The 121,896-nt window shown below is 38.3% G+C and overlaps 5 protein-coding genes across 12 annotated transcripts in view; 3 read left to right on the forward strand and 2 right to left on the reverse strand.

Moving 5' to 3' along the window:
- The window catches only part of LOC130409621 (NACHT, LRR and PYD domains-containing protein 3-like), an 18,377-nt gene extending 4,961 nt beyond the window's left edge, over positions 1-13,416 (forward strand). For 4 of the 6 annotated variants that reach the window (XM_056733674.1, XM_056733679.1, XM_056733677.1 and 1 more), the window contains 9 exons: positions 36-134; positions 405-540; positions 624-743; positions 1,353-3,230; positions 3,668-3,820; positions 4,526-4,699; positions 5,964-6,137; positions 9,194-9,240; positions 11,129-13,416. In XM_056733674.1, the coding sequence (XP_056589652.1) occupies positions 425-540; positions 624-743; positions 1,353-3,230; positions 3,668-3,820; positions 4,526-4,699; positions 5,964-6,137; positions 9,194-9,240; positions 11,129-11,673 (3,207 nt within the window). In that variant the 5' untranslated portion in view covers positions 36-134; positions 405-424 and the 3' untranslated portion in view covers positions 11,674-13,416. The remainder of the gene's footprint in view (positions 1-35; positions 135-404; positions 541-623; positions 744-1,352; positions 3,231-3,667; positions 3,821-4,525; positions 4,700-5,963; positions 6,138-9,193; positions 9,241-11,128) is intronic. The other 2 variants (XM_056733675.1, XM_056733680.1) reach the window with 1 other exon arrangement.
- Positions 13,417-22,648: 9,232 nt separating this feature from the next.
- Positions 22,649-45,256, forward strand: LOC130409257 (NACHT, LRR and PYD domains-containing protein 3-like). 3 transcript variants are annotated; one of them, XM_056733121.1, is made up of 9 exons: positions 22,649-22,782; positions 24,640-24,820; positions 24,942-25,055; positions 32,471-34,375; positions 34,758-34,931; positions 37,809-37,982; positions 38,086-38,259; positions 42,298-42,344; positions 43,533-45,256. In XM_056733121.1, the coding sequence occupies exons 2-9, from the start codon at positions 24,660-24,662 to the stop codon at positions 44,096-44,098; spliced, it is 3,315 nt and encodes a 1,104-aa protein (XP_056589099.1). In that variant the 5' UTR covers positions 22,649-22,782; positions 24,640-24,659; the 3' UTR covers positions 44,099-45,256. The 3 variants fall into 3 exon arrangements, with proteins under 3 accessions (XP_056589099.1, XP_056589101.1, XP_056589100.1); XM_056733123.1 differs by lacking the exon at positions 42,298-42,344 and having other exon boundaries at positions 43,533-43,665; XM_056733122.1 differs by lacking the exons at positions 37,809-37,982; positions 38,086-38,259.
- Positions 45,257-57,144: 11,888 nt separating this feature from the next.
- Positions 57,145-59,797, forward strand: LOC130409556 (inactive serine protease 35). Its single transcript, XM_056733597.1, is given in 7 exon segments — positions 57,145-57,157; positions 58,155-58,219; positions 58,313-58,388; positions 58,391-58,495; positions 58,498-59,254; positions 59,256-59,337; positions 59,340-59,797. Coding segments are annotated over 7 exon segments (1,170 nt in total). The 3' UTR covers positions 59,412-59,797.
- A 134-nt stretch (positions 59,798-59,931) lies between these two features.
- tcp1 (t-complex 1) lies at positions 59,932-71,426 on the reverse strand. The gene is made up of 12 exons (XM_056733576.1): positions 70,774-71,426; positions 70,364-70,449; positions 70,128-70,256; positions 69,468-69,565; positions 69,276-69,386; positions 64,543-64,724; positions 64,334-64,460; positions 63,373-63,548; positions 63,010-63,133; positions 62,684-62,876; positions 60,534-60,697; positions 59,932-60,310 (listed from the first exon to the last, which is right to left on the reverse strand). The coding sequence occupies exons 1-12, from the start codon at positions 70,844-70,846 to the stop codon at positions 60,097-60,099; spliced, it is 1,677 nt and encodes a 558-aa protein (XP_056589554.1). The 5' UTR covers positions 70,847-71,426; the 3' UTR covers positions 59,932-60,096.
- A 1,215-nt stretch (positions 71,427-72,641) lies between these two features.
- Positions 72,642-110,914, reverse strand: LOC130409112 (pleckstrin homology domain-containing family G member 1). Its single transcript, XM_056732775.1, is given in 19 exon segments — positions 72,642-75,345; positions 75,559-77,392; positions 77,912-78,031; positions 78,239-78,409; positions 78,515-78,537; positions 78,637-78,675; positions 78,759-78,848; positions 78,946-78,979; positions 79,337-79,423; positions 81,171-81,266; positions 81,610-81,792; positions 82,014-82,145; positions 82,468-82,618; positions 84,847-84,893; positions 88,967-89,036; positions 89,507-89,607; positions 93,923-94,256; positions 94,258-94,381; positions 110,634-110,914. Coding segments are annotated over 19 exon segments (4,647 nt in total). The 5' UTR covers positions 110,644-110,914; the 3' UTR covers positions 72,642-74,344.
- Positions 110,915-121,896: the final 10,982 nt, after the last annotated feature.

Here is a 121,896-nt window from a genome sequence, read left to right on the forward strand (position 1 = left end):
TGATCTTTCATTAATTTTTATACTGAATTTTACAGATAATCTTCCCGTTAGTGTTCATTCCCTTCACCTGCCCAGTGTAATCTTCCCGTCAGTGTTTGATAGTGCCTAATTCTATCCACCATGTGCCAAACCCTGTGAGTTCCCTCGTCCAAGTTCGAGTGCTCTTGCCTGCCTTTTTGTCTATTTTGTTATCTTTTGGACTTCCTTTGTTTTAGTCCCTCCCCTGCAGGAGCTGTTTGTTTTAAGTCTTGTTTTTGAGTATTTTCTCCATCGTGGGTTTCTGTTTGTTTTTGTGGTTTAATAAAGCTTTCTGATGACTCCACTCTGTCTGCGCCTGGGTTCTGCCTGTATTTCATGACATTTTTCTTTTTTGTTTTTTAATTCGTTGTTTTTCTCACATTTAGTCTTGAATTCAGTCTGTAAAATGAGCCTCTACGAGGATGAGAGAGAGGCGGAGGCCAGCTCTGTGTATGTGAAGAGTAAGCACTCAATGCCTGATCCCCCTTCATTCAGTAATGGAACGGAGACATTTGACACAAGGTTTGATATCTAGCCCTGCTTTTTAGTTGCTTTTACTTCACAATTTTTTATTGTTAAGAAAGTCTGAATTATTTATTTTTTAGGAAAAGGAACGGTAAAGGCAGAGCAGGATCTTCCGTATTTAGCTGTGTTTCCATGAAGAGTAATGATTCCATTTATCAGCCTCCTAATCTTCGTAATGGAGCGGTGACCGTAGACCACATGTGAGTAAAAACGTAACGATTGTTAACATAATAAACTGCATAAATACAGTGTAATTTATTCTGAAAGGTCTTTTGCTGGATACAGTCATTTAGAAATAATAGGGCAGGGCCGTATGCAGAATTTTAAATTACCTAAGTCCAAAAACTAAAAATGACTTTCTTGATCCACATATTTGTGTTAGGATGTTTGAAGCCAAATTTTAAAAGTCGTAATCCTAGTATTCCATTATGCTAATGTGTGAGGTTACATTTTGCTGTGACTAGACACTGCAGAATCTTTTACATCGATCTGGAAGTTACTCCCATAATTTGTGCTAAGTGTAATGGGGCATATAGGATAAAAGTGGATGGCTTGATCACTTGCTCATTTGGCCAGACTGTTAATTTGTCTCTGATCCTAAAGGTGGTGCCAATTAAATTCCTGGCATCCATAATCAAATTACATAACTTGAAGGATTAGTTTACCCAAAAATTAAGTTTAACTCATAATTTATTTACCCTCATGCCATTTTAGGTGCACCTCACATTAAAATGTCTTTGAACTTTGAAGAACTAAATAAATTTCAGTTAAAGTTCATTGCTTAATTCTGTATGTTGCTGTCTATGCAGTGATGAAACGGATCATTCAAAACCTGTTAAAGCACATCTGACATGTACAGTCTCACTCGAGACCAACATCATACAACAGAGAATCAAAGAGAAACACAAAACCAACACAAAAAGCAAGTGTGAGAATGTATTTGAGGGAATCGAAGTACAAGAGAACAAAACTCTTTTAAACAAGATTTACACACAGCTGTACATCATGGAGGGAGAGAGTGCAGGAATGAATGAAGAACATGAAGTGTTAAATATGGAGAAAACACCTAAAACAAGTCAGTTGCAAGATACTCCAATGAACTGTAATGATATCTTTAATCCCTTACCCAAACCAAGATGTAACCAGGCGAAAAAAGATAATAAAGCAAAAATCAAGAGTGTTCTTACTCAAGGAATCGCTGGAATTGGAAAAACAGTCTCTGTGCAGAAGTTCATTCTTGACTGGGCTGAAGGAAAATACAATCAGGATGTAGATTTCATGTTTGTGCTTCCATTCCGTCAGATTAACTTGATTCGAGATTGTCAGTACAGTCTTCACAAACTTCTGCTTGACTTTCATCCTGAACTTCAAGATCTGGACCCAAAGATGTATGAAGAGTGTAAAGTTGTGTTCATATTTGATGGTCTGGATGAAAGCAGAATTACACTTAATTTTTCAGACAGAGAAAAGGTTTCTGACATGAAAAAGTCTTCATCAGTAGGGGTGATAATATCAAACCTGATTAAAGGAGATCTGCTTCCCTCTGCTCACATCTGGATCACCTCCAGAACAGCAGCAGCCAATCAGATTCCATCTAAATACATCACACGTGTGACAGAAATACAGGGATTCAATGACGCTCAGAAGGAGGAATATTTCAGGAAGAGACTCCGCAATGAGCATCAAGCCGACTGCATCATCTCACACATTAAAAGAGTGAAAAGCCTTCACATCATGTGTCACATACCGGTCTTCTGTTGGATATCATCTACTGTGCTTCAGAACATCCTGAATCAAGACCACACTGCAGAGATCCCTAAAACATTGACTGAAATGTACATCCACTTCCTGCTGATTCATATCAATATGAAGAATCGCAAGTATGATGAGAGCAATCCAGAGAAACTCCTGCAATCCAACAGAGAAGTGATTGTGAAACTGGCTGAATTGGCTTTCAAACAGCTGATGAAGGGTAATGTAATGTTCTATGAGGAGGACTTAAGAGAGTGTAGCTTAGATATCACAGATGCTTCGCTGTATTCTGGCATTTGCACTGAGATCTTCAAGGTAGAATCTGCGATTCATCATAGGAAAATCTACTGCTTCATACATCTCAGCTTTCAGGAGTTTCTAGCTGCTTTCTATGTGTTTTATTCCCATGTCTCTGAAAACACAGAATCACTGCAGCTGTTTCTGGGTTATAGATACGAGCGGTATAGGTCTGATGAAAGATCTCTCTATGAGTTACTAAAAGTACCACTTTTGCAATCCATGGGTAGTGCAAATGGACATCTGGACCTTTTGATTCGATTCTTGATGGGCATCTCACTAGAGTCAAATCAGAGACTCTTACAGGATCTTCTGACGCACACGGAGAACACCTCAGAGAACATCAAGAAAACCATGCAGTACATTAAAGACAAAATCAAGGATGGACGTGATCTCTATCCCGGCAGATCCATCCATCTGCTTCTTTGTCTGCTTGAATTAAAGGATCAGTGTCGTTACAGAGAGATTCAAGAGGTTCTTCCATCAGAACAACTTTCTGCTTCCCACTGTTCAGCAATAGCCAACATGGTTCAGATGTCAGAGGAGGTGCTGGATGAGCTAGACCTCAACAAATACAACTCGACACATGAAGGAAAATGGAGACTGATACCAGCGGTGATAAACTGCAGAAAAGCATTGTGAGTATTCTGGATGTTTAAGACCTCTTTGCTTTTGCTTAAGCTAAAAAAAATTCATCTAGAACCCAGTTAACAAACAAAATATTTTGAAAGAGTCCAATGTAATCAATGAGCATGATAACATAAATAAAATACTTAACATCCAATAACATCCTAATTCGGAGTTCAGTGGGATTTAGTTTTGGCTTTTTGTAGGCCAATTAAGTTCTATTAAACAATTATATAAGTTAGAAACATCCTTAAAGGAACATTTCAAGACCGTTTGTCTTATTGAATGGCTGTAGATGATTTAAGTTTTTGACAGTCAGAAAGCAGCAAAGACCTAAAGACTGCGTTGGTTCCATATGATTCTTGTTATGGTATGTTATAGTACGGAGCATTGTTTGATCTGATTCAGTCTCCTGATTATCTTAATCATGTCATCTGTTACACTGTAGACTTGTAGGTTGTAATCTGCCTGAGGAGTGCTATGAAATTTTGGCTTCAGCTCTACAATCATCAAACTCCCCGCTGAGAGAGCTGGACCTGAGTAACAATGATTTGCAGGATTTCGAAGTGAACAGTGGACACCATATGCTCGAGAAATTGAGGTTTTTAGATTTCTCATGACAAATATGTAACACTGAAATGATACACTGCAAAATAGAGGTCTGAAAGGGTTTGGTAGGCGGCCTTACATTACCACAACAATCATATACAGTACTACATGGTCTAATTTGATTTTATGCATTGAAATTTTATTTGCATCGAAAATGTATTTGCATCTCGCACTGGGCAGATTTGATCATCACATTCATCAGTTACAGTTTTTCTCGATTGCTTAAACATTTTTTTTTAATTATGCCTCGTATTCTCAACAAAACCTCTCAAAGAAGAAAAGAAAATGTCTGTCATATAAAGTGTTTTGTGTGATTATACTGTATGTTTACATTAAATGGTTTAAATCCTAAATGATTCTAGGATGCACAATTACCTGTGCTCCTATTTACATGATCCTGAGATTCTGATTGGTGTGTCATCAGTTTTGCTACTGAACGTTAACTGATGGATAAACGTGTGCTATTTGAGTTAACATCTTGATGCTTCAGTTCATTATTGTGTGTTTGTGTTTTCTGAATGAGAACATGGTTAAACCTTTGCAAAATGAGGCTCTTTGTGTGTGGGGTTTGTACAAGTTGGTGTATTGTTCTGAGAATGTGTTTATAGTTGTGAGAATTGTTTCATGAATTGTGTGTTAGCAAACGAAAAAAACTGTATCACTGTGTGACCTTTTTTCTTTTTATTGTTCTGTTTAGATTGGCCATTTGTAATCTCAGTAATAAATTCTGTGAAGACTTGGCATCAGTTCTAGATTCACCAGACTCCTCCTTGAGAGAGCTGGACCTGAGTAACAATGATCTCAAGGATTCAGGAGTGAAGATGCTCTCTACTGGACTGAAGAGTCCAAACTGTCAACTGGTGAAATTGAGGTATTTTTAAAAGGACTCATGAAATGTTTTATATATATATGCATGCATGCAGTCAGGGGTGCCGTATAGGGGGAAAGTTAGGACAATTCGAAGGGCCCATAACTGACAGGGATCCCAAAAATAAGTAAAAACTAATATCATATTATTAACCCATCATCATTCAGTATATATATTTATATAATAATACAATTAAAGATCTCTTTGTATTTGGCAGTAAAAGTTAAAATTCCCCATTGACCAGAAAGCAAACATCCATATTGACCTACCACCCCCCTGCATCTGCATGAAATGGTTTGGTCCTGCCTTAGCCCTCTCAGTGACTGTGTTTAGTTGCAGTCAGTAGATGCGCCAGAACTACAGTGACCACGATGTTGCCTGGTAACGTAAAATCAAAATTTGGTTTTCAAAAAAGGAAAGAGAGAAAAGAGAGAGAGAGGAAAGACAAAGGAAAGGGTGTCAAACTATAACCCAGTTTTACACCAAGAAAGGTGGGTAGCCTATAGTCTGTTAGTGGTATTAACCTGTTGGCTTAACGTCCACAGTGAAATAAGTTAGCTAGCAACAGACTAGTGTTATCCTACATTTAATCACAATTTAGACTTATGTAAAGCTTTTGACGGAACAGTTAGGTCCTGGAGATGTGGTGACAACAGCTGCTCCGAGGGGGCACAATTAGATTTTTTGTCATGGGGCCCAAAATTCCTGCCGGCGCCCCTGTATAAAGTTACCACAAGCTGCTTTAAACCATATGACATCAAAGCACTGCGAGGATGACTCCATTTTATGGAGCTGTCTTTTCTTGATTCAATCTCACACTACTTTGATGTCGGAAGCGGTTAACTCGACTCACTGTCGCGTAACATTGATTGCCGAACGGATCTTGTTATCCTGTTATTATGTCGATGGTGGCCAGGTTGAATACTACTGTATATTTGTTTGTCATGTCTGCATTTTTATTGGTATTCGTTTAGCAGACATGAATTAATGTCCTAGTGGGGGACATTCTTTCTCCACAGCTTTGCATTAACAACTTTATATGCAGTACAGTTATTCATTGCTATGGTTTTTGCTGTATGTTGTAAGGTTTTAATACAAAAGTAGGCCTACCTCTAGAGAAAAAAACGTGCTTGTGTGTTTTAACCCCCACCAGCAGAAACATAAATGGGCACCTATGCTCCCACACGTTTGCCATCAGTCTTCCATGAGTCATATTCTGTATTTTAATGTAGTAAAATACATTTTATTCAGTGTGGTGTCTCTTCAGGTTATCTGGTTGTATGGTGACCGTGGAAGGTTGTGTTGCTCTGGCTTCAGCTCTGAGACTAAACCCTTTACATCTGAGAGAACTGGATCTAAGATATAATCACCCAGGAGATTCAGGAATGAAGCTGCTCTATGATCTACTGGAGGATCCACACTCTAAACTTCAGATACTGAAGTACGTTGACCATTATAAAATGCCTATTCCTCTTGTCCGGTGTGTCAAAGATGACTTTTAAGGGATGCACACAGTACATCTTCTACAGGGGGAATTATCTGCAATAAACCGCTAAATCAATTTTGTGGTAATAACATCTCAAAATTATACACTGAACAAAATTAGATGCGCAGCACTTTTGTTTTTGCCCCTATTTTTCATGAGCTGAACTCAAAGATCAAATACTTTTTCTCTGTACACAAAAGGCCTATTTCTCTCATCACGATATCTCTGTTCATTCAAAATCAATAAAATGCACCCATGTTTGTTGTCCATAACATACGCCTACCCAGCTGTCCGGGTGGCCGGTCTCAGATGATCTTGGAGTTGAAGATGCTGGATGTGGAGGTGCTGAGTTGGTGTTGTTACACATGGTCTGCGGTTGTTAGGCTCTTGGATGTACTTCCAAATTCTCTGAAACACTTATGGCAGAGAAATGAACATTCAATTCACAGGCAACACCTTTGGTGGACATTCCTGCAGTCAGAATACCAATTGCACGGTTCCTCAAAACTTGCGACATCTTTGGCATTGTGCTGTGTGATAAAACTGCACATTTTAGACTGGCCTTTTATTGTTGCCAGCCTAAGGCATACCTATGCATAATTTTGATTTCAGCTCAAAATTTTGGACCTCACAGACCCCCCAACACGGTTCACGAGTTCGCCTATGCAGATAATAGAGTAGTTTTGAGGGTATGCGTATTTGGCGTTTTGTCGGGGAGAGGGCGCCGAATCCGGCATTAGCCTGAACCCAGAACCCCCCCTTTTGTGTCCTGCTGGAGACGAGGGGCTCCAGGTGAGGAGCCGGGGTGGTGGTGGGATGCTTGAGACTAAAGAGAGAGTGAAGGTAAGACGTCTTGACTATTTATAGACTCTCTCTCTCTCTCTCTCTCTCAAAAAAATAAAAGAAACAGAACTGATCAATAATAAACAAACTGCTACATGTGTGTCCATGAAACACAATGGTGAAGAAGTCTTGGATCTTTGAGTTATGCTCATGAAAAATGGGGGAAACCCTAAAGTGTTGCGTTTATAATTTTGTTAGGTGTACATACTTTAACCAAATTTTTTACTCAAGTTTAACATGTTGAAAAAGACTCAAAAGCAGCTAAACAAAAGTTAATGTGTCAAGAAAGCATACATGCAACATATCAGCATATAGTCATGTTTTGTGCTCCCAATGGACACTGACAGTTCCCTTTCTTTAAGTCTCTCAACATTGTGTCGACAGAATGGGGTTTGAACTAGAGAACCTATCATCTCTGACTTGAACTTGAAAAGGCCAATGAAGTTGGTGAATGGCTACAGCATGCCAGCCTCTGCCCCGTACATACGGGTATAAAGGAAGATGGCATTCTTTCACTTTATGTTCTTCGTAACCCGCGAGGCTCTTTAATGCCAAGAGGATATTCATCTGCTGGACTTTTGACTTGGCCAGCGGATTTGTCCCCTTAAGATGGAAGTATGGTCCATCCGTCTATCCGCATGACACAATTTTCGTCATTAGAAGGGTCTGCGGTTGTACGCACACCCCGTCCGCGTGCAGCCTATTTTTTGAGACCGACAACAGGGCATGGTCAAAAATGTCCACTAGTCCACTAGGGGTCAATACACACACAGAAAGTGTGCAGAAGAAGAAGATTGATACAAAACCAACACACTGAAACCAAGAACAGTAAGCTTGGAAGCATATCCTTCTCCAAACTGTTTGGTTGTTGTTCTAATTATTTCGCAATGGCAAAAAACTTCCTCAATCATTGATTTGTCAATATGTCTGTAAATTGCGCAACTCTGCGTTGCCCTCTAACGGTCTGGTAGAGCACACAAAACCATTTGTATTGCTCATGTGTTGAACTCTCACGTGCGTGAGACGAACACGGAAAGTCATGCATGACACGGCCTTTACTCAGTGACTTTTCCCATGGGTGTTTCGGCAGAAGCTGAGGTGTTTAAAAGAGCAATCTCTTTCTCTCTAAAGCGTGCTGTCTTTCTACATGTCTTGTCACTGCTCGAGGATGCGGCGGGCTCATCCTGGATGGGGACAGGAACGACGTCTGTTTCACATGTCTGGGCATGCTGAGTTGGCGTTCGTGGATACCTCCTGCCCACACAGTGAGCAGATGGCTATAAAGGTGTTTCCGTCACGGATGGCTGTATTCTGCCTGGATATAGCCACTACCACATCAGCATACTCTTAGGCGGTGCCACTCGCCTTACCCGTCCTCACAAGGCGGCTTCTTCCATGCACTGGGTGCGCGACGAGGATGAGCTCTCTGTTGCAGCATCGGAGAGTGATTTGGTGGCATTGGAGCCAGAAGATCTCCTGAAGCTCCCGCCCTTGGATGGTGGATCCCAGGATGAAGCGGACGAGCAGATGTCAGCCACGCTTGTCTGGACCGGCGCATGCCTTCCCCTACATGCTCACGGCTGGATGCGTGGTATCTGAGTGCTAAGCGCATCGCCATGCCGTGTTCAGCTCCGGTGTCATTCTTCCCGGGGGTGAATGTGGAGCTCACAAAGACGTGGTACACCCCCTTCACGCAAGTTCCCATCAGATGGGCTCTGTCTCCCTAATTGTTCTCAATGGCGGAGCAGCTGGGGGTTATCTCTATCTCGCCGTCGCGATTCGCCAGTCCACACATGGTTGCCCACCTTATCACCACGGTCTTGACCGTCTCGACTAGGACTTTTCTTGGACTCGTCAAAGGTGGACTCGACTACAGCCCTGAAAACATATTATAGTAAACTAATCATGTTTAAAAGACAGAATCGTTGTAAGAAATCTGTGAGTCTATATCCATTATATTCTCTCAACTCCAACTAGACCACAAATGTGTCCCACAATAAGTAAGGTAGACACAAACACTCACAATCTCATTGTTTGAAGAAAGAGTAAGCTAGCAGCTGTATTTTTTTTCTGTGCATTGTGCAGGCTTATTTTCTTTTCTCTTTTTTTTAACAATTGGCATTGTGATATTAGCTATATATCATTGTGATTTTTTTTTTCTTCTCTAGTGTGGATCATTCTGGAGAAGCCATGATTAAAGCAGGACTACACAAGTGTAAGCGCACCTACACAAACGCACACTAAAACAAGTTTTTTTGGGTAGCTTTGTGGGGACTTGCCATTTTCTTTGATTTTTTTCATTATTTTTTACTGACCTAATGGTTATTTTCTATAACCTGCCTCTATAACTAAACCTCTGATCTTAACATTTACATTGAAGTTTTCATTTTATCATTTTCAAATAAGCATCATTCCATTTGTTTTAATTGGTGGTAGCCATAGATTTTTTTTTTTAATCTATATTAATCTTGGAATTAATCTAGATTAATCTAGATTAAAATGGCTCATTTGAATTTTACCCAACTACCCAAATAATGACTAAAAGTAAGTCTTTGAGAACGCGTGTGTCTCATGCCAGGTGGCGCATTAGACCAGGGGCTCATCTCTTGTTTCCAAAATGCATCACAAACTACTTGAGAAAGCTGTTCTACTATGATAATTGGTGATGAAAATTAAATTATGTTCAATAAGATGTACTTGTGTTTACTTCCGCATTAGATAAGGGATGCTTTGCGTTTAGGTGGTACTTGAGACTGGAAGAGCTCCTACAGTACATTTACATTTAGTCATTTAGCAGACGCTTTTATCCAAAGCAATTTACAAAGAGTTAGGGAGCAACTAGCGATATGTCATACAGGAGGCATAATACATTAGGTGCCAATACAAATTTACTGGTCTCAACTAAAGCTAGACCACTACCTGTTGAGAGAAAGTTTTTTATTTTTAACCAATTCCGCATTGCACAAGGTGCAAACAACCTTAGTCGATGTTTCCATTGGGAAGCTTCTTAAAAATAAATGTTCCCTGAAGCAACCCGGCGGCTTCAAAGGTGCATCCATGTTAGCACGTCACGTTTGATGTGGTAATTTCACAGTAACGTTATGTTGTGTTCAGACCAAACGAGTGATTTGCAAGTTAAGTCAATGCAAAGACGCCATAGACCTACTTGCGGCGCGAATCGCACGAATGAAGCCCTGGTCAAGAGATGATGAGGCGACGCGAGTGAGTGACGCGAGTGAGTGACGCGGTATACATCCGCGCTAAAATATCAAGGTGAAAGTCATCATAGCTTGCGTAGTATAGACCCAGCTCCCAACCCAACTTTGAGAATAGATTAACGGCGACATTTTTTTTATCGCGCGATAGTCTCACGTTAACGCAGCACGTTAACGGCCAACCACTAGTTTTAATCAATATCCCTTGGGGGGCAGCTGACTGGTCTCCACATTGTAGGTTAAAAGGGCGTGAGCACGTGTTTTTTTGTGTCTTTGGTTGTGTTATAAATTGTCCATGCATGTATTAGACCCTTAAAATTGCAAAAATGAAAGGTTCGTAACAAAATATGCAATATATATCTTAAAGCGCATGCTCACCCATACATGCCTGAAATGCCTTGTGTAACCACATCACCACAAATCCACGTCAGTTCGTGGTATGAGTTTACTAAGACCGCCCAAATGTATACACAAGAAAGTACTGTCAGTAACATTGCTTTGGAACCTGATGTTCCAAATATGGTAAAAGGCGTAACATTTCTGTCACAAGCTTTTAGTATTTGACCAATCACTATGCACTGGTTAACTGGCCAATCATAGCACACCTCGCTTTTCAGAGCGATGAGCTTTGTTAAAAATCACTAGTTTCACAGAGGCTGGGCAAAGAGGATATACAAACAAGCACGATATGTAGAAAATACAGCCTTAAATCATGTATACACATTGCATTACATATAACGCAAGCGATTAATATTCGTTTTAACCGCGTCATTTGCCTCCGTTCACATTTAATCCCCAAAAGAATAGACACAAGACACTTACACAGTCATTTATCCAGTTTTGTGTTATAAATGTTGTCTCTTAAAAACTCTTTATTTTTGTCTGCAGATGCCTGTGATCTCACACTGGATCCAAACACAGTAAACACTCATCTATGTCTGTCTGAGGAGAACAGAATGGTCACACGTTTGAAAAAGGAGCAGGAGTCATATTCTGATCATCCAGAGAGATTTGATTACTGGCCTCAGGTTGTGTGTAGAGAGAGTCTGTCTGCTCGCTGTTACTGGGAGGCTGAATGGAGCGGGTGGAAAGGAGCTGTTATATCTGTGACACATAAAGGAATCAACAGGAAAGGTGGAGGTGATGACTGTAGGTTTGGATTTAATGAAAACTCCTGGAGCATCGAATGCACTGATGACACTTTCACTGTTTGGCACAATAAAAACAGGACTATTGTTAATGCTCCTTCAACCCCATCTAACAGAATTGGAGTTTATCTGGACTGCCCGGCTGGCACTCTCTCCTTCTACAGCATCTCTGACAAACTCACACATTTACACACATTTCACTCCACATTCACAGAACAACTATGTGCTGGATTCAGGATTTATACTGATTCTTCTGTTTTTTTGTGTCAGAATGAGATTTTGTGATACGCTTCAGCAGTTAGCAGGATGTTCTCTTAAATATTTCATAAACAACAACCATATTTTTATTTATTACAAACTAAAGTACTTTTAATGTGTGTTGTAAGAAGTTTACAATCTTTTCAGAGTCAGATATTTGATTGGGTTTTGGTTTGCCCAGGGGTAATTCACATTTAATAGTGTCTAGCGGAAGTAACTTTAGAATGCTAGACAATATTAATCAACACTGAACAATTTCTGAAAATTTTATTGCGGCTAGCGAAAATTCTCCGTGTAAAGAAGTTTGGAAAACCACTTGCCACAGCGACTGGTGACCAAAAATGTCAGTTTGTGTATTCACTGCTGAGGGTAAAAAAATCTACAGGCTATCGACAAAAACACAAAAGCCTTTGCGACTAATATCTACTGTATTCTTGCTTTAACCAACAGACAATGTGCTCCTTAATCTTGTCCATTTTTGCAATACTGTATCGTATTAAAGGGATGGTTCACTCAAAAATTAAGATTCTGTTATCAATTAAAGAGTTAATTTGCCATAACAGATAAAGTATTTAAAAAATTCTAAAATCATGTTTTCTTTCTGTGTTTTAGTGTGTTAGTTAGCGGTGTTTACTTGTTTCGTTACTATTACTTAACAAAAACAACCCCTCTGTCGTTTGAATTATATTACTTTAAATTCACAATGCACATTCTTTTATAGTTATCTGCTTTTGTAAATGAGCTCTTCATTTATTCACCTCCCTGTCATTTCAAACCTGTATGACTTACTTCCCTCTGCAGAACTCAGATACTTTGAACAATCTTGGTAACCAAAAATCATTGATACCCATTGTATGGACACTAAACCACTACTGATTGTTTGTTTTTTTTAAACATTCTTCACAATATTTTCTTTTTTTGTTCTGCCAAAGATCATACAGGTTTAAAAATAACCAAAGGTTGAGAAACGATGACAGAATTTTTGGGTGAACTCTCATTTTAAATGTTAAGAGCCATTTAAAACAATATTTTTATTACATTTAAATGGCTATAGCATTACACTCCACATGAGTATTGAACTACAAGAAGCAAGACAGTTGCAAGCCTTAAATTAGAGTTATAGAGTATATAAGAGTTTTTATGGAACATTTGGGACAGGCAGCCCAATTACAATTTTTGTCATGGGGCCCAAAATTCCTGGTAGCGCCACTGCACATTGTCAGAAACAAATGTAAAATACAATGCAATGCAGGTCACTTTGGTTCAAAAGCGTCTACCAAATGCGTAAATTTAATTTAAATAACTAATATACATTAGTAAGACATCTTCGGAGGTGTATAAAGAGCGTAATGAAGTGTTATGTTTTTCTTAGAATTACCTAATCTAAATACACCGGGTGTCCCCTTACATGAAATTCGCCATGCTGTTTCTACTTTAGCCTAAACAGATAAACTGCTCAACAGAGCGTGTTTTGTAAATTTGTTATCTCCTTCGGCAAAGAGGAAAAATCCGGAAGACATCTTATTTCTTTGTCGGCCTTCATAGTGCTTCGGAAGGGAGGTGGGACGGGTGGAGTGAGCCATTTATAGCCTCGGGAACGTATTTTGAGCTGGTGATGATGTTATTTATTTATTTGCCAGAGCTGAAGTGATTGTGCCATAGGCGAGCCTTTTAAGTGAATGTTAATAATTAATGGAAGCAAAAATTCGATGCTGTTAAGAATAAAAAATGGGGGCCCCAGGGCTTGATGTTTTCGGGGCCCTGTTCTTTTTAAAATCATGTGTTTGTTATAGCTTTAAAAGTTTTTTTCACCAAGGAATGACACTTGTTCATTGGTTTACACGTTTATTATGCTTGTTTTGACAAGTGGTGTGTTTATTGCGTGTAGGAAGTTTAAACATACTTAAATGTAAAATCCAATCAACATTAATAATCAACATTACAATATCAAGGGGACTAATATAGTTTTTGACATTATTATACAGGCCTACTTTTATGTATTTTAAAATTACAATTAAACTTATTATTTCATCATAAGAAAACTACTAAAAAGGAACAAATGTGTGCGTTTTCCCTGTATTTCTGGAGGATTTTGAGAGATTATAATTCTCCGATCTAAAAAATTTGGGAACCCCTACATTAACATGAAACCAGCAATGAGCAATACAGTTGTCACCATTTATTAATCTTGTTTTATTGTTAGTTAATGCCAAATAATGCTAAAGAAATTCAAGACGTAAGTCAGATGTATGTGTATTATCAGGGTAGTTTTGTAAATTCTAGTTAACTGAGGTTGTGGTCGGCAAATAGGGCATGTACCCCTCTATTATAAGTTGTTTTAAATCTTTTAATTACTTATATCTAACATTTGATCATTTTCATTTCAAATTCTTAAATCTAAGAGACTGCTTAATGCAGTTTACAGGGCCAGTAATCCATGAATGGTATATCTGCAACGTATCATCTTAATGTAGAACTTAATGAAATAACTTGCATTTAAATGAGGTTTGAAAAAGCACAAGCAGTTTGTCCCTTCTCACGTCCCGTAGTTCGGTGGTTTTATTTTTTATTCATGATGGATTGATGGATTTAACGGTGTTTGCATATTATTTACAAGAATCGCTTATGGTGACAGAACGGGTAATATTAGAAATAAACTCTATATTACCAGTATTTATTCAGAGTTTTCTGCAGAACAACACTTTTCATAAAACGTTTTTTGTAAAAGCAAAGTAAGTGTAACAACAACACTCCACTGCATCTTGCCTAGCCCAAGCGAACAGTTTTTAGTTCCCAGAACGTCCAGATTATATATTCTAACGTTCCCTGTTGGTTTTCCAGGAACGTTTTCTTGACGTTAATAGAACGTTCCCTTTAGGTTAGGAACGTTACCTTTGTACTAACGTTAGGGGAATGTAACAATAACGTTCTCCTAACCTCTTTGTTATTTTGAATGGAAATAAGTCTAAAACCAAGTGTTATTGCTGAAAGGACAAGAACTGGGGTTAAATAAATCAACATTTATTAAATTAAACTGCATAAACAACCTTTAACAACGTACAGAGTACCTTAATAACAACAATTTTTTTTTTAAATAAAACATATAATCTATTAATATAATTTATATATATATATAAACTCAGCAAAAAATGAAACTGCCTCTGACTTTCAACTGTTTTTACTTTCAGTAAACTTAATATGTGGAAATATTTGTATAAACACTAAAAGAGTCAACACCATAAGACATAAACTAAAAATGTTTCACAGACATGTGACTAACAGAAATAGAATAATGTGTCCCTAAATAAAGGTAGGCTCAAAATCAAAAGTACCAGTCAGTATCTGGTGTGGCCACCAGCTGCTTGAAGTACTGCAGTGCATCTCCTCCTCATGGACTGGACCAGATTTGTCAGTTCTTGCTGTGAGATGTTACCCCACTCTTCCACCAAGGCACTTGCAAGTTCCTGGACATTTCTGGGGGGAATGGCCCTACCCCTCACCCTGCGATCCAACAGGTCCCAGACGTGCTCATTGAGATCCGGGCTCTTTGCTGGCCATGGCAGAACACTGACATTGCTGTCATGCAGAAACTCACGCACTGAACGAGCAGTATGGCTGGTGGCATTGTCCTGCTGGAGGATCATGTCCGGATGAGCATGCATAAAGGGTACCACATGAGGGAAGAGGATGTCTTCCCTGTACCGCAAGGCATTGAGATTGCCTGCAATGACAACAAGCTCAGTCTATGTGATATACCGCCCCAGACCATGACGGACCCCCCACCTCCAAATCGATCCCGCTCCAGGGTACAGGCCTCGGTGTAACGCTCATTCCTTCGACGATAAACACGAATCCGTCCATCACCCCTGGTGAGACCAAACCATGACTCATCAGTGAAGAGCACTTTTTGCCACTCCTGTCTGGTCCAGCGAAGATGGGTTTGTGCCCATAGGCGGCGTTGTTGCTGGTGATGTCTGGTAAGGACCTGCCTTACAACAGGCCTACAAGCCCTCAGTCCAGCCTCTCTCAGCCTCTTGCGGACAGTCTGAGCACTGATGGAGGGATTGTGTGTTCCTGGTGTGACTCGGGCAGTTGTTGTGGCCATCCTGTACCTGTCACGAAGGTGTGATATTCGGATGTACCGATCCTGTGCAGGTGTTGTTACACGTGGTCTTCCAATGCGAGGATGATCAGCTGTCCATCCTGTCTCCCTGTAGCGCTGTCTTAGGGGCTCACAGTGAGGACATGGCAATTTATTGCCCTAGCCACATCAGCAGTCCTCATGGCTCCCTGCAGCATGCCTAATGCACGTTCACGCAGATGAGCAGGGACCCTGGGCATCTTTCTTTGGGTGTTTTTCACAGTCGGTAGACAAGTTTCTTTAGTGTCCTGCGTTTTTAGAACTGTGACCTTAAATGCCTACTCTCTGTAAGCTGTTAAGGTCTCAACGACCATTCCATAGGTGCATGTAAATTAATTATGGTTAATTGAACATGCATGGAAAACATTGTTTAAACCCCTTACATTGAAGATCTGTAAAGTTATTTGGATTTTTACAACATTATTGTTGAAATACACAGTCCTGAAAAAGGGACGTTTCTTTTTTTGCCGAGTTTATATATATATATATATATATATATATATATATACAGTTGAAAGAAAAAGTACACTATCTATTTTTTATACAACTTTTTCTGTAAATTATATTTAATTCTGCTGTATATAGCACATACCTTGTACTACAATAGTCTATTCGTATTTTTTACTTGAAAATATTTGCATAAACACATAGCTTTACTCTCTATAACTTTATCTTGTCCTTATTGTATTTCTTAATTTTTAACCCATAGTCCCTTATTTAAATCATCTTTGTACTGTATTCTATTGTGTTATGGTCTCTGTGTACTGTTCAACTCAACTCAACTTTATTTATATAGCGCTTTTTACAATTTTCATTGTTGCAAAGCAGCTGTACATGAGACACATTGAATACAAGTATGAATTCGAAAGCAGCCCCCCCGGCCAGGCAGATAGTGCAAAACAGTATGCAAACGGTGGTGAGGAACCCAAACCTCCCATAGAAAAAAAAAACTCAGGGGAACCCGGGCCCAACCAGGGGATTCCAGTTCCCCTCTGGCAAAAGCTGCTGCCTCTGCACAAGCTCAACAGTGCTTGCACAACAAGGCTTAATAAAATATAAAAATTAAGGATTTAAGATTATCATTAACAATCTAATAGCATTTTAAATGTTGTAGGAAAGACAAAGTTGTCGCGTCCTTTATCCAGTTCTATCATCTCACCTCTTTTCAGGTCACCGCTTCCCATTCTCAGCTCTGCAATCAGGTCTGGGCATGAACTGCATCCTGCGGTAACCTTGGAACAAAGAGACAAGACTGGCTGAGAGTAGAGTACTGTTCTGCACTCTTTGATGCAACAAATACATCATTTGTTGTTGGATGTGTTCCTGGTTCCGGTTGATCTAAATAATGCAGCCTAAATCCTCTGAGGATTAATATTATGGATGTGTAGTGTATGCAAGATTAAAAAGATGAGTCTTTAGTCTAGATTTAAATTGACAGAGTGTGTCTGCCTCCCGGACCGTGCAGGGAAGAATATTCCAAAGTTTAGGCGCTAGATAAGAAAGGATCTACCACCTGCACTCGATTTTGAAATTCTAGGTATTACCAACTGACAGGACGCCTGAGAGCATAATGTACGTGGAGGTCTGTAATACAATAGAAGTTCATTCAAATACTGCGGCGCTAGACCATGTAGGGCTTTATAGGTAATAAGCATGATCTTAAAGTTAATGCGATGCTTTATAGGTAACCAGAGCAAGGTTGACAGAACCGGGGTTATATGCTCATACTTTTTTGTACGTGTAAGAACTTGTGCTGCTGAGTTTTGAACCAGTTGCAGTTTTTAATAGGCCCGCAGGGCAACCACCTAGAAGTGCATTACAGTAATCTAGTCTTGATGTCATGAATGCATGAATTAATTTCTCTGCATCTGACAGTGACAGCATATGACGTAATTTAGATATATTCTTAAAATGGAAAAATGCAATTTTCCAGGTGTTGGTGACATGGCTTTCAAATGACAGAGTAGTATCGAATACAACACCAAGATTCTTAGCTGATGACGAGGATTTTATGGAGCATCCGTCAATCGTTGAGCAGTATTCTTGGTTGTTACGCATTGCAGTTTTCTGTCCAGTAAGTAGCACTTCTGTTTTAAAAAATTGTTACTCATCCACATTTTTAAGTCAGCTATGCAATCCTTTATTCGATAAAACTGCTGAGTTTCATGAGGCTTCGAGGAAATATAAAGTTGAGTATCATCAGCATAACAGTGAAAGCTAATTCCGTGTCGCTTTATTATATCTCCTAGAGGTAGCATGTATAAAGCGAAGAGCAGAGGCCCCAAGACTGAGCCCTGTGGTACACCGTAATGGACTTGTGATTTGTGGGACACCTCATTGTTTATTGCTACAAATTGAAAACGGCCGGATAAATAAGACTTAAACCATTTCAATGCTATTCCGTTAATGCCGACGTAATTTTCGAGTCTATGTAGAAGTATGCTATGGTCAATTGTGTCAAATGCAGCACTGAGGTCTAGCAGCACCAATAACGAAATACAGCCACGGTCAGACGCTAAAAGCAGATCATTTGTAACTCTGATCAAAGCAGTCTCTGTACTGTGACATGCTCGAAATCCAGACTGGAATTCATCATTAATGTCATTCCTTTGGAGGAAGGAGCATGATTGAGTTGAAACTACTTTTTCCAGAACTTTAGATATAAAAGGTAAATTCGATATAGGCCTGTAATTCCCTAGTTCTTTAGGGTCAAGTTTTTTTTTTTTTAAAAGAGGCCTTATAACAGCCACCTTAAATGCTTTAGGCACATGTCCTAATGTCAGAGATGAGTTAATAATACTGAGAAGAGGATCTATAATTCTGGGAGCATTTCTTTCATTAGTTTTGTAGGTATAGGGTCTAGCATGCATGTTGTTGTTTAGATGATCTTATGATTTTAGACAGTTCATCGTGATCTACTGTAGAAAATAATTGCAATTTCTCCTTAGGGGTGCTGTAGTTTTTTTCGTTCAGCGGATTTCACTACAGGTTGCATTGTTATAATTTTTTCTCTTATATCTTGGATTTTACTCGTGAAGTAGTTCATAAATTCATCACTGTTATGCTGATAATCAGAATCTGAAGTCGATGACGACTTATTTTTTGTTAATTTAGCCACGGTGTTAAATAAAAACCTAGGGTTGTGATGGTTTTCCTCTATTAGTGTTGAAAAGTAGGCGGATCTAGACGTTTTTATTGCATTCCAGTAATTTCGAGTACTATCCTTCCATGCTATACGAAATACCTCTAAATTAGTTTTCTTAAAGTTGCGCTCCATTTTCCGGGACGCTTTTTTTAGAGTCCGAGTGTGTTCATTATACCACGGTGTTGGGCTGCTATTTTTAGATTTCTTTAAACGCAGAGGAGCAACTGTGTCTAATATTTCCGATAAAGTAGTGTTAAAATTTTCAATAGTAGTGTCAAAATCGTCAACGTTTTTACTCATGCTAGATATTTTATACAATTCAGGCAGATTATCGAGAAACGCATCTTTGGTAGTTGAAGTAATCGTTCTACCATATTTGTAACAAGGAGTTTGATTTGCAGCCGTAGGCCATTGAAGCAAACATAATATCAGATAATGATCCAAAATGTCTTCACTTTGGTGAACGATTTTAACATCGTCCACATTTATACCATAAGAAAGTATTAAATTTAAAGTATGATTACGAAGGTGAGTGGGTCCTGACACATGTTGACTAATGCCCATGGAGTTAAGAGTGTCTTTGAAAGCCAGCCCCAAGGCATCTGTATCATTGTCTACATGGATATTAAAGTCAGCGACGACAAGGACTCTATCTGCGGCCAGTACTAGTCCTGATAAGAACCCACCAAAATCTTTAAAAAAATCTGTGTGGTGCCCTTGAGGCCTATATACAATAGCTAAAATAAATTTTTAAAATGTTTTGTCCTTAGTATTAGGTGTCGATACGTGAAGTACCATGACTTCAAAAGAATTGTATTTAAAATTAGACTTCTGAGAGGTGATAAAATAATTATTGTAAAGTGCAGCGACACCTCCCCCTCTACCTTTTAGACGAGGCTCGTGTTTATAGTAATAATCTTGGGGAAGGGATTAATTTAGAGTAATATAATCATCTGGCTTTAGCCATGTTTCTGTCAAACAGAGCATGTCTATTTTATGATCGGTTATTATATCGTTAACAAAAAGTGCTTTATTTGAGAGAGATCTAATATTAAGCAATCCGAGTCGTAACAGTTGATTATCTGTATTTTGTTCATGTTTGATTTGTTTAACGTTTATTAAATTACTTTCAAGAGGTTTACGCAATATCTTATGCTTGCTACTCCGGGGGACAGACACAGTCTCTATTTTATGTTGTTTGTAAGAAGGGATTATTACAATTTGTATATTTTGTATATTCTGTAACGCGAGACGGCAAGCAGACAGTTGGTTAAGCCATTCTGTCTCCTTCCTGACCTGGGCCCCAGGTAGTCAGACTTTAGCATTATTAAGACTGTGTGCCAAATTTCTAGAGAGGAGGGAAACCCAGACCATCTCATTTCAACAGGTCAGGTCTGCCCTCAAAACTCTTCCAGTTATTTATAAAATCTATATTATTCTGCAGGCACCACTCAGACAACCAGCCATTTAGTGATGATAATCTGCTATAAATCTCATCACCACGGTAAACAGTAAGGGGGCCAGAGAATATTACAGTGTTTGACATCGTTTTTGCGAGCTCACACACCTCTTTAATATTATCTTTAGTGATCTCCGATTGACGGAGTCTAACATCATTTGTGCCGACATGAATAACAATCTTACTGTATTTACGATTAGTCTTAGCCAGCACATTTAAATTTGACTTGATGTCAGGCGCTATGGCTCCCGGTAAACATTTGACTATGGTGGCTGGTGTCTCTATATTAACGTTCCGGACAATAGAATCACCGATCACTAGGGCACTTTCAGCAGGTTTCTCAGTCGGTGCGTCACTGAGTGGGGCAAACCTGTTCGAGACTTTAATCGGAACGGTTGAGTGATGTTTTGTCCTGCGACTATGCCGTCTCACCATCACAAAGTTTCCCAGCTGCAGGGGATTTTCAACCGGAACCGAGCTGTGTGCGCTAACATTGCTCGCATCCGAAGTGTTTTCTACAGTCCTAACACTCTTACTATCCTCAAATATAGATTGGATGGGAGACTCTAATTCTAAGATCTTCTCCGTTAAGACCATGACCTCTCAGTGGAACTCTAATCGGCGCCAGCAAGTCTGATCCAACTGTCCTCGTGTAACACATCCATCAATTGACCAGGATAAATCCCAACAGGGAGGATGGGGTCGTTGACACTAACATGGACTCCAGATGTGTTAACAGGAATGAGGGCAAATGGTAAGTCAAGTCTTGAAAGTCTCCCTCTTGTTAACCACAAAAGAATAGTTTAAAATAATTCAAATCTACATCTCCACATTGTATCTTTGAATCCCGTTGCTTTTTCTTGTTTTCTTGTTCACTTGTTCAACTTTTTGAAATAGAAGTTGTACTGACTTAAAACAACTAATTGGAGATACAAAAATAATTGATGTAATTTAGTAGGATTAGGTTTATTGAGAGGTTCAAAAAATTATGTTTAAGCACCTTTAAGAGTGTTGAGATGCCTGATACATGGAGCTCTAGAGTGGTGTTTCATCAGGTCTTTTGCCAGGGAAATCGGCAAAGTACATGTCTCTGAGAGAACACAGAAGGGGGTGTTTCTCAATTATTGGGCGTTTCCAAACTGAAATCTCTTAACCATCAAATAAAGATTTGGCAGAAACCCATTTCCTCCACTTGATTTCTAATCCAAGATTTTTAAAAATCAGAGTCAAGAGTTGAAAACCCCTGTCCTGATTTGAAAATGCTCAGTAATTGAAAAAATCCTCATCTTGCAGTGACCCAGGTCTCGAATTGGCCATAGGGAAGTTTTGAACAAGTATGATTGCATGATTGGGCCAGTACAGTGCAATGATCAGGACTAGATACTCCTCAAGTCTAAGGAGACAATGAGCTCCAGCCTAAGTTATCAGTGCCCAGTGAAACCTAAAGTAGGGAGAGGAAACGGGTTCATCTACGCCTTGCTCCCTTTTCTCCGTTTTGCAAGTTGCTTTCCAAATGTCTGTGTGATGCTTAAGTGTTAAACGTAATACTATCACACAAAACCTGTCAGAACCTGCTTCATGAAAACACTGGTGACTGTACAGTTTGAGAAACTCTTTTAAGAAAAGGGTGTGGATACCTGCTGTCAAAACAATGAAAACATACTAGATATCTTCCCATGCTAAACTGTGTGTGGGTGACTTATAAGTGATGTTTATTGTACATACTTTATGTGATGCAATCTGGGAATACCTGTCTGGGTGTGTCGTGCTTGAACACTTTCAGGTATGTCCACAAATAGCTTAATAGACTATATGCACGCAGGGTCTTCTGTAGAAATCTCAACCAGGACTTGGTTAAATTAGGATATTTAAATTGTGTTAGAAAACATACTTTCCAAAAAAAATACTGATGTGCATCTTGAGACAATTAATCTCACTGATATATTTTAAGAAGTGTCAGTCTTGTTTTCATTTAAGACGCCTCTAACATTTCAGATAGTATGGGACTAGGTTCAAGCCCTGTCTGGGAAACCACCCCTTATTGTGTGGTTTGCAATTGGGGTTTTCATTTTCAACATTCAGTTATAGAAAATCATAGCGATCAGGTTACTTCAGGTTACTTCAGGTAACCAAAACTTTTGTCACTTGCAAAAGAAATTTGGATAGGGCTTAAAACAAGCTTTTATATAATTTCAAAACCTGTTATAAAACTTCACCATGAAGGCTTTTCCCAGATCCCCTCACATATTTGCAATACATTTTCTGTGGTAGATTTGTGGGTGGAGTAAATTACTCATTGCACAACTGTACAAAAGCAAATTGTTGAATTCAACTCATGGAAGCCATCCTAGAGTGTTAAAAGCTTTTCCTGAAATGACATCAAATCTTAGGGTAAGTTTTTTATTTTTAAATATTTATACTAATGTGTTTGTTACCTTTGACAGATTTTCTTTAGTCCTTTACGAAACCTGACTGTAAACTAAATCTTATAAGCTACTGACACTGATTGTTCATTATCAACAATTCCTGATCAGGTTTTTAAGGTCAAATTAAGATGTTTTAATTATTATTTTTTTAATGGCATTACAGACGTGTGAAGTTTTTTATGTATACTAAGGAAAATGTTTTTAAAAACGTATATATTAGTTTTCTATGGAAGCCCTTTTCCGCCAGGGTTGGGAATTTTTTTAGAATTGGTAAGTCATAAAAATGACTTAGTATCTCATAATGATGACTTAGTATCTCATAATAATGACTTAATTATCTCAAAATAATGAGTTACTGAGTCGAAATTTCGGGGGGGGTGGGGATTGATTGCATGTTACGTGTGTATTGCGTCACTTTAGGGGTCTTTAACTACTTCTCTTTGAGAGCCAGATTCCAAAAGTATAAAATTGGATGCTTACTATATCTTCATTTATTCTGTTATTTTGCATTTCTGTTATTTATTGCATTTTGTTCCTTTTATAGTGTTTTTGTTGCTGTTACTTATAGGCCATATATTAACATGTACACAAATATTGCTTCCAGTACATCACTTGTGCCTTTTCATGATTTTAAATTAAAAGGGATATTATAGTTTTAATTGTGTTTAATATTCCTTAATGCGTTTCTTTACCCAATATGTGGATGCCATTATTTTTTCAAGAAGATATGTATGAAGCTATTTGGTTTAATTAATTACAATTACCCTCGTGACGTTAAATTAGAGTTTAATAAAGCGAGTCAATTGATCTGTAACTGAACGCTATTATCACATCTTCGGGTGAAATCCAATCGCATTCATGTGCCCCATGCACTTACAGGCCAAATTCTTTGTATAGTGCGAGTTCTGGGGGATATGAACTGCTGTTTTTCTTAAATATAGCCGTTATACATAATGAATGCAAACAAAACATCTTTTTCCCCTTATCTTAGACAACCGTTCACGTGATGTACCCTTCTTACAATTAACCTACTTTCAAGGGCACAAAAAGCGTTTTAGAACCCAACCTATCGAGTGTGCAAACCGATTGCATGTGGCTGTGCAATGCACTGCTGATTATAACGTTGTAAATAACATTAGGTTTCTTGGACTGACCGATCAAATCGCTTTAAAAGATGTAAATCATTATGAACCGCGGGAATTACTTTTGTATGTAGCAGCATTTGGTACTTGTGGGGTCTCAGGAAGACGTGCATTTAAAGCAAACCGTTCTTAAGGTCACTCCACTTATTTGAAATTTTAAATCAGGTAAAGATGATTGACGGACCACTAATGCCTTCGCGTTGCGTGCAGTCCCCAAGTTCGTCAATGGTCGCGGCCGCAGGTAGTCGGTGGCACGGCCTTTCTGGACTTTGACAGAATGCCCTACTGGTCAGTCCGCCCCCCTACTAAGTCATTATCATGAGAAAGTTTCTCATTATTATGAGATACTAAGTCATTATTATGAGATACTAAGTCATTATTATGACTTACTAAGTCATTATTATGAGATAATAAGTCATTATTATGAGATAATAAGTCATTATTATGAAATAAGTCATTATTATGAGATACTAAGTCATTATTATGACTTACTAAGTCGAAATTCCCAACCCTGGCGGAAACGGGCTTCCATAGTTTTCGCATTGGACAGCAGCAGTGAAAACTTAAAAAAGATCTGTACAAAAAACAGAAAACTTTTTGTGCTGTTTTTGAAAGCGTATTTTGTGAGAATTTTTTCTTGCACATTAATGTTTCTTAAGATATGTTTATCTTATTTACAGTCTTGGAATATGTCTGTAAAATGAGCCTATATGAGGATGAGGTGGAGGAGGATGAGAGAGAGGTGAAGGATGTTCACTACAGTCCACTATGTCTAGAGACCAGCTGTGTGCCAATGAAGAGTAAGCACACAATGCCTGATCCCCCTTTATTCAGTGATGGAACAGAGGCACTTCACACCAGGTTAGATTAGCCTTACTGGAAAAAAGGAAATATTTTTTAATAACTATTAAGTATTTAAGCACATTATGTGCTAAATAGAACCTGAACGTTTTTTAAATGTCTTTGCTGATGATCTGACCAGGGACAGAGAGAGAAGAGCAGCATTTCCAGGATTTAGCTGTGTATCCATGAAGAGTAATGATTCCCTTTGGCAGCCTCCTAATCTTAATAATGAAGTGGTGACTTCAGACCACATGTAAGTAAACCTTGTGTAACTAATCAGAAACGCAACCGTTATTGCAGATGTATTCATAAAAGAGGGAATTATTCCAAACATTCACATCAATAAAAATGTATGTACAGTACTTAGAAAACAGACAATACTGTGTCTGAAACATAACATATTTAACTCTTGTGTAAAAAAACATCACTTGTGCACAAAAATGCTCTAATGTAAATGCATATCTAAATTAATATGAGACACAAGCTTTTTTGTATCAGGGCAAATAAAAATTTGCCCTCAAACTTTCAGTAATAAAATTTTTGAATGAATGCCGCTAAAAACGCCTCGATGGATATTTACTGACACACAAACTACCGTGCATTAAATCAACTGTGCAGAAAGCAAAGCTTATTAAATAATTAAAAAACATCCAGTATAATATGCATGTCATTGTGGAATAACTCCCTGAAATATTACTGATGACATTATAAGCTAGCTGCTGCTGCAACAGCTAAGGATCCCACTGCAGGTGTTTCAAACGCAGCACCAATGTTAGCTGATGCGAGATGCCAATCCTGCTGCATCTATTAACTTTTACTAGCAGCTGACTAGACAGATATGTGTCATGATTCCACCATCATGTCTATTCTTGGTCTTGGGGCGGAGTCATGGCATAACCTTAGGTTGTGTGTGAAGGGAGAGATAGTGATCCTATCGGCTTGCTATGATCTGTCTCCGGTCTGCGTCTTTGTTCCCGCCAACACGTTTCCTCGTTAGCTTTCGCTCAGTGTTTAATCCCTGTCACCTGGTCCCTGTTAATTATCCTTTGTCTCTCTCCCCTATAAAACATCCTTGTGTCTATTGTCCTGTGCTCGTTCGTTGTATGTATCTGAATGTACTTCTGTGCCTACTTGTGCTTGTTTACCTCATTGCTTGTCTGCGTGGTTGCCTTGCCTTGTCTACTTATTGCTACCGTGAAGATCACCACCCTTGGATTACTTTACCCTGTGTATTGATGTTTCTCTTTTACCTAGTCGTGTTATTTGTAAGTCGAGTTATCTTGTTTCCTTTGTTTTTGCCCCCTCGTGGGAAGTCTTTTGTTTCTGTTTATTATTATTAGTTTGGTCCTTGTTTTCCCTTCGTGGTTTTTTGTTTATTTTTAAAAGTTTTTGTGTCAACCCTTATTGCTGCCTGCGTTTGGGTTCTTCCTCCCCTGCAAACCCTGACAGATATGACCCAAAGGTCACATCTATCCAATAACCGGCTTATTTTTTGCTATTCTTATGGGCAAGTGAGGGTATTTTTGTTCGTGCTAAAAAAAGTTTCTAATTAAATGTTAAAATCTCTCCAATCAGGGGCCCTTGCACACGTAGGGCTCCTAGGCTTCAGCCTATGCAAGCCTGTGCGTTAGTACGCACCTTGTTATACTGATAGTGCAAGTCAAACAAGTTGCCCCAAAAATGCTGCGACCCATTGCATGTTGCTCTCCTTAATCTGATATGATGCTCTGCAGAAGAAAAACTTGTTTAACCCCCACGACTACAGGTTTAAGAGAAAGACATCGGAGCTCAGGATTATAAAAAATCGGTCTGCAACACACAGGTAAAAACGTCCTGCTTTTATAACAGTATGCATAACATCTTCACTGATTTCTTTCGCATCCAAATAAACTCCACTAGAATAGTCTTTGTGCCAGTAACCGGGGTTGCTGTGTGGCTCCAAGTTTCCAGTGATTTATAATTTAAGACCTGCTTCTTGCTAAATTCCTTCGATGACGGTCTGACCAGGTGCATGACTCGGCAACACCGTGCGTGGCCCTGGGAGTTCTCGGAGAGATCGAGGGCCCAGAGGGAAGCCCTGGGCCCCCACACTCCTGCCCACACCCACACTCCTGCCTCAGAGGGTGAGCTGCTACTGAACACTGCCATTGTTGACTGGGCTATTGAAGAGGAATTATGGAATTAGGACCTACCGGCACCTGAAAACCCCATAGCTCACTCTCAGCTCGCCAGCGCCATAAGGTCGGACGTTGTCTCGCGTAGTCAGGCCTTTATACTGAAGGTCTGGAACGTATCGCTGCTTTCTTTGGCCAAGTCCCGCCCAAGAGGCCATTTGACTGACAGGTAAAGCAACCAATCACGTTTCGTTTTGTGCCGTGTTATGTTTAGAGGTGCACTAACAGACCGGTGCACATTTACGAACGTGTCAAAAGTTAACAGCAACAAAATGATTATAAGTTTATGCTGTGAACCTCACATCCTTTAAAGAATTAAGTGTTTAGTCGATCGTTATGAATTCTAATAGCAACCATTGTAAACATGACACTTTTACTTCTTTGATCATACGGCTTCGTTTCGTTTCCAGGCGGACCGTTAAAGAACTCGCAGGTCTCCCGGAAATCCTTTGGAATTCAGATGACGACTTTGAATCTGCTGAAGTGTTTCCACAAAAGTGTGCCTTGTGCATAAAAAGTTTAGCCAACGATCCATGGCGTCTCAGGCTGACACTAGTTCGGATGAGCTCCGCGATCTCCAGCCATCAGCTACCTTGGGGTTGGATGACCCCATGTCTTCTCCTCCAGCCTCCGAAAACTGGACTCCACCTTGGCCCTCCGACCCATTGGCTCCACCTTGGCTCGTAGCTCCCTCATCTCTTCGATGGCCCGTTATCCCACCAGCTCCACCAAGCTACCTCGTCCCTCCAGAGCTGCATCGAAACTTCAATCCTCAGGCTGCACCTCATCCCTCCGTCCCTATGGCTCTGTCAGGCTCCTCCTTCCCTCCGTGCTCCACCTTCGTCCTCGGTCACTTTGGCTACACCATGGTCTTCCAGATGCCTGCCTCCGCCTCAGTTGCCTGACACACCAGTCACCCTGATTCTCTGTCTGCTCATCTCCACCCCTGGCTCCTCCACTGCCGCCTTTGTCTCCATCAGTCGGCCCCCTTGTGTCGCTGCTCCCATCTCCACTGGTCTTTGCACATCCACCAGGCTCCTCCTGCTCCGGGCTCCTCCATGGCTCCTTCCACCATTATAACCACCCTTGCTCCATCCTATTCTCGTTGCCGGCGCCCTGCCTGCCCCTCGTCCACCTCCTGAGCCCCCACCCTCCCTCCTCTGTTGTATTTTGTCTGGAGGGGTGAACTGTCACGGTTCTGTTTTGGTTAAGTTCTATGTTCTAGTTCGGCTGTGTTCATTCATTAGTTTCCTTGGTTGTTATTTAAGCCCTGTATTTGCTTCAGTTCTCTGTCTGGTATTAAGTTTTATGTGGCTTCAAGGGGAGCAGGACAACCTTTTTTTTGTTTGTGTACTGCCACATATGACAATGCATAAAAGTGATTATGTATTGTCTTAACATAATATTGCTGTGACATTATTGGTTGTTTTTATTTAAATAGCTCTGATTTACACATTTGGTAGATGGCTGTAACAATTCTCCATAAAAGGGAAGGAAGGAGTTGGGAACCGGCAAACATTTAAATATTTAATAAAGTACTATAACAGCCGGCGGCCCCTCACGGACGACCGCCGGCGAACAAAACATAATATTAATACAAATACAAACATACAAGTTCGGGCCCGGTCCTCTCTCTTCGATGGTCCGGTCGCTCGTTCCTTTTATATGCTCCCATCTCCTACGTGATTCGAGGCCGGTGTGCGCACAGCTGGCGCTAATTCACAATTACTCACCAGACTCGAACCACGGTCTCGCCCCGCCTACTCTACTACATAGGTAAAGTAAAATATGTGCGCAGGCCAGCGGGGCAGTGGAGAGGGGGATAATCGTGCAACCGTCCTGGCCTAAAATATGTTGAAAACTCCTGTTTTAAAACTTTGTTAAAGTTGCAAGAATTAAAAATATATATATTCATGTGACCCTGTGTGGCAGGGTAATCCATTGATAGCCAATCATGTGAGCTTAATTTACTTAAGTAATTTAGCTTAAGTAATTACACTCTGTAAGTTTAAATACTACTGCATTTTGGATGCAAGGCAGGACAGCCTGTGGAACTCCTTGAGTCAAAACTAAAAACAAATTTTCTTCAGTAAATGATCTTACATTGGTTGTATTCCTGACTCTTTGTCAATCATTCATCACAACTGGTCTACGGGTCTTTTACTGTAAATCCCCTACAAGTGAATGCCAAAAAGTTGTCTGGACCAGATGGGATCCCAGACTGGGTCCGCCGGGATTGTACACATCAGCTTGCTGAGGTTTTTACTGATATCTTTAATCTCTCTTTGGCCCATGCTGTTTTTCCAGCCTGCTTGAAAACAGCAACCATTTTTCAAGTCCCTTAGCAGTCCAGGATAATTTCCTTGAATTACTATAGACCAATAGCACTAACGCCCACTATATCCAGGTGCTTTGAAAGACTCATCCTGGGATATGTTCAATCCATCCCCCCTCCAACATTTGACAAACATCAGTACACATACAGGTCAAACAGATCCGCAGAGGAGCAGAACGATACATATGTAAAGATGCTCTGTGTAGACTACAGCTCTCCGTTAATACGATCATTCCCAGCAGGCTGGTCACGATGATGCTGGGTATTCTCGGGGTGCTTCGACTCCAACCAGAGCTCTCTTAACAATCCGCTCGATTCCCCAGGTGATCGCCACCTGATCAGATGGTAGAATGGTGTCGACAGGAGGAAATTCGAAGCACCAAAAGAAAAATGCCCAATGAGCCTATCTGGCATTCAGTCGTTTGGTTCTTATGGTCGGTCCACACAATAAAGAGCTAGATGGCGGCGCGGGAACATCGCGAGGCTCAGCGTCTCTCCAGTTTTAGCATTTATATAGTGTTTTTCTTGCTCATCTCGGGCCTGTTCGTTCAGAACAGTTGTGCATTAACATCGTACACCCGGCATGAGCTTTTGGATATCGGTTTGCGCATTTCCGGAAGTTTTATCAGCAACATTCAACTTGTCCCTGAGATCGCCAGAACACCCGATGTTACGCACCCCACACGGCCGGGCGGAAGTGCTAACCGGCGGCGTCGAGATCGTAAACAAAGGCGGGGGAAGTGTGCGATCGGCTGCAAGTACACCCAGGGAGAACGGAAAAACTCTGTGAGTAAGTGGGCGCTAGGCCCTGAAATGGGCCCGGCTTTGGCGACGAGGCAGGAGTCGCCCCGTACCAACCGATCAGAGCTGTGGCTGTGAAGGTCGGGCCCAATGTTGTTCTCCCTGGGGTATTCCCGTCAGTGTCCCTTCACGTGAGAAGGGTGACAGGGTGGAGGTTTCCCCCTCGACCTCTGCTTCCGGGGTGCCGCCTGTGGAGGCACAGGAACCGGAGCCGATGTTGAAGGGGTCCTGGGTTGCCGGGAAGCAGACGTCACGCAGGATCTCGGAGGCCTCTAGGCAGCCGAGTCGCGGTCTGAAAAAATGTGGCTAGTTGCCACTGTCTGCTTCACCGTCAAGAAACTGCTGAGCGCAGTCCTCGACGGTGTTACAAACAAACCACCCTGCGAGACGAATGCACCAAGAAAGCGGACTTTCTCGGTGTCATTCATCTGCGCAATGTTCAGCCGGGGGTGCCTCTCCTGGACCACTACCGTGGACCGTCCGACCCAGGGCCCATGCCACCTCCCTGGTCGCCCGTAGAGTGCAGTCAGTGGTAGCACTGAGATCCTGCATTATACCCGGGTCGGCCTTACCCTCGTGCAACTCTCTCAACGCCTTGGCCTGGCGGACCTGCAGGATGGCCATGTCGTAGAGAGGAGGCAGCCTGGCCCGTGGTATCACAAGCTTTCGACACCAATGATGCCGAAGTCTTACGCGCTTTGGACGGTAGGCGTGGCGATTCTCCCCAGGTGGTAGCTGTCTGCGGCACAGGTTCACCGCAGGCGGACTTTCCACCCGGGGGATCTCGGCGTAGCCCTTGGCTGCCCCACCAGCGAGGAAAGTAAGGGACCCGGAGCTGGTTTCACTGGAACGGTCCGTGAGTGGAGTGTTCCAAGTTCTACACAGCTCCTCATGCACCTCCGGGAAAAACATGTCCCGCGCTCTGACCTCAGGAACCACGAATCCCCGGGTTAGCACGGATGACATCACTTCTGCTTCCTCCTGAACTCGACCACTGGGGGTGGAGCTCGGATTCATCAGAGTCGGATGCAAGTCTCCCTTCGATGCTGCAAGCGACATCTAATCTACATCACACATCATTTCCGAAAGTGTGCCTGAGGATCCGGACGGTATGTCACCGCCCGTTGGGGAACGTTCAGAAGAGCGAATCGGGGTGCGGTCGGCCGTGAGCACTTGGCTGGCGGGTTTACGTTCGCAGAGTTCCCCATATCACTAACGCTGCTAACGTGGGTGGTCATCGGGGCCGTATCCACAGATGTCACAGCCCGGGTAGCAGACGAAATGGTGGCTGGTTCCCGTAGGAAGACAGTCACCCGTGACCGCAACTTCTGAATGACAATCTGCCCGCAGTGCGGGAAAGATGTGTCAACGAACGCTGCTTCAGCGTGCTGGATGCCCAGACACCTAATGCAGCGATCGTGTCCATCCCCCTCCTCGATGAGGGTGAACAGCGAGACCCAAGAGAAGAGCTGGACATGCCGCGCTGGAGAATGCTCAGTCCTGAAAATGACCTGTTTAGAAAAACACCTCCTTAACCGGCGAGACGCCCAGGGGAAGGTCACTGCAGGTAGCGACGATTCGCTGCTCTGCGTCGTAGATCCGGCAATGTAAAAGAAGAAGAAGAATTCATTGAATTCATTCTGTTCGTAATCATGAGCGAAGGCTCTGAAGTACAAAAGGTAAATGAACGCTGGACATCCGGGGGCGGAGACTGGCATGCAAATTTTACTCGCCAAATTTCATTGGCCTTTTCTATAGTAGTCAGAGTTGATGGGTTCTCAAGGGAGAAACCCCATCTGTCGTTCTCGACACAACGACAGAAAGGGAACTGTGATTTATAAATTGAAAATTGCATGCAGGCATGCGTGCGCAAGGTTTTATAAATCTAAATTTTTGTTTGTGTACGCCCTTTTTAGCATTCTGGCTTATGATCCCTTTTAGGAAGGGTTCCAAACACAGTTTTGTAAACGAGGCCCCAGGTCTGAAGGACATTCTGCATGGTCTTACCATGTTACTATTCCCCCTTTGTGGCTGAATCACCCTCTCTGCCTGGCATCTCGGCTACATGAGAATAAGACATGAGTCTTATTTCATGAGAACTTAACTGACTAATAAATGAGTGGAAATAAGTTAATTGAAAACACAAGGTACGCATGATAACAACAATTAAACTAAACCTAACATTGACAGGGACGGCATGAGATCATTCTATTATTAAGTAATTTTAACAAGTATTTTAAATTTGTTTTAGTTTTAAATGTCTTTAAAAATAAATGTTAGATGTCAAGGAATCAAATCTCTTTTGAATCTCTTTATCTTTGTGTGGTTATGTCTTGTTTTATGTTACTGTCTCTGCAGAGATGAGAAAGATTCATATTTAACCAACTCCAGATGTCAAAACCACACGGGGCAGCATGAAACAGATTCCAACTGGCAGACACCCACACTGCTGGAGAAGACTGAATACCTCCAGCATGATTCTGTCCAAACAGTTGATGATGTGCTACAGAGAGTAAAAGAAATTCATAAATTCAACATGAAGAAGAAGTATGAGACTTTTTTTGAGGGAATCAAACTGCAAGAAAGCAAAACCTTGGTGAATAAGATTTACACACAACTCTACATCATAGATGGAGTTGGAGAAGCTGTGAATGAAGAGCATGAGGTTTTAAAGATAGCGAGAACTTCCCAAACATTTAAACAACACATACAAGACACCCTAATAAGCTACAATGACATATTTAAACATTTACCTGAACTGGCATGTAAAGAGAATGCAAAAATTAAGACTGTTCTTACTCAAGGTATCGCTGGAATTGGAAAAACAGTCTCTGTGCAAAAGTTTATTCTTGACTGGGCTGAAGGAAAATACAATCAGGATGTAGATTTCATGTTTGTGCTTCCATTCCGTCAGATAAACTTGATAAAAGATGAGCAGTATAGTCTTTACAAACTTCTGCATAACTTTCATCCTGAACTTCAAGATCTAAAGATTTATAACAAGTGTAAAATTGTGATTATCTTTGATGGACTGGATGAAAGCAGAATTACACTGAATTTTACAGTTAGTGAAATTGTTTCTGACATGGAAAAGTCTTCATCAGTAGGGGTGATAATATCAAACCTGATCAGAGGAGATCTGCTTCCCTCTGCTAACATCTGGATCACCTCCAGACCTGCAGCAGCCAATCAGATTCCTTCTAAATACATCACACGTGTGACAGAAATCCAAGGATTCAATGACGCTCAGAAGGAGGAATATTTCAGGAAGAGAATCAGTGACGAGCATCAAGCCGACAGAATCATCTCACACATTAAAAGAGTGAAAAGCCTCCACATCATGTGTCACATACCGGTCTTCTGTTGGATCTCATCTACTGTGCTTCAGAACATCCTGAATCAAGACCACACCGCAGAGATCCCGAAAACCTTGACTGAAATGTACATCCACTTCCTACTGTTTCAGATCAATATGAAGAATCAGAAATATGATCCAGAGAAAGATCCAGGGAAACTCCTGCAGTCCAACAGAGTAGTGATTGTGAAACTGGCTGAACTGGCCTCCAAACAGCTGATGAAGGGCAATGTGGTGTTCTATGAGGAGGATCTGAGAGAGTGTGGCATAGATATTGCTGAAGCTTCACTGTATTCTGGCATCTGCACTGAGATCTTTAAGGGGGAATCTGTCATTTTTCAGAGGAAAATCTACTGCTTCATTCATCTCAGCTTTCAGGAGTTTCTGGCTGCTTTCTATGTGTTTTTGCATGAAGAGTGGTATAGACATAAGAAAATCTCTCTCTCTGAAATAATAGAAGCAGTAATTAATAAAACCCTTGAGTGTGAAAATGGACATCTGGATCTTTTCCTACGATTCTTGCTGGGCATCTCACTGGGGTCAAATCAGAGACTCTTACAGGATTTACTGACACACTCCGTGAACACCTCAGAGACCATCAGGAACACTGCACAGTACATTAAGAGCCAAATTATAGCTAACGAATGTTTAACAGCTGACCGATCCATCAACTTGTTTCTCTGTCTGCTTGAAATGAACGACCAGTCCATCTACAGAGAGATTGAGGAGTTTCTGATATCAGACAAACATTCAAAAAATAAGCTCTCTGCTTCCCACTGCTCAGCAATAGCCTACATGCTTCAGATGTCAGAGGAGGTGCTGGATGAGCTGGACCTCAACAAATACAACACAACACAGGAAGGCAAATGGAGACTGATACCAGCTATAATAAACTGCAGGAAAGCTCTGTGAGTATTAATATATTTCAATACATTTCCATTTTAATTTAGCACGCTCCATGTCACGCAGTGGAAATAAAAAGCAAACAATGTCATTACTGGTGCTATTTCTTTAGACCTGTTTCATAGCCATGGGAAATGCAACTGTAAATGGATTTTCCTTTTTATTCAATCTGAAATTGAATATTTGTGTGTATTGAAATGAAAATTATACAAAATTTGCACTTTCATAAGGTGTCCAAAACTATGAAAACATTATTGCAAACACAAATTAAAATACAATTAAAATAAAAAAAATGCAATTAGTACAGTTACTCATGAATATATTTAATTGATTTAATTAAGTAACAAACACATAAATCATCTTATTTTATGTTTTCATCTTTTACAGACTTGCAGGCTGTGATCTCACTCTTCAAAGATTTGAAAGTGTGGCCTCTGTTCTGCAATTACCAAAGTCCCCCCTGAGAGAGCTGGATTTGAGTAACAATGACCTGGAGGATTTAGGAAGTATGCTGCTTTTTGCTGGACTGGAAAGTCCACACTGTCAACTAGAAGCACTAAGGTATACTTTTAAACTAACAAAAAAGTATTTGTGGCTTACACCACACATAAATGAAAACGCTACCATTGACAACATAACATCTGTTTTTCCCAATCCTAATCCTTGGGTCTCCCCTCCCAGAATGTTTTATCCCTGGATTCAACACATCAGCCTCCCCCAGAATGTTAGAAATATCTCCCTAATTAACACACTAACAAGGTGATAAATTAAATCAGGTTCATATAGGGACAAAACTAAATTATTCTGGGAGGGGTGCCCCGAGGACTAGGATTGGGAAAAACTGGACTCTATTTAAAATGTGTGATGGGTCGCAAATTCCACCAGGACATAGGGATCTACCAGACAAGGTTACATTTATAGATGAGAAATGTATGCTTGTAATAACGGTAGTCCACCTTCACACATTTCACCTTTGAATCTCTTTGAATTGTTCTAAGAATGCCTATGAATTTTTATACGTCCAAAATCTGAAGCAACTCAAAATATTAAGTCAAGTTTTTACTTACAAATTTATTGTTTCACTTCAAAAAGTATTTATTAACACCCTGGAGTCCTGTGGATGACTTTCATGATGGATACATTCACTTTTATGGAGATTCAAAACAAGGGCACTGTTCAATGCATTTGCAAAGCTAAGACCTTTTTTCTAAATTTCTCAAATTTTGTCCATCTGAGGAAAAAGCATGTCATATACCACTAAGACACGAGGGTGAGTAATGAACTATTCCTGAAGAAGGAGTTGTGCTCTCCTTTAACTGTAAGAGAGCGTTGTAGTCAATGCCTAAATAAAGCAATTTTGGGCATTCCCAGTTCAATGTTCTTGTCCCAAATATTTTTTTGTCCAAGCACACTGAAATAAAATGTGTTTTTGAATAACAATAAGGGATTCCATATCATTCAAAGATAGTGTCCAGTAAAGCATATGCAGGAAAAGTTATAATGGTCCTAGAATTGACCCCTGAGGTATCCCGCATAGTAAAGGAGCTGATGAAGAGGATGATTTTCCTAAATTACAAAAAGTCCTTTTAGATTAGAAGCAATCCACTGGAGACATCTAGTTTGCAACCAGAACACTTAATCTACATTAAATAACAAATACCTGATAGAATTTTTCAAATTAAAATAAAATAGGAACAATTGGTTGATGATCATGTAAGTGCATAACTGAATTCAGTCAATATTATGAATCTAATTTTGCATGATCCTTATGAGAAAACCAGGGCTTCACCATCTCTAGTGCAGCAAAGTATACATCCGCTGTCAGGTGGGCTGAAATAAAATACAATAAATATAATTACTCAAAGACTGAAGAGCAGCAGCAGACAAACACATCAGCGCTTACACAAACAGAATGTCTTAAGCAGGGCTAGTGAACTGGCGGCCCACCAATCATCTTGATCTGGCCCGCCTTAACTTGAGTAAATTAACATAACTGGAAAGACTTTAAGAAGAGCGGTGTGCTTTAAGAAATACACGTCCTGAGACACCACATCTTTGAAAGTCTAAAACACTGCTACATTTAATCGGTCTTTGTCAGTCACGTGGGTTTATTGTGATTGACGTGATTGAGGCGCCATTTTGGAGGTATCGCGGCATTGAGCAGTTAACTGAATGTATATGAAGTGGAAGCGGTACAGTAAAGACCGATTAAACATCCTATTGGAGAAACAGAAGCAAACCAAGTACGCACGGTAACAAAATAATCTCCCTTAAGATGTCAGGAACCGTAATTTATATAATTAGTCAACAACACAGATCCATACTAAATAGTCGAGTGCCAATGCAGCCTCCAACCTCATTTTTTGAAATTTCTATCTTCTTTATGGCATAAAAATGTACATTTACTTATACTTAATTATATATACTGTTTTGTCCACCATTGATTTACACACAAATGTAAGCAATATACATCATGCGAGTCTCCATCGTTACCAATAAAACTTACCCTGTTTAAATTAATTTGGCTGACAAGTAATACTGATAAAAAACAAAAACACATTTATGAAAATTACTTTTTACATACTCGATTGAACATACTTAAGCAACACTGCTAAAATGCATAACAGAATGTGATTACATATTATTACAAGGGGAAAACTAAAAAATCGTTCCTAGTGCGGAAGCTTTCAGCTATTTCTATCGTATGTCCAAGTATTACCACATATTACACAACAAGAATGTACCATTTTATCTCTTGAAACGAAGCAAAATTGAATGAAGAAGACAGAACATCTCGGCGTTGATATCTTAGAAATGACGGCGATACCCATAATGCACTTCAACAACTTTTCTGTTGAAATAACTGTTGTGTTGTGTTTTTGAAAAAACAATGCCACCCACATCTTGGATTGAATTAGGGTAAGTAAATTAACATCATCTTGGGTACATTCAGGAAAATAACATGGGCTACGAATAAAAAGACAATATCCCTTAATTAAATATCATGAAAAGGTAAAAGATACTGGATTGAGAATTTGTGTGCATGTTTTAATATATGACCTATAAGTAACAGCAAAAAAGAGCATAAAAGGACACAAAATGCAGTTAATTCAAGAAATACAAAATAATAGAAGAAATGAGGATATGCTCAAAAAACCGCCTGCATCCGATTTATACTTTTGGAATCTTTCCCTAAAAGTAGTTGAAGACCCCTGGTCTAACAATTATAGCCGAGAAAATGTCAAACTTTAATGAGAAGAGTATCATTGCAGCTTGTTAATACGAGTTTTAAAGGATCACTCCATTATTTCGAGCAAATTATCTGGAGCAATTTGCTGTGGTTGAAACACAGTGGCTCATATGCTAAACGTTGCTTTTACCAGGTTCTTCTTTTTCTACAGCTGTGTTATCGTTTTAGATTTTTGTTGTTCTGTTTAGATTGACCTACTGTAATCTCACCGAGCAATCATGCAAGGGCTTGGCATCCGCTCTAGAATCACCAGACTCCTCACTAAGACAGCTGGACCTGAGTAACAATGACCTGCTAGATTTAGGAGTAAAACTGCTCTCTGCTGGACTGAAGAGTCCAAACTGTCACCTGGAGATATTGAGGTATTTAGGAACCCATATTTACTCAAATATGTTCTCGTCTTGACCACCTAGCTGCTTCAGAAGACCCCAGTTTATCCTTGCATGTTGGGCTGTGTCTCTTCAGGTTATCTGGCTGTATGGTTACAGAAGAAGGATGTACTGCTCTGGTCTCAGCTCTGAGATCAAACCCCTCACATCTGAGAGAACTGGATCTCAGCTACAATCACCCAGGAGATTCAGGAATGAAGCTTCTCTCTGATCTGCTGGATGACAAACAATGCAAACTAGATTGTATCAGGTATACGTGGCATTAAAACGTAATATAAAGATAAATTCTGTTAATATGGAATTGTGTCATTTACTGCATTTCCATCGACCACCGTATTCTGATTGTATCAATTCGATTCAAATCATTTTTATTTATGTAGCGATTTTTACAATTTTATTGTTGCGAAGCAGCTTTACAGACATAAAAACGAAAAATATAATAAAAATAATACTAGGGGAAAAATTTAAGAGAGCATATGGTATTAAGATACATTCTATTATTGAAAGTTTTCTCTGTGCGATGTACACTGTCAGTGGATTGTCAGAAACTATAAATTATTAAATCGAAGTATATTTAATTTAGGTTTTTTATTATTTTAAATATTGTAATCAGGACTGGAGCCTAAAATTACAGTACACCCAAACAATTTGCATTAATACCAAAACGTGCGGAAAGAATATATTTGTTAAAATATGTTAACGTGCATGCGTGTTGTTCAACGCAAGTTCGTTATATTAATGAATTAAACTAATTAAGCTGTCTCCCAGTGAGTAACAGAGTCAAGGAACCAAAACTCCACTATAGATGTATGTGTATAAGAGTGGAGAAAAATAACTTGGGAGAGGCCAGGCTCAACCAGGAGAGCCAGTCCTCCTCTGGCATATTAAATAGCACTGCTGCAACTAAAGAGAGAAATACTGTGAACAGATTCATGGAAAATAGTTTGCCGGGCTGGTAAGTTAGTAGAGGAAAGAAATAGTGAGGATAGAAAAATATATAGATTATGGTCTGTCCAATTTTATTCTGGTTTTGGATGACTATACCTAGGTTGTGGCTATAGTTGTCCTCAGGCGATTTGCCCATCATAACGTGCGTCTGACTGGACTGGGAAAAGCATCAGGCCAGAACCTGAGCTTGGACTGACGACTTTTGGTGCCCTCGGGATCATAGGTTGTGGTTAAAGTTGCCATTGGGTGGACTTCCCTTCATCACTGGCATTTGGGTGAACTGGAGAGAGCATCCAGCCAGAACCGGAGCTTGGACTGATGACCTGTCGTGTCCTCGGGAACCCGAGGACGGGACAAGAAAATCTAAATACTGACATTAGCGTAGATTCCCCTAACAGAAAGTGTAAGAAAGTCTCACATTATGATGGATGTGTTTGTGTTCGATTCTGACAAGCTAACTATATTGCGGCATAGACTACTTAGTTATCAGTGTTATTGTGGCGCTGCGATTTGAGACAAGCCCAAGTTGTCTAATAAGAAAGTCCGACTACGCCACCCTAGGAGTAATACTCAAACACTTAAAGCACACATGTTCAGTTCCCTCATAGAATTATACAAGAGGTGTGTAATATACAAAAATGATTTAAAACAAAAGAGACACTGAAACCCCACTTCAACAAAACGAAAGAAAACAAAAACTAAATAACACCAGCAGGGCTGAGGCTCCCAAAAGTAGGATTTAATTTGGAGCCGTAATAAATGTGGAGTTTGGTTTTACAAGGCACACATCCACGCACACCTGTGCAGTCTAATCACACTATCAAGCACTCACAGTGTACACCACACATGATAAAGAACCACCACCACAAGGAGGAAGGGCAATCTAACCGTGGGATCCCAGCTCCTGCAATAAACAGATAAGAAACTATAAAAATGATAATGTAGACATCAATAATGAAACTAGTCCTGACAGCAATGAATGTCAATAACAAACAAATATAGGCAGAAAACAAAAGAATCAAATAATTGGTCACCTGAGATTACTACAAAACAACTTACATTTACATTTACATTTAGTCATTTAGCAGACACTTTTATCCAAAGCGACTTACAGGTGGGGTAGGCAATGCAAGCAATTAGGACAGCATAAGTACAACAAAAGCATAAGTGCAATCAAAAAGAAGACTAGTCTCATATAGCCTAACACAGTATACGGAACCATTCATTCATACATTTTTTTTTTTTTTTTAGAGTAGAGAAGAAAAGAGTCAGAACAGATCAGTCAGATGTTGGCGGAAGAGATGTGTTTTCAGGCGTTTCTTAAAGATGGCTACAGAATCTGCAGATCTTGTAGCAGTGGGCAGATCATTCCACATAGGTGGAACAGATCCGGAGAAGGTGCGCGAGAGAGATTTTTTACCTTTATGGGACTTGAATTCAGTAGAACTTGAATTCAGTAGATGACCACATATAAATAGAGTCACACTACTCGATGGTTGATCAGCTGATATCAAACCATTCAACCAGTTATCAACCATTCAAACCACACAGCACGCTTACCTACAAGCTCCGTCAACACAAGCAAAGAAACGGTGAAATCGGACGTGACGCATCCGAGGTAACAACCAATCAGGCTTTAAATAGACGATACTACTTGCTGATAGGCTAATGCAACTGTCAATCACCTAGTCCTGTTACATTTTCATTGAGTTAGGTTAAAGCTATATTAAAGAGATGAGATTTTAGTCTAGTTTTAAACTGATTGAGTGTGTCTGAATCTCGAACCTGGGTAGGCTATTCCAAAGTTTAGAAGCTAATAATGAAAAGGATCGACCACCTTTAGAATATTTTGATTTTGCGAAAATATTTGGTTTTGCGACCCAAGTGTACGCAATGGATTGTTATCTCACAATAGATACTCTTCACAGAGATACTGAGCCGCTAGACCATTCAATGCTTAAGTTATTAGCAGGATTTTGAAGTCTATTCGGAACTTTATAGACACCCAGTGCATTAATTACAGAATTTGGCTTATTTGGTCAAATTACTTTTATAGTAAGTACTCTGGCAGATGCATTTTGAACCAGTTGGAGTTTTTTCAGAAGCGTTGCAGGAGATCCACCCAACAATGCATTACAATAATCTATTTGTGAGGTCATAAATGCCTGAATAAGTTTCACCGCGTCTAAAGCAGAAAGCATTCGCCGCAGTTTAGAGATGTTTCTAAAATGGAAGATATCAAACGATATCTGCTGTCTAGCAAAACACCCAGGTTATTAACTGTGGATGACGACACAAAAGAAAACCCATCAAAGGAAATCTTGCACTCTACCGTTTTATGTTTATTGGCATTTGGTGTAATAATGAACACCTCTGTCTTGTAAGAGTGTCGCATAAGAAAGTTGTTGGCCATCCAGTTTTTGATGTCATTAACAAAGCAAAATAAACAAGCAGTGGTATAAGGATGCCTAAAATTCTCATTTTGAAACAGCATGTATATTTGTGTATGCGTGCATGTCATTAGATCATATATCCGATTTGAAATCTGTAACATTTAACACATGTCAATCCGATTACTTCATTAGCATTCATGAAAAACACGACAGATTACTAACAATCAGCGCAAAACTACTTTTGGGATTTATTAAAGACACGTAGAGGGGATTTATTAAATTTAGTTTTGCATTTGTCATTGTACTGGTATTTTTGCGGCATTGTTTAATGCCCCAAAAAAGCATGTCTTAAAACCCTGTGCTAATTTGCACTGTTCTTAGATTGCGCTTGTGTTTTAATATGCGCTTTGTCAATAAAACACCCATTCCCATTTGCGCTTTTTTGAAAAATATTGAGTGTAACAAATCTCCATAAAAGGAAGGAAGGAGACGGGAACCGGAAGACATTTAAACATTTAATAAAGTAATAACAGCCGGCGGCCCCTCACGGCCGACCGCCGGCGAACAAAACAAATACAAAAACAAACATGTTCGGGCCCGGTCCTCTCTCTTCGACGGTCCGGTCGCTCATTCTATTATATGCTCCCGATCCCCTACGTGTTCGAGACCGGTGTGCTCACAGCTGGCGCTCATTAACAATTACTCACCGGTCTCGAACCACGGTCTCGCACCGCCTACTACACTACATTGAGATTCTCTTTGATTACACTTTTGGAGGAAAACTGGTCTTAATCCATTTTTATTTAAATACTTTATTGTTCTTCAACAACTTCAACTTAAAAAAAACGTTTTAAGGAGTTTCACAAGCACCATATCCTTTTAATACTTCAAATATTATTTGTTGGTCCTTAATTCAGTATAAACAGAATGTAAATTTGTTTTTGTAGTGTGGATCATGTTGGAGAGGTCAGGATTAGAGCCGGACTACACAAGTGTAAGTGCACACACACATCTGATGCATACGGCACACTTAAAAGCATGGTGGGTGGTCCTGTCCAGAATTTTTTCAGTCATGTTGGTTGGAAATCTCTTTACATCCTGATAGCAATCAAGAAGTAACGTGGTCAAATAATTATTTTATAATTATATTTCGTCTTTGAACGGAGTAGAACCAAAAAAACTTTGCCCAATCAAAACGTTCTGGCCGAACGCTGTGTCTGGCCAACGTATTTTGCATACCACTGCGCACGCTGTTCATGCAGACATCATACGTCATCAGCGCTGCAGCGTGCTCACATCGGCTGTGTCAATGTAGGAAAAATGCCGGACAATCAGCAAAAATCAAACTTCCTGCGGAACAGACAAATCTACAAATAGAAAGTTAGTTTTTGAAAAAGCAGTGACGAAAAAACGTCTGGATCATGAACGAGGAAAAACTTGAGTTTACAACGGTTCAGCTTTTACACAATGGAGACAGCTCTGGCAGGCAAAGGGTCTGAAAGAAGATATCATGGTTGCTGTCTTTCTTTTGGACAGGTATGTAGATGCTTCGAGAAGAATTTAATGGATTTAGTTTGAATTTCATTATGTGGATTTAGGAAATACATTCATGCGTTTGGTGGAGGCGTGGCTTTGGAAGGCGAAACGCATAGAATGTGGGATTATTAAATTCCGTGCTAGGAGGCAACATTTCTGCATGATATCCAGGAAATAACACAACGTTGTGTGATCGAAGAAGAATATTGTTATGTTTACATCAGTTAAAAATAAGAATTCATAATAATCTACTAAACACTGAATTTGGAAAGGTATATGGTAGATTCAGGTCATAAAAGTTATCAACTTTAGAGACGTTCATAAATGCACACCGGTCTGTTACTGTGGGGACGTTTCCATGCCCCTGATAATGAAGTGTCCCAAAATGAAACACTATTGGTTGCTTTATCTGTCAGTCATATTGTCTCTTGAGTGATCTGCCATTGTTCCCAGACTTTAGTTTGTTTACTTTATTTTGACAGTGTTTTTAAAAAAGAAGACATCCTCAGAGTTAAAGTTAGCAAGAATCTGTCAATCTTGCTAAATTTTGTGTACACATTGTTATCACATTATAATTAAGTTGATAAACCCACATTCAAACAAACACAATATAATTTTTGTGCCACTATCTCTGTTTTGTGCACAGATGCCTGTGATCTCACACTGGATCCAAACACAGTAAACACTCATCTATGTCTGTCTGAGGAGAACAGAATGGTCACACGTTTGAAAAAGGAGCAGGAGTCATATTCTGATCATCCAGAGAGATTTGATTACTGGCCTCAGGTTGTGTGTAGAGAGAGTCTGTCTGCTCGCTGTTACTGGGAGGCTGAATGGAGCGGGTGGAAAGGAGCTGTTATATCTGTGACACATAAAGGAATCAACAGGAAAGGAGGAGGTGATGACTGTAGGTTTGGATTTAATGAAAACTCCTGGAGCATTGACTGCACTGATGACACCTTCACTGTTTGGCACAATAAAAACAGCACTGATATAGATGCTGCTTCAACCCTGTACAACAGGGTAGGAGTTTATCTGGACTGTCCCGCTGGTACTTTGTCCTTCTACAGCATCTCTGACAAACTCACACACTTGCACACATTTCACTCCACATTCACAGAACCACTGTTTGCTGGATTCAGGATTTATACTGATTCCTCCGTTTCTCTGTGCTGCATTTATCACCATAGGTCGCAAAACAATAACAAATAACAGGGGCGTAGGTTAATAACACTGTGATGACCGTTTAGTGGAATGATGGGAGATGTAGTCTTTACTTCTGCTACAGATGGAACTCTTATGAGACTCACAAATCATGTTCATGGATTACCATCCATGCTCAGAACATGAATGGAAAGTACTCTAATCATGTCCATTTTAGACACCATTAGGCCTACGTTAAAACAGGGTGGATAAAAAGCATTATAAAAAGTACTATTACTCATTAGACATGTGGGTTTGTTGAGTGCGTGTGCACATAATTAAGATTAAATCTATGGGAAGTTTTATAAAGGCCCAAGAACATTGCCAATGTACAGAGAAAATGTATTTTCAGGGTCTGTGTGAGGATTTACGGATCATATATGCAATGAGATCATAAAAATTGCGGTTTTAAGATCCATATATGGTTACTTTGGGGAGGAGACCGAGGCAAACTGAAAGCATGTGCATCTGTGCACAATATTTGACTTGCTACTGGTGACTGTTGAATGATCATACATAAAAGTAAAATAAGTTTTTCAAGTATTTAAGTAGTTAAAAGATGTGACTACGACCTGTAAGTTATTTATTTTATATATGAGGAAATAACACATTTTCATTGACTCTTTATTATGTGCATGCAAAATGTGCATTTGTTTGTAAAAGGGTGTCGCTGAAATGTCTTTTTTTTAAGTTCATTTTCTCATTCATTCACATATTGTTAAAGTTTCTACTTACTTTTACCTAATGTAGTTTTAATTTTATTATTGTATATGTTTGGATTTGTTTTCTTTGTTATTGTTCTCTCATTTGGGTAATGGATTTATATTATTTTATTGTATGAAGATCATTTTGTTTCTTAAGTTCGGTATTTGTTGGAGTGCATTCTGCATTTGTCACTTATTTTCTAACACTGTACATTTACAAACTTCTGGATGTAAATTTTGTATCAGAGGCAAAGCTATAAATTATGGCCAATCCAATCACTAGTTCGGTAATTGCCAAAATATGGGAAAAAACGACTTGTACTTCATCTTGAAAGCACCTGTAAATACTCTGAGTACATATTACATTGAAAACAAGGTTTGAATTAAATTAATCAATTTAATCATGTACATCGGTTCCATACGATTCAAGTTTTTTTTACATAAATATATTTTTATTTTTATTGTTTTCATTTGTGGATATTTATTTTTAATGTTATTAAAACTCTTTAAGAATATCAGATGGCCACAAAACTGTTGGGTCTGGTAATGTTAATCAGGAAGCACAGGTTCTGATCAGGGAATCTACCTGTTCTTTTATAAAGATTTTAATTTTAACATTAAAAATCATCTGGAATCATTCCAGACTAAACATTTTACAGATATTTTTATTATGGAGTTAACATAATATTCTTGGAGATGAGAATCAAGTTGAAAATGTAAAATTAATGTTACATTTTAGGCCTACTTTACAGAGTCGGATCCAGAACAGATCTACTGGAGGGGCGTCGAGTCTTCAGCGGGGGGAGGACAGCCGTTTGAGAAATATTTTGACGTAGTGGCGACATCATAGTCCAACACAGCAGAAATGCTAACAAAATGAAACACGTTTTTATTTATTGATTATTATTTGCAAATTTCGTTCATTCTTGTTGTTGTTATTTTCCATATCATGTCACTTAGTCGAGGCTTTATGTGGTAGCCCTATGCACACAGTTTACTCATTCACACACAGCGGAGGGCTGTCGTCAGTGTTGGGTGTAACTAGTTACTAAGTAATTAGTTACTGTATTTTAATTACTTTTCCCTTGAAAAAGTAAAGTAAGGGATTACTCATATGTTTTGTGTAATTTAATTACAGTTACTTTTGATGTACTTAAACTAAATACTTTGTGAAATATATGCATGTGCAATAGTCTAATTGACATCAAAATTCAAAGTCTTTAAAATCTGTGCTCACATTTGTAATACTTTGGTCAGTTAATAATATTATTTATTTGAATGAATTTAATAAGCTGTTTCATGTCTATCCTTGAATCACTTAACTAATCAAGGTTGATGTAGGATATAGAAAGTAATTAGTATTGAGTAACTAAATACTTTTTGGACAGAGTAATTTGGACAATAATCTAATTACACTATTGAATATGTAATGAGTAACTAGTAATTAATTACTTTTTCAGAGTAACTTACCCAACACTGGCTGTCGTCGAGGGTAAAGGCAAATAAATGCAGTTTTCCCATCTCTGACATGTTACCATTTTGTTATTTCGCCTCTCCGATCGCGGATAATGTTAGCTGTAACAGTTTGCTCTGGTCCATTTCTCACAATGATGAGCCGCCAAAGTTATTACGAAGCACGTTGTTTAATCTCATCAGCGAAAGCTCCATCCATCACTATACCTTTTGACAATCACTTGAACTCCCGGGTGGTTTCACGAATTTATAAAGAACATAACAAAACCTCTAAAGCAGCTTACTCTCCTTTCCCATCATTCAGTACTGCCAGGAATACAAACTCATGTATATGGGACAATACCCATATTCCCGTTGATGAAGATTTACCAGCTGCTGAACAAACAAGTGCAGGTCAATGGGTGTGTAACTGAAGTGCTCAGCAGTCAAACATGCGTTTTAATGACATTTTTGACAAATACACGTTTCATTTAAATAATGTGTATACAGTTACCTTGTTTATTGTTTGGTCTTCTTATAATCATTTGTAAAACGTTAGGTATGGTTACAATAAATAATAAACCAGCATGAATTAAATTCACATATTTAAACATTAACTAATATTTAAACAAAACAATTGAGTACACCATTGTTAAATTTCATGCATGTTCATACATATCCACTTCGCTGGCAACAACATAACCAACTGTTATGTGCCCCAAACGTTAATTCTTGACCTCCATTGTGTTTCAGCGACCTTACATATTCGTTAAAAAAAGTGTGAAACTTGTCCCAGAGGTAAATCACTATATGTTCTGCTGTAGTATATAGCTTTAACTGAGAGTTTGCTTTTTCAAATGTGTACATCAAGTGATGTTTATTTCATTGGTTAGGTGGTGAGAAGAATAACAACACATCCTTATTAAACAAAATATCTTTATTTGGAGGTGGATGCTTTATATTATCAAAGAGATACCACCTGTGAAAACGTCAATATGATCAAAACTCATTAACAAGCCATCTATGATGTCTTTTAACCCGTCTCATACCTGGGATGTACAGCCAATTTTATAATCCATCCCAGGTGGAAACTCTCATCCTACATTTTCTACAAAATATCCTGTTTTCCTTAGAAATATGTTACATGTTCATTGTAACAGGACATTAATTAATGTAATTTTCAGAGGTGGGGGACTCGAGTCACATGGACTCGAGTCACAATTTTAAGGGCTTGGGACATGCTTGATTGATGTAAGAAAATGACTTGACTTGACTTAAAGTGCAAGTGACTTGAGACTCGACAATGTCTTAAAGTAAAATAAATTAATACAATTCGTTTTAGAAATAATTATTGTGACTCAGCAGCACTAATTAGCGCCTGTGTCTTTAACGCTGCACAACTCAAACTGCGGCAAACATGGCAGACAACAGTCGAGCTCCGAGTTAGGCTATAAGGACTTAGAACTTTATTGGACCTTGCCAATAAAAAAAAGATTTGCCAGATGCAGAGTATGCAACGCAAGAATGTCTGAAACGACAACCACAGCGTCAATTTCATCCAACATTTCAAGAACCACAAGGAAAGATAAGAAAGTAATTTATTTATAGTCTACAGCCTACAGTGTTTTTAAGTCTCTTCTTAAAACTTATTTATTTACGGTTGCATATGGTCATAAGTAAGCACAGTGGCATAACTGTAGTGTATTACAGTTATCCCATTGTGCTTACTTTTGTCGCTGTGTTCTATGTTTACTTTTTGCATTTTGTTATATGCATACATTTTGTACAGCACTTTGGCCAACAGCTGTTGTTTTTAAATGTGCTCTATAAATAAATATGAATGACTGTTTCTTCATTTAGAAAAAAAATTTCAACACTTGTGATTTTGCTGTCTGCTTATGAAGACATGGTTGTGTAGTTCACAATACAGCCACTAGACGCGGCTAGATATAACGACAGGTACAGTAACTGCACTCATAAACTGAGTAATCATCATCCATAGCGATACAAGATTTAATGCATTGATAAAAAATCGCCTAACACATAATAACACAGACGAGGATAACAACATTTCAACATTGATAGGTTGGTTTTCTGAGCCTTTAATGTAATTAATATTTTGCGCCAAATCTTAATCATTTAATCAATTAATCAGTTTGTACATTTCCGGTTTCTGATTGCATCGCTGCCGGCGGCTAGTTTGTATCTTCTGACACTTGTTTCACCTCACATTTTTTCTTGGTCTTAATGTTAGTGTATTATACTATCGTTACCTATCACTGTCGTTGCCGAATTATTTTTTAACTTTTTGTGCTAACTGTTTCTCTTTTTAAGCGTTTATACGAAGACTCATCAAGCAACCTTGGTAAATTAGGATTGCACTTCATACCCGGTGAGTCATGGCTTCTATTCATATTGTTGTTAGCTCCAACTCATTCCACCTTTTAGATGCAATAAATGCAGGGAAGTAGTTAGGCTGACGGAGAAGATCTTATAATTAGAGTCTCGCATCCAATCTTTATTTGAGGATAGAAAGAGTGTAAGGACCACAGAAAATACTTTGGATGCGAGCAATGTTAGCGCAAACAGCTCGGTTCTGGTTGAAAATCCCCTGCAGCTGGGAAACTTTGTGACCGTGAGAAGGCATAGTCGCAAGACAAAACATCAATCAACCATTCCGATTAAAGTCTCGAACAGGTTTGCCCCGCTCAGTGACGTACCGACTGAGAAACCTGCTGAAAGTGCCCTGGTGATCGGTGATTCTACTGTCCGGAACGTTAACATAGAGGCACCAGCCACCATAGTCAAATGTTTACCGGGAGCCAAGAGCGCCTGACATCAAGTCAAATTTAAATGTGCTGGCTAAGGCTAATCGTAAATTCGGTAAGATTGTTATTCACGTCGGCACAAATAATGTTAGACTCCATCAATCAGAGATCACTAAAGATATTATTAAAGAGGTGTGTGAGCTCGCAAGCACGATGTCAGACACGGTAGTTTTCTCTGGCCCCCTCAATGCTTACAGTGGTGATGAGATTTATAGCAGATTATCATCACTAAATGGCTGGTTGTCTAAGTGGTGCCTGCAGAATAATATAGATTTTATAAATAACTGGAAGAGTTTTGAGGGCAGACCTGACCTGTTGAAATGAGATGGTCTCCATCCCTCCTGGGATGGGGTTTCCCTCCTCTCTAGAAATTTGGCACACAGTCTTAATAATGCTAAAGGCTGACTACCTGGGGCCCAGGTCAGGAAGGAGACAGAATAGCTTAACCAACTGTCTGCTTGCCGTCTCACGTTACAAAATACACAAAATATACAACATGTAATAATCCATTCTCACAAACAACATAAAATAGAGAATAAAGAATTTGGTGGGTTCTTATCAGAACTAGTACTGGCCGCAGACTATAACATCCATGTAGATAATGATACAGATGCCTTGGGAATGGCTTTCAAAGACACTCTTAACTCCATGGGCGTTATTCAACATGTGTCAGGACCCACTCACCTTCATAATCATACTTTAGATTTAATACTATCTTATGGTATAAATATGGACGATGTTAAAATCGTTCACCAAAGTGAAGACATTTTGGATCATTATCTGATATTATGTTTGCTTCACTGGCCTACGGCTGCAAATCAAACTCCTTGTTACAAATATGGTAGAACGATTACTTCAACTACCAAAGATGCGTTTCTCGACAATCTGCCTGAATTGTCTCAAATATCTAGCATGAGTAAAAACGATGATGATCTTGACATTACTATTGAAAATTTTAACTGTACCTTCTCGGAAACATTAGACACAGTTGCTCCTCTGTGTTTAAAAAAAAGATAAAAAATGGCAGCCCAACACCTTGGTAAAATGAACACACTCAGGCTATAAAGAAAGCGTCCCGTAAAATTGAGCGGAACTTTAAGTAAAACTAATTTTGAGGTATTTCGTATAGCATGGAAGGATAGTACTCGAAAATACAGGAATGCCATAAAAACGTCTAGATCCGCCTACTTTTCAACACTAATAGAAGAAAACCATCACAACCCCTAGGTTTTTATTTAATACCGTGGCTAAATGAACAAAAAATAAGTTGTCAGAAATGAAACCCGCTGAACAAACTAACTACTGCACCCCTAAGGAGAAATTGCAATTATTTTCTACAGTAGATCATGATGAACTCTCTAAAATCATTAGATCATCCAAATCAACAAGATGCGTGCTAGACCCTATACCTCCAAATGCTCCCGGAAATTATAGATCCTCTTTTTAGTATTATTAACTCATCTCTGACATTAGGACATGTGCCTAAATCATTTAAGGTGGCTGTTATAAGGCCCCTTGTCAAAAAAAACAAATTCGACCCAAGAGAACTAGGGAATTACGGGCTTATATCGAATTTACCTTTTGTATCTAAAGTTCTTGAAAAAGTAGTTTCAACTCAGTTATGCTCCTTCCTCCAAAGGAATGACATTAAGGAAGAATTCCAGTCTGGATTTCGAGCATGTCACAGTACAGAGACTGCTTTGATCAGAGTTACAAATGATCTGCTTTTAGCGTCTGACCGTGGCTGTATTTCGTTATTGGTGCTGCTAGACCTCAGTGCTGCATTTGACACCATTGACCACAGCATACTCCTACACAGACTCGAAAAGTATGTTGGCATTAATGGAATAGCATTTAAATGGTTTAAGTCTTATTTATCTGACCGTTTTCAATTTGTAGCAATGAACAATGATGTGTCCCGCAAATCGCAAGTCCAGTACGGTGTACCACAGGGCTCAGTCTTAGGGCCTCTGCTCTTTGCATTATATATGCTACCTCTAGGACAGGGTTCCTCAACTCTTACCCTGGAGGTCCGGAGCACTGCAGAGTTTAGCTCCAACCCTGATCAAACTCGCCTACCTTTGATTTTCTACTGATCCTGAACACCTTGATTAGCTTGCTCAGGTGTGTTTGATCAGGGCTGGAGCTAAACTCTGCAGTGCTCCGGACCTCCAGGGTAAGAGTTGAGGAACCCTGCTCTAGGAGATATAATAAAGCGACACGGAATTAGCTTTCACTGTTATGCTGATGATACTCAACTTTATATTTCCTCGAAGCCTCATGAAACCCAGCAGTTCCATCGAATAAAGGAATGCATAGTCGATTTAAAAAACTGGATGAGTAACAGTTTTTTACTACTTAACTCAGACAAAACAGAAGTGTTACTTACTGGAACTAAAACCGCCATACGTAACAACCAACTGCTTAACTATTGATGGATGCTCCATAAAATCCTCGTCGTCAGCTAAGAATCTTGCCGTTGTATTCGATAGTAATCTGTCATTTGAGGGCCATGTCGCCAACACCTGTAAAATTGCATTTGCTCATTTTAAGAATATATCTAAACTACGTCATATGCTGTCACTGTCAGATGCAGAGAAATTAATTCATGCATTCATGACATCAAGACTAGATTACTGTAATGCACTTTTAGGTGGTTGCCCTGCAGGCCTATTACAAAAACTGCAACTGGTTCAAAACGCGGCAGCTCGAGTTCTTACACGTACAAAAAAGTATGAGCATGTAACCCCGGTTCTGTCAACCTTGCACTGGTTACCTATAAAGCATCGCAGGAGCTTTAAGATCTTGGTCTAACGCCGCAGTATTTGAATGAACTTCTATTGTATCACAATCCTCCACTTGCATTACGCTCTCAGGCGTCCTGTCAGTTATATCTAGAATTTCAAAATCAAGTGCAGGGGGTAGATCCTTTTCTTATCTAGCGCCTAAACTTTTGAATATTCTTCCCTGCACTGTCCGGGAGGCAGACACACTCTGTCAGTTTAAATTTAGACTAAAGACGTATCTTTTTAATCTTGCATACGCTACTCTTCCATAATATTAATCCTCAAAGGATTTAGGCTGCATTATTTAGATCAACCGGAACCAGGAACACATCCAACAACAAATTATGTACTTGTTGCATCAAAGAGTGCAGAACAGTACTCTACTCCCAGCCAGTCTTGTCTTTTTGTTCCAAGGTTACCGCAGGATGCAGTTCATGCCCAGACCTGATGGCAGAGCTGAGAATGGGAAGCGGTGACCTGAAAAGAGCTGAGATGATAGAACTGGATAAAGGACGCGGCAACTTTGTCTTTCCTACAACACTTCAAATGCTATTAGATTGTTAATGATAATCTTAAATCTATAATTGACCTTATTCGTAATTTTTTTATTTTATTTTATTTAGCCTTGTTGTGCAAGCACTGTTGACCTTGTGCAGAGGCAGCAGCTTTTGCCAGAGGGGAACTGGAATCCCCTGGTTGGGCCTGGGTTCTCCTGAGATTTTTTTTCTCGATTGGAGTTTTGGGTTCCTCGCCACCATTTGCATATTGTTTTGCACTATTTGCCTGGCCGGGGGGGCTGCTTTAGAATTTAGAAGTTAAACATAAATAATATTGCATATAAGAATTTATAGTCCGTTTAATATTTGACATGTGGTTCTCTCTCCTTTATCCAAAATGTGTGCTTTGACTGTGCGTGTCTGCGAGTGTGTTTGCGTGTGTGCGTCTATGTCAATGTGTGTAAGTATGTATTAGGGATGGGCATTTAAAGCAAAAATAATAGATTGATGAGAACTATTCTAAAATTATTCGAAATTCGCACCCCACCCCCACATGGACGCATTTACAGTACACACACTTAAAGCGGAGAGAGAGTGAGACCATTTGCTTCAAATCCGTATGACGGCACACTGCTTTATGTATTATGCAATATGCAATCTTAAATCAAGCAATAAATTAAAATAACATGCTGGGACATTAATATATTAACAACCGAATGACGGCACTTATTAACAGTACGTCGATCAGAATCAACCGCTCATAATGCTAGGACATTTCCTTGTAAAATATAAGCATGCACATTAATACCAACTAAAAAACAGTGTGATTGATCAAAGAAAATATATTAAAGCCATAAAGATTTAAGACCAGACTTAACACGCGTTAAAACATATTAACCGAATGACGGCATTTATTAACAGTTCGGAGCGATTTCATGAATTAATAGCTCAAAATGCTTCCATTTCTATTGTCATGAAAAAGTTTCTCCAGTCTGGCAGTGATCGTTTTTCTCGACGAACAGAAAACTCGGGCTGTACAAACTCCATAAGATTTCTAAAACCCTCTCCTTTGACAAACCCGATCGAAAGCATGGGGGGCACGGTGGCTTAGTGGTTAGCACGTTCGCCTCACACCTCCAAGGTTGGGGGTTCGATTCCCGCTTCCGACTTGTGTGTGTGGAGTTTGCATGTTCTCCCCGTGCCTCAGGGGTTTCCTCCGGGTACTCCGGTTTCCTCCCCTGGTCCAAAGACATGCATAGTAGGTTGATTGGCATCTCTGGAAAAATTGTCTGTACGGTGTGAGTGCGTGAGTGCGTGAGTGAGTGAATGAGTGAGTGAGTGTGTGTGCCCTGCGATGGGTTGGCACTCCATCCAGGGTGTATCCTGCCTTGATGCCCGATGACTTCTGAGATAGGCGCAGGCTCCCCGTGACCCGAGGTAGTTCGGATAAGCGGTAGAAAATGGATGGATGGATGGATCGAAAGCATATCCTTAGCGATGATCTTGCTAGTTAGAGCCGTTATTTGCTCCGCCCGTCTGGCAACCAAATTGGTTGGTCTGACCATAAACTAGCAACTGATTGCTGACCTGTGGATGGACCTGCTGGGTGCTTCGCCCTGAAATGATTGTGCATCGTAGTTGTTGATCCATGATAAGGCAGCTTTGCATTGCAGAGTTTGCACTGCACTTTATTCTCATTAATTTTATTAAAGGACCCCCACACAAAACACATTTTTGACATCGTCTCAATTTACCGTTTCCGTTATGTCACGCGGGTCTACAGTGTGCGTAACTTTGTTACCAATTCTTGTAGGAAAATGTTTTCCTGTACTGTCTCTTGATTGACAGCCTTTAGGTTTAAGTTGTGTCGTTATTGGTAGCGCCACCCTTTGGGTACATGACGTGTTACACGTGAAAACACGGCGAGTTTTTTAAGATCGCACACATATTCAAAATTCTATAATTAAATATACTATTCGAATATTCGAAATTCGTGACTCATCCCTAGTATGTATGCATATTGTGTGTGTGGAGCATTTGCATCTCTGTCTTTTGTTGTTTTCACCTTTTTCTTGTTTTTACAGGTATATGCCTTTAGTTGTTTTTCTTGTATTCAATGTGTCTCAAGTACAGCTGCTTTGTAACAATGAAATTTGTAAAAAGCGCTATATAGATAAAGTTGAGTTGAGTAAGTTTTTTTTTTTTTTGTCAAAACAGAAGAGATGGGTTTAAGGTAGTTTTTTGAATATTGTGACAGATGTGGTTGACCCGACTGAGTTAGGAAGATTTTTACACCAGGAAGGAGAATGAGCAGGACTTACTGCCCTTGTGAGAAAGCAATTCAAGACGCCGCTGGTTTTCTGAACGCAGGGTTCTTTATGGGGTGTAGGAGGGTGTGAAAGTATGCCGGTGCAGATCCAGTGGTAGTCCTGTAGGCAAGCATAAGTGTCTTGAGTCTGATACAGGCTTCAACCGGTAGCCAGTGTAGAGTGATGAAAAGGGATTTCACATTAGCCCTTTTTGGCTGTTGGAAGACGAGGCGTGCTGATGCGTTCTGAACCAGCTAGAGTGGTTTAAAAGCCTTTGCAGGAAAACCAGCAAGGAGAGCATTGCAGTAGTCCAACCTTGAGATTACCAGGGCCTAGTAATTTAGATTCCAGGACAGAGGATTTAGATTCCGCCTTGGCTAGCTGCAGGGCTTCTGTGATTGATAGTAGACTGATAGTCTGATAACTTCAGTGTGTACAAAGTTCTTAGGTGCTGAGAATTGTATGTCACATGTGGCAATAGATAACAAACAAAAAACGCAGCTCACTTGTGTAAATACAGACGGGTACAGTATCATCAGTTGATCTTTCTCTCTGTGTTATGTTCATTATGATAAATGTTACACATGCCCTATTTGCGCGGGATTACAGACTATCATTGAAAATGAATTATGTCGTATTGTTATTTTATGGAAACTGCCATGTGAGTATGCCTCCTAGGTCAATTCCTTGGCAGAGTAAATAAAAATCCATTACACTGTCTGAACAAATCTTGTTTATTATTATTTCTAGAAATGTTTTATATGCGTGTGTTTACCTAAGTTAAAATTTTAGTTGTAGAAAGTCATTGAAAGGGTTCCCAAAAGCCTCCTATTTGGCTCAAATCACAAAAGTAAAGTTTTTACGGTCGAAGTGTTTTTACAGAGGAAAAGACCATAGTCCTCCACTACAAACTTTGCTCAAACTTTTGCTGAGCAAATCAGTTCCCAATAAGATCTGACCGTTTTCTAAAAATTTTTTAAGTTAATTTTCTGTTTTGTTTGAAAAAAAAGTCGGATTACAAAAAAGGGGCTGTGAATGTACAACCCATGTGGGTGTGTCATCTTTATAACTGATGTAAGTCTGAGATACCTTAGATATATTCATAAACAAATCTCATTTGTGAGTCATTTTCCTTCTGTTCATAAACTAGCTGTCTAAACCAGAATCAAGAACAGATCCACTCAGCCTGCAAACTTGTAAAGCTCATAAGACCTAATCTATCACAGACCAAAACATCACTATTTATGCTGTAGCCCAGTGAGGGTGGCTCTTTATTTAATTAGTGTTTATTATGAGAATTACAGATCTATGGCATTGCGGCTACTCACACAGACATGAAAGGCATTTATGAGCGTTTAAATGCGTCTCCATGTGAACTGTTTTGTTAGCCATCTGTGAAACCTGTGTATGTAATGCGTTAATAGGGAGGCCATTCACACTACCATGCCAATACGATCGGGTTTCACGCATGCTGAGCTCATGAGCAAGTCTACCACTTCACAGTCTGTTTGCAATGCTGTTGGGAAAGCACTTTTAAACCTCTTTTTAAAGACTTCTCCTGACATTCTCAATTCTCTCTCTTCAGGCTGTATAAAAGTCGTTTAGGCCCACTAAATGTCACAAGTTCAATAAAACATTTTTTTTTTATACAAGTTCCTGCCAGTCATAGAACCGCTTTAACACCGGACATTCAGATCAATTTTGGATTGTGAAATAAAAAATATATTAAATGGAATATTGCTGCCGAAAGGTATGCTGGGTTATACAAATGACATAATTAACCCTTGTGCTGAAGTCTGTGGGATGCTTTTTCAATGTTTACTAAAAAAATATATGTCATTATTTGTTTTTTCGAGATTTCAAGATTAATATGAACCCATTTTATAGCCTTTTTTCATTTTCAACTTAAGAACTTCTAGCAACATGTTTTATAAATGTGAAACACATTTGCTGCTTGTTACTTTTAATTAGACTTTTCCATAAGATTTTTCCATAACATTGTCTGAGTTCCATGAACACCTTAAAAGGTTAGAATACCTTTTTGTAACTATGGTATTACTAAGGACTGAATTCTTTTGAATTAAATGTTAAAGTTAGAGTTTTTCTAGATCAGTCTGGATATGAAAGTAAAAATTTATTTTTATATGTAATTTAGATTATTTTTGGCCAAAATATATTTGAAGTGCAATTGGATTTTTTACGTTTGGGGTGTTAATGAGCTATACTGCAGTCAGCCACCAGGGGGCTTCATTCGCTTCATTTGTCAGGATGTGTGAGACACGCCTGGATGTTCTTAAATGCAGCTTTAATATCTAATGTAAAATGCTTTCACACAATGATAAAAATTCTGTCATTAATTATTCAACCCATCCTTTCTAACACATCCACAGATCTTTCAGCTCAAGACACATGAATAAATGTCATCAATCTAGTAAAAAGTGTCAGTCAAGGTGAACTTTTATCATCTGTGATCGGATTCATGAACTTTGAAGGTGAGTGTGTACATTGTTTGGCTATGTGTGATATACCACCACCAGTTCTCTTTTCTTATTTTTAAAAAAGTTTATTTAAAGACTAATTCAAAAGCTTTTCTTACATCTTTGCACAGGCTATTTCTGAGCTTATCATTATTCAGGCTAGTCTCCAAGACTGTAATTTCAGTCTCGTAACTCTTGGATTTTATGCAACAAAACAGCATAACAACACATTCTCATACCAATAACACAATAGTTTCTATACAGTAACCCCGAATGCTTTCACATTCAAAAAAATATTTTTGCTGCTTGTCAATTAACTTAACTTGCTTACAACATGATATTTTAATGTTTAGTCATATAACAGAATCCATTCATGTTGGGGCAACATAAAGAAGTTTTGTTGTGTCAAAATAATTTTTTTATAATTGGGCAGAGGACTTGTTTCCCAGCATGCTTTGCGTATAACTGCATTTTGAGGATTATTTTATTAAATAAGTGTTATTTTATGCATTTTTTCAGTAAAAATAAACACTTGTTAGTGTTTAATGTTTATGTATTTTATAAGTTTTTAAGGGTTTGTTAGATGTTTGAGTCTTGTGGTTACCACTGTTCAGAAAAGGGTAGCCTTTGGTGGGTTCTATTGGCTCAATATCTGCTTATTGAAGTTAAATTAAGTAATGTCTAATTACTGTTACAAATATATAATATAAAAAATGTTGAACATATTTATTTCAGTGTAGGTAAGACACAATTAATTTAATCAAGACAACTAAAAACATTTAGTTCATACAACAAGATTATAATGAATCGTTTCAAACAAATTTGATTTTGTTGGAAAAATGTGATTCAATTTCGTGGAAAAGTTTTCCTTAATTCAATTAAGTTCGTTCAACAACTTTTTTTTTAATGCGCCTCCAGAGGCATAGTAACAATTTCAGTTAAAATGTGAGTGCTGTTGGACTACGTGTTATGTCAATCCACAACACTTGAAAAGATGTGTTGTTCTGTAAAGTTGTTGTACTTCACCATGAGGCTCTGAAGGACAAGTGTATAGTTAAAGGAACTGCACTGTTACATGTACCATGAGGTGCATTGTTAAATCAATGGAACACAATAAAACGTCTTCTTGCCGTGGACATAATGATTTGGAGAAGATATTGTGAAAAATAGGATGCGACCTTAAGCAAGATCCTTAGGCCTTTGGAGCTGGAACGATTGCTGTCATACGAAACAATCTACGAGAATGGAAAGTCACCAAAATCAAACTGAATGGGGTCACCGATTTAAAAAACACATCTGTTGTCTGCAAGCCGGGACACCTCAAGCGCAGGAAACGACAGGTGTATGGCATAGATGGCGATTTGTGATCACAGATAAACATTTTAGCACCAATTACCCGTTTTCTGCCTCTGTGAAGCTCTCCACCGGCTGCTCTGGAATCCTGGTGTCCCCAAGACACGTTCTGACCGCAGCTCACTGTGTTCACGACGGACAAGGCTATCTAAAAGGAAGCAGGAGACTCCGAGTGGGTATCATGAAGCTTCGCTCCAAACGTAAGAGAGGGCGGCAGCAAGGGAACAGGAGGAGAGGACAGAAGATAAAAGATAGTCAAGTGAAAAATACGGAAAAAGATGTAGCCACTGAAGGACAAGCAGATAAAAAAGACAAGGAACACCGGAGAAAGAACCGTATCAGAGGCAAGTCTGATTCAGATCAGTCCAAATTACTAGAGACAGATTCCAGGCATCCAACGTTTCGGTGGACGCGTGTCAAACGAACACAAGTGCCAACTGGCTGGATGAACAGAGAGGGAAATTAAGTCTCACCTGACTATAATTACGCCTTACTGGAGCTGAAAAGACCACAGAAGATGGGATACATGGAATTTGGCATAGTTGAAGACATCCCAGCTGGAAGAATTCACTTCTCTGGTTTTGATAATCAGTCGGGGAACGTGGTCTACCGTTTCTGTTCGGTCTTAGAGGAATCAAATTATCTACTGTACCAGTTCTGTGATGCTCAAAAGGGATCTAGTGGAGCTGGAGTGTATGTACGGCTCCAAGAGCCCGACGGTAAATGGGGAAGAAAAACAAAGTGGAGGAGAAAGGTTATTGGTGTTTTATGGACACCAGTGGGTGAATGTAAATGGTACACAGCAAGACTTTAATGTGGCAGTCAGAATTACATCTGCAAAATATGATATGCCCAGATATGCAACTGGATACATGGAGATGCCAGTCACTGTAAACTGGTGTTATTATGTTTATAACATGTAACGCGTCAACAGGTCCTCAGAAACTGGTGCTGTTTGGGGCCAAAAATGTGACATTGCACATACAAAGCATCTTTTGTATAATTTTTTGCAAGGAAAGTGACGCTGTAGTTTTTATTAGTTTAAAAGGCCAAATTTGAGATCGTTGGCATGTTTATGTTCAAATCTCCAGCAAAGTTCGCAGAAATTCAATTAACTACAAAAATGAAGCAAAACAGCCGGACTTATTCAAAATCGTACTTCGCTAAGAAACATCGAACCCAAAAATAAAAGTTTCGTCAACATTTTCTCAACCCCTTTCATTGCAAATCAGACCTCCTGTTTCCGATATAGAACAAGTAGTGACTTTTACTTCTGCTATAAGCACTGAATGTGTCGTGTTGCTAAAAACCTTAACATGATCTCTTTCATGAGAAAAAAAATATTCCTTTGACTGTGGGAGTGAACAATATACTATGCAAGTACAAAAAAAGGATCTTATACTCAATAAAAGGTGAAACCAAAAAGTGAACACATATCAACAGATTCTGCTTTATTATGGTTGAAATGGAGAAAATCAAACATGTTACTATATTAGCAAAAAGTAAACAAAGTGCACGGTCTACACTAAGAGCCCATCAGTTGGATTCAGACATAAATACAAAGCTGAACAAAATGACTCCAGATTCAATGCAAATGGATTTTATCCTTCCAGCGAGCCTGATTGGATGGCGTCCTGGTAGGAGGGCCCGCCTTCTTTCTGATCAGGGAAGAGCTTGATAAGGTCATCGATTCGAAGGATGGTGATCGCTGCCTCGGTGGCGAACTTCAGACTTTTCGTTTTAACCATCGTTGGTTCATACACACCCGCCTGTTTGTTATCTCGTGGCTTTCCATTGACCAGGTCCAATCCGATCCTAGGGAAGACATAACAAACACGTCTTAAAAAAGTCTTTGACCCACAGTGCTTCCAGATCACGATCAGAACTAACCTTTTCAACTATAAAACAACCCCCATTCAAAATCACAATTCATATAAACCACCACCATATATTACTTTCACAGTAAAAAAATGTGCGATTGCATATTTTCATCAGTCTGAACTCATATTTCTATGATTTTCAAGGGTGTAACACTTACCATTTGAGGTTCTTGCGTTCAGGGTTGACTTGAGCCTCATTGTGGAAGGCTCGGAGTTTGGCCACCAGGTCAGTGGAGTCTTGTGCAGCATTCACTGCCAGAGTTTTAGGAATGACGAGCATAGAGCGAGCAAACTCAGCAATAGCCAGCTGCTCACGGGAGCCCTGCAGCCAAAACACAAAAAAAGAAAATAGTTAGATGCATGCTCATAATTTCACTAGCTAACCAATGGAAACTGTACTCTAACTGTAACATTAAAGCAGCTGATATATTTGGATATTAGTTTCTGCTGCAGTGCACATATACAAAGAGATATCAGATATGTTTGTTCTGAGCAGAATGGATGCAGCTGTCAGCAGAGCTGTTTATCTGCTCCGTCATCTCTCAAAACTATTGCTGTCTCCCACGCGTATAACTGTACATGCCATCAATGGGCATGTCAGCAATTTTAATGGGAGGAGATTTAAAAGTAAAAAGTTAAATGATCTGACACTTAAAACGTAACTATTCATATGAAGGTTTACACTTTCACAACGTTTATGATTAATCAGGTTTATAGATAAAAAACACCCTCTGGTGGCTCTCTAGCACCAATACACCGCATGGAAACACTGCACATCAGTGTAATGCAAAGTGACTGATTCAATGCAACTTTTCTCCTGCCATCATGAAATTTACAAATCAAAGTATCATCTACAAGTCTGAAAAGTACAGCCAAAAAGACAAATTTACATGGAATAAAACAGTGCATTAAGCCATTAAAACAAAAAAAAGTTTTTCTTTTCGGCAGATTAAATGAAGAAAAAGTTATTATGCAACAATATTTTCATCAGTACAAGGAATTATTGCACATTTTCAAAATGCCCCATTACATTTTAGGTAAATTTGTATGGGTTGAACTCTATATATGCATTTCCTTACACAGATGCCATAATTATATTTATTCTGCAGATCATTTATCTTAAATAAGTACAAAATTCATCTCTGTTGTTTAAACAAAAGTCAACATACTTCTGCACACAACAGAAGAGACTTGACAAGAACGAGAAGCCTTACTTTTTTGCTTTTGAGATCCTGTTTTAAATAAACTTGCTTGTTGAGCATGTTGCAAAAAACACTGACATTTTGTTGGTCTGCTGTGTCAAGATTTTGCTTATTTTACTACAATAAGCAACCAACAATGTGCACACTGCAGTGTTTCCCATTCATTGATGAGACCATGGCGGCCCGCCCTATTCTATTTTGTTCCGCCACGGTCTTAAAAAAAATTATAATGTTAAATTCTGCACCGTTGACTGCCACGTTGCTCTCTCTGTTGCCTCTGCACACAAACAAGCACTAGAGTACATGAGCAGCGTGCTTAAACAACAGAGATGTTAGCATCACGCCCACCCATGACATTTATAATGATGATCTCTCTAAGCTATATCCTCTAACATCCTTATGTAGCGCCAAAAGCACTTCTTTAAACCCTTTCCACATCGCTCAGATCGTGCTTCTAACAAATGTTAGAAAATGATTTTACATGTTATTACAACTGGTTCTAACTTAATTATTTTCAGAGTCTAAATGGCATATTATTTGCTATTTGTTTGTAATGCTACTGGTTAAAACTTTACTTTTTTTAAAAATATTTCTATATTCTTGTTTTTTCAGAACATGAGGAATTGTAAATATTTCAGGAAGAGGGTGCCAAATTTGTAAATAAAAGTTTAATGTATAATAAGTAATTCTTATATTAGTTTACAACATACATGCAATTAATGTATGGTAATAAATTAATTAGTTCAACGTTTGAACACTTTTTTGCTAGCTATTTGTGAATTCCCATTTCAACGTTTGTTGTGCCATATTATCAACATTTATATCTATAGAGCCAATGATAAATTACTACTACAGCTATTGTATTCTTTATAGATTGAGTCACATAATTTTGCTCATAAAACGCACCAGATTGCAGCATTTACCTTTAAAATATACAAATTTTTCTTACGGGGGAGCATGCCACCAGCCCCCCCCTAGAGGAAACTAGTATGAGCACCCATAATCTCTCTAAATTCTCTGGTAAACACGGCACTGGTATGTACATAAGAATTATTTTGTACAAGTCGGGTTTTACTCATAAATATACAAATAAACCAAATCCTCACCATGCTGGTGGCATAGTTCTCCAGATAAATTGACAGTGCTGCCTCTACAGCGCCACCTCCTGGTACCACAGATTTAGACTCCAGAACCCTCTTCACAACACACAGAGCATCATGCAGAGAACGCTCCATTTCATCACACATGAAATCGTTTGCGCCACGCAAGACTATAGAGGCAGATGTACGAGCTTTTGTGCTGTAAGACAGATACAGAGAAACGTCAGATATTTTGTTATGTTATAAAAAAAATGTTTGAAGTTTTTTTTAGTTAGCATTGACAAAAAGTCTCAAAAGTATTGATCTTAGAAATATAAGAATGATAATCTCACTTCTTGACAAGGATGAGTTCATCATCACACACTCTCTCCTGCAGGACCTCCTCTGCCTGACCCAACATGGCTGCCTCAAACGTTTCCTCTCCCTCCAGGTTGGACAGAGATGAGCAAACAGTTGCTGTAGGATTTCAAACGCAAAATCTAATTTTAAAACCTAAATGCTACATTACTTACGTGTTCACAGCAAAAGGCTAAACTCTTTTGTATAACAAATGAATATGCCTACATGCATTGAATAAATTCATTCTCAGAACTCAAAAGGCTGATTCTTCTTATTAACAGACTCAAATAGCATCAAAATTATTATTTGGCTACAAGTAAGCTAAATGCAGACAGAAACAAATGCAGCCAGCATACCTCCGGTTGCTTTGGCGATGCGTTTGAGATCCTTCTTCAGCACTCTTCTTACTGCCATGGCTCCAGCATCCACAAAATACTTCAGACACATATCATCAATGCCGCCTGTTGAGAGGACAACATTCGCACCGGACGCCAGAATTTTCTGAATGCGCTCTTTAGTGATGTCTGATTCCCTAAAGTGACAAACACAAGAGACAAGAAGAAAATGAGAATAATCTGGGTGATACAAACCACACCATAAATGTGTCAACCGGCCGCAGTAATTTCAATACTGAAATAATGTTACATACTTTATGATAATTTCCATAATAAAGTACCCTTCATTTCTAAAGCACTGACTAGGTGACTAAATTAGGGATGCAACAAAACTTTAATTATTTGCCGAAGCCGAAAAAGAATGAAACACTTGGCCAAATACATGTCTTTTTACAATTCTTCTTTATTTAGCCATAAGCTGAATGGTAAAACTGTGCTTTTTATAATTTGTATTACTTTTAATAAGTAAAGTAAATGATGGGTTTTATTAATTAAAAAGCGCTTTTGTCTACTTTTTCTTGTAAACAAATAGCTAGCACGATGTGATTACGTTGCAAATATGCTAATTGGTTTGTATCGTCACCAGCTCCACAAGTCTGTCAAAATCCTATGGTAAACACTGACAAGTCGGTCGAACACCGAACATGCCATTTTTCGGCCAAACATTCTGTGCACTCCTAGACTAAATCACATAAATTATGTGTACTGTGATGTCATTAGGGTTGGGTGACCAAGCTTTTTACATCACAATGTACAGCTCAAAGGTAAAACAAGACGCACATGAGCATCCGTGTCTAACTGTGGCTTTGAGCAGAAATTACTTTATCCCACGCGTATAACTACACACACCACTGATGGTGTGGCAGCAATGAAAATGGGAAAAATCACAGCATTCTTTACGTTCTTAAGAATCTGATCTTACCTCTGTCTGATCTGATCGAGCTTCTCTGGATCATTGATGACAACCTGAACGCCGAGCTTCATCTTGGTCTTCTGCAGGCTAAAGTCCAGGCAGGCTATCTTGGCACCGGACACACGCTTCACCATTCCTGAATATATGAGATTTTTCTCTTAACACAATGATGATGAAAAACAATGGGTGCAAAAAGGCTGGCAAGCAAACTGACAAACCTTGTGATCCGACAGTGCAGTTGAGTGCATATCCATTGACGAGGAAACTCTCTTTCTGACTACGTCCGTGAGCCTTTAACACGTTCACAGAGTTGATGGGATAGCGTGCAACACCTTTACCATCAACAAACTTAACAGCCAGGGCGGCATCCACCACTATGTCGGCAAAAAAATCAGCATCACTGAGAAAACGTCAAGGAACAATATCCTCTTTTTGGATAATTATTCACATCTTATTCAACTTCAAACTTGTTCAGGCTTTGTAAATACTAGGGGTGTAACAGTACGCGTATTCGTCCCAAAGCGTCACGAGGAAAATTCCAAATGAAGTCATGCCTAGGCCATACTCCCTTCAAAGGGCAGAGCCCTTGGAGTTTAGATTTTGGAGTGAAGAGGGCATTTACATGCCATTATGTAGACGTTTGGTATACACTTGCCAAAGAAAGCGAAGTTATTTCCTCATTATCTTCTCTTTATATTTATATTAGGGCTGGGAATTTAACACGTTAATTTGATTAATTAATTACAGGAAAAAATAACGCGTTAATACTAAATGGATGGCAATGGACTGGTGTTGTGGAAGACAAGGGGCTTATGGATGCATTTCGAATAGATTCCTCCGACACAACCTACACACTACCAACAAGAGGTACGGTACTTTCGAGAATAAATCAGCTGTATGACACAGAAATAAAAAAAAGGGGACAATTTAGCTCTAGCTAAACATGTGGCACTAACAGGAGATCACTGGACGTCAATCATTAATCATAACTATCTAGGTGTAACTGTGCACATCATCGATTGTGACTGGAAACTTAAGTCCTTCGCGTTAACTGTGCTGAAATCAGTCACAAGGCACTTTTCTGACAGTTCGTAACAGTGGCCGACGACTGGGACGTCCGAGAATGCAACATGGTCACAAAAAAGCTTCCGTTTAATCACATGCCATGCGCTGCCCATATATTACATGTTATATCCGCTGTAACCTAATTCATAGGTTTGTGTTCAGTCAGTGATAAAAAATGTCAAGTCCTTTGTAGCCGGAGTTATAGGCTTGTATTCAATAATAAATGGTAAAAAAAATCTGCTTCTTGGAATGTCTGTATGCATGTATGATTAATTAGATTTATTAATCGCCATACCATGTAATTAATTAGATTTAAAATGTTAATTGCTTAGCACATGCGGCTCGGCTATATATATATTTATACAGTGAGGAAAATAAGTATTTGAACACCCTGCTATTTTGCATGTTAACCCATTTAGAAATCATGGAAGGGTCTGAAATTGTCATCGTAGGTGCATGTCCACTGTGAAAGACATAATCTAAAAGAAATCCAGAAATCACAATGTATGATTTTTTTAACTATTTATTTGTATGATACAGCTGCAAATAAGTATTTGAACACCTGTCTATCAGCTAGAATTCTGACCCTCAAAGACCTGTTAGTCTGTTAGAAGCCTTTAAAATGTCCACCTCCACTCCATTTATTATCCTAAATTAGATGCATCTGTTTGAGGTCGTTAGCTGCATAAAGAAACCTGTCCACCCCATACAATCAGTAAGAATCCAACTACTAACATGGCCAAGACCAAAGAGCTGTCCAAAGACACTAGAGACAAAATTGTACACCTCCACAAGGCTGGAAAGGGCTACGGGGAAATTGCCAAGCCGCTTGGTGACAAAAGGTCCATTGTTGGAGCAATCATTAGAAAATGGAAGGAGCTGAACATGACTGTCAATCTCCCTCGGACTGGGGCTCCATGCAAGATCTCACCTCGTGGGGTCTCAATGATCCTAAGAAAGGTGAGAAATCAGCCCAGAACTACACGGGAGGAGCTGGTCAATGACCTGAAAAGAGCTGGGACCACCGTTTCCAAGGTTACTGTTGGTAATACACTAAGACGTCATGGTTTGAAATCATGCATGGCACGGAAGGTTCTCCTGCTTAAACCAGCACATGTCCAGGCCCGTCTTAAGTTTGCCAATGACCATTTGGATGATCCAGAGGAGTCGTGGGAGAAAGTCATGTGGTCAGATGAGACCAAAATAGAACTTTTTGGTCATAAATTCCACTAAACGTGTTTGGAGGAAGAATAATAATGAGTACCATCCCAAGAACACCATCCCTACTGTGAAGCATGGGGGTGGTAGCATCATGCTTTGGGGGTGTTTTTCTGCACATGGGACAGGGCGACTGCACTGTATTAAGGAGAGGATGACCGGGGCCATGTATTGCGAGATTTTTGGGAACAACCTCCTTCCCTCAGTTAGAGCATTGAAGATGGGTCGAGGCTGGGTCTTCCAACATGACAATGACGCGAAGCACACAGCCAGGATAACCAAAGAGTGGCTCTGTAAGAAGCATATCAAGGTTCTGGCATGGCCTAGCCAGTCTCCAGACCTAAACCCAATAGAGAATCTTTGGAGGGCGCTCAAACTCTGTGTTTCTCATCGACAGGCTAGAAACCTGACTGATCTAGAGAAGATCTGTGTGGAGGAGTGGGCCAAAATCCCTCCTGCAGTGTGTGCAAACCTGGTGAAAAACTACAGGAAACGTTTGACCTGTGATTGCAAACAAAGGCTACTGTACCAAATATTAACATTGATTTTCTCAGGTGTTCAAATACTTATTTGCAGCTGTATCATACAAATAAATAGTTAAAAAAAATCATACATTGTGATTTCTGGATTTTGTCTCTCACAGATGACAATTTCAGACCCCTCCATGATTTCTAAGTGGGAGAACATGCAATATAGCAGGGTGTTCAAATACTTATTTTCCTCACTGTATATATATATTATATAGCATAGTTGAAAACCTTTTAAAATATAAAATGTATGTTTATTTGCAAATGATCAAGTTATCCCATTACAACAGCAACGTCTGCCGACATACACAATGCTTAATTTTCACATGAGCATGCCTGCTGAAGACAATGTGGAAAATACATTGCTTCCTTTGCAAAGTGCATTCCAAATGGCTACATAATGGTACGCAAATGCCCCGTTCACTTCAAAGTCTATATGGGTTTAGAGCCGTGTTTGGTGAAAATAGTTACAAGTTAATTTGTTAATGTAATTTAATTAATTTTTCACGAAAAAGTAAAGTAATGGATTCATTTTATTTTCCTGTAATTTAATTAGATACTTATGATGTATTTGAACAAAACACGGTAAGATATTCAATAGTCGAACTGAGATCAAAATTATAAGTCTAACTTAAAATGTATGCTTTGATATATCCTTCTCACATATATACTTCGTTCATTTAATAAGAATAATTTATGTAGTTTTTATAATTTATTTAAATAAGCCGTTTCGTGTTTATCCTTTAATCAATTCTTATCAAGGTTGATAAAGAATATATAAAGTAATTGGTAATGGAGAGGAATAATTTGTACCATAATCTAATTACCCCATTTAATATGAAATTATTGACTAGTAATTCATTTCTTTTCCAGAGTAACGTACCAAACACAGGTTTAGAGTAAAGTGCGTCTTATGGAGTTTGTACAGCCCGAGTTTACTGTCCGTCTAGAAAAACAATCACTGTCAGACTGGAGAAACTTTTTCATGACAATAGAAATGGAAGCCTTTTGAGCTATTAATTCATGAAATCGCTCCGAGCTGTTAATAAATGCTGACATTCGGTAAATATGTTTTAACACGTTTTAAGTCTGGTCTAAAATCTTTAAGGCTTGAATACATTTTCTTTGATCAATCACACTGTTTTTTAGTTGGTATAAATGTGCATGCTCATATTTTACAAGGAAATGTCCTAGCATTTTGAGTGGTTGATGCTGAACGACGTACTGTTAATAAGTGCCGTCATTCGGTTGTTAATATATTAATGTTTCAGCACATTATTTTAGCTTGATGCAAGATTGACTATTCCATAATACAAAAGCAGTGTGCCGTCATAAGGATTTAACACGTAAATGTTCTCTCTCTCTCTCTCTCGGTTTGTGTGTGGGTAATACTGTAGATGCGTCCATGTGGGGGAGGGGTGTACATTTTCGAATAGTTCCCATCGATCTTCGAATATTATTTTTGCTTTAAATGCCCATCCCTAGTACAAATGATTTAGTAATTGTTGGTCTCAAGAAATGAATAACCCAAAAATATTTCCATGTTCATGCATATGGGATTGCAATAGTGTGGGTAATCTTTGACAAAAACTAAATTTGGCCGAAAATGGCTTCATCGGTCTAGCAATTCTACAAGGTGTGAAAAAGACAATACATTAGCAATCTGGAACGTGTGTACCAAGCACATTCCACGTGGTGGGAAGCACCAAAAACATTTTAACACCACCACCCTCATTAAACATTTGAAGGTTAGTCACATAAAGAAGCAAGTAGTTTTCAAAGTTAGCTAGCGCTAAGAGAGAGAGAGGGTCAGTTTAGCAGCTCAAGCACCACTCAGCTGCAGAGCTCACATTAACAGAAACATGAAATATATAAATTAAATTCTAAAAAGAAAATCTAGCGCAGCGGTTACTTGCCAACATTTAATTGTCAATTCATGAGAATTTCTCTTAATTTGAATACATGCTATACATTGTTGTTAAATATAGTTAAATAAATAATGCTACTGAGAAAGCTTCAAATAGCTCCTGCAATCAGTGATCGGACAATACAGCTTTCAGTGATCGAGGATCAGCCCCCAAAATCCTGATCTGAGCATCCCTAATTATGTCAACGCAAAATTCAAACAACACAAAGGATACACTCCAATGATCTTGGAAGACATGGACGTTTTTGCAGCGTTGATGAGACACTCTCTGCCCAGGTCATCAGTGCTGATGGTCAGATTCTCATTGATGTATCTCACCGCCTCCCTATCAACCACAGACAGTCAGTTTTTCCATTCAAAACACCTTTATAAAACATAACTGGACACAAAGGAAAGTGACTCCTACTTGCAGGCCAGTCTGTATCCACTGATGATGGAGGTGGGGTGAATCTTCTGTCTTACCAGCTCATCTGCACTCTTCAGGAGCTCAGCAGCGATGATAACCTACATAAACACATATGTCAGTGTGCAGGGTTTCTAAGGTTTAATCTCCAATTCAACTTCAAGTATGAATTTGTGTACTGTCAGACTTGTGGTTTTTGCAGGGGAGGACCTGCAAATCCCGCAGTTTTTGACAGAAAGCTTCTGTATCCTGTTAGCATAGCCACACACACGGATGAAAGCCAGATGGGTGGTACTATAACAGGAAACATGCAATGTTATTCCTAAATAACATTGATTGTGTTTTTAGCGGTACCATTAACCTTTTATGTAACTGAATGCAGATGAAAATATGATGGGACAAGGAAAGCCTGTGTTTACTTGGCCTGCAAAAATCTGAAAACTTGGCAAAATGGTGTGACGGCATAAGGCTTGCTTCTTACTGACGTGAACCAGCAGCTTTCGAGCTTTAACCACCCCTTAAGTTTTTACTTGACAATAGTAAATCCGTAACAACGTTACTAAGACAACGCATCACAGCAAACACAAAGCTTCTATAACAAACATTTACTCACTAGCTCATGTTGATAAATAACATCATGCAGCAACCGATCAAACATCTTACCACTGATGTTGTGCCATCTCCAACTTCCCTATCCTGCAGCTCTGCCAGTTCACAGAGGACCTTCGCTGCCGGGTGCTCCACCTCCAGGAGCTTCAGGATGGTGGCACCGTCATTGGTGATGGTCACATCCTTAAAAAAACACATCAGAAGACAGTATTATAACCAAGAGAGTATAGAATTTTCATTTTTAGAATGAACTATTCGTTAAAAGGCCGTGACGTAACATTGGCACTTACTCCTATGTCATCCACCAGCATCTTGTCGAGTCCTACGGGTCCTAGAGAGCTCTTCACGATGTTTGCGATGGACGATGCGGCCATGACTGTAAATGAACCAAAGGAATACATGAATACTTAAAGATTTTGTGCCGAGTAGGCGCGTGCATTGTTTATTGACACTCCAGTTGCAAACAGTAATAACGTGCCTTGTATATTGTCTACACTACATAATTCGTATACTGTGTGTAAAATATTACAGCGCTAACTTTACATTCAGTTCGCAAGTCTAAATTTAACTGCGCCGAGCCGCACGTGCTACGCGAGACGCCGGCCGCAGCTCTTCCGCTACAGTATAGTCGCGCCCGACCAGTTTCTTGTTCCTCTCGCTATGTTTTCGTTTTTTCGAGTGTAACCGAATTCGGACTTACCGTTTTGAGTCCGAACGGACTCGCCGGTCGTTCTCTGGCCGAGCACGTTTAGCGGACCCTCCATCATCGACATGTTGCAGGGTGGAGAAGAATGGATGAAGCGGCGCGCAGTGTATTATGGGTGAGGGAGGGGCTGCGTGTAGAAAGTTCCAGATCAGTCTTGATAACAAACCGTTATTTCGCACTCGACAGATATCACGGCTGTAAGGAGACGACTTCGTGCATTTTGGATTTATCTAAATGTATTTAAAATCAAAACATATAACTCCAGAGACAATTAGATGATGAAAAACTACAAGCCAGTTCGGCTGTCGTAATTTACTCGATGGTTTTCTGGCAGACGCTTGTTAAGATTGAGCGGCATCTTGTGGCGAGGTGCGTGACCTGGACAATGAAATGCACTAAATTTCCTAAATGTGGAGTGTGTATACATACGTTTATTGGTTTTTCAAAATAAGTTGAAGAAACGTATAGAATAAGTTTATTTTAGGACTAGATAAATCACGAAAAACGCAACTTTGATATTAATGTTAACAATGCCTTCATATATGATTGGTATTATGTTGCTTTTTAACAATGCACATTATGAAAAGCGCTATGCATATTGTCAGGGGTTAACAATGTTGTAGGGTGACTTATTTTTCCAACCATAATAACAGCAAACTTATTAAAATTATAAAATAACACAAACGAAACTATGTTGTGATTAAGAAATATCTAAAATCATTGCAATATTTTAGCTTATATGTAGCCAATACTATACCTTTAGAGTTTTATTTAGTTTTAAGGCATACTCAAACTTTTTTTGAGTTATATATTCAAATTATAATTATGTTAAGTAATTGGTTAAGAATTTTGTGCTAATTCATTTGTATAGCACTTTTCTGACAATATTTTAGGTTTGCAATAAAACATTCAAAAATGTTTTTATTACTTCCAAAACTTCCAAAAATATTTGAATGAACTTTTTTATCAACAGTCTATAAAAAGAAACAATACAAATATGATATCTAATTGTAATGATTATAACTATGATTATTTCCTCCCCTGGTCCAAAGACATGCATGGTAGGTTGATTTGCATCTCTGGAAAAAATTGTCCGTAGGGTGTGAGTGAATGAGTGAATGAGTGAGTGTGTGTGCCCTGCGATGGGTTGGCACTCCATCCAGGGTGTATCCTGCCTTGATGCCCGATGACTCCTGAGATAGGCACAGGCTCCCCGTGACCCGAGGTAGTTTGGATAAGCTGTAGAAAATGGAATGGAATAACTATGATTATAATTCCATTCCATTTTCTACGGCTTATCCGAACTACCTCGGGTCACGGGGAGCCTGTGCCTATCTCAGGAGTCATCGGGCATCAAGGCAGGATACACCCTGGCAGGGGTGCCGCCAGAAATTCTGGGCCCTATGGAAACCAAAATTTCTGGGTCCCCTACAAATAGGAAAATAAAAAGGGGTCTGCTCTTCTGGGCCCTAAATCAGCCTGGGCCCTTAGAATCATCCTAACCTTCCACCCCTTTACGGCGCCCATGCACCCTGGATGGAGTGCCAACCCATCGCAGGGCACACACAGTCACTCATTCACTCACACTTTTTCCAGAGATGCCAATCAACCTACCATGCATGTCTTTGGACCAGGGGAGGAAACCGGAGTACCCGGAGGAAACCCCCGAGGCACGTGGAGAACATGCAAACTCCACACACAGAAGTCGGAGGCGGGAATCGAAACCCCAACCCTGGAGGTGTGAGGCGAACGTGCTAACCACTAAGCCACCCCCTATGATTATAATTGAAATAAATAATAATAATGCTAACAGAATCATATATGAAAAATGTAAGGCAATAAGGTACTGTAAGGCAATGTAATTGTCATTTTAAGTGAAGGTTTATTTGTTGCCTAAAACACATATTCGAACGATTACAACTAAGGCAGTTATAAAAAAAGCCAAAAATTAATTTAAATTCACGAGAACAGGTCAATGGGAATACTCATGAAAATGTACATCTTTACAAACATTAATTTCATTTTAAAAAAGGGGAAAAGTGCACAAGAAACAATTCAAATGAAGGATAAAAATCCCTTTCAGTTAAACAGAAAACTAAATTTACTGAAACAAATACATAAACATACTTCATTCATAGATCCATGTTTTAATTCCATTTATGTACACTGTTATTCAGAAGGTCAAGTCTGATAAATGATCTTAAAATTTTACATTTTGTTAAGGTTTAAGGTTATTGAGCAGTGCTCATACAAAGAAAAAAACGGAGAAATGCAATATTCACAGCACTTTTAAAAACCAACTTTTAAAAATCATACCAGCTTAAAATCCAATTTAAACATTTAATAAATATGCTTTCATCAAAGTGAAAAAGACATTTTAACATAACAGAAGAAAATAAATAAAGAACAAAATACACTACACTGCTGAGATCGCTAATGAAAATCTTGGCCATGATAGACAGTGTAAGCCAACCAGTGTTTTATTTGTAGGTGGAGGGAGGGCAGACAACCAATGCTGAATATTTTAAACAAAAACATTTAATCCAAATGTGCATTAAATTACAGAACGCTTTTAACACCTCACTCTCACATTCCCCAACATGGCCCCATGAACAAATTATCCTAAAATTAAGACACTATAAATTACATTTTACTGTTTTTATGGCTAATTACATTTCCTAGTGGTGCTTCTGTCAAGTGCAAATCAAACAAAAATCAAACCACTAATAATTTTTACTCATATTATGCTAGGTGTAGTAGTTTGTGACTATAATTTTAGCATGAACTTGATTTTTCAGCAAACATTGCATCCCAGTCTGATATATTTACATATATCTAATGTACATTATAGTAAAATATACAGGTATATGGATTCTATGCAGTCTTGGCCTCAAGCAAACATGGCATGCAAATATTACAATATACACACTGAATTGTCACTGGCTGATGTTAGCATAGTTTCTTGTAGATGCAACCACCTGCAAAATCTTATTTACTAATGGAATAATTCTATACAGTAAGAATGAAATTTTGGCATTATTTATTTTCATATGAAGGTTTTCTCTGAGCATACATACAAATGATGCCAAATTTTTACCAATCACGTGCTCCTTATATGGCATATCCTAGTTTGATGTGATATGTATATACATGATCTTCTAAAGAATATCCAGTAGTTTATGAGAATATTGTCTGATATAAGAATTATGCCTACGATTCAACCTTTTGGCCTAATTTAAAACAATCTTGAAAACATTAAAGTTGTGCTTTTTATGTTATGGGTCTATACATAAAAGAAAAGAGAGGTAAAATAACTAAAAGATCTATAACTGCTACCGTGTGCAACCGAATTCAAGTGTGAACATGAGCAGAAGAATGCTGAATCCATCATTTACATGCAATGTTGTTTTTGTTGTTTATTTTTTGTCTTATTGAAGTACATTACAATTAAAATGATGTATACAGTATATGATCTGTGTTGCATATTCGTGTAACATGTTCCATGTGGAAATGTACATTTGCCATGTCTTATTTTAATGGCATGTTGTCTCTTCTTCCTGCTTTTTTATGCAAAACTGCTAGAGCTGAGACACTGGAACTTTTCTCTCATAGACTGGACAATTTTGGGCTGATTTACAGCCTGACTGCAGTGGGCATCATTCCACTGGTATCCCTCCAGCGTCTTCTCAGGGCTATTTGAAACCTCCTGTCCATTCCTCAGGGTTTGCATGATCTGAGGTTGACTGCCGTAGTCAACAGCAGTTCCAGGCAAACTGTGCAGCTGTGCCGGTATGGGCATCTCTTGTTTTTGTTCTTCGGCCTCGTCTTCCGAACGGATCTCGACGTAGTCATCATCGTCATCTCCGTTGTCTTTAAAGTTGGCCAGATAATTCTCAGTGGCACTTTGCGCATTCAGTGGTGCCTGTCTATTCAGCACCAGTACTTGCTGTGAGTCCCGCAGAGTGATATCACAGGGCATCGAGAGGTTAGAGGTTACCTGGCCAGGGTATTCAGGAAGGCTGTGTTGTCGAGGCATCTGTGTCCTTGATTCACTTCCATGCACCTCACACATTTGATCGCACAGCCCCGTGCCAGTCTCTTTTCGAGTCTCGTCTATCAGTGAAGATGAGGACTGGCAGCGATTGTAGGAGGAAACTTTACTGATACGTGGTCCTATTGAAGAGTAAATGTGATCACAGTCATCTTTACATGGTGTCGTCACGCAGGCACTCCAACGCTGATTGAGCGGCATGATTGGAGTGGGTGGAAGTTTCTTCAAGGCAGGGGTTGAGCATGCAGGGGTTAGTCCTTTTGGTGAGACTGAAGTGCTTGCTGGTGTTTCTGCTGGCCGGCGGAAACCAGCAAGTTCCCCATTACTGTATGTACAGTTCAACCAGTCAGATTCTTGTGTAAAGCTCTCAGACAAGGAAGGTGAGGAGGTGGTGTTGTGGAAAAGTGGATGGGGGCCTGCAATGCTGATAGATGACTTTAGTAGTGGAGGAGTGGTGGGAGATCCCTTGAAACCCACATGGTCATACAACTGAGAGTACTCAGCTATTCTTGCACCTGCACAAAATAAAGAAAGAAGCCACTAATTATTTAAAAAGCAAATGACTCACATAAACTAATAACTTGTATCTTACACTTTTCTGGTGATTCACCCAATCAACGGCTTACTTTTGGATAGAAGAAATAATTGTACCCTTTATTGTTCATGTCTATGTATTGCACTTTCCAAAACTAGGAAACAATGACCTTAACCATGCAAACATCTCTTACCAATAGCAGAACCGCCTTGTTTCTTCTCCTCCATAATGGCTGCCAGGTCTTTCTGTTTGCTTATCCTAAGGCGAGCACAACTGGGTTCATGGTCCATGCTCTTCATCTTCAGTAACTGGTTAGCCTTTTTGATCTTATGGCTGTACTGCCTAGCCATAAGGAACACTCTGTTCTTGCCCTTTTCCCCTAGGTCAAGAACTTGGTCACAAGCTTCTCCACCCAGCAGCAGACTTGGGTCCAAACTGTGAAACAGGACCTGAAGCTCTGGTTCCTTCTGTGAAGGAATGTCCTCATCATCCATACGGAAGCTTCCACTGCTTAACCTTGCAAGTTTTTTGCGGATGCTCTTTACAGTGCCAGGCTGTGGCTCAGGGGTGGAGGGCAAAGGAAAGGAAGGAGCTGTAGTAGGAGAACATGCTTCATCATTCTCCTCCAATTTGTTTTCTGAAAGGATATCTGGAATGTTGATGAAGGGAATATGGAAAGATGGAGAGTGGTTTGAAGGGTTGGGAGATTCAGGTGGAGCACTAGCTGAAAGGGGGTTTTGTAAGGGGATTTTGCACGGAGAGTCGTTTGACTTTTGCCGGGGAATGGCATTCTTGCTTGGTGATTCTTGTGCTTTGTTTTGGGAATCATTAGGTCTTTGTTGTAACCTGGTTGCTTTCCTTGTGGAGCTGTGTTTGTTTCTTGTAGAGTCTTTGTGTGGGAAATCATGTGCTTTTTGCAGAGACTTGGGGTCTGTTCCACTAACAGGAAATGCTGCGGGAAGTTTGTCTGGTTTCTTTTCATTGTTCCGGATGTAATTTTCCAAATCATTCCATATCTCGTCCACTTGCTCCAACATGTGATCAGGTGTTGAAAGTTGAGAATTTTCTTTATCAGAATATGGAGCAGAGGGACTTTGAGACTGATCACATATTGTGTTGTTTCTGGAATGGAGGCTTTCCTCAGAAACAGAGCCTCCTAAAATTTGGCTAGCCATGAGATCTATCTCAGATGTCTGCAGCATTTTTGGTTCCCCCTGATCCATATCAGCTGAAAGGACTGGCCGTTCCTGGAAGACGATGGTGTCATATACATTCTCTTCATCTTCAACGATTTGAAGCTCACACGTCTCAAACGGCTCCCCTTCTTGACCACCAGACATATTGCTCTCACATGAACTCTCATTTTCCGTTGGAGTGATTATAACTTGTGGTGCTATCCTTGGTTTGACCTCTGCTACTTCAGGAAGGGCCTGGTTAATATGGTCTTTGCGAATCAGCCCCATGGCTTGAAGCTCCTCGTAACTAATGTTGTCATAAACATTCTCGATATCATCAATCGTTAACTGCTCGGCAGATGAAGATCCTGAGATTTCATTGCTTGAAGACTCAGTCTGTTGATTGATTTCTTCCTCTTGTAATGCATGCTTCATAGGGCTTTGTCGCTCACTTTGTTTTTCTCCGACACTACTGGCCCTGCGAAGTACCTTGCCTCTGCTTGCAGGGAGGTCAGGCTGGGATGACTGAGTCTGCTCTACGTGCCAGCTACATGGTCTTTCTGGATGGTCAGCAGCTTCGTGATCACTCTCTGCATCATGACTGCTTATATCAGTCTCTGTTGGCAGGAACATCTGGTAGATGTCCTCGTCATCATCGATTTGGACAGTTTTTTGGCGAGTGGGAAACATAGCCCTTCGGATTCGATGGTCTGTCCATATGTTGCGAACAGACTGTTCTATGCTTGTTACCAGTATGTGAGAGAGTTGTTCAACTGCCTCTGTTTCAGGAGGACCAGTCACCAGTAGAATAGGGGAGTGGGCAGCCTCATTTTGCAATGACTCTTTGGCGGTCTGAAAAAATTAATAAAACATTTTATTATTATAAAAATAATGTATTCATATCAAACTGTTCACTTGAAATATCCTATTGAAACCTTAAAGGGATAGTTCACCCAAAAGTGAAAATTCCGTCATTATTTCATCACCCTGTTTCAAACCTGTATGACATACTGCAGAACACTAAAGACGATAAGAGTGTTGGTAACTGAACAACCGCGGTAGCCCTTTACTTGCATTTGTTTTGTGTACATGGGAACCATTGTCAGGGTACCAACATTCTTAAAAAAATCTTCTTTTGTGTACATGTTTAAAATGACAAGAGATAAATATTGAAAAAATGTTGGGGTAAACTATCACTTTAAATCATGTTACTCATAATGTACAATTATAAGCGGTATTCCACGAGCATTTATAAATAAATACAAAAGGAAAACTTAAGCCTGTATGTTTCTATTCCAACAATTTTCAATTTCCAACATTCTTTGCCAGTTATCCTCAAGGTGGCTGATACTCTGTATACGTGCTTCTCACCTTGAGATCAGTATGTGTGAGGTTGTGGTTTCTCCACTGGTCAATCCTGTCCACTGATACCTGCTGGTTCAGCCTTTTCCGGCTGCCCTTCCCTGGCACTCGCAGTTTACCTCCTGATCCCTGGTTGTACAAAAGTCACTTCTTAGGACATTGACGATAATTTGAGCTGTATGCAGTATAAATTGTACTGTTTTAAAGACAATGAAAAACTCTCCTACAGCAGTATGGAGTCAATGTTTTGCACAATAGTGAAATTAAAAAAATATTTTAAACTGACCTGCTTATAAATTAAGCGGCAACAGATATGAAATGTCAAATCACACTAACCAGACCGGTGTCATCCTCATCATCAGCATCCTGTGGATGCGGTCCTTCGTCTACATCGCTGTGATCACCAGGTTCCAGAGATTCTTGAGATTCGCTGACAAGACTACGTGATCGGCCGATAGAACCCAAATGAGCCACAGGTGACAGCAACGTGACTCCTAAACTAGAACGCTGCGGGAAACAAATTCATGTTTACAACATGCTAAAAAAAATTTGGTGTTTTTATTTATTTCAGACTGATGCAATCAATTCATGCTGTAGTTTGATGTTTCTTACCTTCTGTTTATCTGGGCTGGATACTACAGCAAAAAAAAGACAATAAAAACATTTAAACGATTAACATCACTTACAGGCATCATTTTTTCTACTGAATCAGTTTTAAAACCAATTGTACTTACTGATGTGTTTCGAGTTTTTCAGTAATTTAGATAAGGGCTCTGAAGAGAGAGATAATGTAAGTCAGAGAAACAAAAAAAATCAATAAAATTGTTGTTTGTAATGTATGTAATGTAATGTCCACCTGTCTTTCTCCGTGTTCTCCGGGGAGAGGGCCCCTCTTTAGTGTTTATTCTCTTGTCACCCTCGGAGTTGTAGTTAAAACCTGGATGATCTGAAAAAAGTTGAATATAGCATCTGAAGTTTAGTTCCTTTAAACATATGCACCACTTAATAATATAGTTAAATGTGTTTTTTAGTTTGAAACTCACTTGCAGTATCCATCTCCAGAATGGCCTGCTTAGCCTGTGGAAATATAGAGAATACGGTCATATTTCTGTTAAAAATAAATGAATAAATAAAAAAATGATTAAACATTTAATAGATCTTTGATATATTCATATGTTTTTTGTGTTTTTTTTATATTTTCTCTCCCAGCAAAATTACTACAAAAATCCTCTGGATGGCGCTGTCCCCTCATTTCTCTGAACAGAAAATTTTGTCTCACCTTCAATGTTCTACATACTGGGCGAGATGAACTACTTTATCACAACACAGTTGAGTTAGAATGGCCATAACAGAGATTAAATTCTACACAAGTATAGATAGGACAATGTAGGGCAGGCTATGTGGGAGTGAGTGTGTTTCTGTAATCAATTTAACCTTGGCTGGTATTTTGGCAGGATGGTTTTCGAGGATCAGCCGTTTTAGATGCAGGACCCACGTTTTCTTGTCCTGATGAGACTTTGCCTAAAGATAGATTACAGATGTATCATCACAATCAGATGAGTTATCGTGACATCTCTATAAAACCCAGTGTGACTAGTTCATCCAGTAATCACAGAACATCAATGATGTCAAAACAAACAACTTCATCTACTACATGGACGTCAGCACCAACAGAGACTAACAAACTGTTGTGATGGACTGTAACAGCAGTGTTGCCAAAATTAGTTACTCAAGATAACTGTCACCTTGTAGACAACATACACAAAATGTCAATAGATAAAATATAGGTCCACAGAAAAATATCAAAGACTACTTCTTTAGTCAGGCCCACTGGTTCGCGCATGAAAATTCTGATGTAACACAGGTGGGACGGAACCAGATAGAGCGAGCAAGCAATAAACAAACATGCCGTTAAAGATAGCTAAATATTGTGCCACCCCTGGTTGTGGAAGAATACATTCGCTGCATAACCTTCCTTCGGATTCCAACATTAGTAATGCATGGTTGAAGTTTATTTATAAAGTTGTTCCAGTTCATGTTGGATAAACATGTAGCCTTTGTTCGTTTCATTTCTCTGAGGATTCCTTTGTGAACAAGGCAGAGATCTACACTGGATTTGTGGAATGACTAAAATTAAAAAGCAACGCTGTGCCATCAATATTGGATCCGATAGGAGTGGTGAAGCAATCTTATGTGAGTAAAACATTTTTGTACTATGTGTCACTATTGCTTTGTTAGAGATCGCTTGATATTCCCTAAACACAATTCGCATGAGATTAGTATTACCTGGGGACCTCTAGTCATTTGTAATACTTGGAGAGGTTGTCTGTGATCTTAAGCTCATGGGAATCGGTATCTCTGTGATTTGGCGGGCTCATATATCATTTTTCAAGGTCTAATAATTTAACTATTTATTTAATTTAACTATTTAATTATTTAAATAGTTTTATATTAATTTATGTCATTATTTTATTGTATGCTAATTATATTACATAGTACATTCATTTTATTAAATAAATGATTTGTCGAATTGCTCATCGTTTTAAAGTACCTGTCTGGTATATTGACATCTAGCGGTTGAGCTTGGAATTGTAGTCTAAATTGAAAATATTGAAAAGGCAAGTTTAGCCAAGCAATGGTTCTTCTCGGTTTCTTTTGCATGTTATCCGAAATTATCTATAGGAACTTTATTGTTTGCGGAAGTGTGTTTAAAAATAATAGCTCAATGTACTCAATTACAATTATTCTCTATATTTGATCGTTAAATTGTCCAATACAATCTTAACTAACTCCACCTTCAATCCTTCACTTTTTTGTTGTTGTTGTTATTTAGATTTTGGCCTGAAGTATGACCCAGACATTTTGACAGTTTCAGAGATTCACCGAAGCATGTTTTAACCCCAAGAGGTTATGACATTTGACTTAACATGTATCAGCTACAGAGATAACAATTTCAGCTGATTTATGGGTGTTTTGTAACTCCATGGCAAACGCTTCATAATTTTCATGACTGCTTGACTGTCCTCCAACGCACAGGTCAGATGAAACAGCATAGGCTTTAGGCGAGACTTGAACAAACACTCACACACACCTATGCATGCATGCTGAAGCCTGTAGGTAGAGGGGCGGCTGCTATTACTGGAGGAAAGTTCAAGGCGATTGGACATCTGTCAGAAGCCAGGCCTTAGGCTGGACATTCCACCGCGTGTTAAACGCAAACCACTGATCTTAGGTTACATGTTGTTTGTGTGTGAATATTTGTGCTTACCTGCACAGTGTGTTGAAGTTTAGGGTTCTTGTAGTGGAACACACTGAAGCTTAGAGGCTCTTTAGGAATGACCTCGACCAACATTAGATTACAGCACTGTAAAACATGTCAATGGGAAAGAGAAATTGAAGAAGATAGAATTTTTTTCATCTACCCTGCTGAAATGCCCAGCAAAAGCTTGGTATCTTTGAGTCCACCCTTACATACATCAGCCTGTTTTTACATTGTATTGTTTGTTTCTGAATAACATATTTGCTCTAGTTTGAAACTGCAGTATCAGCTGGCAGGGCCAAGTTCATCCTGCTCTCCCACACTGGCTAAGCTGCTAGAATCAAAATAACAGTCACCGAGTCCAAACTTTACGGTTTCAGCTTGACCACCTGGTATGAGCTGGATTTTCCATCACGGAAAACCGATGAGCATCTGGATATAGTCTTACCAGTATGTGGGCTTTATAGGTGTAAGTCTCTTCTCTTTTCTTGGTTATCAAGAGAAGTTTGTCAAACAGGAACAGCGTCCTCTCATTTTTGGCTCTCTGGAAACGGAACGTTCCCTCATGAACCAGTTCACCATAGCCAATGAGATCTGGCCCCTTCCAGTTGGTCAACAAACTCTGAATCTCCTGAAAGAGTGAAAGCGAGGACGGAAGAAAGAAAGTCTTTTTACCTAAGCTGACATGCATTTTTGTTTGATAGGCCTCAACAGAATGTTCTATGGTCCTAAAAACCGGAGGATGAAGCTTGGTGACGTGGCTGTATGTTACCTTTAGGGTTGATTGTCAAGACGTGATCTAGTTTTATTTTTACAGTAAATAGCATGAATGTATGTAGATGTGTTTGTTACCTGCAGTCTCACTGCATGCTCATGTTTTCTCTTCATGTCATTTATGTGCCAGGCCACCCTCTGCATGGTGTCAATCGCCTCCTGGATCACATCGTACATCTCTGAATCCTTATCCAAATGAGTTGCGATCTCCTATAAGACACAACACTCGAAATATTACAGACGAGTCCGACAATTCAGTAACAATAGAGCAGCATGACGAAATTTACTTCAGACAAGTAAAAAACAATAAAACTGGATGTTATTTACATTCCGCAATATTTTACATTTAATATTTCACATTATGTTGTTTCTTGCCAAGCATTGGTATTGTTTATTACTTTGGGTAAATGGCTTAACCACACAAAACCAACACTATTGAAGTCAATCTACCGTCTAGTCAAGTGGAAATGATCTACTAGTCAGTACAGACTAAATAGTAATTTTTGTAGGAGAAGTGTGTTTGTGAACGTACATGCAGAAGTAGATGGTACTTTAGGATTCTCTGGACAGGTTTAAGCAGGTAGGAGCCGAGAGGAAGGGAGTGTTTAAGACTTTCTTGACGCTCTCGGAGAAACTTCGCCACCGTTTTGTTCCGCATGCATTCTGTTAAGACAGCAACAGACCTGTACATGCAAATGAACATGTTATCGATATATCAGCATTTCTTTTATATGCATTCTGGTATAAGAGACTCCTGCAGAGGCACTCATACAAGCAGAATTAGTCTCAACACAAAAAAAAAAAACATAGAAAGTTTACACATACTGGAATAGCAACCAGTTATTATGCTTTACATATATAAATATAGGGTAACACTTCAGTATGGGGGGGGGCAATTCTCATTATTAACTAGTTGTTATTATCATGCCTATTATTGGCATGTATAGTTTATTAGAAATTATAAACCACATATTCTGTACGACCATACTCTATAGAGTACATGGTTTCATAGCAGTATAAGCTACAAATTAGTAATCAAAGGTAAAAATTTGTCTTTGAAAGGTACATTCTTTCAGTGTACTGAAATGCACCCAAGGGAAAGGGTACAATGGATGTAACTTTGAGGGTACTGCCCCAGTGTAAAGCCATTGCACCCCTAAAGGTACACATTTTTTCTGACAGTGTACATCCCTAATCCTACTCACCTTAACAACCTTACTAGGTATTAATAAGCAACAGTTTACCGGGGGAAAAGTCGTAGGTAGTGGTTGGTTAATAGCGAGAATTGCCTCCTATACTGAAGTGTGACCAAATAAAGTAAAAGCATTCAATTCAAGTAGCATCTGCATACAAATGATGCTAGTCCTTTCTCAGAAGTAGTTTTACTTTTCTAAGCCATTTATTTATTTTAATGATGTGCAATTGGATGACCTCTCTACCACAAATGCAGTTCCTCACATTAATTATGACACGTTTTATTATTTTTGACAATCAGAAAGATCATTTCTGTCAAAATGGCGAAAACCATTTCTCATTTATTTTCTATAATTTGAAAAATAACAAACTTTAAAGCACCCTTGGAATCACTCACGGTTGAGAATGTCAGGTCAAGCCCTTTGGTCAAAACACAGCTTTTACAGTTTATTGGATTCGGTGCACCGCCTCTAAGAACACTGGGACAGATGAACTGTATGTGCGTGTGCAAGCGTTCACATTCCAGCGTCCTGCACACAGACTTCACATTGTCCCAACGGGAAATATGACCCGGGTATCACCGAGATATACAGACATCGCCTTGAGGACTATTACTGTATGTGTGTGTGTGGGAGCGTGCCATATGACCTTGGTTAGGGTCAACAGCTGTGTGAGGGTGTGGAGAGAGGGTCGGGAAGGCCCGGACAAAAATCTTTTCATGTACACACGCACCATGCGGAATTTAATGACACGACTACTAAACCACATCACATCACATAACATTTGTCCTCCAATTAAAAGTAGCCACTTTTTGATAGCACGTGCTGCTGTGTTTGAGGCTTGTGTTTAATTAAAGGAAAAGATTGAAAATGTCAGATTTAATATGCAAAACCTTTCACATTTTTTGAGATTAAGGTGCACTAAACATTTTTATTATATTTTCATGCCAGTCTCTCATAGACACATTTTTGGTATTGGCATAAAGTCTGGTCCACTTGTCTGTCTGAACGATACCTACTGTGTATGAAGTATTACACAAAATCAAAAATAGAAAGTGCTGGTATCATGATGTCCTGTGATGGTTAATGTCTGACTGAAAATTATGTGTCTGGAATGGTCATACTATTTATTTTTATATCATGTCAGCTAGTCACTGCTTTAAAGCTAAGATACACTTCAAGACTTGCTCAGATTTTGCCCAGATTTTCGGTCTGAACTTGTTGCAGAAAGTCTGTGCCAGTCTGCAGATTTGATCAGTTAATGTGTTTCTATCTAAAATTTGAATAAAGTTGGCAAGTGTACGATGTCTAGTTAAAAAAAATCTGTAGTGTAAAAGAAGAGTATTGTAGTGTATTCTTGCCATTAGGTGCACAACCTTAAGTAAAACAAATATTCATAGTATCTATAAATTAATAATACAAAGGGACAGATTGAATATGTCGAAAGAGAGAATAAGAGGGTAAGAGAGAGAGGGACAAACAGGAGTGCAGGGGGTTTCCCTCGGGAGGAAATGTATAGGAACAGACTCCAAGACTCCAGTGGAGTTACACACATGCTCACACAATGAATAATATAAGCACACACTCTCAGAAGTCTCACGTTCCACACACACACACACACACACACACAAACACACAGTCTATAAGACAGATGGTGATACACAACAAACCAGGGGAAGTTATGTTAAAAACAACAAACCGCAGAAAGTATAACTTACCTTGGATAATTTGTGCAGTACTGTGTGTATATATGGAAGTCTTCACTCTGAAAAACACGATTTGGAGATTTGTGTTAGTAAGAAAATGTGAAACACTAAAATGTACTTTATTTTAAAAATGCTTACTTACTCAAATTTGCAGACATCACTGTACCCATATGTACCAAAATTGTACAAACCTTAATCATCGATCTAAAGAGATGCACTAATGTTGGGAGCTATTGTTGTAGAGTTTAATATTGTGTTACTAATGGCTGGAATACACTACAAGACTTTTAAAATCTGAACTTGACATCATACACTTTCAGGCTTTATGAAAGTTTCAAATAGAATCACACTAACTGATAAGATCTGCAGACTGGCACAGACTTTTGCAACAAGTCCAGACTGAAAATCTGGGCAAAAGTCTTGTAGTGTATTTTAGCCCGAGTCCAGTGCCAACTTTGACGGCCGTTTGAATCCCGCTTTGGACCAAGGTAAGCTGAACCAGTTAAACCTGTGCAAAAGTTACCACCATGCTGGGGTGATGTGGTTGGTTCGAATAGTGATTGCTAAGTGATAGTTTTAACAGTGCAAGCCATTTAAACTAGCTAATTTATCATTCATTCAAAGTGGTGTGGATGCTGCTGTTCTGCTTCATAGATGCAGTTATCGTCCTAAATGCAGCTTAGCATTAAAGTAATAGTTTACCCTCTTGTAATTTCAAACTTGTATGACTTTCTTTCTTCTGCAAAACACAAAAGATGATATTTTAAAGAAATTGGTAACCGAACAGCACTGGACCCCATTCACTTCTATTGTATGGACACAAAACATTAACATTTAACAACATCAAAATATATTCTTTTGCAGAATAAAGAGAATCATACAGGTTTGAAATAACAAGAGTAAATGATGACAGAATTTTCATATTTGGATGAACTATCACCCTAAGTGATCGTTAATAATGATCATATTTGTCTAAAACAAATATTTAGTATTTTATGCCCTCGTTTAGAAAGCCAGGCAAACTTTCTCCTATAGGTCATAGCAGGATGATGCATTATTAGGGAAGGGGCGTAACAGTATGGACACACCCACGCAAAGAGAGAGAGTTAGAGTGGTTGCAGTAAGGGTAATAATAGTGTACTGATGTTGTGTTTACAGTAATTGTAGATGTGAGCATGCTCTGATTAAATCTTTCGGCTTTGCTCCTTCATCTACCATCTCTTTAGCTCTTATTCCGCCTTTATGAACATCAAAGCTGTTGGAAAAGTACAGAGCGCCCGATATCAAAGAGCCATTTATCCTCTTCCTCTAACATCTCCTCTCTTGACCGCCCCCGCCAGCTTACACACATATGCCCTCAGAGCCTTTCTAACCAACACACGTACAGTAACAGTACACACATATACACAATATTTTACTATTGAATGTGTCCCTGTATAGCTATCAGCACAGCTATCAGATATTCCAGCTTCACACTAAGTGGTTCTTCTTGTCTGATTCACATTGTTTCCACATCCATTCCACATCTTGTGTATCTTATGTATACTTCATAACAGTCTTAGACAACAAAGCACGCTATTTTAAATTAATAGAGGAGAAAGATTCTTTCTGTCACACAAAACTCCTAGACTATGGAGAAAGCAAAACCTATTCCTAAATCTTAATCTTACTTATCACTGTACTAAACCAATATGGAAAGATTGAGGTGAAATAGATTTTTTTTGTTACTTTATTTTCCATTATGGGTGCTGCACAGTCATTTGCATACAAGCCAGATTAATAGATGTTTACTAAAAAGCAAAGATGTTTTACTTTGAATTTTGTAACTATGCACAGGCCAATCAGCATCCGGAACTGAAGGTACAGTATCTGTTTTTAAGTGCCAGTTGGGATGTGCAGTATGAACTAAAGAGCCGCACACAGCAGGTGGAGGCTAGTTAAAGCTCTCAGAGAAATACACAGAGTCAGCGTTTGTCCTTGAGACTGAGAAAAAGAGAGAGAGACAGCGTTCTGCACAGAAGCTTTGATAGGAATCAGATGTAACAAAAGCCCACACTCTTACTGGAATCCTGAAGCTCCTTTGTGTTATCAAAACCGCTGAACTGGCTGACTAATACCTTGACACAGTACACACGCATGTTTGGGTTTACAAGCTAAATGGGGACTTTCCATAAATAATCCAAACACTCACACAAACCTTTCTGCATTTTTACATTTTAAATAAACAGCATTTAGTTTTAATCACAAGCTGTTTTTCTATTCACTGTCAATTTTTTATTATCTTAGTTAGGACATTTGGTCCTGATACTGTAGGGTTAACAAGGACCACACGCATACACATACAGCCAAACGTGATTTTAGTTTATGTATACGTGAGTATACAGCCTCTAAAACATAACTTTTCCCCCTTTAAATTTGTGAAAAGTCATTTTGTCTGATTTGTTTAACGTCTGAGGATAATTTTTATCCAACTTGAAAAAGTTACTCCAACCTTAAACTGTGCGCTTAAATATCTATTTTACATTATACATAACTGTATCACTTTCAAAAAAGTACACTTTGAAAACCAGTTTAAGAAGTTAGCATTTTCAGGCCCCCAAAATGATGGTCAAGTAAGTGAAAAAATGGTTGTAATTGTGACAGTATTGAAAATGTGTGTGTGGAATGAGAGGATAGAAACAGTGGGTTTCATAGTGTTGAAGAAATGCAGTAAACGCAGTAAGGAATGTAAAGTTGGAGAAACCACCACTTTAAGATGTCTGTCTGTTAATCATAGCATCTCTCTCGTTTTCCCACACGCTCCCTTTCTCTCTCTCTCTCTCTCTCTGCTATTTTTCCATACAGAAGTAAAACCACACATTTCCTCACAAATGTAAGTAACACACACAGCAGACATCTAAATGCATGTTTGTGCTTGGGGCTTTGCTGGGTGTGTGTGCGCGTGTATTTTTTGGCTCTATGTGAGTTCTTGTAAGCCAACTAACACCAAAACACTAACTCCAACAAAACAAAACAAAAAAACACACAACAAAACACACTGAAGTAAATATTCCAGTTGGTGTTAATTAGAGCTATAAAACATGCTGTCAAGTACATATTATTATGCTATAGTCAATAGAAACACTTGAGGTAGGAAACTAATTAAAACATGCATTAAACTGATTAGAATAGTTCAGAAAAATACTTTTACAGTTAGAGTTGCATATACATATTATGGAGCATATGATACACTTTGAAGATAATTGTATGGATAATTTTCAATTAATTTTATAGATAGTACTGCTATTGTATACATCTAACCTATACTTAAAACAAAGAAGAGTAGTATATGCATTTCATATTTTTCTTGGTTTCTATGATTTTTTTTTTGTTTGACGTGTCTACTGACTGTACTATGTTTTTACTGCAAACTTACTTTTCAACAATGCAAAATTGTAAAAAAAGAGCTATAGAAATACATTTTAATTAACCACAACATACACAAACGTTACTGTGCATGTGCGCTTTTGTAGTCCAAACTTTACTTCCGCTACACATCCGCAAAGAATAGAATCCCTGGAGATTATTTCTGATTACAAGCAAATAAATTACATTAAAATAAAGCCAAATTACATTAGCTAGCAATTTAAAAGTATGTCTTGCCAATATGTTTTTGGGTTACTAAGCTAAACTTGAATGCATTTAATGTACAGAGACCATTAAACCAATGTTTGTATAAACAAAGTATAAACAATATAATTCAATATATTTTTTATTTAATACAATTATTATACAAAAAATGATATAAATTAATATTATGATAAATAAAATAAAATATAAATAGTTATAGTTATAAATAAATACCGACCTGTAGTTAACTTCGGGCCAGGCATGTGCATCCAATTAACCCGTCAATACAACTTCTTCTATATATCATAACTTTTTGCCTGAAATCATTTTGTCCACTATCTCTTAGAAGTTATTTGCATATCCACCTTGATACTATTTGGTACTAATAAAGTTCTTGAATATTTAAGAGAACATTTTTGGAACCTTTCCTGTTCCATAGAGAAGAAGAAAGTCTTATGGGTTTGCAGTTTTCATTGTTTTGTTTTGAAGTTGAGAATTAAAGTGTCTTGAAAGAAAGAGTTACCTTTGCTACGAAACACTTGGCAATAGCAACTGGGTCGGCATTACATTTCTCCAGGTCGTGAAGCAGATCACTGAAAAACAAACACGCATTACATGATATTGATAATATTACTCATATCCGAGAGTGGGTTGAGCTGTTCTGAAACTATTCACATTCTTTTCCAGCATGAGCGGTATTGTATATTGTATTTGTTTTAAGAAAAAGGTCCACTTCCATGAATTGAACAGTGTGTGTGGAAACTTCTGCTTTATGGCTGTGTGGGGGCTAAAACACAGTCAGAAATGAGAATTTGGTGTGACTGTACTTCCGCTTGTGTGTGGAGTGATGGTCAAAAAGGCCACATAGGCTCTTGCGAGTTTAATACATTTCTAGAATTTTAATTTATTTTGCTTTAATCTGCTTTTATCTGTTTTTTTCTGTGTCACCAACATGATACGCAAACCCAATCCTCATTTTAAAGAAACTAGATTATTTGTCAAAGTTATTCTTTTCTAAACTGGTGTTTTTGTTATTAAAGCAAGCAGTCACTGAAATGTATACCTGTTAAAACGGTAGATGTCACGGATATTTCCAAACAAAGAATTCCGTTCCTCATCCCCGAGCAGCAGAAGAGACTGGTTACTGATGCACTCCAGGTAATCCTATAGAGGGAAAGAAATAGATGAATGGATTAATAATGTCATCAGCAGTCAAGCGAGATGGACAACGTGCCTGGCATCATACAACAGGGAGGAAGTCCCGCCCCGTGACTAGTTTATCATCTTAATGGTGAATATATGATTTGCTATATTTGGGCAGAAGGAATGCCTAAATGCTCTTTAAATAAGTTCAGTGTCTGCCACCAAGCACAAAACTGACTTGAACATTTATACAACATTCAGATATTTTTGTGAAGTACTTGTGATACAGTAGCTCAAAAAATTATTTGGACACTTAAGCGATACCCGATAATTCATGTAATTGCAATGAAATCAAAATGTCACAACAAATAAAGCAAGTAGCATTCCAAAGATATAACACACTTGCATATAAACAAAGCATTTCAGTACAAAAAGTACTGTTTCAGTACAGTTTTGGGACAGTTGCTTGAAGTTAGAGGAATATCTTTGGCTACTGTTTGATGAAGTTAAGTGATTAAAGAAGACTTATCGGTTAGAGAGACTAAGAAGCTGTGGAGGAAAATTATTAAAGTACTTAGCCCCCATTGGAATTTTGTTCACACATAAATACATACAAGTATGTCAGAATCTGAACTCATACTATAACTTCTCCCCTGCGCCGCCCTACATTTGAATGTCTCGTTCTCTGGATGACAGACAAGATAAGTGAGTCTCTGATTTAATCTTTACCTGAACACCCTCAGGCAGTGTAAAATAACCATTCTGTGTCAGTCCCAAAACACACCCTGCATCAACACCCACATACACATAGATGCAAAAGCTGCGCAACTGTTATTTAAAAAAATGAATATAAGTGATGTTATTACCCTGGGAGGAAAAGATGCACTTAAAAACACTCAATTGAGCGAGAGAGACTAAGATCGACTCGATTTAACTGGATATACATTCCTGCTGTTATTGTGCATGATTCACCACTGTGTGTTTTTCAAAAGAAGACTTTTTTTTTCTTCAATACCTTTATTGAAATTGTAACAACTTCTTCTGCCTCTGAAACTACTCTCCCTTTTACTTTTAACCTCTAGATAGTATGTAAAGTAAAGTAATAATTATCTTTTATGGATAATAGTGTAACTATTAATACCCAAAAGAGAAGCATTGCAACCCCATGATCACAAATTATACATTATATAGTCTAATTGAAATACCATTAATTCAACTGAAGTTTTTGGACAATACATTTGGGAAATACATTGCAAAGAGAGCATGCCTTTACGACAAGAAGAGCCCTCTGCAAAAAGGTTCAACTAAAGAAAATGAACCCACACGTAATAAAAATAAATCTAACACTAAATGACCAGTAGCCTTTGAGCAAAAAGTGAAAAAAAAAGAAAAAAAACAATGTCACAGTTTTATCTTCAGATACTACAGCTGAACTAAAGTTCCAATGTTGTCTTGCTCATTCATTATATTTTTTGTACGATTCACATGGTTTTTCATTGAGGAACTGTCCCACTGGGATGAAGAAACAAAATTTCACTTTGAGTCTTACACTTAAATTATGTTTATTTTGTCTCAAGTGCTACATACATGCATATTAACCTTTGTGGTTGCAGAGAACCAAATCCAAGGCCCAGAGAGCACTTTTTTTTACATTGAGAGGGCAATTTTGCTGAATCGTGTGAAATTGAAATAAAAAAAGGCTAAACAGAAGATTGCAGTCTAATTGGTAAAACGCATTTAACCACATTGCAAAAAAAGACTGAAAATGTACTGGTAATTGTCTGCCATTTCATTATCAATTAAAGGGATAGTTCACCCAAAATTGACAATTCTGTCATGAATTACTCACTCTTTAGTTGTTTCAAACCTGAATACATTTCTAAACTACGTCATATGCTATCATGGGTTCTCCTGAATGTTTTTTTTTCTCCATTGGAGTTTTGGGTTCCTCGCCACCGTTTGCATACTGTTTTGCACTGTTTGCCTGGCCCGGGGGCTGCTTTATTTATTTATTTGTTATAAAGCTTTACTTTGTTAAGTTTTCCTGTAGCTCAGTGGAAAGAGCATTTTGTTAACAACACAAGGTTGTGGGTTCGATCCCAGGGGATGTATGTTGCCCTGGGTAGCGTCTGATAAATGTAAACGTATTAATATTACATATAGGAATTTATAGTCTGTTTAATATTTGACCTGTGTTTCTTTCTCCCTTATCTTAAATGTGTGCTTTAAATGTTTTGCCACAGCAAGCAGGATAACTTTTTCTTCCGCAGAAAAGAAAATAAGATATTTAAAAGAATGTTGTTAACAGCCCCCCATTCACTTGCATTTGTTACAATAGAAGTAAATAGGTGGCTGTGCTGTTCTGTTACCAACATTTTTCAAAATATCTTCTTTTGTGTTCTGCAGAAGAAAGAAAGTTATACAGGTTTGAATTGATAAGAGGGCGTGAATATAGCTATTATAGTTCACCACTGGCTTTAATTATTAATAAAAAATCCTGCAAGGGATTCTCTAGGTCTTTATGAATGACCTAGACATGAATGAATGACCTAGGGCATTCAAATTCTGTGGAAATCTGTGGAGGTTTCCTTGTGGAGAGTGTTTCCTTAACAAAAAGCCATTTCTTTTAACGTCGTTTTCCTAGCCTACTTTCCACTCCTTTATCTGCTGGCTCCATCCATCCTGCCGGTCTTCCTTTTTTCCCATTCTCCCCCAAGCCATCTATCATCCTCTGTGTGCTGGGGGGCCAGTGCATGTGTGTGTAGAAGAGGAAAGGGGGTTGTGAGCCTTGGTCATCTTATTAAGAGTGAGACAGAGCGAGAAAATCCCAGCAAGGGTGAGAGGAAGAGTTTGGCATTTATCTCCTCTCTCTCTAGATCAAATAACAGTCATGTGCCGGTTACATTTGACAGCTATATAAATCATATACAGGAACACACATCCCTCTCAATAGCCTTAATACTTTGTGTCGCATGATTTGTGGGTGGTAGTAGCATGATGGTCAAGGACTTGGGTTGTAAGATTTCCAGTTTTGGCCCTGAGTATGAGTTACTTACTACTCTGTGGTACTTTGGGTTATACTCTTAAAGGCATAGTTCACACAAAATGTAAATGTGGTTGTCCTTAACTCGACTAATAGATTTAATATAAATTCTTCGTCATGGCTTATTACACTAACATTATGAACCATAAGCTGTTTACCAGCAGCGAAGTGTGTTTAGGCCTAATTTCAGTAGGATTTAATGGTGTATTTTTGTTTTCTATCGTTCAGATAACTTCCCACCACAGAGCCAAACACATTACTAGTGAAGATCCACAACAAGTACAGACTTTTATAGTTTCCAATTAAAACGACTACAATTTTCATATTAACCATCTATCTATTAGAATTTCTGGGATGGTTTCTATTATTTTAGGGTACCATCAAGTTCCCTAAAACTTGGTTAAAAGTTAATACCACAAACAAGGCTCAAAATAGCCTCACACTAACACGGTGGCATAATGACGGTCCCTACATGCAAACCGAAGCATTGAGAACTTTTAAGTGTACCAACTGTTTAATAAGAAGATACTTTATAAAGACAGTACATTACGTGTATACAGACATCCGCCATCTTGAAAAACAGTCTCGACAAGTCGATCCATGCAATTCCATGTAATTAGATTTCACAAACTTAATTCCTATCGACAAGCTCACTGAGCACAGCGTTCGTGGATCGACTTGTCGAGACTGTTTGTATAAAGACTGTTAAATGTCTTTATAAAGTATCTTCTTATTAAACTGTTTGTACACTTGCAAAGTTCTCAATGCTTCGGTTTGCATGTAGGGATGTAGAGCTACTTTGAGCCTTATTAGTGGTATTAACTATCAATTTAATTTTACTTACTCTGTGCCCCATATACTAGTGCTATAAGCTAATCTGTTTTTAGAGATAAAACTCTTTACATTCAATTTTCATGAAAACGCATCCCAGAGAACGATCAACTCGGTAATGAAGTGTTAATTACCCCTAGGTTCATTTTTCACATGAGTTGTCCTTTAATAGACCTGGCTTGCAGCTAATTTCCATAAGGCAATAAATCAAATGCTATACATTCTTGAAAAAGGTGCTTCACGATGCCATAGAAGAATGTTTGGGCTGATTTGTTCCATATTGAACCTTCTAACATCTGAAGAAGTAATAAAGTGATGATATTTATAAGAACCTATTAGTAAATGGTTCTTTGGGGAAGTCTTGTATGGCATCACTGTGAAGAACATTTTGTAGTAACCATTTTGTAGTAGAGTACAGAAGAACATTGCGAATTGTTACTCCATGCTTCCTATTCACCTCACCTGGACTATACTGCGAAGGTCCTGGACGTAGGTTTTTTCCGTGTCAAGAATTTCCTGCACAACTCGGTCCACATACTGGACTTTACGGCCTTCCGGTGACTGAACATCTGCATCCCCCTGAATGACCGGTGTAGGTGTCTGTCTTCCTGTCTCCTCCTCCTCTAGCTGACGGGCCGGCACCAGCTCAAGTCGGATTGCCCCAGAATCTCGATCGCGCTCAGGGGTGGAGCCTAATACCGGCCTTCCCCCCAGGGAGCAGTGGCTGTCCCGGGAGGAGGTGGATGAAGATGTGGAACCGTAGCTGACAGGTCGGTCATTGTTGTGCGTGGAGTCATGCTTGCGAGGAGCAATACCTCAGGGCAGAGTTTCTGATGGGGCCGCACACCTGGCTTAGGACCGCCCCTCCGACAGGGACCTCCGGTAATGGCGGTAAAACATCAGGAGAGAATAGATAATCTTCTGAAAGAGACAAAGGTGGATATAGAGTAGTACACATTGGCTAGTCAACACAAGTTGAAGCTTTTCATTTGTGCCTAACAACACCCTTTAGCCATGACTTATTCACTATAAGGCACAGCCATTTGTGCGTTTTTGCTTACATATTAATAACCAAAGAAACCAAACTTATCAATGTTTTTAAGAGAAAAATCAGACATAAATCTAAGCTTGTAGCTTTGTTAAAGCACTTACAGAGCATTAAAATGTGCTACGCCAGCCCTTTTCCGGTGTCCTTGTGTATATTGTTATCCTATATATGCTATGAAAGTAACTATGTATATTCGCTTTAGGTCATCATGACAATGAAGTTCGAATGTAACTTTACACGGAGATGGTCAGACAAGAACTTATAATACAAAGAAAACGCATTTAACATTTAAGGGGTCATACGGCTCGAATATGTGTTTTTCTGTGTCTTTGGTGTGTTATAAGTTGCCCATGCATGTATTAGATACGCAAAATTGCTAAAATTAAAGTGTCGGAACAAAAGATGCATTCTATCTCAAAGCGAACCCAGACCTGCCTGAAACGCCTCGTGTAACCACACCCCCACCCATCTACGTCAGTTCATGGTAGCATTTGACTAAGACCGCCCAAATGTAGACGCAAGTAACATGGGCATACTTGTAAATCTCATTGTATCGTCACCGCCGCAGCCATGTCGCGGAGACGCTGTATGTTTTATTGCGAAAATAATCTTTGTTTGTGATGCCAAAAGATGAGACTAAACTAAACTAAAAAAGACGGTTACATTTCATTTACAACACTGTTCCATAAAAGTACAAGTACCAATGATTACTTCACGATCGTGGGAGAGAGATTTAGACCGACTATGCGCGAAAGCTTTGGTTAAAAAGTGGGGCCATTTCAACAATTACAACTTCACTGGAACTTCTGATTCATAGGCCTGTAAGTATATTTTCATTGTAAAAGACTTTGTTACGGACTAACGCAGGTTGAGTTTGTCATCTTTTTGTTAAAATTTGTAATAATGTTCCAACTAGCGGCGATAAATGTCGTGTTTATAATGTCATTTAATTTAGTATTTATTTTGGGTTTATTGTCTTTGTTGAGTCGCGACGAGACGTGGCATAAAACTGGTTGATCAAGAAGGTTAAAAGCGCTTAGGTTATTTATTGTTACCATTCCCTGCTGTAATGCTAGCTTGTCTCTATCTCACACAAACTCTGTAAGATGTTTATGATTGTTTGTTTATAGTGTTTAGAACGTCGTATATAAAAGGTAAAACAGTTAGCTATAGTTTTTAACTATTTAACATAATATGTTTTTATAAAACCTTACCAATCCTTTACATCCTGCTCAAGTCGAGCTGGAACAGTTGATATATTGACTTGATCATCTTAATTTTCCGTATCAGATTCGGGGTCGAATTGATATAAGCAAGGGCGTAGATTTGGTTTGAACATTGGGGGGGTTGAACGTCCCAGATAGCACACGAACATCACGGAGACGTCTATTTGATGTGTGTGTTTACATCTGGAAGACGTATTTTTTTAGAGTGTTTGCTCATCTGCAATAGGTCTTTAGGACGTTTCCTGTTAGAAGATGTCTTTAAGATGTAATGATTTAGAATGAATGTTAAACTGACATCTTATAGATGTCTATCAGATGTTAGTAAACAGCAGATACTTTCCAGACTAAGTGATCTTTAACAGACATCTTGCAGACGTACGTGTGCTATCTGGGGTTGTATGCTGCCTGTTATTTTATTTTTATTTTTTAATGTGTATTGTTATTGGATAATTTATTTCTATCTATCTATCTATCTGCTATATTTACCTCGAATCTGTTAAAAAAACTTGTTAAGAGCTTATACACCTCATAAGGTTATGAAATTCGTGTATAATCTTCATTCATAAAATTCTAACAGAAGAGATTATAAAAAGAAAGAAATTAAGTATTGAAGCGCAGTAGGCAGCGATTCACTGTTTTAATGAGTGAGACACATAAATTATTCATTCATCCAATTCGTTAAAAAGTCAGATTATTTTAGGAAGAAAACAAACATCAATGTGAATACTTTTGTCATTGATAATTACAGACACTATTGAAAAATGAACTAGCAAAACAGATGGTAGTTATAGCTAAATACACTGCAATGGATTAGCTAGCTAATATATATGGTATGAACTTAGCTATTATTACACAATATTCTCATACCTCATTCTCAGTAAATGCTTTATTATTTTTTGCATCCCTCTCTGACCAGCAGTTAAATATAGTCCGCTGTGAAGCGCTTCTCTTCATTTTTGGCGTATGTTAAGTTACCCGTGTGCTCTCCCATACAAACACCACTCGCGTTGTTTTGGTGAAAGTGCGACTCATTGGTTGGGCGTTACCAATCGGTTCAATGGAGGGGGAGAATTTTTTGTCTAATTTGATTAGGAACAAAATTATTTTCACAAAATAAAGTAATTCTACATATTTTTTATTTGATCTAATATGATTTTCATGTTGAAATATTGGAGGGGTTGTAACTGATGGATTTGAATATTGGGGGGGTCACCTCCCCCCCATCCCCCCCCCATAAACTACGCCCCTGGATATAAGTAAGTCACGATGACATTTTATCACCGGTCTGTCAGTACAATTGCTTGGTAACATGATGTGGTAAGCGGTAAGAGTGGTTTCCCTTACACTCTTGCAGTATTCGACCAATAACTATGGACTGGCTATCTGGCCAATCATAGCACACCTCGCTTTTCAGAGCGACGAGCTTTGTAAAAAATCAGCGCGTTTCAGAGAGGCGGGGCAAAGAGGAGATACAAACATGCACGGTGTGTGGAAAATACAGCGTTTTTTAACATTAAATCGTGTATTCATATCACATTACATCTAAATCAAACCATAATATTCATATTAGCTGTGTTATATGATCCCTTTATACATGTTTTTGTTTGTTTGTAAAAATTGAGGGACCAAATTATTTGATGTGGGAATATGCCACAAATGCTGTTGATCGAGCTAAACCAGCATTTAACTTGAAACATTTGTTTTTGAAAGGACATTGGAAACATTTTGAACCTACAAAACAATTAGAGCTCACCCCACTGCAATTATGGATTTGGACATCTCGAGGGGGTGATGAAAAAACACACAAAAACATCCGGAGAAACCGCACACAATCTTTCCCATTCCTATGTGTGGTAATATATACATAAACTCATTCACAACAATTTCTGGTTTGTCTTTAAGACAATAATGCTTATGTGTGCGATCTATTTTTATCTCTCTCTAAGTGCTTGGAGAAAAGCTCAGCTTTAACATATTTTATCCTGCAGCCCATCACTGTCTGTCCTTGACCTAAATCTAAAATCTAACATTAAACAACACTAACATTAACAACAGCAGTTAAATAAAGGGATAGCTCACCCAAAAATAAAAATTATGTCATCATTTATGATTTACATCATTTAGAAATTTTCAGTTCTGTGACATCATCCACTACAATAGTAGGAAATAAATATTGCATATTTTGTTGTGCTGTTGAACACAAAGTGAGATATTTTGAAGAATTTAGGGACACAAATAGTTCTGGGGCACCTTTGACTACCATTTAATTTTTCCTACAATGGCAGTCAATGATGTCAAATAATGGAAAATTGCTAACATTTTTCCAAATATCTTTCTCTGTGTTCATCATAACAAACATTTAAACAGGTATGAGATGACATGAGGGTAAACAAATGATGACAAAATTAGCATTTTTTATCACTTTAAGTTTTCCTGTGCACAACATGCCACTAGAAATGTGTGGTCGTGGTTGCTGGGGTTGTTTTCAATGGTGTTTAGTGCATTGCTGTGGTTGTAAATGTAAAGTGGAGGTATATCATTCAAATACATAAGAATGTGACTGTATTAAATAAAAAATAATTAGCTACGACATAAAATAGCTACAAATTTCTGAGATATTACGTTGGCTCGACCTCAAAGTGCACAGGTAATGATGGACAGAAGCGATCACTAGTGATCTGCAGAAACTCTGTTTTAAACAGGCCATCATTTGACAATCACCACATCACTCCAACTGAATTTTCAATGGAACACACACACACACACACACTCACATACACGCATACAGATGCACAGAGTTTCCTTTCATTTCACTCGGAGAGTAAAATATCTCCATTACATGTTAATCTGCTCATTATAGGCTCTCTATTCCAGTGCTGGCCTTTTAACTCTCTCTCTCTCTCTGTTTGTGAACACGTGTGTGGCTTTTGACTCACACAGTCTATTTTCTCTGACACAACAGTGTAAGACCATCCATTTAGACGCACCCTCTCCACACACACACTTGCACAGGTGTGCACACACAATAAACTCACTGTGTCATGGCAATTTCCCCCCTCCATTGACACGATGGCTCGGTTACCTAGGTAAAAAATAATGGGATAAGGGATAATACACATATGGGACAAAGGGAAGTTTTAGATTACAGTTAGATTAAAATTGCACCAGTGAAGGCACTATAATGCAACAAGTAATTGCATTTGGAAAACAAAGCCTCAGAGAAAGAATACAGGGAATTGAAAGAATTTCCTTCTGTCCCCCCGTCTGCCAAATATCTTTTACTCAGTTGCCAGTTGTAAGTAATAACCATTATTACTCATTTAAGACGAGACGTTTATATCATCCATGGCTCCATAGAAAAGCCACTTGATTGGGTCAGGCCTGTCTGAGGTTACCTGTGACTGGCTCTTTCCTGTGCATGCCGGACTAACACACTGAACACTTTTCACCTAACTAACAAGGGTAAGACTCTTACCACCTACAAAGGCAATGTCACAATCAAACACATATGTGCATTTTGATTGCCGTATGTATACAATTTGATCTCTGTGAAAATCAAGCAAACCAAAATAGAGGAGTAACTCAGGGGGCACATAAAGGTGTATGTGATTGGATAGTTTACTGTGCCAGCATGACAACCAGCATGTGTTTGAAATGATTCGATTGATGGATATCCAATGGAAACAGTAGTGTGATTGTCTCAGGCCCATTGTAAGGTGATCTCCTTCTCCAAACATGAATTTCTCACTGGGACCCAGCAGACTTTTACTGGGGGTTATGACATAGTTGTGTGGTGGTAAAAACAGAATTCCGGTAAGGAAATAAGAATACAGACAAGCTGTACTTTTCCACAATAGAATGTTAATGGGCATCAAAACATGATTAACAGCTTTGAAGATGTGCAAATTTTGAACCGGGTTGTGAGTCAAAGGAGGGATATAAACACATTCACAAAATGCAGAGACTGTGCCAACATCCTCACAGAATGCCTCTCTTTAAGGTACTTTAAATGACTCATATGACATGGCCAAAAACGAAAATTATAGTTTGTTTTAGATGTAATGCAATGTGTATACACGATTTAAGGTTACCATTTAACCATTGCGTAGTGATTGGTTGAAAACTGCAAGTGTGTGACGGAAATGCAACGCATCTTACCATATTTGGAACATTAGGTTCATGTAGAAAAATATTTAGTTATTTTTGCTATACTATAAATTTCTAGCATATTTTTAGTTTATTAATTTTCAGTAGTATAAAAGATGCATTAATACTCTCCCACACAATTCTAGGGGCACTAACAAACCATTAAATTTACAACCTCAGTCTCTATTCTCTTTCATTATAGTATATAAAAGAATAGGTAATTCACTATCTTTGTTTCACAATGGGAAAAAAATTATCTAGGTTGCATGTGGAAAAGTCATTTTTATTTAAACGATACTTAAAATAAACTATACTTCAAGTAGTTTGATGTTACAACTGTTCACAAACACTGGCCTTCTTAAAATGAATACCACACAAAGGCAAAACACGCTATAGGTATATTAGGCAATGTATGAGTACGAAAATAATCACAAAGCAGACATTTCATAAAAAGTATTCATTTAGAAATCACAACAATTCAAAGAGATCTTAGGACACATATTTTAACTTCAGTATCCATGAGCCACCTGGGGTTAAGTGACTTTCAAGGGCTTGACAAATTTCATTTCGGCAACTATACCACGTGACAATCTCTACTTTCTTAGCGTCTTACAAAAAGACGTACTGTAGCAGCAAAAATAGCACTATGGGGCTTTTACTAAAGTAGCAGGTATGGTCCATCCGTCTACGCGGCCCGCCTGCATGACGTAAATTTCATCCTCAGGAGATTCCGCGGTCGTCTGCACACCCTGTCTGCGTGCAGCCCATTTTTCGGAGACTGTGTGGACGTGACACGTACAACAGTGCATGCGCGAGAAAAGTGCACACATAGAAAGTGTGCAGTGTGCCGTTGCCAAAGAAGAATGATACAAAACCAACACGCTGAAACCAAGAACAGCATCTAAGCAGCATTTCCTTCTCCATATGGTTTGGTTGTTGTTCTTGTTGTCTTGCTGCTTGCTTGAATTGTTTGCAATGGTGAATGACTTCCTCTATCATTTTATTTACAGTGGGTCTGTGAATGATGCGACTCAGCGCTGTCCTCTGACAGTCTGGTACAGCACACATACGCATTTGTACTGCACATGTGTCAAACTCGGACATCAGCTCTTAATCCATGATAAGTATGCACAAGAAGCTGTGGGGACATACATAGTATGAACCCACATACTGAAACTTGTGCTTGTGTTCATTTGTATAGTGTTGAACACTATTTGTATAGTGTTGAACACTTCCCTGTTCCAGGGAAACTGCAAAGATCACATGACTGGAACTACATTTGTTTGTTCATGATCCCACAAGCATTGTGTCACACTCCCAGGGTCAGTGACACACCCTGTTTAAAAACAGCTGAGTTTGACTCCGACCGATGACCATGTGTGTACAAACTCGTACATGCATGTGTTCATACGTGCATATGCAGACATACAAACAAACACCAAAAAAACAGCACCAAACAGAGCATACACCAGCTTAGTCCAATATGGAAATGAATGCTGGTCTTTTCAACAGGGAAGACATTTGTATAAGATTATGTTCACTTTGATCTTTGCAACCAAACCCATTAGAGCGCTAATCTTTCAGTTTATTTAGCAAAAAATTCTGTGTGTTTCACCATCTTAAATTACAGTTAAATCTGATACCCAGTTTTTTTGCTGTTGTTAAATTTACTCTTTGAACTCCAAAAGTATAGTTTTATATGGCAATATAATAACATTTATTTCTACCACCCTGAAACCAGTTTTCTTATATCTCTGCAACAAAATGTAGTGATAAGTTATGTTTTATCTATGTTATAAATTGGACTCAGATGTTGTCACATTGTTGCTTACATTGTCCACCAACCCTCTTTCCCAATATGAGCCGTACTTGGCATAGGTCCCACCCTCTATGTAACTATATAGGATTGTATTTCCTGTTTAATTGACAGGCAAACATCTAATTTTCACCCATAAAGTATTTGACCACCTCTCCTCAACGTAACAATGGCCCACATCACGTCATTATAGGTATGACTCATGTCTGTGGTACAAATACTGTGAAATTAGTTACACACTTACCATATTCTTGAGGTTTATATCGTCATGTCATGAATGAAAGTACTTCCCACTCTTCTCTTTAAACCACAATACTGCTGTGTGACACACACGCTCACATCCATTCTTCACAGTGAATTATCTTAGAAGAGGGTAAGAGTGTTGGGGTGGGGTTTATAAGGAAGATAAAGCCCCCGTCTTCCCCCCTCTGAGTGCTACTGCTGAGCGACTCAAACATGACATAATTCAGAGCAGACTGAAAGACAAAGACCTCTCTCACCCTCTCGCACACACACTGCTTTTTACCGTCTGTTAAAAAAACACAATCCATCACACAGCATCAAACAGTTCCCCCCCAGCAGCTCAAATGAATGGTGCACGTTTTACAGTTACACACACAAACTCACTCTTTCAGAGGGTTGAAGGAGTTCAGTCCGGGTGTCCTTTGACCACAGAGCTTTTACAGTTTACAATATGGAGATTTTTAGGAAAGCCTAAAACTTTGGTCTGAAGTCATATGTGTGTATATACTGTATATTTGGCTGGATGTCAATAAACGTTTTAAATACAAACTCACAGTCATTCCTCAAAGTGTTTCCTGAGGCCTATGTGTAACGGTTAAACCTAAACATGGTCGAAACACATTAGAGGTCGACCATTGTGGGTTTTTTATTGGACAGACTTTAGTTTTTCTGAAAAAGAGAGAGATGCAAAAGTCAGTCACAACAGGGTGTTCTAGGTGTTGCTCTGCAGATGATAACGTGGTTAGACCAGTGTGTAGTTTTATGACAGAAATGCAATATAGTATACTGTGCATTTATATGTATAATATATATAAATGTATATATATGTATATATAATGTGTTTAGAGGTCTATAAAGACCTTACAAAATTATTATTTTTTTTTATAAGGGACAGTACTTATCAATCAACAGTACCGTTCTGTAAATAAAATTATTAAAACGTAACAAATTCTATTTCTGTACTATGTTACAGTAGTGGTAGCTAACAGACTTCTGATCAAGTATTTTAAGTGACCATTAATAAAGAGATTTAATGGGTTTTGAAACTGCTGCACTTGATTGTGACCAACTAAAAATAATTGTCAGATTAGGTTTTATACTGTATGCTGTATGTACTGTATGTAAATTAGCCAAGTTAAATTTCATAGCATTGCCCACCTTTTTGGCTTGTTTTTGAAATGTAATTTGAAAATCTAAAATGATCTCAAGATATTTAAAATCAGACGCAACCTTGGCCTTAACACCATTAATGCATACATCAGGGTAGTGGGACACTGTGGGACAGTCTTAGTTGTGTTCAGATGTAAACAGGAGACCTTCAACCAATCAGAGACATTAACCAATTCTTCAGTTATCTTACTTGCAGCTTGCTGTTTGCTATTTGCATGCACATATAGATCCATATCAACAGCATTCATTTTGGATATTTTTCAGATGGGCAAACCAAAGGCAAATCGTTAATATACATACTAAACAAAATAGGACCCCAAATTGATCCTTGAGGGACTCCTGTTTTATGATTAAGATAATCTGATTTACCATTACCAACATGTACTTGTTGCTTCCTATTCGTTATATTTGAATTAAACCATTAAATGGCTTCACTAGAGAAGTAAAAAAAAGTATAACTTTGAGTCAAGTACCTTATGATTTACTTTATCAAAGGTCTTCTTTAGATGTAGAAAAAATGCTCCAATTACTCTACGATCATCTATCTCAGTGTAACAAATCTACATAAAAGGGAAGGAAGGAGGCGGGAACCGGCAAACATTTAAACATTTAATAAAGTAATATAACAGCCGGCGGCCCCTCACGGACGACCGCCGGCGAACAAAACATAATATAAATACAAATACAAACATAATATAAATATAAATACAAACATAACAAAAGTTCGGGCCCGGTCCTCTCTCTTCGACGGTCCGGTCGCTCGTTCCTTTATATGCTCCCAATCTCCTACGTGATTCGAGGCCGGTGTGCGCACAGCTGGCACTAATTCACAATTACTCACCGGACTCGAACCACGGTCTCGCCCCGCCTACTCTACTACACTCAGATTTAAAGTTTTCAATAAAATAACAAATAGCTGTTTCAATTGAATGGAATGAAAGCCAAATTGCATTGAATGCCATCAGGGGCGTAGCAAGCTTTTCAAAAGTGCGGGGGATGGATGTGTTTTGTTTGTAAACAATGAAAACCTTGAACGTAATGACAGAAAGGTACAAAAGGTATAACATACAAGATATAAAAAGCTTCCCATTTAAATGTGTGATACTAGTAAAGTATAAAAACACATTCGGAACACACAGAAAATAAGTCAAAACTCTGTTGTGAAAATACACAACCTTGCTAATGAATCAGAAAAACTTTAATAATCACAGGGGGGAAGACAGTGGAAAGCTTGATAGTGACATTGGTCTGACAGGACTGTGACCGCTAAAGTTTGCTTACTTGCACCTTAAAAAGGGGAGATATAAAAAAACGCCCACGCAAAGCTTTTTCTCTGGTGGTATAAATAATGTAACAATTTTCTGTTTTTAAACATTAAAATAATATACACTTTTCGTTCATAGTTCTTCAACAGGTACAATCAAACATAATAGGTAAGTATCCACAAAAGTATTCAGCTAAACAAAAAAAGCAATGTTCAAAATATCAAAATCAATAAACCCATAAATACAGTGCTTAACAAGGACAATTTGTCCCTCCTCCTCGTCAATTCCCTGCCTTCTTCATCACAGTTACTTTATACATTGCATGCCACATAAATAACCCAATTTAGCTATTTCTGAACAATATCCCAATTTCCAATTAGCATTAGTCTAAAAACTAAATATAATTCAGAAAACACTCGACATATCAACAAAACATAAACAGAACATCTCCCCAAACACATATCAAGGTTATTTAAAAACTTTGAAAGCATAAACACTCATTCAAAGTCGCTGGAAAAGAAAGACGTAAATAACCATTACCGTTCCCGCCTCTTCAGCACGAGCTAACCGATAAATCTAACACACCAAGAGAGGCGGGACTTAAGGCAGAACAGCCAATCATCATCCGGTCACACTCAAAGCCGGTGTTCTGATTGAGTGGGAGGGGAGAGGAGAGGAAGCAGCCGCATCGAGCGCAGACACAGAGCGGACAGAGAAACGCTGGAGTGACTGCTGTAAGGCGTTTTGTAAAAACTGCTGAAAAACTGCAAAAAAAGTGCGGGTGTTTAACCCTTTCACCGGGAAAAGTGTGGGTGTTAAAACACCCACATCCCCCACGGTTGCGACGCCCCTGAATGCCATGGTATTTTCATGTTATCCAAAGGTAAATCAGTAGTTTTTCTACCCAGGTCTTTAGTTTTCTACAAATTATTTATCACCACCCTTTAATACTGGAGTAATAATATCTAAATTCTAAGGATCAGGGAAAATATTTTGCTTGATAATGAGATTATTCAGATGTAACGTAACCTTATTTGATTGTAAAAGTGTTATATCCATGCCGTATATGTCCTTTGCTTTTGAAACACACAGAAAACATTTGCTATCTTTTCCTGGTCCTGAATTTTAACTCCACAATTTTGAGTTCCATATCCTTTGTTTCTGGGTTTTGTTTTCAATTAGCATATTAAGATTTTTCCAGATTACCTACCCATTTCCCTGTGCATCTTTAATTGATATGATAAAAGATCAGCTTTCGGCTTTCTCAAATTCCTTACTACTTTATTTCTTAAGGATGTAAAATTATACTTACTGAAATGTATACACTTTGTGACCAGTTTTAACTGCTCTCTTCAGAGCTAAATCTCGCTCTTTCATTTGTTGCCAGAGAGCATCAATAAGGCATGATAAAACATTTACATGTTTATGTTTATTATTAACTTAGTAAAGGAGAATTTACTTTTATTAATAGTTGAATAAACAAATAGCTACGGTTCAGAATATTGTAATTGTGCAAGAGGTTAGACAATCAATTTGCCACATGGCATTTTGAAAGTTATTCATTTCATTTTTAGGAATTCTGTGGCAATTAGATTTTTGCTTTTGCTTTTTTTGTGAGTTTCCTAACAAATAGTGTATTATGATCAGATATAACTGTTAAATTTGTTTATGAATTTGCAATTCATTCCGGTCTATTTGTAAACATCAAATCAATTTGTGTCTGAGATGAGCTAGTCACTCTTGTTGGCCCTTTCTCTAACTGTGTGAAATCTAATTTGCTTACTACCTCCTTTAATTTTTTCCTATCTGATTTGTTATCCCAATTTATATTAAATTTGTCCAATACTAATTGTTCTTTATTTTGGTCACATTCCTGAAGAAGTTTGTAAAAATCTTTTTTAAAAACTGTTTTTGGCTGATGGTGGTCTTTATAAACAAACAATATAAAAATACATTTCTGAAGACAAATAAGACTTTAAAACCAACATATTCCAATTCAGAACTATGTGACCACTCAATTTGATGGCATTTAATGGACTCTTAGACATAAATTAAAAGTCCTCCTCCTTTACCTTTATTTCTGTCCATCCTAAACATAGTATAACCAGAAATTTCTAGTGCAGCAATGGGAGAAGATTCAGAATTGAATTTTATGTATGTATGTAGCACGGACTATCTGAAATGACTTATAGAAGTCATTACTTGAGGTTATTTCAAATTCCTAACCCTAAGAAAACACCACGGACAAAGACAAAACGACACAAACACATGTTCCCACCCAGCAGGCACAACGATAAATACACAAATGGAAATAATCTGTGCAGTGTGAGTTATAATCGGTGGTCTGTCTGCTATATATCTGCAGACTTTGTGTAGCTTAGCACAGTAAACAGATTCTAACCCCACACACACTGCATAGTGATCATGCATAATAATTCACAAAAATAATCTAGTAAATGTCTAACTAGGCCTAAACAATTATTATGATGCATTGTGGTTTATATTATAATCATGAGTATTAATGTCAAAGAAAATAAATAAAATTTAAAGGTTGTGAAGGGAGACTTTGGATGCAAAGAAGAATTAAATGTAGTGCAGTAATCATGGAAACTTTAATTGGAAACTCAATATTTGTTTCCATTAGTATCACAGACGTAGGTCAAATATTTAAACACAGGTGTAAAAGACTACTGGCCTGCAATAGTCTCTCAGTTGTCGTATATCAGATATGTATACAATTTATGTGTTTGTAAAGTGTGCAATCGATATTATTGACATATTAATCTAGTGTGAAGTGTACATAAAGATCAAACTGAAAGTGGTGTTACAACACACATGTCCACCTGCAGAGAATGTGAGCTCTTGAGGTTTGTGTATTCTTTCCTCAGGGTTGGGCAGTGAACTATGCTCTGCTGAGAAAAATATTCTTGGACTGTTTTTATGTCATTATTCACAGCTAATCTCCTTTTGCTAAAGCTCAACAAAACTTAAACATGGCGCCCCTGCATGCATCACAAAAAAAGGTGCTTAAAAGGTTCTTCACAACGATGCCATAGAAGAACCATTTTTGGTTCCACAAAGGACCATTTAGCCAAAGGTTCTTTGAAAAAACATCTCTTTCTTACTTTCATACTTTTTATAATTCAGATGTTAAAGGTTCTTTATGGAGCCAAAAGGTTCTTCGATGGCATCAAAAAGCCTTTGAAGCACCTTTTTTGAGTATATGAAAGTTTCACTGGGATCGCAGACTTAATATTTCCTTCGTTCTTCATACAAAGCTACTATATGAACTAATTTATAGTGCAACTCTGTTGGGTCTTGAAAATATAAAATTAATTCACAGATATATTTATACAGTTGTGCTTTTGGCTGCAAGTTTAAAAATGTATTTTTTTCTTTTGTGTGAAAGACTTCTCATTTGATAGCCCAGTCTTTGTGTTTGTGTTTGGTTTTCATATGACATTTTATTTTAAGTTTAATTTATAGGAATATTTTATCATATATGAATTGTGTTTAATTACATTAAAACTCCTCAACAGTTATTGATTGTTCGCGTAGGTCCACCAATAGTTAAGTTTGGGCCCCTTAACATTTGTTTACGTTGTTGTCGCCCAAACCATGTGTGGAAAACTATATGTTTAATGGTGCATTCAATGCAAAAGTCTCATTATCATCTGAGGTATGAAAGAACACGTCACAATGCAAATTACTGCCCACATTTGCTTCAATAATGTTTTTTTGTTTACATGCATTATATGCCTGCGGTTCATACATGCTTTTAAAAAATGACCTTTTACTGCAGTTCATTATTCTGCTGTTCTTTATACCCAAAATTACACAGAAATGTCATTACAAATAAAGACTGCTGTTCAAATTTATGTAAACATGAATACTTTATACGGATGATATGTCACTTTTGCTTTAAGGGAACTCTGATCACTGAAAATGCACACATACAAAATCAAACAACGCTCTCACAGTATTGATATCTCCATGACGATGTGTTTTTTTGTGAAGACCAGCGTGTCCATAACCAATGGGATTAATTCTCTCAGCCATGGCTGCACGAGAACGGCACACACGCTTGTGGGAGCACAAGCTCTATTCTGGTCCCAGGAAACATGTTGGAACTTCACCACAGCTTCAGCAGAGCTGGAATGTCTGTAATGGATTCATAACGGGCCGAAAATATTCCCAAAACAACTCCAAGCCTCTGCTCTACTTCACTACAGAAGATCCTGAGAAAAAACCTTGTTGTTTTCTTATCTTACAATCAAACCTATAATGACTCCGGGTAATCACATCTCTATAAAAAGCACTTCCTTGCTGCCCATTTCCTGCAATCAGACCAGCCCATTATCACTCATTTTTAGTCAGCAGATCAACCCAAATGATTCCACAGTGTTCTGGTTGTTTTAGTGTAAGAAGTTGAATTCTGCAAAAGTTGGGATTTCTGAGAAAATATAATAAGTGGTTCTTGCTGGTGCATAAATCGCTGCCACAATTCAAAGGTGTAGTGGGCGGTTGCTAAGATGTTATTTTTTTTCCGCAATTCACTATGGGGTTGATTCTTTGTCATGGTCGGATGATAGTTGCTTTTAGTCATACAAGTCAACAGAGTTTCTTCCCCAACCCTGGTCCTCAAAAATGGCTTCACTTTAATGTGTATCCCAAACTACAAAAGATACTCTGACAGCAGTCCAAGGAAAATCCTAAATATCAATTTATCAACCGCCAAGCTTCCATACGGGACAAAGACCTATGCACACATTCTCTTGATGGATGGTTGATCAAAGATCAGAGTTTCTCTAATGATGTATGCAGTCATCTGCACAGCGGTGCTCTCGTATCTGAACTACATTTACCCTGTCTGAGGCTTTGACTCTTGTCTCTGTGAGTGGGTGTTTTTATTCCCAGACCACAGTGGTATTGCACACATACTTTATGACGCATGTATAATAGGTATGTATGTTTAAAGACAATGCTGTAATTACATATTTATAACAACCAATTACAGACAGGGTTGTAAAAAGTTTCATAAGAATCCTACACACCAAGGGTAGGATATGACATTGAATCGAGACACGGATACACACAAACACCGGTGCATGCCACACAGGGGTAAAGGTCTGTATGTGACCCACTGCCCCAGTGCTGCCCACCGATTAGATTTCACTGAGACGGATTTGGTTCAAAGAAACCCAAACCTGACCTTTACATATGTCACATATCTTCGAACACATATGGGAAACAAATTTTATTTGTAAAAAGTATTCTCAAAAATGCTAGTTCTCAGCAGAGGTAGATACTGTTCATGAAGATTATGGTGTGTTCCTTTTAAAGGTTTGCAACTAGCGAACTTGTAATTGTTTTCTGCAAATATGTTCTGACAGGTTTTGTTCTTAATTTTCAATCCCGTCCTTAACACACACTTAAAGGTCTCAGTCTTGCTATCTGTCTCCAGCTGGGTTGTGTCCTGGGGGGGTGTAGCTTTAGGGACAGATGTCCTGAGGGGGTGCTGGTATTGTCTAAAGCAGACTCTGAACTGTTATTATCCCCAAAACCCTCAACCCATGGGGGACTAATTTAGGTCAGGGGTGGGGGAGCGACAGTTCAAAATAAGACAGTATGATAGAAAATTATCTAAAGATGCTCTTATTACAAAAGACGTCTATAGAAACAAAAAAAATATATGATGACAATATAACCCAGACCGTTAAAAAAATATTTGAAAACAATTTTATTAACTGTTTTTACCTTTGTCAGATTTAACTTACATTCATTGGTCAAGCTTATAACCATACTATAGCTAAATAAACCCAAACACACATGTCTACGACAAACCTTTCATTCAGTTAATGGGTTGTATATGACAGCATCTTCTGTTAGACACACTTGATTAAAAGCTTGCCAGAATAAAGAAAACCAAATAAACACTCATTCACAACTTGCCAAAACACAAGCAGTTGATTTTGTTAAACAGAGAGCTCCCTAACAGCAAAGCTGAAGCGCTTTAAACACACCAGTCCTGACATCCAAATCTTCCCACAAACACACACAAACATTCTCACATGCAAAGTAAATTTTGAAATAGTTTCCAAAAGCTACTCTGACATTATAAGTCATGAAGATACATTTTTTGAGTCTGCACATACAAACATTACCAGTTTGTCCAGATAAATAAAATGCACACACTGAAATAACAACAAAGCACTTCTGAGGACTTGTGTTAGAACGTTTAGTAAGCATATTTTCTTACCTGTAGGCATTTCAGTTACATCCAGATTTGATCACATATCCACTTAGTATTCCAGACAAGTGCCCCACACACACAAACACAGACAAAACACACTTTCCTCTAATCCTTCAATTCAATTTACATTCTCACCGAGACTCCCGGGACAGATACGTCTGCGTGAGGGTGATAGTAAGAATATCTGCACAGCACACACACACACAAACACATACACACATTCAGTAAATCCTCGGGTCACACACACATAACTGCTGAGCTTCAGTAAAACAGTCCGTTCGACCTCCTTGTCACTCACTAACTGAGCAGTCCTGGATTTCTCCCTCTCAGTTTCCCAAATCTCCCTCCCTGTGGCTCCTCCCTCTCTGACTGCAACAAATGACAAGCTCTACTTCCACAGAACTTTTCTCTTATCGTCTCTCTAACCTCCTGTCAACCCTTTCCATGTATATTTTGTTCATTTTCTTTATGGTGCCATGTTGATTTCTACACATTTAAATATGCCTTTAAAAATAATGTTTATGTTAGCAGCCAATGATGATTTGAAGTAAGAGAGAGAGAGAGAGAGAGAGAGAGAGAGAGAAAGAGAGAGAGAGAAGATAGCATATTGTGATTATCTCATGTTAGTCAGCAGGTTCACAGTGAGTGACCCTCTCATACATCTATGAGAATGAAGCAGGGGGTTCAGGTCTAATCAATAGCCTAGAACAGCCTGATAAAGACTACACCCCCCATTCCCAAACAAGACCTGCCCAACCCGCCTTCAACAACAATGCACCACCGTTACTTCATCAAACACTTTTAGATATAGATTTTTTCAATATCTTAATGAGCCTGATTAAATCTCACATTGCTCATTGCACATTAGCACTAAAGATGAAAGTCGTTTGATTTCATTTAGACTTTTCATTTAGTTGTTTTAGTAGGTAACTGACTAATTACCTACAAAACAAAAGAATGAACCCACAAACAGATTAAATGATGAACAAACAAAGGATCCCACTTATGAATAAACAAACAATAAAAATTAACTGACATATTATCAAATACATGAATTAGCTAGCTAATTAACTAGCTAATTCACTAACCAGTAAGGAGAACAAACAAACAAGCAAGAACATGGAAGAACAAACCACAGCAAATAATCAGCTCATAAAAATCTGTGTAGTGAATTAATAAACTAACCAGCTTCGGAATTAAAAAAATTAAACAAACAAACAAACAAGCGCGTTAAACAACCAGACCAATTAAGCTAGTAACAAACTAACAAATAAAAAACTACAGTTTAAAAACAATTCCTTAAGAAAATAAACCAACAAACATGCATTTGTTGTCACCCACTGAAAACATCTACGCAAAGATTGAGTAACATTCACTGTGGTTATTAATACAGTATGTGTAAAATAAGTAGTTATTTTAGATTTGGCCTCAGCTGAAGAGAGACATACTGAGGAAGAAACAGAATAGGTTCAAGCTGGTACAAGTGTTTCACCTAAATGACTTCAGCACTAAAACACACTCGCACTTCAAACACATTTAACATAATAAGATGAGCAAGTCTGAGAGTAATAAGACATTTTAATGAGCACTGGTAGAACCAACAGTGGCCATGCAGTTTCTCAATTCTCAATCGACAAGGCTATTCATATCCAATGACCCAAATTAAAGCACCTCTCGGCTCTAGCATGCAGCCCATCTCTCTCTCTCTCTCTCTCTCTCTTTTTCTTTCAAACACAAACAAGTCTCATGAAAAACCTCACAGAACCACTTCACAATTTTACACCGACAATAATCCAGATTTGTCACATTGTCAGACATATATGTAAATAAATGTGTGTGTGTGTGTGACTTTAATCCATCAATAACTGATAACTGGCTTTCATAGTTTATGTTAGAATGCCGCACACACACAAATGCAGGGCCATTCACAGTTTCACAGTTGAATGCTGAAGTCTAATCCCTCATCACTCAAACTAACTCAACAGAAACCCGGCTTTAACAGGAAGAGGATAAGATTTCACACAACAAATGCATCCTTTTACCCAACCAATTAGCTTGCTATGACATGAGGACATAGCCCTGAATTGAACTGTCTTTACGTAAAGATATAAGAATGACTTTAGACGGTATACCGTGGCATATTGGTGTGGTGGTTTGCAAGCCTTAACTCTCAAAATATCTTCTTTTGGGTTTAACAGATTTTGAATGTATATATGAAAATTAGAATGTGCTCATTTCGATGCACATTATTTACTTTGATATATGTGTGGTCAACAATACTGGTCAGAACTAATTCTAATGTTCAACTTTGTAAAATTTATGTCTTTAGATTTAAATAGCCAGTCTTTTGCTGTTTTTGAGGCTTATGTTTTTTTGGGTGTTTAACAATGGATGGTCATGTTTCTAAAAAAAAAAAAAACGTAATATTTCCCATATTTCAAGTCTATTGCTCACCACTGTCCCTCCTCTAACAAAACAACGGGATTTCTTCTGGTATACATATAAAGGCCCTTTTTCTGAAATGCTCTCAATCTTTTGTGACTGAATGGCGTCAGATCGGTTATATTAATTAACACTAATAACAGAAGCGTTAGTTTTGCCTTTATATATTGGACCTAATTTGGATAATAAAACAAGCAGATTGACCATGAGACTTTTGCAAGCAGGACTTCATTGGACGATTCATAAAAGTGGTAAGTGGTATGCGCACACAGACACAATATCAGTGTTTTAAGCAGAACAGCTTTCACAGCCGATGTTAAAGTCATGGAAGCTGTTATTTGACCGTTGGTTATCTTAGAATGTGTGTAGCTGAATTATTATTACCAGCTGTATGACTGTGATGAAAGTGAAAGTAGTTGAGCATGCAGCTCAATCAAATGTTTAGAATCTCTGATAACCAAACACTACTCCAGCAGCTCTTCCTCTTCCTTTTTTTGCAGGTATTATTTATGCTCTAACAGCAACCTTACACACTTACTAAAGGTTGAAAAATGTGATCGCGGGGATTAGGACCTTTTAAAATGTTGTATGTATATTAATTAAGCTCAATTTTGGGAAGAATTTTGGGTACACGTTTTATGTGAAGAATCACTTGTTACTTATTACTAAGTGAAATTAACTAAATCTGTTGGGATTTTGAAAAAAAATGTATACTCCTAACTCATATAGTGAGTATAGGAAAGAAAACCACAGCGCGCACACACACACACACACACAATTGGGGTGGGGGGCTGTGGGTTGCAAGGAAGACAGCTGTTGTTATGACAACAGCTCAGTGGCTGGCCTGGCAGTGGGGATATGAGAAGCGGGACGGGCCACACAAAAGAGCACCATTAATAAACCACTTGGTCACTCACTCTCTAACGGATAGAGAAAGAGAGAGAGAGCAAGGGTAAACACCACAGTAGCTGCTCATGGGCAGACTAACCATCACTCTCACAATTGAGCTAAATACTTGTTTGTTGTAGTTTGCACACATGATTATATCCTCAACTACATTTACATCACGATCCAAATGAGCTGAGATATGATGTCAGATTAATCCGTGTGTGGCATGTGCCTTTGTGTGTCTTGATGTTTTTGTGTGTTTTTGTTGATACATGGTTTGTTATTCCAGCTGTGCAGATCAACCCAGTAAGTGGATTTACCCACAGCAAATCTGTAGGGTAAAGTCAAGGTCTCGATAAACTTTAAGCAAAGTTATTTTTTGTTTTCGCTATTGGACAAAATGAAAAGATCTAAAAGGCTGAACATACACTCTAAAAAATGCTGGGTTATTTCTGTAAACACATTTTTGGGTTATTTGTGCTGGGTCATAATTTTGGGTTGTTTGAGGTACTGTAAACACACAGTTGGGTTGCTCATGCTGGGTCAAATGGACTGTAGGGGTTATTTCACCACTGAACAGCTGGGTTGGGTTATTTTGACCCAACCGGTTTGTTCATTTTTCCACTTCATCGAACCTTCTGGATCCTTCACGCGTCTCATTGTAAGACGGAAACGCACATCACAGCAAGCTGATTTTATAAGGTAAATTAATATGATAATATGATTATTTTTAATAACTTGTGGTAAGTGCACACTGATTTTACTGTTTAATGCAGTACTTGATCTGTCGCTGTGCGGAGGAAGTGTTTTATTCTGTGATTGATTAACGTTAAGTAATTTAGCAGTTTAGCATGCTAATTGTTATACAAAAAAGTCCTTAACAATCGCTTTATCGTTATGTTATATATATGTGTGTACGTGTGCATATTTTTACTTTAAAAGGTTTTTATCCTTCACGTTAAATCCTCATGGAAATGTATGAACTAGCCTTAGGTCAGAAATACATGGTATAGTTCGGTTACTGTTTGCCTACTGTATGGCTTTGTAATGTTTAGTCAGAATTAGATAATTTCATACAAAACTTAATCTAAGGGGATATTTTTTCAAGTGTCTGTGACGTGCCGGATCCAACCAACTAGCATTAATTTAAAATTTAGCATTTTCACGCTTTTTTTCCCTCAGGTAACGTTACCGTTAGCTGCATTAGCTAAAAGCTCAGCCTCTTAATCTCACTAATTAAAACAACAAATGACAAGAATAATGTTTGGAAAATTAAACAGAAATTTCCTTCTGACACACGACAGCAAACGATAGAAATAACTGACTTTTATACCATTTTCCAGCTGGTAAAAATACTAGTGTTCTAATAGTTTTGCCCATCACTGTGTGATATATGTATATCCTCAGAAGTAAATGATATACTGTATGAATGTAGTGAATGAAGTAAATTACTAAAAGTGAAGTTTGAAGTTTTCTTCTAAAATTAGCATTTTTATAAGGCCTCTGTGTTTGTTCATTAAATGCATTTTAACTTAAATGTTAGTTATGTTTTAAGACTAACTGTCATATATTTAACAGGTGGGGACTTTCATGGTGGAATACTTTCAAAACGCTGAGACCAGTGATGTAATCTGCACATTTTGTGCCTTTGGGACGAGGCAGCAACGACATACCAGACCTTCACCATTGTTTCGGGACACGCCATTGAAACTGACTTGTTGCTCAGTTGATCTGTTTCAAGTCCTTTTCTGTGCTTGATGTTAACTAAGCAGACTCTTCCTACTTAGGAATTTCTCCAGCATGCAGTTTATCGTATTGATGGACATGAGTCTTAATGTGGGAAGTTTTTGAGGACAACAGTTTTTTCTGGACACTTGTAACATGCTTTAAGTTGTCACATGTATTGTCTGTTGTTTGGAGTCTTTGTTTGGTTTAGTTTTAATGGCACACTGTTTGGACTGATTCTCATGTGCCAATAATATATTTTTGAGTGTTCTAATGCTGCAATGTTGACATATAGAATAGGAATCTACAGTGCCTAATTCACCTAGTTTTGTGTTTTTAAAGAAACTGATCTACAAAAACTTGTTTTTATGTGTCTGTAGCAGGTGTTGGATGAAATGTATGACAATTGCACCCATTCAATAAATGTAAAGAAATAAATTTAATAAAAATGCATATTTACAATTGCATTTGTTTTGTGTAATTGTATTACAGAAAAATTATAATAATTTTACATTCCCTTGAGAATATTTATTTTTATTGGTAAATATAAAAGTAGCAAGGCAATGAGACAACATATAACCCAATGTTTAGGTTATGTTAACCCAGAAACACAGTTAACCCGACCCCCTAGTTGGGTCAAAGAAACAACCCAGCATTTTGGGTCAAATGGTTCAACCCAGCACTTGGGTCAAAATAACCCAGCGCGTGTTCTGTCCCATAGTTACCCAGCAGCTGGGTTAAGGTTGGGTTATTTTCTAACCCAGCAATTCTTAGTGTGTAGGTATACTGTAATTGACATCTTCGGGAAGCTTAAAGTTTTTGACTGTAAAGTTTTTGAATGTAGTTTTCTTTTCAAAGATTACTTAAATCTGCATCAATGTCTAAAGTGCGGGATTAAAAATCATAATATCAAATTGTGGTATTTTACCAAAATTGTGTTGTGTATATTTAAAAAAACCTGTCAGCCTGAGAATCTAACTTGCAACCTTATAGTTTTTAATCTTGCTGTTTTACCATTCCAACATTTGGAAATTGTAAGGTGTGTATATTTATCCAGTGATATTTGGAGATGTTTTAATAAACCTAATTCAAAGTATATACAGTATTTTATATAAAATTAACAATAACAGCTTTACATTTTATTTAATTTTTAAAGGTTAAATAATGAAGGTAATAATAAAATTAGTTGTGAATGCTGAATTGCGATGGGTGAGATTGAAAATGTTATTGTAATATTAATTTAAAACTATAATATATTTAAGGTAATCTGTGCTTCATGCCCACATGTCCAATGGAAGCTAGAGTAAACTTTCCGGAAAAGTGTGCTGTTTTGAACTACTTGTTTTTTTACTTAAAGTTAACTTTGTTTTGGCCAGATTTGTATGAAATGCATAACACAAGTTCATTCTTCAATTTCACTTCAAATATCTGGAACTCACGAGTGTTTTTTTAATGGGGGAGCAATCATGGCTGTGTAACGAAATACATTTAACTTGGTTATGTATTTAAAATACAAAATTTGAGTAACTGTATTTCAAATTATTCAAATTTAAGTAACATCCGAAAAGACTTTTCAATTACCAAAGTGATTACTTGGAATTTTAATGTCATTTATTTCATTTAAATATTAATATAAACTGAATTATTTATACAAAATACCAGTGATCTAGTTTCATAAAAATTGCATGTTATCTTTATTTATTACTGTCCTGAGTAAGCTATTTCACAAAACAGAAGTTTACATATACTCCACAGACTGACCGAATTTATACAAATTGCCACATTAAAAGATATATATAAATATTTTATTTTCTGTTGTTACTTGACTGATCAACGACTGGTTTAATGTTTTGTGATAGTTCTTTGTGAGTTTCTTTTTAAGTAATTTTTAGGTAATTGCAACTTTTGTATCACAGTGCTTACTTTTTCCTCAGAATTGTGGGTTTATGACTTCTTTTCTTAAAATTGTGAGACATACAGTCACAATTGTGTACCATAATGTCCAATGAGGGAAAAATGTAAAAGTAATGTTGTTGTAAAATAATATGCAGAGGAAAGCCAATTCCTCTTTTTGGTAATCCCTTTGATTTGTATTATTAGTATTGTAATGTATTTAGATGAAGTTACAAAATTTGTGTAATCTAACGAAATACGATTACTTTGTGAAGCATGTATTTTTTAATCTGCAGTGAAATACATTTTAGAAGTAATCTTCCCAGCCCTGATAGTGACCTATGTAATTCTGATTTTTTCATAATTTGAACGTCTGCAAGTATAAAAATTAATGATGATTTGTGTGTATGTTTTTGTTTGATGTAAATGTCGCCTGACCCCAATACCCCAAACATAATGTGAAAAAGCCACACAACACAGACACGCACACAAAAACGCACATACACTTACAAACTTTTGTTTCAGAATGGACACTTTTCATTAAATGCAATCCATTGGTATTGTACCAGCACTTCCAGTTTTATCATATTTGAGGATTGGAGCTACTATGAATGTTGTTAAACATCATGTAATTGACTATATGTTAATTATATAAATAATTTGTGTTTGTCGTAAGTAATGGACTTCTTAGCTGATGTGTGTCATACGAATACTTTAATAAATTAAATATTTTTTTCTAAAAATAAGAAAATATGTTATTTTAAATAAAACAATATAAATGTATGGTATGTCCTATTTAGCTAGCTCTCTCTCTCTCTCTCTCTCTCTCTCTCTCTCTCTGTGCATAGGGGGATGTAGGAAGTGCGGTTTGGACTCAGATCATCATGCTGGGTGAGCGGTCAACAGGAGGTGGAAATGGCCTTCCTCTGACGAACATAGAAAGCAACATAGAAATACGTGTGCGTGTGTTTCAGCTTTTGCCTACATTCTGGAGACCAAATGTCCTGACAAGGAAACAAGAAATCAACTACGACATTAAAAGCAACCTCTTAAACCAATGAAAAACTATCTTGGAAGTGGAAGTCACCGATTTTGAAAGAGCTAAGAAAAACCTGTATTTTAAACATTAACAACAGTTTTTAATTTTACCAAATGTAAACAAAGCTAAAATCAGATTCAAACACGTAGCACATTTGCACACTCATATAATAACTTCATTATGTTTCTAATGGTTTACCTTTTCAACATTAAAACAAAAACTGAGATGAAAATATAAACATAATGCTACATACACTAAAAATGTCCACATTTGTCCAGCTCACACCAGAAAATTCCTAATAAACACACACTATTTAAACATTCTTAAAACATGTAAATATATTTGCACATGTCAGAAAATGTATAGTGAATACGTTTTGTCTATTGGCTCATTATTTGAGTTTTTAGTGTAAACCTAACTAAAACAGATCATTGACACGCAGGCATAAAACACACAAACGTTGATATTTAACATAACACAGTTTGTTTGGGATCCTAACCAATACAACAATTTATATTATGAATGCATACGTTGCATTCATCTGAAGAAGCTTTATTACACAGTCTTTAATTAATAACGCACATTGACTCACCTTCAAGCAGTTTTTCTACTGTGTCCTGACCTCTGAATTGGTTGACACAGTATTATTGGCAGTAAAATCCTTTGTAAGTGTAATTCCATGACCATGGATTTTGTCTTCTGCACCACCTTATACACAGCTTGAGATTGAGTCTCAAAGTCAAGCTGAGCGCTCCACAGCATCCACACCTCTATGAGATCAGAGAGTGAGAGAGAGATCAGAGCGAGAGAGAGAGAGACAGAGTCTGATGATCTTTCTGCTGATGTACCATCCCATCACAAGACGCACACACACAGACAGACTGACACATGATGTAAAGCCAGTAACTGGATCAGTTAATGCTGCAGGCATCACACATTAAAGATATCAATGAAAAAACAAAGAGAGTTTGAAAGAAATAAAGTGAGTTGGAGGGAAAGGAAGGGGTTAAGAAAAAGAGAGAACAGCCAAGGGTGAACCATTATCCTCTCTCTCTACACACACTGTTCAATTGGGTCACTTTAAAAGAGGTTACACGCACAGAAATAGGTCTGAAAATGGTCTGAGACAAATATTGAGATATTTAAACTTCTGGTGAGATCTAATGTTTTAAATTCACACACATAGCGTAATAGGAGGAATAAGAGACGTCTGGTTGACCTTTACTCAAAAGAAGTCGACACCTTCATTACCTCACACACACACATCACCAGAGGAAATCGGTGCAATTGTGAGGTGCAAAACATTGTCTTTGTGTATAACCGGGGTATTGTTTCAATAACTACTGATCACTTGAGGAAAGTCCCTACAGGAGTCATTCACACTTCCTCTGATTACAATATTTAATAACAATTATAATAATTTGTTACATTTATAAAGCGCTTTACTGGGTACTCAAACCACTTTACATGGAAGGGGGGAATCTCCTCAAGCTCCACCAATGTGCAGCATCCACCTGGATGATGCGACGGAAGCCATATTGTGCCAGAATGCCCACACCACACCAGCTTATTGGTGGAGAGGAGACAGTTGCGAAGCCAATAAATACATTTGGGGATGATTAGGAGGCCTTGATGTATAGAGGCGAATGGGCAAATTTGTCCAGGATGCCGAGCTTACACCCCTACTCTTATTCAAAGGATTGTTAATGACCACAGAGGGTCAGTACCTCGGTTTAACGTCTCATCCGAAGGACGTTGCTTGTTGACAGTAGTGTCCCATCACACTTCAGTTTTTGTTATCTTATGTATACAGTGCATACACAGACACATGCTTCTTATACAAATGCATGACATATGATCCAATGCAACATAAATTAACTGGATTTGTATGTGTTGTAAGCACTTTAACACACCAATTTAGGGCACACGGGTTAACATAGTTGTTTGTGTTACTTAGGTCATTATGTTGTGACGTCACTTTTCTTATTGTGAAAGTAGTAGTTAACATTTACATTTATGCATTTTGCAGACACTTTTATCCAAAGTGACTTACATTGCATTATTCTATACATTTGTATGTGCAATCCCCTTGGATTGAACCCACAACCTTGCATTGTTGACGCAATGCTCTTAATACTGAGCTATTGACTATTACCTTATAAGGCAAAATATGAAATCAAATCAAAGTCACTGTTCTCAAACAGAATCCTTACAGTACTTTCTTTCTCGGATGACACTAAACTCAAAGCAAAGCCTTCTGGGATTGCATATCTGCAGATGACCTCCAAATCAAAATGCACCAAATTAGATATACAATCAAGACAATGCGATATACAACTCATCAGAAGTGTTTCAATGAGAAACCCACACATTTCAGTATACATGCCAGGTGACCATTAGCAACAACACGTAAGCAACAGGAAACTCCCTACTTCCTGCTCCGGATGTTTGGAGATTAGAAGGCAAACAGGAAATTACATCATCAAGTGGCAACCTGAGTCAAATGCAGTATTTCATGAATATTATGACTATTTATAGTTACTACACAATATGACTCTGAAACTAAATAATATAGCATAAACACAGAACTACACTGTAGTTATGAACACACACTTAAAATAATCTTGTGGTGGAGCCTGTATTGGGATCCCATGTTTAGTATTAAAACTGAAAACCACAGTCTCTTAAATACATGCAAAATCCAACTGATGCCAAACATTTCTGTGTGTGACCATCTAGTCTGTGTTTTTGAAATTTGCTGAAATTGTTTGTGTCTTCACTTTGTTTTTAGAGACCCTCAACGTCCCAACAACGTACACAAATACATTACTGTGTATTTATTACTGTGTATTTATTCTACATTATGAACATGAACATACAATTACTGGTCACTTTATAAATTCCCCAGTTAACTTATTTGTTGGCTTTCACTATGAAGACATCAGCCTTAAAATAATAGTTCACGCAAAAAGAAATAAAATCCTTCAGTGTTTACTCACCATAGTGTCTTTTAAGCCCTGTATAAGTTACTACTTAAAACCTATCTCTTCTGTGAATACTTGACAGACAAAACAACTAAAACTCTCTCTTTCTCTTAACAGATAGTGGTCTAGCTTTTGTTGAAACTAGTAACTTTGTATTCGCACCTAATGTATTATTGCGCCTGTATGACATATCGCTTATTGCTCCCTGAACTCTTTTTATTTTGCTTTAAACAAAAGCGTCTGCTAAATGGCTAAATGTAAATTTGACTAAAAGTTTCTTTAGAGACTGTTGTGCATG

The sequence above is a fragment of the Triplophysa dalaica genome, chromosome 20 (assembly GCF_015846415.1).
Source record: "Triplophysa dalaica isolate WHDGS20190420 chromosome 20, ASM1584641v1, whole genome shotgun sequence".
NCBI classification, from domain to species: domain Eukaryota; kingdom Metazoa; phylum Chordata; class Actinopteri; order Cypriniformes; family Nemacheilidae; genus Triplophysa; species Triplophysa dalaica.

Excerpts from the sequence above, each read along its gene's own strand:
- LOC130409257 (XM_056733121.1), top strand. The coding sequence starts at position 24,660 with ATGAGCCTATATGAGGATGAGGTGGAGGAGGATGAGAGAGAGGTGAAG. Across the intron at positions 25,056-32,470 it reads GTGGTGACTTCAGACCACAT|AGATGAGAAAGATTCATATT; the intron begins GTAAGTAAACCT and ends CTGTCTCTGCAG. Across the intron at positions 34,376-34,757 it reads ATAAACTGCAGGAAAGCTCT|ACTTGCAGGCTGTGATCTCA; the intron begins GTGAGTATTAAT and ends CATCTTTTACAG.
- tcp1 (XM_056733576.1), bottom strand. The coding sequence starts at position 70,846 with ATGTCGATGATGGAGGGTCCGCTAAACGTGCTCGGCCAGAGAACGACC. Across the intron at positions 69,387-69,467 it reads GGATACAGACTGGCCTGCAA|GGAGGCGGTGAGATACATCA; the intron begins GTAGGAGTCACT and ends TGTGGTTGATAG. Across the intron at positions 64,725-69,275 it reads TCTTCCAAGATCATTGGAGT|TGATGCTGATTTTTTTGCCG; the intron begins GTATCCTTTGTG and ends ACGTTTTCTCAG.